At 41.8% G+C, this 134,096-nt stretch overlaps 5 protein-coding genes and 2 long non-coding RNA genes across 9 annotated transcripts; 3 read left to right on the forward strand and 4 right to left on the reverse strand.

The window, feature by feature from the left end:
* Positions 1–30,342: 30,342 nt before the first annotated feature.
* Positions 30,343–79,802, reverse strand: LOC138413589 (uncharacterized). The gene is made up of 3 exons (XR_011245964.1): positions 79,645–79,802; positions 50,330–50,392; positions 30,343–30,606 (listed from the first exon to the last, which is right to left on the reverse strand). It is a non-coding gene; the product is annotated as an uncharacterized lncRNA (long non-coding RNA).
* Positions 55,245–68,473, forward strand: LOC109633088 (soluble guanylate cyclase 88E-like). Its single transcript, XM_069537825.1, has 18 exons — positions 55,245–55,773; positions 56,013–56,059; positions 56,225–56,403; positions 57,282–57,414; positions 57,899–58,073; positions 58,496–58,587; positions 59,215–59,472; positions 59,576–59,720; positions 60,307–60,432; positions 60,921–61,041; positions 61,697–61,826; positions 62,184–62,330; positions 63,215–63,361; positions 63,576–63,732; positions 63,930–64,039; positions 64,420–64,509; positions 65,168–65,286; positions 65,973–68,473. Exons 3-18 carry the CDS (start codon positions 56,276–56,278, stop codon positions 66,340–66,342), a joined length of 2,448 nt encoding a protein of 815 aa, XP_069393926.1. The 5' UTR covers positions 55,245–55,773; positions 56,013–56,059; positions 56,225–56,275; the 3' UTR covers positions 66,343–68,473.
* On the forward strand, positions 68,736–76,462 carry tnfaip8l2b (tumor necrosis factor, alpha-induced protein 8-like 2b). Its single transcript, XM_020092528.2, has 3 exons — positions 68,736–70,342; positions 74,388–74,711; positions 75,609–76,462. Exons 2-3 carry the CDS (start codon positions 74,394–74,396, stop codon positions 75,849–75,851), a joined length of 561 nt encoding a protein of 186 aa, XP_019948087.1. The 5' UTR covers positions 68,736–70,342; positions 74,388–74,393; the 3' UTR covers positions 75,852–76,462.
* On the reverse strand, positions 76,463–79,727 carry lysmd1 (LysM, putative peptidoglycan-binding, domain containing 1). Its single transcript, XM_069537827.1, has 3 exons — positions 79,203–79,727; positions 78,285–78,586; positions 76,463–77,431 (listed from the first exon to the last, which is right to left on the reverse strand). The coding sequence occupies exons 1-3, from the start codon at positions 79,380–79,382 to the stop codon at positions 77,245–77,247; spliced, it is 669 nt and encodes a 222-aa protein (XP_069393928.1). The 5' UTR covers positions 79,383–79,727; the 3' UTR covers positions 76,463–77,244.
* On the forward strand, positions 79,284–83,271 carry scnm1 (sodium channel modifier 1). 2 transcript variants are annotated; one of them, XM_069537826.1, is made up of 8 exons: positions 79,284–79,426; positions 80,429–80,499; positions 80,605–80,693; positions 81,387–81,481; positions 82,001–82,101; positions 82,222–82,361; positions 82,546–82,642; positions 82,733–83,271. In XM_069537826.1, exons 2-8 carry the CDS (start codon positions 80,486–80,488, stop codon positions 82,836–82,838), a joined length of 642 nt encoding a protein of 213 aa, XP_069393927.1. In that variant the 5' UTR covers positions 79,284–79,426; positions 80,429–80,485; the 3' UTR covers positions 82,839–83,271. The 2 variants fall into 2 exon arrangements, with proteins under 2 accessions (XP_069393927.1, XP_019948328.2); XM_020092769.2 differs by lacking the exon at positions 79,284–79,426 and adding an exon at positions 79,940–80,274.
* A 2,079-nt stretch (positions 83,272–85,350) lies between these two features.
* Positions 85,351–97,909, reverse strand: tmod4 (tropomodulin 4 (muscle)). Its single transcript, XM_020092578.2, has 10 exons — positions 97,688–97,909; positions 91,579–91,740; positions 91,136–91,292; positions 90,081–90,200; positions 87,635–87,727; positions 87,232–87,362; positions 86,961–87,068; positions 86,568–86,711; positions 86,250–86,394; positions 85,351–85,784 (listed from the first exon to the last, which is right to left on the reverse strand). The coding sequence occupies exons 2-10, from the start codon at positions 91,678–91,680 to the stop codon at positions 85,762–85,764; spliced, it is 1,023 nt and encodes a 340-aa protein (XP_019948137.1). The 5' UTR covers positions 91,681–91,740; positions 97,688–97,909; the 3' UTR covers positions 85,351–85,761.
* Positions 97,910–116,658: 18,749 nt separating this feature from the next.
* LOC138413590 (uncharacterized) lies at positions 116,659–127,276 on the reverse strand. 2 transcript variants are annotated; one of them, XR_011245966.1, is made up of 3 exons: positions 127,097–127,276; positions 124,669–124,884; positions 116,659–120,952 (listed from the first exon to the last, which is right to left on the reverse strand). It is a non-coding gene; the product is annotated as an uncharacterized lncRNA (long non-coding RNA). The 2 variants fall into 2 exon arrangements; XR_011245965.1 differs by lacking the exon at positions 127,097–127,276 and having other exon boundaries at positions 124,669–126,148.
* Positions 127,277–134,096: the final 6,820 nt, after the last annotated feature.

Genomic DNA, 134,096 nt, shown 5'->3' on the forward strand with positions numbered 1-134,096 from the left:
CATTCAGATATTCAAGAAATATCCTCAAGCGATCGGCGACGTGTGCGTGATCTGTGAGTATAACTGAAATAAATACTTCTGCTCTGTGTATTTTGTGGAAACATGATTTGCTTTTCCTCCACCATCACAACACAAACTTAGTATACAAACACAAAACTGCCTGCACACAATCACACGCACCTTATTTCTAACATGCACAAGTTAGACAGAAAAACACACACATGTTCGCCAGCCCCCCCACCCTGAAGTCCATTAAAAAACAATTAAGCCTCTCTGATTTGTCTGTTTATTCGCTGCCCTGCTTCGGCAGCAACCCGCAGAGTCCAGCTGCTTCTCGCAGGCCTCCGCAGAGCGGGAGGAAGATGACATGCTCCTTCAAAGACAGAAAATAAAGAAGAAGACAGAGAGGTGACTTCACCGCAGCAGCTAAAGCGGTGGATGGAATGAATCGAGGTGGCATCTTGAGTGTGTAATGGCAGTGGTGCAGGCATTCATGTGTGCTAAGTCCCGTCGGGCGGATACTGTTGTTGTAAGCTCCCTAATTATGTTGCCAGGGAGGCTGACGGACAGGAAGCGAGGACGCAAAGCCTCTGGAGGAGCAGGATAAAAAAAAAACACACACAGAAGAAAGTGGTTTCTGCTTTACAATCATTGAATCATGGCAAGGTAACAAGTTTTCTTTTTGTTTGCAGAAATGATAAGAGCAGGTCGCCGAGATCTGTTTCACTGCAGTTTGAAAGGAAATGCAGGTGAAATGCACGTTTATTTTATTATTTCATCGCCCATTTGTGTTTTTTTGCAAATCACCAGTTTCTGTTAAGGTTCTACTTTGTAATTTTCCCCGTCAATCAAACAGAGTGAGGCGGATGTAATGTCAACGCTTCACTTGATACAGACGCTTCAAGACGGGAATTACAAAAGCAGGCTTAGGTTTCCCTGTGTGCACTGATTTAGACAGATTCTTTTAAAACTGAATAATGTATGTTTAGTTGGTTAACTGTGATTCAAGATTCAATACATAACATTCATCTGACTGTAGTTTACAGGATTTTCTGAGCTCTTGCACATTTAAACAAGAATGAGTCATCAGGACAACACACAACCACACAAACATCAAAAAAAGGTAACACAAAATGATCACAGTCAATTATAGCACTAATTATAGCTCAAACTGCCGCCAAGGCCCAACAGACCCATTAAATTCCAACAAGCCACAACAAATTCTACACACTAATTAATATCGGTCTGTTTTTTGTTTGTCTGGATTCTTGATTTATTCCCTGGGAAATTGGTGCAAACATATTTTTTTAAAAGCCTATCGCAATGTTTAAGAAAGTAAACAATTCTTGAATCTGCACCAAAATGTATTGGGCTCTTCCCTGACCCACGATGCATCCTTCCACCAGGTTTTTGTGGAAATTTGTCTGAAAGTTTTGTGCTATTCTGCTAAAAGATAAATAAACACCAATACACACTTCCGCATGGAGTCTGGGAGGAGCCTTGAGATAACGTACGTTATAATTTTATGCCTACAAATATAATTGAATAAAAATGAGGGGTAGTTTGATGAGTAGAACAAATCGAAGCAGTACAAAAATAGATTGAGACGTGCAAATACTTTAGGTAACGTTAACCCACAGGATGAGTGAGATGGCAGTAGAATGGCAGCAGATGAAATGACAACATAAAGTAACCGGTGCATGTTTGGATGAGGAGCTCAGGTGGATCTCAGTAACAGTTCTTGTTGATTGGAGGTAGGGGGCTGGGTTGGTTGTTGGAATGATAAAGTATTAAATACTGTTCACATTAGGAAGAGCTACATGAACTGAATAAAACACATGGAGGATGGATATTGATCCATCTAAACTAATCCATGCACAGGAAATTCTCACCCAACTGTTCCAACCCCAGTGAGGCAGCAGTAAACACAGTCCTCTCCTCAGTCCTCAACTACAGTCATGATTCAGACACTGATTCACCACTTTCTTGTTTTTCTCAGTTTTCAGACTCAAACATCTGACTCAGATGTTTACGTTCTCACATTCAGCCTCTCTGGAAAGTTTCAGGAAAATGTCGGGGCCTCAGTCCAGGTCTGAAAGCAGCTGTAGAGTCAGGGCTGATTGCAGCGTCAGCAGACAACATATTACTCCAACATGTCCCCCATAAATACACGTTTGAATGCAAAACTGAGCCACTAAATCTATTTTATGTCCTAAACAAAAAATCTAAGCTCCTGGCTGCTGAAGTCAGAAGAGAAGTTTCATCCATACGACTTCTTTTCAGGTCAATTACAAAAGAGCTTGTGAGGGAGTAGGGACAACAAGGACCCATGAACTGGAATGCAACTATCAATTAATTCCACTTTTCCTTCTGCTGAGTAAAAGGCAGTCTGGACAGTCTCAAAGGTTTAAATAAATCCCTTTTGTTAGTCTGTCAAATTAAGAACAAATTCAAATTAGATTTAATTTGATTTCCGGAAAATCTGCAGTTAAGTAATGAGTGTTTCCAGGCACTGTTTTTATACAAATATGAGATTATTTGAGCTGCAAACTAAATGATACGACTTTTCTCTGATGAAACACATTGACGCTGTTTTGAAATTGAAATTAATAACTGTATGAGAAAATGCATAACCAGTCAGCCATTCAGTATTAAAAAACATATCATGTAGAGTACAGTATTCTTTCAGGGAGAGACGGACAGAAAAACTGTCGTGAACAGTGCAGAAGCTGAGTTATCATTAATATTATATCTGTTGGCATTTGGGAGCGAGGAAAGTGTTTTTAATGAATATTTTGTGGACTTGTATTTGCAAGGTCTTGGGCTGTTTTAATAATATTAGAGTAAAAAGGAAAGTATTACCAGGAGTCAGGCTCATGGTCGCTGTTTGAAAATAGAAAATAAAAGTCACTTTCTATTTTACATGCAGCACTTGCCACCATCACAGGATCCCCCTGCAGGAGACGTGAACGCTCTCTGGATGCAGATAGCTTCCCCCCCTGTCGTCCTCGGCTCCATCAGCAGGTGACTGGGGGGAGGGGGGGGATAATCCGGGCCAATCAATTACCCTTCACAGCCAAAGTCATCGGACGGCCCGGCTCAGCTTATTTCAGCAGTCCACGAATCAAGGGGGAAAATGAAAGGAAGCATTTAAGCGAAGCGCACACATTGCACAAAGCTGTTTGACCTGCTAATGGAGAGGCGTGCGACGGCGAGTCCCATGTGACCTCGGCACTTTCGCCGCGATGGATACAGGTGATTTAAAAGTAGCTCACTGCTTTGGATTTGTGCTGCTTTGTCGCAATTTCTCTCAAACTAGACAATTTGGCGTTAGGAGGCTGGAAGCGGTGGAGTCGATAAATAGTTTGCTCCCACAAAGCCAACGGGACTCATGTGGAGGCAGCGTGGATCATCACTAGTGTTTGCAGTTACTTACCGCTCAGGATTTACACATCAGTGTTTGTCACATTGTTGAGGCCCCTCTTGAATCACACAGAGCTGATTGACTCAGTTCAGCTTGAGGCGGACGCATCATGGATGCAAAGTGAGAGTCCTGTCTGAGCTGTGGTGGCGGTGGCGGTGGTGCTCTCCCTGTGGAACACCACGTCTGTGTTTCATAATCAGGAACCAACACCACGCTGAAGAGACGGGGGAGGTCTGTATTAGAGCCGGGGCCGATCGCATTCATTTCAATCGCAGGCAATTTATTCCTTCAAATAATACAAGCGCTAATCTAATAATGACAAGGAGAGGAAATTGCTTCTCTGCAGCGACTGTCACACGGATGCAAAATTACCACACGTGTACTTATGCGTACATGTGTAAGTAAATGTATGTGTGTGCATGAATGTGTTGCAGTTTTTTTCCACTGTGAGAACATGTGCAAGGATTTTGTTTGTTATATTAGTTACAGTTTGCATTTGGCCAGATAGATTATGTTGTCTGTGTGTGTGTGTGTGTGTGTGTGTGTGTGTGTGTGTATGTGAATGGCTGGCTGAAATTAATTCTTCTCACCATTATCATTATGTGACAGGGTGAGCAGAGCTGAGAGGGGATTACTGTCTTAGTCATTCTCTACATCACTTACTTTAATAAAACTTCAGGCCTGTGATTACATTTCATATGCAGATACACTATGCTATTTGAATAGACAATGAGCAGCAGGACAAGGTCAGCGCCTGTGTCACTCCTCATCCTGTGCAAACAAGAGCAGCGCTGGATGAGGTGCTCAGGACCTTTAATTGTGCTTAAAATAGGAACAGCATGGTGGGGAAATGTCTGATTACAAGAAGAACTGCACTTAAATCCTTCAAAAATATGATTAGTCATGTTTGAGCCACATGAAGGAAACAGTCAGAGGCTGTGAACAGAACAAGTCGACAAGTGACTAAGTAAAGTGAATATTGTTTCTTGTATTTTAGGGGAAATCATCGTACACACGTCATATCAACTAAAAACAACAAATAAACAATATATATATGATTCATAAAGAAACAATACTTATATTTTCCAATGTTTAGACAAAAAAGTATAAACACCACGTACAGATCTCACCACATGAAAAAAAATACGCTGGTGGACGCTCCATATTCACAAGCAGGCGTTAAGACAGACGTAGGATCAATATTTTACTATACTGAATATCAAAACTATTAATTCTGTCACGTGAAATTCTTCTCAAGATGTTTTTGTTGGACAGCTTTCTTTTGTTGAAAGGAAAAACTGTCTGTTCTTTTCTATTTACTCACGTGCAAAGTAGTTTCACTTGCTGCACAATTTTTACATGATATGACAACTGCAGATACGAGTAAATATTTTCCTTGAATAAAGTAGAACCAAAATATGAATGTGTAGAAATTAAAATTTTATTCAAGAACAAACATCTCAAAAATGTTGGGTTACTTTCCTCCTGCGGCAGAAACTCTCCAGCGAGGTACCGGTACCTTGAAGAGGCGCATTACTTGAATAAATGTATTCAGTGACTTCCAAACTCTGCTCACAAACACAATCACAACCTGCCAGGACTTTCTTCCGTCTCATCACTCACCTCCCTCCGTTTATATTGTGCAATTCTCAAAAATAGTACAATCATGTCAAGCCGACCCGCCTGCATCATTCCTTTTGACACAACTCCTCGGCGGCCTGAGCTCACGTGTGATTCCGTGTGTGACTGGGTGTGTATGTGTTTCATGCATGTGTCATTCCCCCTGACACACCTCATGGGAAGAGGCGAAAAACTACAGCAGAGCTGACAGTGCATGACTAAATGCCCCCCCGTGAACCTGCCTGAATGGAGCTGACTGCTCCAATGAGGCAGGGCAGACGAGACAAAGCATATGTGGGTGAGCGACTGAAGAGCAATGGAAGAGGCCGGGCTGGATGTGTCAATCTTCTCTGCTGCAGGAGAAGGAGACTTTGTGTTTGGGCTAAAGGATGGGAAACTCGGCATTGACCGGGCCACAGTGGGACACTGACAAACCGGAACTATTGTTCCTTGGTTTGGTTTTAAGGGTGTTTTGTTTCTTTGGAGAGATGGGAAGTTTGGTGACAATGAGCTTGATGGATGTCTGCACCTCTGGCCTTTAACATCTGTGGAAGAGTATTCTTTGGGTTTTGTGTAGAACTGGTGAAAAGGGGAGGCTTGAGTCTTCGTCTCATTTGCCCATTCTTCAAACAATAATCCAGCGTTTTTCTCACAAGCTGAGATCTTTATCTACGTTGTCGCCTCCTGATATTAGTCTTTTTTCCTAAGCTCCAAAAATCAGCATGACAACCAAGAAGTTAAAATAAGAGTAAGCATTTTCAAATTTCACCTTCACTGCTTCATGCAAAGTCAAGTGGACAAACCCTCATTGAACCAATCAACTGCCTAGTTTCTTGCTAAAATTGGCTAATTATTTTAAAGCCCAGTGGAAAAATCAATCTCACTGATGATTCTGATTGGACCAACCACTCTCCAGTTGATTGCTAAAGGGGGCTTGATAGAGGAAGAGAAGCAGTAGAGCGCCTTCTGCCATCTTGGAAAAATAAAGAACATTGGCCAATTTTTCTTGGTTCAAATTATTAAATGGCACTTTAAGAACAAATGTTTTCCTCTGTGGAAACCTGAAGCTGCGGAAGCACTTAGCTGCTGAAGATTTTAAGTGGCTGAATTGTGGGTAGGCCAGCTGCAAGATACAGAAGAGATGTGTTCTTGATTCAGAATGAGAAACATAAAAACATGAGAGATGAGTCTGTCTCGGGATGAGAAAGGCTAATATTTGACCTACAGTCACACCACCGACAACATTCACAACAGAAATTCTAGCTAATCACAGGCAGAATAGGACGGGTCTTTTGGGAAAGTGCTTCATCACCACCTGGTGGCTGGCTATAGTATAGGTCACAAATCCTGCCTCCTCTATGTTAGTGGATTGGACGTGCTGAGAATTACTTGCCATTGGTGGAGTGCCTGTATCACAAGATGGCAGAGTTCGTTATTTAGTCATGTCTGGATAGTGGGAGGAAGTGGAGACGTGTCAGATATCATTGTATTCAGTCTATGATGCTGCATCGCCCCCAGCTGGCACAATAATACTATAACACAGCAAAGACAAGGAAGGTACAGATGTCGATTATTCTAACTTTAACTATCAATTGTCAGCTGTAAAATTTGTTTATATACACAATTATCTATCACCCTTGAGATCATCACAGGGAAACTGTGGAACACAATGTCGTCAGCGTCAGCTACAAAAAACCAAAAGTGCGATAAAACTTCATATATTATTCAGTTTTATTAGATTTAAGTTTTTTGCAGGGCTTTGTTTAGCATGGAGGTTGAGTTTATTGCAATGCGTGGGTTCATATTTTATCGTATTTCTTCCGCTGGCACCAAATAATACAATTAGATTTTTTCTCCCTAAGTCCTGTCATTTGGATCATGCTTCAAACTGCCACACTGCAATCTCAATCTCATTAGCAGAGAAGCACAGGCAGGAATATTATGGACATCGCTTTGACTTTAAACTTCACTGGGTTTTATGTGCATATTTCGGTTTATTCATCATTTTGAAGCAAACAACCAATTATGCAAATAGTATTTAAAAGCGACCCATTCAGCAGATTTTAAATGGCCTTTTCCTTGTCTTCTTTCAGCTTCTGTTATGCTCTTTGTGTATTTTTGATAAATCAAGTGAAGCCACAGGCCATGCATCACTCTGTGACATCTGTCAGCAGGAAATGAATGGTTACGTGGAGCTTTACTCTGGGCTTTTGTATCCTTTTCCCTCCGAGGGCAGCGACCACGGGAGAGCAGACGAGCAGAGGTGAGCAACAAAGAAATATCTGATTTAGAGTCCCCTCTGAGAAATTCATCTGCGATATTAACATCTGATATCTGAAACATGGCTGCCTCTGTGTACATCAGGACAAAGTACCTTTTAAATTTTCCCAGGACATGCCACTGAGTCTGGATGGGTAGGTAAAGCAGGGGGAGAAAAATCAATAGTAAACACTGGGGTCTGTCGCAAATGAGGGGAAGGAGATTCATGGAGCAGTCCACTAAAAATAGATAAAAGCCAACAGAGGAGATAGAAGCCAGGCAGCTCAGGGCCAGAATCGCCTCAGCATCTTTTACGCCCTCCTTAGGCTTTTAAATCCGTTACCATGCAGAGCGGGCCGACTGCAGCCGCCTGCAGCGCACCGCTCCCGTCCCTCCCCTCCGCCTTATCGTTCATTTCCACTCCCGTCCTTGGAAGGTCATGCAGTCTTTACGTCCAACTGCGCTCCCCTTCCCTCCCTCTGCCCCGTCTCTAATCTAAGTGTCAACACTGGCCTTGGAGCACTTGTCAAACACATAGATGGAGCATGGACATATGGTGAATGACATGGATGGATTCAACACGCACACGCACAGATGGATGCTCTGACAGTCCTTTCAACATAAAGTGACCGAGACATGTGCCTGTCAGCACGTTCTGACGATGAAGCGCCAGATTGTGATGGTAAACAGTTTGGGTCCAAGAAAAACACATTCCTTTTAAATATTTATTTTAATCTGAGAGGCTCAAAGGAATTTACAATATCTGCAATGTATAGGCATAAGTCATCATTCATTAAAAGCTCTGTTTGTATTCTAGAGCTTCAATTTACAGTAAATTTTCTTTTAAATATTCAGTGTAAAATGTAAGGTCGAGAAACACGACAGATAAGTAGTACATTTACTCTGTAGTGGTAATATCTTTACTTTCTTCTCCACTAAATACTTATTGTGTTACCAGTTGACATTGTTTTTAATTTGATGCAAAAACTACAGATTTCCCGATAACATGGTGAAAAACATTCAAGACTCTCTAAGACCTTTTTTCACACTTTCTTTAATATTTCAAGATATAATATCTTTTTGGAAATTTTACAGATTTCCCTGAAAAAAGATGAGCCTTGATAAAAAAAACAAATTAGACATATTTAAAGGACTGATATCGATGAGTCCATGTCATTTTTTGCGACTTGAATGAATTTAAGGTGCTGTTGGACCCTGACATTGGTAACAATTTAGTCTCAGCCCGTCATGTTGTAATTTATCCTGCCGTAGTTTCATAATGAACCCAAAGATTTTTTTACACTTCTCATAATCAGAGATCTCAAACTGTGTTTGCAGCACAATTTGCCCCGTGCTCATTAACGCTATTGTCCATAAAGTTGTTACCATCCATGCAGACAGTCAGTTTCAGCTGTAATTATGAATTCTGTGGTAAACACTGACAGAACAATAATAAGTAGTTAACACCTGTTCATGATTTGCTTCAGTTTCTTTAGTGTTCATTTGGATATGACCAACTGGTTAATAAGATAGCGAGAAAGAATGTATACAATGAGTCTGACAGAGAAATGGCCTTATATAAAACAGTCACTGCAGCCAGATCCTGTCTGTTTGTCACTAGTTATCTCTGCTCCGAGGTCTCAGCAACAGTTTCATGCATAAATAAAACACAAGCGCTAATGATCAGTTTCACCATCGCTGCAACGTGCAATTACCATCATAATGATTTGCCATTTATTTGCTTTAATTAATAATTTGCTCGTGAGGAAGTAATTTGAGGTTGCGGCTGTCGCAGCTGTGCTGGTGTCGTCTGACTTTGCATGGAGGGCACAATTAAGTGATCATTGCCGCCGCTGCCATATTGAAATGTGACCCACTTTGACGACCAACGCGAATGAGCAAGGCGGGAGCTTGGGAGGCAGAAGTGACAGTGACAGACAAATGGAGGGTGTTTGGTGATTACAGTTTTTAAATATACATGCATTTACATGGTCTTTAGCACCATTTGCATTAGAATGAAGCTGTTAGTTTCATGGAGTCTGTGATTTATGGCTGACCCTCTCTCACTGAGCGTTTTTCACAAAAAAATCAACACCAGACGGTTAATGTCTCTGCCGCCACGTTTTATATTTTGTCACTTCATGGTTTGGTGAATCAAACCTCCAGCTTTTTACCCAAAATACCAAAAACAAAAACTTTCATCATTTTTTATGACAGAGAGACGATTAGGAACACGTTTCCAGGAGAAGAAGAGAAATGAATTACCCACTGAAAACAAACAGCGGTTGAAATGGTTTGATTTGCGGTGGATTAGCGTCGTCAGGGGACGTCTTTTATCACCGAAATGTGGCAGATCATTTTCTGTGGAAGTTTTAACAGATTCAGACAGGATTAAAATCACTGTCCACAATTATAAATTAGTGGTTGTCCCCAGGTGATGTTTGTGCTGTGTTGACAGTGCTTTTCATGCACACACACACACAGACGCACACACACACATACACACACACACACACACACACAAATATGTCCACATCAAGGCCAATTTCAGGTTGCTAGTATTTTAATGAAAGATGATTTTGGGCTTGATTAACCTTCTGAACTCTGAATTTTCTGCTCTAATTTATCCGGGAACATAACTTTAAATTGTGGAAATAAAATTGCTCTCATATGCATTAATAAAGTCTTGTATTAAATCCAAAGGTTTTATAATCAAAACAACTTTATATACCTTCACAACCATGTCATTGATGAGTGCAGTATATAAGAATATATATAATGAAGCACTTAAAAAGGCCATTTTACAGAATCACTACTTTTGATACCTTATGTTGTAATTACAACAATATACAATTTGATATAATAGGGTTTAATACCTTGTCTACACAACAGCTGATATGAAGACCTGTACTTAGACCGAGCTGTGAAACTAAACATAGAGAAACCGCATCTGAAGCCGCCATTGTTGTTGTTTCTGGTGCAAGTTCATTTCACAAAGCAACAGTGGGAAAGTGTGAAGTGAACTGTGACGTCATCATTTCCCAAATGCTTCATTTTACATGTTCATATGGTGTTAAAACACCAAGAGGCTCAAACACAGAGGAACAGTTAGTTTTATCTTATTAGTACGGTCGGGGCTTAATATAGTTGATGACTAATGTTTGCAAAGTTTCTTTTTTACACATCTAGGGGCCAAAAAGCAACATTAGCATTCAATTCCAATACTTGTGTTAGAAATTTTAGCCCTCTAACATAATCTTCAGATGCCTGAGAGAAATAACTGATAAGTGCTCCACTATATGTTCACCAGATTATCACGACTGTGTCTGCTGTCGTCGTCGTGTCGCCAGGAAGTGGAGACTGAGTTTATCAGAGCTTCTGGAAACATCTGCTGACTGCAGATGGAAACATCACTGATGAGAGCATTGATGTCAGGGTCTTGAAGTAGCATCGCTCGCCAAACGTGAGCAACTGCCTCTGTGACTCAGACAAGTTTCTAGTTCTGTGGTCGGGACAACAACGCATGTCTTTCCAAAATACTGTATTATAAAGATGGACGGCATTAAAGCGTCTCAATTACCCTCTGGTGGTTGGCTGCAGAATAGGTTTTACACTCTACCTCCTCCATGTTAGCAGACGAGACGTGGTCGCACTGCTGGAGCTGAACATCAATGTTGCACGAGCCGAACACGACTGTGGTGACCTCTCGCTGCGGATCACTGATTGGATACAATAAATGCGACAGAAATGACGCAATCAGGTTGAAAATCAACACAAACCCAATCAAATTTGGATTAAAAGCAAACAAAATCAGCCAGATTGTGTCCACCTGCTGCCGAGTGGCGGTCACTGACCCCTGAGCAGCCAAACACAGAGGTAATAACCAGGCACGTTCCCTGGAGGTCTCCCCTTTGTCCTTTAATCCATGTGAGACGAGCCGCGCTGCTCCAGAGGAGATGAATAACCACAGCTCTCAGTTTCGACTCTCTCACAGGGGTCACATGTCAAGATCACACACCAGCAGCCTGCCCGTTTATTACATGAGCAACCCTGGACAAAATGGAAAGAGAAAAAGTGTTGCAATGCGGGATCAGCAGTTCAGAGGTGGACACGGTCTCCTGGACAAAGTTGGAATTCATCACTGTGGTCAGGACGAGGACAGGAGACTCAGAGCTCCACGTGCAGACTGCTTATTTTCGTTAGTGGTTAGACACCGATAGAAACTTGAAGGGATTATACACCTATTTAAACTCTGTAATCCTTAAAGAGGACAACAAACACCTGAGGCACGACGCCTCCGCAGAGTCCACACAGACGAGTACAGTGTATACAAACTGACAGGATGTTTGGGACTTTCAAAAAGCTGCTTTCTTCATTTACATCTCTTTCAAGTCTTTTTCTACCAAGGTCAGACGTCGTCCTGCAGGTGAACCAGCGGCAGCTCTGCAGATGAAATGGGTCCAAGTTCTCTCCTCAGAACACGCTGTCAGATTTAAGGGCCGGGACATGTCCCCTCTTTAGGACGTACCTTCATAAAGCCATTGTTTGGAGCTCTTTTATGTGCTTGAGTGAAATAACACAAGCAGAACTTTGATGGGGATAATAAGTCCTCTCCTCCATCCTGTGACCACACAGCCTGTGAAGCTGATTATACAATGTGTGATTTGAGCCCATGTTTGACACAATTTCTTTCGGGGCACTGTCACTCGTTCGCAAATTCAAAGCAAATATCGCAGATCAAAGTTCACCACACTGCAATTTGCCACAGTAAGTAAATGTTTTATTCGCCTCCTGGCTCACACAGATTGAGAGTTAACGGGAGGAGAAGGTTCGCCTCTCAAATATTCGGGTATGTGTGACCGGGACCGAACTACCCCGTGCGTCATTTGTTGTGCAGATGCTCCCGACCACTTGTCGGATGTTCACATGAACTTCTTAGTCACAAGTTGATTTTCCAAACTGCTGTTTTTACCCTGTGTCTCCACAAAATGGCAAAACACAACAGTAAGAAATGCAGTTTATCGTTAGAAGTTATTTGAAAAGCAAGAAAGAAAACGAAGCAGATGAAGGGATTCTAAAAGTACAGTCATCAGAGTAGTTTGTGATATATTTACAATAGAGCAGCTTCACACATAATGTGACAACCTTCTGCAGAATAGCCAAACCAAAATGTTCACATGTCCATATGCCGACGTCTCATTTGTTGAACATAGTGACAGAGAATGACACATATGATCAAAACAACATCTTTTTCTCTTTGTTAGCAAACAAACTTAGACTCTGTCTTCTTTCGGTCCAGTGGAGACGACACATCGAGTGAGGCAGAATTTAACTTCAACATTTGCACAATTGCACAATGTATGCGTTGCTTAGGTTTCAGTTTTCCCCATTCAAGATTTAGGACTCGACAGAAACCTTTGAAAGCATTTTTGCAATTCCTCTATGAAAAGTCCCATCTGAGTTTTTTTAAACCAGACGTCTTTGTGATTTTTCTGATGTTTCCTTTCAAGCAGCTTGGTCGATGGATCACAGAGACGTCGCCATCCAAGGGGACTCAGACACAATCAGGGGAGTGCACTCTTCCTTTCTTTTCTGACGATTTGTTGGAGGTTGGAGTAGCTGTCTGTGCACTCCACTCAGCATCAAATTAAGGTAAAAGTAAACGGCCGGGGCACTGATTCAATTTTGACAGAAAACGTGGAGACACATTCATTGAATCTCAAAATGTCTTTGCCCTCTGAATGTCCCTGCACACGTTCAATATAGTCTCACATTAGCGAGCAGGACAGTGGGCGGTGTCACTCAGCTAGAAGTGAAAACCAAATCATTCAGGGCCGTTTGCATTTCTGGAACTAGAAGGACACTCGGAGAACACACAGCCCCGCCGAGGCTGATCGGCAAGTTTATCAACATCTTGTGTTGAGATCGGATAAATCCAAAAGTTCACCTGTTTAAACATTTATCTGGGTTTTTGTCATAAAGACTTCTGCATTTATTTCTTGAAATGTACTAAATGTTGCAAGGCTCCCGCTCACTCAGTGTTCAAGAAGGTAAAATCCTGCTGACAAACAAACAGGATTGAAAAAAAGAAGCATATTCAAGGGCGTCAAGACAAAATCTTTGGAATGAACACTTCTGCAAAAACCCAGAGGGAGTTCAACATTTTCTTTTGTTGCATTTTCCATCAACCAGACCAAACTACCAGTTACGAGCAGTTACTGTGTCGTTAGTTTTAAGCTTCTAAAAGCACACAAGTGTAAAAATTGTTGCTTATAGATGGGAGATAAAAGTTTATCCCCCCAACTACTACCTCCTCGACCTGCAAGGATACATGTAATACTTGAATATTTGTATCGGCATTGGCACATACATCTTGTGTTGCAGTTTTCCCTTTAACAAAACAACAGTAAATATAAGTAAATGTCTGATTTAGGGTTAGTTTTTTTGTGGAATTAGACTCAATGACACTATTTGATTCTGAAAGCGATGCTGGGAAGTGTCATGAATATCAGCCTTTACAGTAGCCAATGAATGAATGAGAGTTGACAGTAGCTAGCAGGTTAACAATGTAAAGCTGCTCTCTGTCATGGAGTTCCTCTCACCTTCATCTACACCTGCAGATTTAAAACAACACTGTGTAACTTTTACTGAGTAACAACGCCCTCTGCAGGCTGATTAATTCTGTTGGGCTCAAGCGATGAAGAGAGACGCACAAAATAGATGACTACAAGAAAAGTCTCTTGAAGGTCACAGCGGCAGAATCATGACATGAGTTAAATTCGAGTGTTTCATATATTTGTCTCATAGCAGAACAAAGAGACACATAATTAAAACTGGGGAAATGTATTTTTCACTTCATCCACAGTTACAATAAACTATCCAGACATTATATTTGTGCAGTTCATATATAATAACATTTGTCTCAGGTTTCCTGTTCCTCAGTGGAGAAGACACATAATTCCTCCATGACACAGAGTGAGATTTCTAATTACACACAGCAGATGGTGTTGTGGCAAATCTGTGCTGAACCACAGCTGATTCGCCATTTTTTTCTCTTTTGGACGAACATGTACAAATATTCATGGTAAGAAGATTGAGAGCACAAACCCAGAGCGTTCCCCAGAGGCCAAAATGCTCTTTACACCCAGAAGTCACAATTAACTTGTTCATTGGAGTTTTACAAAACTTTAATTTACCAGTCAACATTTTTGAGCCTTTTAAAAGTAGAGGAATCAGTTTCAGCCTCTGTGATTGAGCAAGTTAAACATTAGCCTGAAGAAACATCTGGAACGGGGGTTTGCTTTGTGTTTCTTTTTCCTGTGCTAAGTTTTTCAAGCATAAGCAGCTGTGAACAGCTGGAAATCAGATGTCGTAACCTGTCCCTTTTTAACCTAAATACATATTCTGAGAGATTTCTTCCACTTGACAGGAGCTCAGACCCATGGTACATACATTAGAGAGTGTAAACATTTTACAGTCATAACACTGATTGAAATGAACATGAGCAGAATATATCTCAGTGTTTATACGAAGTGAAAACACATTTTACGCGCAATTTCCCAAAATTTAAACTGTCACATTTGGTGTATTTGGGATTTCCATCGAGTTCTGTGGGTTTGAGCGATGCTCGGCTGCACAGCAGGAGTTTATAATGACTGTCAGTGGAGTTTATGAATCTTAAACAACCGTAGAGTCAAATTAACCCGTGTCAGCTCTGGATGTAAACATGCCTGGATTCTGCTGTCGCACTCAGACGAAGCTGCTCTTGGTAACAGTGCCAAGTTAATGCAGCAAATGTAATTGGATGCATAGTAAATCTTGTTTCCTGTGCTGGGGAAATAAGTTTGTAGGAAGTGCACAATCCTTTTGCAACCCCTCTCTCTAATCAGATGTTACTTTAAAGAACCGCGACCGCTCTACCTCCTGCACTCAAACGAAAAGAAGCTAAATGATTTTAAAAAGGCCGGGAGAAGGAACAAGTCAAGCATGTAAAGCAGGAAGAGAAAAGGTAAAATCAAGACCTTCAACTAAACCCCTGAAGAAATGAACTGAGCCACGCGGTGTATCTGTTCCGTTTCCACCAGCCGGTGACGGATGGAAGTCAGCAGATTGTTGCAGCCTCGGCCGATTCATCCAGGAATGTTGTGACATCTATTTCTAATGGCGTCTGTGTTCCTGGAGAATCAAAGCTAACGCCGTCTGACAGAAACATATGTCTTCGTTGTGCCTGTATGACTCCAGCTCTCCAGGCTGAACTCTGCTGTGGGGGAGCTTTGTCTCACAGGTGCTCGCTCAGACGTTCAGTGTTTCGGTGCATCGCTCTGATCTCATGTAAAACAGTTTACTCCCCAACGCAGGCAGAGACGGGTTAAAACAACATGATGCAACGTTATCACCTGAAATTGCAGATTTTAAAATTGCTTTGATGGTTGAGTGAGTTTGAATATGGAGAATTTTTCTCCTTTCATTCTCACTCCTCACCCTGAACGTCTGTTCTATGTAACTTTGGTGAGTAGGTACGAGGAGGTACGTGTGGAACTGACTGGGAGTCACAGCTTCAACTGTGAGAATCAGATCCAGCGAGTTGAAGAGTGAAGTTGAACCGTAGATCAGTTAAAAAGACTTGCAGCAATAAATTCAAACTGCAACTTTCCAAATCACCTCGGTGATGCTTCAAGTGAAATCAAATTATCTGCTGGGAGATGAGTTTATGGGACATGGAAATGAGGGATATGGCTCATTGTTTTTTCTTAATTTTCATAACATTAAATTTAATGGCAGTTACGCGGAATGATCAAAACATATCAATTATTAAGGCGATTTTAGCATCAGATTCAAAACACTTTCAGTAAATGTGAAGAGAAAGAGACAGTGGGGACAAAACAAAAGTCCAGGGACGTTGCAGTTTATGTTAGAAGCTTTGATGCTGTTTATCTATTAATTACTTTGCAGGAGAGAAACATTTTCTCCTCAATCTTATTTTAACTTTCTTTTATCAACTTCATAGAGGACGATGTTTACTGTACACAGAGCAGCGGAAATAATAGCATTTTAATTTGTACCAGCTGTAAAATCAAGATAAACATCAACAAGAATATAATTAATTTAAGGGAAAAGTGTCGTAGATTAATTTAAACCATGTTTTATGTGGCAGTAAATGCTCTATACTAATGTATACATATATCTGAAGTACATACGGTGCATTAATAAAGTAGAAATTAAGTCTGTGCAGGGAACGTGGTTGTTCCATGCTGCTGTTCTTCTCACTTAGCTGTGAAGCTGCTTCTCTCTCTTTGTATTAGGATTTAAATGAAAAGGTCATTTATCATTCCTGTGTAGCTTTACATTGTAAAATGTCAGATTTTGGATTTAAGGTCCCATTTGTTTTTCCACACCCTTGAATTTCTCTCTGCCGCAGCAGGGTGGGACATTTGAAAAGCAGCGGAGGCGAAGTGATGGGTAAAGAGAGGGAGTGCGGAGGAAGGAGAGCGACACCAGGTGTAAATGATCCGTGCTTCACTCACAGCGGTCGGACGAGTTGTCGGCATCACTCTTTGATATTCCCTACTGATTGTAGGAGGAAGCCAATAAACTCTCTGGGCCAATCACGATACAGCCTCAGGTGTCAATCACAATATCTCACCTTGTTTGAACATTTGAACAAACATCAGCTTGATAAAAACTACCTAAGATGATAGAAAACTTGTATTTTGACTTTTTAATTTGGCCCATCCACTAACACGGAGGAGATGGGGTTTATGACCTATGCTGTAATGACTTGGCTTTGCCATGTCGTCCCTCTCTCTACACAGACTGTGTGAAATATGTTGTGTCGAACATTTAGAGTTAATTTAATTCTTAATAAAAGTGGAGTCCACTGATTTAACATTGAATTCTACGACGCTGCGCCCAGATCAATACTTTTGTTTGTTTTTAAACCCATCGACTTCAAACTTTGAAGGAGGAGACGTGTGGACATTTATCAGAATCTGTGCAGCCCCTTCTGGAGCCACAAAATGGATTAATGCAACATTTTTAAATCACAAAAACAAGTCTGTTGAGTCACAGGACGACTGAAAAAAAATATAATAATAGGCAACTGCAGAGTTGTGCTGGAGTAAATTGATGCAGATTTACAGATGTGGCAGTGTTTGTCCAGTCTGATTGGTTTTGTCTTTGAGCAGAGAGCATGTGAGGCAGCTTGTCACAGAACATTGATTCTCCCTCAGTCCTCTACTCAGATGAGATGGTTTTAAAAAAGAGAAACTATCCAAATACACCAGACTGTAACAGCTGATATGTGTGAGCCTCTTCCACGTCCATTTTGTGGTTAAATGGATTTTCCATGCTGTCGTAGATAACTGGTCAAACACAGGCACAGCGTGATGTGTTTTTCAACACATCTGCACGAGGTTTGACAGCTGGAAGATTTTCTTCAGATTTTTATCTTTTATGAATTTGAAAAGCAGCAGTAAATGTCAGAGCTCAATAATCTTCAGCTGTTTGAAGTCACGTGGGCAGAAATGTTTTAAAGTGAATCATTTTCCACCAATAAGTTGAACATCACCTAGTAGAGCTAAAGGCCCAACGGTTTCACACACTCACAGAAATCAGTCCGATTCTGTTCATCGAGATCCATGAACTATTGTGTGTTTATGTGATTTCAGAATCACCACTGGAAAAAAAAATTAACATAGGAACAACAACAAAACACGGCAAAAATGTGGGTTTGGAGTTGCCGAGTTGTTGCGTAATCTTGCTCACAAACAAAGAAAACCGAAGTGAGAACATATTTCCTGGATGTTTGATTCCAGAATTTATTTTGTTGGAGCAAAATAAAAAAACAACAAATCTCCTGAAACTTTTTTTTTTTTTTCACAGAATCTTTAAAACACGTACAGAGGTCGACTGTCAAACGACTTCCAGCCAGAGATTTCTTACCCTTCATTTAATCACAGAAAAGAACAAAATTGAAATAATCTCCACAAACAGCCTGATGGCGGCGAGCGTGACGTGACTCCTGTGACAGCTGCGTCTGTATTCACTGAGATTAAGCACTTGCAGAAAACACTGTCAGTGCTGTCAGTGTAATTTACTGAAATTCAACCAAAAACACAGAGCGATTCCTCTCACTCAAAGCCACTTCTAATTATGGAGCGTCATAATAAAGTTAAATCTCACCGTAATCAACTTTACAGTCCCCTGCATTAACAAGAGGTCACTCTCGGTCACAGAAAATGAAGATCTATCTGTGTTCTTGGTTCGGAGGCATTGTTCTCATTCAGGAATTAATTTGTTTTATCTGGTCTTCTCTCTGACTTCTTTTTTCAAGGCTCCAATTTGATTTAAGTGCAGACTGTGAAAACTATTTTATCGATGTTGGCCCCCCCCCACCCCCCCACCCCGCTTCAAATCCCTCTGAAGGAAAAAAAGTATTTTTCAGGTCATATATTTTTTTTCACTAAAAGATTAAACGAAAGCCAAGCTGCTGTTCAAAACATTTTTAATCTAATTTCCCCCCCTCTTCCCTTTACAATTCTCATTATTGTTGTATAATGCATTTGAGATCTGGCTCCGCACCTTTTGCTCTGAAAAGCTCTTTATTCATTCACAGAAGTGCCCCCCCCCCCCCCCCCCCCCCCCCCCCCCCCGTCTGACTCAGCACAGTGGCGTAATAACACTGCTTCAATTTAGACGGTTCCTCCAACAGCCAGATAGAGTTCAGAGGCTCTTAATGTCACCTGTCACTCAAACGCTCGGGAAGGAGTGCCGACATGAATGAAGAACAAAACGGCAGCGGTAAGCCCGCGAGGGACAGCGGCACGTCAAGGTGAGATGGGGAGTGTTTGATTCCGTGTCTCGTCAGACGTACACCGTGGATCTGTCTCGGTTTTTTATAGACCACGTTAACTCGCTTTAAATCTAAAGATCCCTGTTTCGCTAAAACAAAAAATGCAAACCAGTGTGACTGTGATTTGAACATGTTGACGTGCTAATGTTAAAATGCTAGCATCAGCATGCTAACAGTCTCACAGTGCACATGTGGACGTGCTAATTTTAAAATGCTGGCATCAGCATGCTAACAGTCTCACAGTGCACATGTTGATGTGTTAATATTAAAATGCTAATTATTCAAATTCTAATAATTCCACAAATCTCTGTTCGTCTGTATGTGTCTCTCATAACATAACAATCTTTTCTTTATCCAAACACTTGGAGTTTCCGTAACATGACGATACAAACATTCATCTTGTTGTAGTTGATGTGATGAGTGAATATTTCAGGGAAATACACAAGATATGTTTTGCAGATACACCAAGCAAGAAATGAACTGTTGAGCGTGGGCGTTTTGGATTGAGTCAGACATGGAAAATAATCTGAACCTATATTTTAAATCCCACTCAGGCTCCTTTGAGACTGACACCAAGACGGCAGCATAAAACTTCTTCAGGATACAAAACAAAATCACTCAAAGAGGCAAAACAACACTAAGACGTCACACGATACTAAGAAATGATGAACGCTGTTTCAATATGTTTTCCCTTTCCGGCCTCGGGAACATGTGGCCGAGCTGCGGCGGCTCCAAACTGTCTAAACACAAATAAATGAAAGCAGCGACGCCGAGTGAAAAGAACAAAAATGGTATTTCACTGCAATATTTATGACGAGGCAACTCATATAGTATGTGATCACTGAACCAATGAACTAAAAAGCCAGAGATTGAAGTTGGGTGTTTTGTGCGCAGCCGACATTTTTCTCTAAGAGACATCCTATTATGTGAAGTATAGGATCTGCATTACAGAGCCCAGCCTTTGTCTGTGTGCCTCAGCTCCTTAAGATCCATCATTCCTCTCCGTCGCAGCCTGATAAATCAGGGCATCTAATCAGCGTATAAATATTCATGAGTCCGGCTCGGAGTGCTTTTGAAGGTGTAACTCTTCACAATAGCTTGGCGCACAGCCTCCGGTGTCCCACAAATCCTGCCGCCGAGTGGCAAAGTTGAGAGGTGAGGCGGAGGAGCGAGCCGCTGAATTCAGCCTCTTATCATTTAGAGTAAGTTTCCCACATGGAAGCACCCTAAAGTCTGTTTTTTAAGAATCCCCCAAGCGTGCGACTCCTCCATTCACTCTCTCAGATTGAAATATGAGGTGTCAAAACACCAACAATTACGGAAAATCATAAATTTGTGACCAATTTGGAGAGGGGAATGAGGTTGTCAGCTATCTGAGATGTATGCGTTTTCAATTTGGCGTCTCTTAATGCCTGCCAGCTTCTCTCGCCGTACCGTTAAACTGCCATTTCTCCTTGTACTAATTGAACACTCCCCCCATTCTCTGCCCACACCATCATGCATTGCTCATCTATCATTGTTTGTTGGGAGCCAGTGTGGTTGTCCTTTCCACTGACTTTGAGAGAGCACTTCATCTTATTTGTTTGTTCCCTGACATGGGCATGATGCACTCGACCAGGCCGGCCATTTAGAAGCTGGGTACCGTTCAAGAACAGCCTCCTTTATCATTTCGTGTTAGCCGGTGTAGTGGCTCTGCAAAGAACCTGCACGCCACGGCCATTAGTCATTTGTTAACTAAAACTATTCACCACTGACATCTAATTTACTTAATAGATAAGCTACAGACACAGAGCTCAGAGTAGCACAGACCTGTAATTTGTAAAAGGGCTGGAAATGGCTGCTCCGCTCTGCAGCTGCTCGTGTTTTAGGGATTTTAAGGAACCAATTCATCTGCAGCCTGATGTCAGTGAAGACGTTGTTAGTCAGAAGTGAGTCAGAGCACTGATGGAAGGTGACAGTTAATGGGCGGTTCATCACGACAGGAGGAACAGTTATGTTTCTTATGTTCCTTGTAGATACAATCATAATGTAACAGTCCAACCTCTAATGCTTGTGGTAAAAATAATAAAAGTTATCTAAAATCTTTACATGACAGGTGATGAACAGATTTAAAGTGTGGAAACCAAAAGTGGATGTTACGATCAATATTCTAAAAGATAATTTATACATTTACAAATTAAAGAATTATATATTGAGCCAATACAGAGGGGGCTTTCACACTGACCTTATTTAGTCTGAACTGAAACATCAGGTGTGAAAGGTTCCTCAGTAGTACTGTAGTACTGTGGAGTAATACCTTCAAGATGTTACCGTGAAAACCAAATTAAGCACTTCATTCATTTCCTCCATTTCAACAGAAAGACTACTAACCAAGTACTACTAACCTACTCACTAAGTTTCGAAGGAGCCATGTTTATTTCTAAATAGTAAAAATGATAAAAAATGTTGTTGTGACACTTTTGTTTCTTTCTTCTCTGCACGTTCATCTGATTATTTGTGGATGGAAAACCATCTATTGTCGTAATGGAGACGTCGGCTTCTCCTGGATTTTCTCCCCTTTGTTTGTGAAGCTGTTCCAGATTGTTGAGGATGATAAAGTTATCTGTTCATTTTCAGCAGCAGAAATCAGGCACAGTTATCTGCTCTGTATCAACCACCGTAAATAAACAGCAGTTAAATATTGAAGTTACCTGGTGTAACTGAAAACACTTCAGGTGGCAGGAAACACTCTTCACTCTTCTTCTTCTCACTCTTCTAACTTGGTCGGCATGAAATAATAATAGCTGTGTTTTCATTCATTCTCTCTAAGTGTGTGTTACTTGGACTGAACTCTCCGTAATGGGCAGATCAGATCATAATTCAACCTAATTCAAGCGCTCATCGACAAACTTTTGACTGAATCTAAAAAGACATAACAGGTGTAATGTTTTTGTTTGACAATAAGAAAAAAAAAGCAGATTAGAAAACCTGTCTGTTGTTTAATGGAGCGTTTAATTCTCAGCTATTTCCATCCAGGTATAAACAGTATAAACACTTATTGTGGGGAATAAACTGTAATTAAAGCACAATCATAAACAATGCATCAGTTTAGAGTGACAGAGAAACACAACACTGAAGTGAACATCACATCAGATATCTGTGAATCGGCCTCTTGTACCAAGTATGAACCCTGTGTTACGCCCCGAGCCAGTTTGTTGCCTCCTCATGCATTTCTACCTTGAACATATGGAGGTTGTGGGTTCAAACCCCACATCCACTGACTGCTACAGTTAAAAAAAAAAGAAGCTGCTGCTGCTGTGCATCGACGCTGAGAGAAAGTGATTTGCAGAAAACTGTTCACTGTCTATTCTCCACATATTCACACAGTTTTACCCTGAAAATACAGTAAAGCCCCTCGTGATGAAAGTGCATAATTCTCTACAAATAGGTGATTCAGCTGATTTGCAGGGTCGTGAGTGTATGACAGGCATCTCACCGCAGCATTTAGAGGTTCTCCTGCAGCTTTAAATCTGCCCGTGGGCGTTTCAGCATTATGAAGTGTCAGAACATTAAGGTCAACATTTCGATCAGGGTTTCTGCTTCAGGGTTAGAGCGGAGAGAAAATTCATTCTTTCTGTTCTCACTCTCTAAGTCTGTCCATGATTCTCTGATGATATTCATTGTATTGCCCATGTTGGATGATGGTGCTTTCACGCCGACGGTTTGTTCTCTACCCTCCAGGAGACGCTGTGGAGGCGGAGCCGGCACTAATCAAAACTACAGGGCAGCGCTCTGCAGGAGCCGACGGTTTTCTCTGAGGAACAGAAGCCTGGCATGGAGGCGCGGTGAACTCGGATGAAACTAGATCAACCCTGACCACGTCGACTCGCTCCGGGCAACGAAGCTTCAGCCAGGCAGTGACGGTATGAAGGGAAAAGACAGAAACTTCAAGGACAAGATGTTTAAAGTACATGAAAGTCAAGAGGAAGTGTTGCTGTGGGATTTCGGCTTCATGTGGGAAGTCAAACTGATCTGTTGTTAGTTTCAATAACATTCTTGTAGTTGTGGTAGAACAGACTAAAGAGATATCGACTCAATCGTTTAGTACAATGAGACATTTTCAGGCTCTGAAAAAAAGATATTCAGGAGACACTTCAGGTTTTTATGGAATTGAGGTAATAAAGATGAAAGTGACATTAAATAGAGTAATGCTGAAATAGAAGTAGTCTTTATAAGGAATGCTTGTAGGTTTAATTTACTTAAAAAGGTTAAAAATACTGCGTAACCAAGAAAGAATAAGGATAAATAGAAACTAGAATAAAATGTAAAATAGTTTTTCTCTATGACTGGATCAGGCTTAAAAATCTGGAGGGTTGGTGCTGCTTGACCTTGAAAACAGCAACAGCTGATTTAAATGAAAGCAAACACAAATTTCATCCAGTTGATCTTGTGCTTGAGCATCTTTAGCATTATTCCACTATCACCAAGAAGACCTTTCAGAAACGCTTAACTGAATTCTGAATTCTGTCAACCACATTCCGCTTACGCTCCAACACCAAAACCGTACGAGACAACACCGTCTGTTTAACAATATTAATGATTACAGTGCTGTGTTCGTGTTTCTATGCTCTGCACTGAGATTCAGAGTCTGTGTTGCTGCATCTCTAAACTCAGCAGATGTCAAAGCCTCTGTGTGTGTTTCACACCTGTGGTTTCTGTCTGCGAGACAGGAAACAGACGAATCCACCAGCTTCACTCTGCCTCCTGCTCTGAGCATTAAGTGGTTCCTCATTCACAGGATAGAAACGACGCTCTGTAAGTGAGGACCTTTTTCTTTTTAAAAAGCTCAGGGTGTTAAAGGCCTGATATTTTTTTATTCTAACCACACATCACCCTCTAGTAAAACTATAATACTCCAGGAAACAGCTGTAAATCTCTCACCTCACTCTGCCTGGTTTTATGTAATAATCTGTTTTTATTCATTGACTCATCCTGTAAAGTGTTGCAAGACTGAAGCCCCCTGGTGGTCGACAGCCGCCTGCTCCGAGTCTGGATGCGACACAACAAGTGTAAGTTTGTGTTTGACGTTGATAAAAAGCAGATTGGGAAACTGTCCGTTGTTTAATGAAGCGTTCAGGCGACGCTCGTAAACTCACAGGACATCATGTGATCACATTGTGTTTCACAGGCAGGTTTTCATCACTGGAGCAGCTCTTCAACATTTCAGTGAATTCATTTTATCATTCTTTTCATCATAATTTTTTTATATTGCTTTTTATATTTTTGTATTAATTCTCTGCTTTGATATATTCTTTTATTTTCATATTTGAAGTCCATTCAGCACTTTGGTGACCTGTGGTTTTATATGTGCTGTAAAAACTTGAAATATCCTCAAAATATCTAACTGTAAACCCTGGTAAGAAGAAATAGTTATTTCTTTTAATATTATTAGGTCCTCTTTTTTTAAACAAATGAAAAGTTGGTGTTTAATTATCGTGTTAGAACATTGGACCGTATAATTAATACATCATCAATACTGTATCTACTCAGAGGGTCATGGGGGCTGGAGCCAATCCCAGCTGATGAGGCATTTTCACCACTTTGTCCATTTGATGGTTTAGTTTTTACGTTAGTTTTAGATTATAAACAACAGATTTCCATGAAACTTAGCAGGAAGATGGGACATAGTTGAAGACAGAACCCATTAGGGCTTTTTCTTCTCAATATCTCGGGAGTTTCTTTTCACTGGCTTTAAAGAAAACAAGACTTTTAAACAACATTAGTTAACATTTTCTCACTGATATTTACATTTTATTGGTCGTCTGAGAGCAACTTCCTGGTGCTAAACTTGGAAATGGATTTTACGACTTGACAATGACCATCTGAACGCACCATTAAGTTTTAGTTGCGTCTCCGTTCCGTGCTACGTGTGAATTCTAAGCAGGTTTTTGAGTTTGAAGGAGAAGGCTCAGACAATAATAATGTATCCTCTTAGGAAACATCAGTGAGCAGACGATGTGCAGAATGGGAAGTGGAAATTCTCCGTCATTTGCAGCCTGAGAAGTCATGATCATGCTGTGGAGTGGGATAAGAACTTCTAATATGTACCATGACATAGATATGTTTTGTTTTATAATAAGAATTTGGGATGAATACAAACACAGTATAGGCAAGAAGTTATTATAGATCAATGAGTGATTCAAATATGAACTTCTATAGAAACTACTGTGAACGACAATTTCACTCTGGTTTTCTTCCGTACAGCAGATTCACGATGTGAGACACAAACCGATCGTACAGTGCGTCTGCAGAGGAAACACTCAGGAAACAGAGGAGAAGAAAAGTCTTTTGTCCAGGTCTCATTAAAGGTGCACAATTATCTATCACCACAGTCTGAGCTCACACTGTCGAAGGGGCTTTGTCTTAGCGTCATTCAGATAATGATTTAAACGTACGTGGCTGACACCAACCTCAGCACAGTCTGTGGCTCCCTGCAGCGCCTCACACAGCCCGGCTGTGAGCTACACTATAACATCAGTGTGATACGCTTCACAGCCCAGCGGTTGGGAATGACATTTGTGAAAGCTGAGTTGTGTGATGCTGTTGTCATGCCGTAATATGATATGAAACGCTGCTTAATGTCTAATGTCAACATGCCGGTCCCTCTGGCTCCAGGACGCCGCTCTCCAGGACTCCATGGAATCTGGTGACATTTCAATGGGTTGTCTATCCCAGGAATGCTTTTCTGACTGCAAGAAAAATTTAAAAAATAAAGAAGATAGGTCACCAGAATGTGCTGGTGGGAGGAACGATAACGCTGAGTTTTCACGGTCAGTTGGGCTGCTGTGGAAGCAGGAGACAAAAGCAGAACGGAGCATGAAGGAGGATCTCTAGCGCTCTCCCTACGAGCTGCAGGGGGTCGTCTATGGAGCATATTAACATATGAATCAGCACGATATGTCTGAGATTCACATGTGATGAACCATGTGAGGTCTGCTAACGAGGCAGAAACACACAAGTCTGGAAAAGTCTGGAAACTTTGCCGTCATTTCTTGAAGAGATGCTGAAGAGAAGCAGGAAGTCGATGTAATAAAATAAAAAAAATACTAAAAGCAACAGGGACATTATAAATAACAACAATGCAAATAGACCGTTGTTTGTGCTGCACCGAACTTTAATCATAAAAACTCAAAAACAAGTTTTTTTACTTTGTCACAAACATGTAAATATATTCTCTGCCACTTCTCCCGAATCCTCGTTAGCATCATTATTAATATCGGTGTCAGATAATGCTTGGTGGCAGCTTGGATGCAGAATCACTCAGGGTAAGTGTCAAGACTCAGCTTATTAATGTGATTACCAGCAGGTGTGCGGATCCCAATTAGTGCAAACTATTTCCGAATGATTTTTCTGACTTACAGAAAAAAAAAAAAAAAAAAGACCCGAAAGATATTTCCAGGGTTCGTCACCACAAAGCGTGAAGAGGAAAACACTGGCTGACGCATTTTAGCACTTCAGAACAACATGACACCACGATGAGGAGTGTAAATGTTCTTCACTGGCTCTTTTAAATCTTAATAAGTGTGTCGCCCCCTCGTTTCTTTTCGCTCCAGACGTTTTCACCCATACGATCAGACTGAGAACGGCAACACGAGGTGGAAATCAGACTCACGAGCGACGACTGAACCACTTCATTAACCCGAGGAGACGTTTACATGGAAATACAGTGTGTGAGGTGTGTATGTGAAGCTCTCACACGCAGAAGCATTATTTCTTATAACTCCTGGATGACAGAGTAAATTATATAAAATGTGACATAAGACGAAATGGAGGGGCATTTCATGAAGACCAATCACATCTGATTCGAGTAGAGATCAGACTGAACTGCTTGATGATTGAATCCTCTAATTACACGTACACGGGGCAGCTGCGGCTCAGGAGGTAGAAGGGGTCGTCCACTAATCTGAAGGTCTGTGGTCCGCAGGTCGAAATGTCCTCGGTCAAGTTACACAGGAACCATCAACGTGTGTGTCTCACACAATGTGTTTCGGTTGATGGTGGAAGAGCAACTGCAGTCATCATGACAACAACCACAGTGTCATGCTCTGTACACACATACTAGCTAATAGTTTAAATTAAATTCTATTTCTACAGCCCATATTCACAAAATCACTATTTCTACATATTCACAAAATCACTATTTGTCTCATCATCAAGATTCGACATCCTCTGTTCTTCGCGCTCTCTCCCAGGACGGACACAGGTGCAATAGATGCTGCGTGTCGCTGAACAAAAAACCAACATTCACAACAACTCAATGCTAAAGAGAAGTACACAAGAAATAAAACACACAACCAGATGAACACACACACACACACAGGTTCATCAGCTGACTCCTCCTTCACATTAACACGTTTCAATTTGTGCGTTGTGCTTGAAAACGATTCGATCAGCTGGTTCCTCCGTTGCAACGTGAAAAGTCGAGCTCTGTTCCACTTCTTGCCGTGAACAGCGTGAGGAACGTGACGCACCAAAACCACAACGCAGAGTCCAGCGTGAGTGAAGCGCTGCATGTAGCACGGTGCTGTATGCAAGAGTGAATGCATGAATATGATCTGTACTACTACTACTACTATTGCTACTCGTACACATCATGGCTGCCTCGTGTATTAACACGATAGATACTTGCTGTTGTTGTGATTCCGTGGATTTAAGGGGGCGTCACACACAATCTACGATGATGCCGTGATCTCAGAGGTAAGAAAAGGCTTAACTCCTACATGTATATACATATATAAACATTTGCATCTACATATTTACAACAAATGCAAATGATTCCCAAACACGTCACATGAAAGATCGGTTGCGGCACAATGAGTTGTTTTGTTTTGAATGTAAACTCATGAATAAACATTAAATATATATGAATATTTGAATTTAACAGCAGTGATAAAGGACTATTCTGAGAATCCAATTTTAAAGAGATTAACAGAGGATGACGAAATAATTTATTTCTACTGTGACATAAAATAATGAGTGTGAAATTGGGCCAGAATGTAATTATAATTTTGAGCCACATCTTTTAGTTGATTTTCACATTCATATAAGTGACATCAGAAATGAACTGAGTCATATCCTGGATTCCTCTGAGGAGACGGAGGTGTTGTTTTCTATATGATACATGCAGATCTTTATCATAAGCTGTTATATTAATAAGTCACAAATAAAACAGGTTCCCTGTGTGTGTGTGTGTGTGTGTGTGTGTGGTAATTCATCATCACAGAGCCACACTGTCTTACACTATGCGTCGCCCTGAGTATATGGGAGACGCACATCACCTCAGGTGTTACTTTCCCTCTGCCGGATACAACCAAGGGTGCAAGACACTTTGGTTTGAAGTTGGGTGGTAAACGTGTGACAGCAAAGCAGAACCTCCAGAGACGCTGCAGCTTCTACACAGAACAACACAACACAGAGCGCCTCTGTTTCCCGACACACATCCTGATTAAAGGTAGCAACACCACAGACATCCTGAGTTCTGTGTACTGAACAAGCACAAAAAAAAATTACCTCTAGATTCTGTAAATTCTCAAAATCTAGCATCGCTGCGCCACATTACCAATATTGAGCCTGACAGGATATCGTTGGTATTAAGGTTTTTTTTTATGTTGTTGTAAAGGTTAACTCATTATCAGGGTGAGTGTAAAGATATTGAAAAAATCCATGAATCACACTCTGTCATATTACTTTGGTGGCATGGCACATTCATCAGTTGTTTTTTCTTGCTAACGGCCATGTGGCGCTAAATCAATCCCCTGCCGTCACCTTGGTGGGTGCAAGAAATCTCAGTAAGGAAACAAGCAGTGGCAGGTGAAAGCCTCCCATTCGCAGCCAGACATTCTCTCTCTCAATGAATGCACCGCTGCCGACGCACCGCCAACAGGCAGCGGGCGACCTTGACGAAAACAGGCAAGGTGTCGAGTTAAGGGAAGAGGGGACGGGTCGAGGCGCTGACGCTGGCCCGCCACAGCGGTCTGTCAGACTGTCCAATCAATGCCGTGAAGGGCGTAAAGCAAAGACAGCGATAGAATAACCAGGGAGAGGAAGACAGACAGGACAGAGCAAGGGGGGAGCTGAGGATGGATGGCGGCAGGAAAGGTGTCTCCAGGAGATGGCGACCATGCAGGGTCAAAAGGATGCCGCTCGTCCCCCTCGCCGCCAGCCTGTCAGCCCCGCAGTAATGAAGTTAAATGAGGGCACAGACTCTGCGGAGTGTTCTGAAAATGGGTGATCACCGGTGGCCCGGAGAAAAGGGAGCAACAAAGAAAAAGGTCTGCAGGTGATTGACAGAGTGCAGCAGACGCAGTGCTGGTTCAGTCAATCAATAACTGCTTCCCTCTCAGGCCCGAACCCCCTCACCGGCCTCATCAGCGTCCCCATCTCTGACCTGACAGGGGTCTCTTTCCATGTGTCATCACACTGAAAGGAAAAGTGACCTTCTCTCTTTTAATGGGATTCTTTAATAATGGGGAGATCTGGGAGCAACAAAGGAGAGCAGACTTTTCATTCTTTAATGGAGCCACTCCTGGTCGCTGCCGAGGAGCCGGCAAGACACGGACATCCCCGCTTTCATTATTCATACTGTACGGCTGCGGCGTGGGGACAAGGTGACAGAGTCAATGATAGTGAAATGTACCTTTTGTCAGGGCAAATATTTAAACAGAGCATTAGATTAATGAGAGGAGCGACTTTGGTAAAGCGAGGTATGAGTTTGGATTTTCAGGGGGATGTTATCAACGGTTGCAGAACAGACGTGCGACAGTGCAGAGCGACGGAGGAATAAACAGACAACAATTGTTTCTCCTTCTTTTAGAGAAGTTTCTTTAATAAAATCTCAATTCCGCAGAATTCTCCACATCAGCTGCAGCCATCTTTGTTGTTGACAAAAGTGCTTCTCTGTCCGCCATCGTACTGAGCGCCTCCCAATTTAGATCAACGAAAGATTGCATGAATGGAGATTTTTTTTTTCTCAGGGGAATATCTGCAGTAGAGTAGACGAGGCCTCACGTTGTTTTCAGGCTTGAACATCTGAAGAACGCAGCAGGAGATTCTTCGCTCAGGTGCGGCTTGGTGCAGCGAGTAACGTATTAATACTAATGCAGAAATCACTTATTTTTGTTTACAGCACATCGACACCAGCGTCAGCTCTTATCAACAAAGACTCTCGACGTCTTCATCTACGCGTGTGATCGCTATTTCATCGAGAAGATATATGGATTGTTTATTTATTTTATTTTTTAACATTAAAAGAGGCAGTCCGGAGGTTCCCTGGAGTTCAGTACTCGACTGAAAGCTGCTTTAATGAAAACCTTTGTAAACGGCTGAATGAAGCCATCTTCATATGCTGCTCGATGGATTGAGATGGATCCTTCATCATTCCAAACCATAGAAATATCTCCTTTTAGATGATGATCTAAATGATTGTAAAAAAAAATAGAATTAAAAAAAGATGCGCATAACAAAATAACCAATCAAACCACAGATGAGATTTTCCAGGTGGATGCCAGACCCTGCGTGGTTCAGCGAAATATTTTTAATTACCTCCGAGCGTCTTGAGTTGAGTCGAGACTGTCATAACATCCAGCTCTCTCTTTTAGCGCTCTAATTACATTTTAATCGAGAACAAGGTCCAATTTGCAACAACAACAAGGGAGAAAGGTTTTCCTCAGGCCCTCCACTGAGAGGTGGACAATATACCTGTTATTATGCATCAGGACGATATGATGCATGTGTAGATCATTGTGCACGTCTCACACAAATCTTTAAACAACAGTTTACAGGAGCCATTTTCTGACTCTTCTGCTTTCTTTGTGTTTCCTGTATTATCCTTAATTTCCCATCCATCCAGAGGTGACGCGGTGACTCACTTCACTTGTTCCATTAACTTTAGTGCTAATAATACATTTCATCATGGCCTGTTATTGGAAAGTATATTGCAATCTGCTCTTGATAGCTCACGTCCAAAATTGTTAATTAAGTAAATGAATGGTGAAGCCCAAATAAATAAATAAAGAACACAAATTAGCATAGCGTAATTGAATGTCACTCTTGGTTATTCTGCTCTTTGAACTGATGGATGGGCACCATCCACTCCCTGAGCTGTAATGGAAAAGAGAGTGACCTCGTAACACACGCGCACAGAAACACTGAGACTCAGGAGTCACACACCGGTTATCTCTGTGCATTCATCTGCAGTATTGACAGCAAACGGCTCGTATCTGATGTGTTGCTCGCACTAAATCGCATGTCAACAGGATGCTCGGCTATCAATCAATGGAACGTCTGAAAGATTTATTTCACAAGGCCAATGGTCACATAAAGACAGAATAAACACAAATAAAGGAAACTTCAACGCAATGTGTCGCCGCTCAGTGACAGTGACACCCTGATCTTTCAGTTCTGTGTTCCTGCCTGTTTAGAATGGGCTGTTTGCTGTTTGCAGCTTTTCTCTATGAAACTGTAAAAGTGAACAAATACAGACCTGCTGCTGCACAAAGAGCTGTTCACCTGTTTATTCAAAGTTCAGTGGAGCACGACAAAGAACCTGAACAAGTGAATTCTGGAATTACAAACATAGCTTTATTATGGTGAATTTGAACATGAATATTAAAACTGTATGAACAAAGCTGATGTGTTTTTACACTTGTGAGGTTCTGATATTTATATAATCTGAATGATTACTTAATTAAGATAATGGCACAAGAAAATAAAAGACAAGATCATTTCTTATCTTAGCACCTCATTGAAACAAAGACATTTCCCGGCACTTATGTCTTAAGTGGTCTGAAAGGTTTGAAATCATTTGTTTACTCAAAGCTGCATTAATTGATTTGTGGCCACAAGGGGGCTTAAAAAAACCATCAGACAGAAGCTGACAGACGGACATCGGTCCCACCAGGGAGCGTGACTCCATTAAAGGTGCTGCACAGGGTGAGTAAAATGTCAGAAAGAAAACTAATATGTACTTTTCACAGTGTCAGCCCATTTTTTATTACACTGCACAGAGCTGCCTTTGCTCTTTAAATCGTCTCCACTTTTCCACACCTGCACCTTAAATTTGAGAAGAAAAACAAACTTAAACAATTCTTTTTTTGTGCTGAAGCTGATAGAATAACTCCATCTACTTCTGCTGAGTTTAATCTTTCAAGCTGCTTTAAGACTGAATTGGAGATCCACAGTTTCTCACAAGAAGGACTGTTTCTAAAATGTCAGAGAGAGAGCCTCCCAACCTTCGCCGCCTGGAAAAGTCCACAGTCTCTGATTTCGGAACAAAGCAGGAGAGAAATACCAATGTCTTGAAATGATTTGTTTCTCTTCTTGCAGAATTATTTGAATGTTAGGCACCGAAATTAGGTGAAACGATGCCGTCACCACTTGATTAGTGGCCATTCCTGCTGAAATTAAGAAGGCAGTGACTGTGAAACCAAACTACAGGACATGTGAGCTCTGACATTGGTGAGGTAATTTTTCAGAACATCACCATCAACGGAAAAGATTTCTGCCTGTATAGCACCAGCTCCATCATGAATCCTGCTGCCTGGCCTGGAGACCGATTCAGGAGACAAAAACCGGACACAAATAGCTCTTTGTTAGGCCCTAATGAGAAGAAGAAAAAATATGGAGTCTTTTCTTTGCCCTCTTAACTCTTCGAGATGTCTGGACAGAGGTGATAAAGACAGCGAGAAAAAATGGAATCCATTCTACGGAGCTGGCTGCCAAAAATAGACAAAGTTTAAAAGGTGCTATCGCCTCCACTGATGGACCCACCGTGTCAGAACAGTGTTCAGCTGCTGGTCTGGAGGTGTTGATGAACGAAAACACAACGTCCATCTAACTTTAGTGAGCTCACCGCTTCTTTTTCTGCTATTTTGACTTTTACACCTCAGCTAGTTTTCTGTAAATCTTCCAAACTACAAACTGAAATCACTTTAAACTAGAATGACGCTCATTAGAGATCATTTCTCAACCAAGGCCAACAGTCTCATTAAATTCTATCAAGCTGCACCAAATTTCAATTAAGTTCAATCCAATTAAATTGTATTAGTATGGCACCAAATCATAACATATATTTCAAACTCTCACAGAAATCAAGCTCTTAAATGTGTCTGATGATTTTCATCGAGATTTTTTCTCTGACAATGGTGAAAATACAGAAAAACACAATATCATGTTAAAGGAAGTGTTAAAAAATCCTGTGGATCTGCAACAAAATGGGTTGATCTCACTCTTATGGATTGTTTCGACAGAGTATGTATATTTTTCCTTTTACTGCAGTTCCAGAGTCAGTTTCGCTGATCAATGAACTGTCTAGTTAGCATCCTTCTCAGGGCTCAACACTCTCCAAGGTCATGATCCTGCAGTAGTCAGCAGCTCCAGAGAACAGTCCTGGGTGTTCTCTCCTGTCTACAATGGGGTGACACCACCAGGCAGTGATTCATCATCCCTCCACCATCACAACTGCTTCCTCTCTGTAGCTGAGACTGAATTAATCTCTTTAATCGTTGATGGGTCACATTTGCTGCCGATCTCTCCCTAACTTAGGAAGATCTGTAGCTACTGGACAGAGTCCGACCGAGCTACCCCTGGATGACAAGTGAGTAACATGAAGTCCATGCAAAGATGGATGACATCTGGGTGCAGGATAGGTCATAAACCCTGCCTCCCCCATGTTAGTGGATGGGATATTGTCCAAACAACATGTTTAGCTGACTCGTGATTGGTCGAGTGCGTGTATCCGTAGGACCTCGATGTCCCATCTGGTTATCAATGCTGTGTATGTGTGGATGACAGGAATTAAGAATGAAAGCAAAGGAAAGAGATGCTGAAGAAGTCTAATCAAAGCCCCAACAGATCATTTCAGTCCTCCTCCCCTTACAGTCACCTCTAACATTTTCCTGGTAAACACTGTGGTGACTGAGCTACAGGTGCCGTCCTGTCACTTCCAATTTGACACCGACTATCCAAATGCGGAGCTACGCTAAGCAGGTGTCAGGACATCATTAGCAGCAGGTCAAACTGTATTATGCTCAGACACCCCAATCATTATGGCCAAATAGGCTGGCTTGTCCACAGCACACAGAAAAAATGGCTTCAGTGGAAGGTAAACAAGACTTCACTCAAATATGCATAGCTACCATGCAGGGGAGATTTCCTGCTCGAGGAATCGTACAGTAAAAGCTTTATTTTCTCCTCAGACAACAGCTTGAATGTCCAGCTTCATCAACAAACGTGTTGCCTGGTGAAACTGAGGAGCATGTTTGATGTCCTTCCAGGCCTCGAGGACAGGAGTCTCTAAATGTTTACAGGTAAACCTGCTGACTGACGCTGGCTCACTTTAACCCAAGAACGCTGTTGAAAGAACAACGAGAGTATGATAATTACTGCACAGCTGTCGGAGCTGCAACATGCAAACCACAGAGAAGAATGAGTCACAAACAGTCTTTAAAACAACATACACTGACTTTGAAGGAGACAGGTCTGCAGTGTTTTATACTGAAAGGACAACATGAATGGATTCACACAATAATACATGTATTTCAATGAAAAGCAGAGGACATCATGTTTTTTCTTGCAGTAGTACGACACGCTGAATGATTTCTGTGTTTTATTACCAGCAACATAAAAGGTATGAATATAAACATAAGTTAAATATCAATGGAAACAAAGAGTATCAGGATAGCAGCTCTACGCAGGTGTAGAAACATGTTAGCATGCTGTGAAATGCTAACTTGGCATGCCTAGCTAAATGCAAATGTAAGCATGCTGTTTTAACATGCTAACATTACATGCCTTTCTAAATACAACAAAACAAACCTGACATGGGTTCATACTTTTCCGCATTCAACATTTGTGTTTGGTGTATTAGCATGGTCACATTAGCTTATTTGAAATAAACACAGGCAGGCTGAGAGCTAATGCTGATGGGAATGTATAATTGAATGTATGATAATATTTTGGGGGAGACATGAGTGGTTTTACCCAATTTCATGGCAATAAATCTCAAATATTTTATTCAGTGAGCTGCACTGATTTGAATATTTGGACTAAAACACAGATTCTATCATTTTCAAAGTGTCCATCTGTTGAAGCTTTTGATCAAATCCATCAGACCTCGTCCGGACGGCCATTCCATTGACTTTCCATTGACTTTATGTTTAATTGGAAATAGTTCCATGAGATTCTGTGCACTGGAATGTGGCACATACCTATAATGACATAGAATAATCTCAAAGCAGCGATCAGTCACTGAATTCATTAGTAAGCTTCCCTTGATGTTAAGTGATCTGGTGTTTTGCCTTCAGGCAATTTCCATTAACCTTCAGCTCTTTTTAAAACACACTCATTAATGATAAAAAATTTGCCTCAATGAAACTTCCTATAACAAATCTATTAGTGGCCAATCCTGTATATTTCTTCAGGCACGCTTCGAGCTAAACGGTTTTCAGAGCGACTGCTTCTCATTACAGTCGTAAACATTTGAGACAGGATGACCTGTTAACTCAGAAAGCCTGTAAATCGCTGTAGGCCTAAATAATTCTCTCTATTAAATCTGCGACCAGTACAAAGCTGCAGCCAGATAAAAACCTTGTAGCCTGTGACAAATCTAATTTTCTGGATTGTAGAGAAACAATCCCGCTGCTTCTCTCTGACTGATAATCCATGTCTCAAAGTTCGTCAGGAGTTTTAATTGTGTTTCATGAAACCGCCGTCACGTCGCATTCATAGGAAAATAAAAAAGAAGTTATGAGGCATACAGTTTGGAACTGCCCCCCCTCGGTGTGGCTGTCCAGGAGAAATGGAGCAGAGTGAGGGGAAAAGCAGCGGGATGTTTTGAAATGGATTAATGCTCCAACCATTTGAGGTTAACAGCCTGTCGCTAGGCTTCCTTATCTGATGGCCAAGATCAATGGCACAAACACATCTGCTCCCCAAACAATCTGCCACAGAATTGCTGGAGACGGCACCGAGAATGAAATAAAATCATTATCCAGCAGCTCTCTGAGCTCTTTTATACCCGTTCTTCCTCTGAACCGTAAAGAGCATCATCCAGCGACCTGTGCGAAGACTGATATTCTTGTTTCAAAACCTCTGACACGAAAGCGGAACTGAATCTTTTTCAAAACAGAGACTGAAACGTCTTTGGTGATGAATGTGTTGGACTGTGATGGAAGTACCGTAATGTAGTTTGTATCAGTGCTTGAACTGTATTTACTAGTAACAAAGAATTGAACTAATTCTACTAAATTGATGAAATGTAGCTGCTGCTTCTACAAAATAGAGGAGAGAGAGAAAGAGAAAGGCTATGGTCACACTGCCTTAAAATATAAGGTTATTTTTGTAAATGTTCCCTGCTGCACTTTTAAGTGAGATTCACAACATAATTCCACTGTTTGCATTCGTAGATCAACTTTCATAAAGAAGAAGAGAAATTCCAGCGTGCACACGTGTAGAAAGCATTTGGTTTAACAACTGAAAAAGTTTTTCTACACAATCCTACAGTTGGAGCAGAAACCTCTGCACCATTGTCGACAACACATGTGCAAGATGACTCGTAAGCACATGAGCCGTCAGAGCATCGTCTCAATTCACACTGCAACATGTAATCGATTCTTTCATCACAAGAGAAGAAGGCTGAGACGCTCGAGTGCCGTCTGAAAGTCACTTCAGCAGAAATCAACAGGTAATCTGTGAGGTGATGAGAAGAACCAGTTCATCCTGTGGTGTCCAGCTGCTGACATCCCAGTGCTGCTCTTTTCTCTCATTTCATTCATTAGTCGTCTTGATTGAGCTTGAAATTATACGTTTCATTAAATCTCATCCTGCTAAATGTTGATGTAGCACTGAAGTACACCGTCGTACTGAGGATCAACATTACAGAAAGAGTGTGTGTCTTTAAAGTGTCGCGTGTAACATCTCGGCTGAGCACCGTGATCACGTCTTTGTTTTCTTGATATTAATCTCGCTGTAATTGTGTTCACATCAGTTGGTAAGTCGCTCAGCGTCTCCGGGGAAATCAAACGGGGACTGTGCTGATGCAGAAAGCGCGGTGTTGTTGAAGTGAGACTTTTACATGAGAAAAATACGCTTAACAAAAAAAAAAAGATCTCTAATATTGAAGATTTCAAAATACACTTTTTATAAAGGATGGAGTTATAGTAAAAAAAAACATTTTGCTTTCACTGCAAACAAGTGGAATAAAAATAAGCAACCAAGTCAAACTTCTAAGGTTCAAACAGGTTAATACTATAAGATGCATTATGTGAAAAGATAGAGGTTTTTACATTAATATATTAAAGCCACATAAAGGTCAGAGAAAGTAACACTAAGCCGCAGTCTTTCCTTGACAATGCATTCAAGAACATTCCTGCATGCAAGGAAAAGTGTTCCGCAGCTGATTCTCAAATCTGATGTAGTTAGAAATCACGAGCAGAAGAGCTCAACTTCTGCAGAGGCCGTTTGATCAGCCGTGAAACACGAGTGCAACAACCACTACACGATGAAAGAGCAAGAAAAAGCATGAAGATAGAACATTTTTCACATTGTGATGAAATAAGTCAAAACCAGTGGAAGATCTGTGATCAACCCAGAATCCTTTGGTGTTATTTGGGAAACAAATGGTAATGATATTCCATATATGTCATTTAATCCTCATTGTAATTTCATGAACTTCTGTAGCTTCATTATATCACCTCAAACATAACTTTGAAGTTTGATTTAATTATGCATAAACTCAGATACATATTTTGCAGCTCTGTTATAAAAGTTGTTTGTTTTCTACTTGTCACAACAAGTAAAACACATGAGCTGAGGAAGATAAAAGCACATCCTGCCTCCTCGCTCTGGATCATTCCTGCAAAATATTCAGGTGGAAACAAAGAAAATATGGGATTCTTATCATGCATACCTTGTCCAGGCTGCACCAGGACAAGTGGGTTGCTCAAGGAGGGAGTCCAGCTAAAAAAGAAAAGGTCACCTGGGAGTGTGCAGCAGTGGGACGTCTTAAAGGTTACCTCCATCCAGCACCATCAAATATTAATGACAGCGGAGCCCCTGACAGGACCCCCTGCACACAAACACGTCCATTTAGCAAAGGGGGTGTTTTTAAGAAGCCACGCGCGCTGTGATGCAACACGTCCGGCTTCCACGTGCTCCTGTTTGATTCTCACTTCTTCTCGTGTGTGCGGCATTTCAGCAAAGCCTCGTCCGTCCTGTCGAGCATTGTGAAGCAGCACAGGCAGTGCTCCTGGATTTCTTTTAAAAGGTCACCAGCAGCTGGAGTGTGACTTCTTGCCCTTATATTTCCAGTATTTTGTATTAACTTATCGATTCGGTTATGTCAACAAGGGAGGCGTAAAGGTTACAGACGAGTCTTTGCACCTCCACCTTTTTAACTATGCAGCTGATATGGAGACATTAAGCCCGGCAGTAAAAAGAGCCAAAACTAATATGTAACTGGAAAAATATGCCCATAAAGGAGCCGCGTGCCGTCTGTCCTATAAAGGAATATTGGCAGCGTTCCTACGAGAAATAATCTGAAATGAAATAACCAAACATGGATCTTTTACCTCACAGTAAACTAGAGCGGTGCACGCAGCCATAAAAGATCAAAATGTGGATTCATGTTTCCTGGCGAGTCACCACGCAGGGCACGGCAGTGAACCGAGCTCCAAATCTGCTTTTGACCCCTCGTAACCCGAGATGAAGACGTTTTTTACAGTACAGTAGAGCAGCGAGGCAGTTGCAGGTGTTGGCCAGATGTTTGTGCAGAATGCTGGAAGCTGCATGCACTGTTTCGTCTATCTGTTACTGATGTCATTGTTTTTGGCTCCAGCAATCGTTGTTTTTTTTTTTTTTTTGTTTATTCTACTTTTCCCCAGGCACGCAATGAACATAAAAATCAATCACAGCAGACATGAAGTGAATTTGCACACAGCGAAAGCCACCGAAATTGGAATTTATGACGGCAGCTCTATCTCCAGTGATCAGTAAAACAGCTCCGTCTTCTCATGCAGAGCTCATACAATCAACCCAACAACAGACCCCGCACGCTTCCACATATTCCATCTTGCATCCGAACGTTTCATCCCTGTTTCTCCATCATTTCACTCAAACTACAGGAAGATCTTGTCGTTACTTTGCCACAAATGTAGATCATACTGAAGAAGCTGGCGTTCAGGCTGAATGTAAATCTGGAGCAGCTCAGTCTGTTGCTGGAGGCTCTCTGTCGACACTTTTATTTAATTTATTTACTTTATTTATTTCTGCTGCACTCTCTGCCAGCGCTCACGCACACACAGATGAACTGCCGAGCGTCTTGTTAGTTTTTTTAATTCATAAAACATCTCATTATTGTACAGGTTGCTTACTCTTATATTCTTGTTTGAAGGAAGCACAGGGAAAACTTTGTATTTCAACAGATCCTCTTTTGTGTAACAGCTGGGATGTTTTGCTTCACTTTGGTTTAAGTTCAAAGACAAAAGAATAAAAACCACAACCACTTGCGTTGAGCTGGTGGAGCCTCTGAGGTTCATGAAGGACGTGCTCTTGTTCTTTGAGCCAGAAGATCAGAAAAGTTGTTATTTTCTTGCAACAAACAAAAACTCCACACCACAGATATTAAGAAAAAAAAGTCCCTCCATGCTGCTTTTATATCCTCAACACTTGCAAAGCCACAGAGAAGAAACATGTTGACCTAACAGTCGTGCACATGTCCACATCTCCCCTCAGCTTTATTCTGGTGCTTAATAATAGATTGTGGTCAGACACTTTGGTGGGGAGCTTCCGAGGCCTCCGGGTACAAAGCTACTGCACCGCAACTTTCTTTTACATGGACGAGGAAAACAGTCTCTTCCTGCCCCGCGGCTCCTCGCATGGTTTTCCTGTTTGTAACCATTTCTGCTGTGGCGTGGCGTGGCGGGCGAGTCGGAGGTTCACGCAGTCACACCAGGGGGACGCCAAGAGGCTTGGGGAGGGAAAATTCTGCAACTCATTTCCATGTGTAGAGAATGAACTGAGAAAAATAACCACAAGGAATTGCTTTATGTAATCTTTTATGTCTGAGTCTGCATCCTCAATTTATGAGGCTGTAAACAGTATGCGCATATTTCATCACTGCAGGGCGAGAGAGAGAGAGTGTGTGTGTGTGTGTGTGTGTGTGTGTGTGTGTGTGTGTGTGTGTGTGTGTGTGTGTGTGTGGAGGGGGGGGTATGTTGATGTATGGATGTATGGGTGTGTGTGGCTGTTTGTAATAGCACTACAATATTAGAATGTGAATAATGCATATAATGAATATAATCCACATTTTCAGTGTGAAAAAAGCACCAAACTGAAAAAACTCCAGTGGCCTCTGAGTCGTTGGGCTGCGGTCGTACAGTGAAGGTCTCACAGTTCACAGCCTGAGTGCACGTCACAGTTCTGTGAAACTTTGTGTGAAAACAAAGTCTTGAGTAGAAAACATGGGGCCGAACGCGACGCAGCAGAGGTTTGATGAAGTTTCTTGAGTCTGTCGTTGTTTCTCTTTTTCTACAAACTAAACGTAAACAGATCAAACAGCTGAGAAGTGAAACTCGGATCAATTATACCTAAGTTTGTTAACATGTACTGTACATTTGTGTGTGTGTGTGTAAGTGTGTGTACCTGGGTGTGTGTGTGTTTACTTTAATAGGCGTTGATTTTCTCCATGCTGGATATCAATTTGTGAGTGTGGACTGGAGGATTCTGGGAGGAGAGCATCGGCATATTGACGTACGAGTTAAGTTGAAGCTGCATCGTGGGAAAATTCTGTTTACATGTGGATCAATAACGTTACAAGTCTAAATGGTGGGAGACGTCCAGGTCGGGCTGGAGGAGGTAAAGATGGGAAGAACGCGTGTGAGCTCACAGTGTTATATATTCATAGACAGAACGAAAGAGAACACATGCTCTTTGCCATCCTGAACACTCTGTGATGTGAAAGAACTTTCTAGATATAAAACGACGCTGTGCCTGCCCGCTGAGCGATGAGTCACCAGCGAATCAGAGAATTATTACAGTATGTTCAGGCCTGGAAGGATCCTTTCTGTGAATAAGAGTCATTAACGCTTTATCGCCAACATCGCCTTCTCTAATTAAGAGACAAAAAACTCAACAACAACCTGAGAGCGGCTTTTGGCTTTTTCAGGGTGGAAGAATAAAAAGTTCTCAGGTTTATATCCCGTCAAACATCGAGGAGACGGTAGAACTAAAGACTTCTGCTCTAGGTGAGCGTTTCTTTTTCTTTGATTAATAATCCGTTTTTTTCATCTGATATGCAAACTCTGGGTAAAATATGTTAAGGCAAGTAACAGCTGCTTTCTGACCTGCACTGACTTCAAGATATTCAAGACATTTTCAAGAACTTCCTCAGATGGGCTGCACGTGAGAACTGCAAATGTCTGAGATGTTTCCTGCCGGGAAAAATGTCAGAGTGAGCCCACGTGAGAATAAAGCAGGAGAATGTCCAGAAAATTCACAGCAAGTGTGTGGTGACATTTCTAACGTGTGACAGATCCAAAACTGAAAAACAATAAAGAGAAAATATCACAGGATGAAAAAGCGGCACACAGGATGAGGCAGATGTTGGAAAGACGACAAGTTTGAAGAACTTTTTTGTGATAAGGGTCGACGCAGGTGCTGATGTGCTGAGAGATTTCCCTCTGCTCAAATTTCTTTTGTGTAAACTTTGGTTTCGTCCACCAACATTTTACACGACAACAAGCAAGAAACTGAAAAACCATATTCCTCTTTGGACAGTTCACACATGAAATGCAGGTTTATTCTTCATCAGAAGTCAATAACAAACCTGCAGCCTCACAGGAAGCTGCTGCCTTTCTTCCATCCCATCCGTGACGGGTGGCAACAACACCTTTAAGTGGAAGCCACCAGGTAAAGTACAAAAGCTTTCAGCAAGAAGAACAGTTTCTTCCTTCCACAACTTTACAGCACTTAGTGACTCAACTTTTCTTCCACCGCAGATTTTCTTCAAACTAACACTCTTCTTTGTGTGCTCATGTAAGGATGAGAGCCGCTGGAATAATAGGGACAAATCACATCTGGTTAGAGACGCCACAGGAGAGGGATGACCCAGGTTGACCCTCCTACTTTAGTTCGAATTCAGAATCCTGTTGTTGGGGGTATGATGAGGAGCGGTGAGGAAAGATGCATCGCAAAGGAAACATGACTCAAGGTAATTATGGTGAAATAAACGATACAGCAAAACTAACCGATATTCAGCTGAATGTTAAATCCTATAGTTTCCTGGTGGTGAGTGAACACGAACATCTGGCTCATGCAGCTGTGCACCTGTCGCAACCATCAGACGTCGCGTGAACGAACAAGAAGTCATTTCTTGCGAGTGTGCACGGCGGTGGACATGATGCATTGCACATTTTGTATCACTTCCTGTGTCCAGCATGTGGAACTAGGTAATACGCACCTTGCCGCTGTGCATCACATGTGGAGCAGATAAGGGAAAATCAAGATTGAGGAACCACATGAGGTTTACTTCCTGTTGCCCGTAGGGGGCGCCAAAACTGTGATTGCATAATGGAACGATGAAGTCTTCAAGACAGGGCTCTAATCCACGAATAGAAGGCAAAGTCAAACATGGCGGACTTCCCAGCATGACATCCCATTTTGGTTTCGGCTGTTTTGAAGACTCACTTTGTCATTTTGTCCGGCGCCATCTTTGTATTTTGAAAACCAGAAGTAACCACATTTGGAGGAGCAGTGGGTGGAGCCTGACTGAGAGCTCAAAGACACTGCACGCCCACCCGCACCAGCGACCTGCACCCATTGGACACTATCAGCTATCAATCGTTGTTGACGCCCAAATGCATGCGATGCTTTGTGGTCTATCTGATCAGCTGTGTTGAAGAAACTAGAGATTGAGACATACAATCCTGAGGAGAATGTTTACTGACGTTATAAATCATGTGATAGGTAGAGTTGTAGAAACAACCAGTGAAACCAGATTTCAGGTATTTCCCCTTCGGCTTCGGAATCTACATCGACCTGAATTCCTTTTTTATAATAAATTCTAATAAAAATAAAAATAATAATTCAAAAACACAATTCACATGGATTATAATCAAATAGTGAAACATATAAACCCTAACCCTGTAAAACTGTGGCTCCCCTCAGGCTGACACCATTGTTCTAACTGCGTATGATTGTGATTACTACACCAGCTCAGATAAACGCTCCTCATCACTTGTGTGTTCTCAGAAAGAAGAAGGCGGGACCGTACCACAGCATCAATTAGTTATGTAAATGTCATCATCATTTTTTTTAAGAGCGGGTTTTGATACCTCTATTCCGGAGCGTTTAAATGGAAGCTCAAAATGAAATGAGGGGCACGGGGAAATCTCTTATGATGATATCCACACAGCTGTGGATAAAATATTAAACAGGGACCTCCGGGGCACGGCGTCTATCTGACTGGCAATAAAAATCACTTGAACAATTTGAAACGGCGTTAATTGGGATGTGGAAGACAATGAGGCACGGCAGGAGAGGAGGCACATTGAGAAAGTTAAGAGATGGCGCGTGATCAAGGATCAGCGCGGATTATATTTCCTTTATTACTTCTAAATTTCATCTTACACAAAAACAATATGCCGCGTCCTCCCACCTGCTTCGCACGCCTCGCCATCTGTTGTTTTTCTCTGTGAATTGTTCTCTTATGTTGCACTTCGTTCCTACAGTGGCCAAGATTGTCTGACTGTACCTCAATTTCTACCGGGATGAAAGAAACAATGAAATGAACAAAAGGCCCATTCCTACACAGATACGTTTTCTCTCCAGCCAGAATGGAATGAGTCAATCTGTGGTTCTCACAGAAAATGTAATCACACTTCAAGAAGAAGGGAAAAAAAGAAACAGAAAGTGGCCAACTTTGGCTCCGGGTCATGTCGACCTCAGGATGAAGGGAGATAGAGCCGCATACCTCAGAAAAATCCAATTGGTCCAACATTAAGAAAATATCTCACAACATACTTCTCACAGTTCCTCCTCTCAGGGCCTTTTGATTTGCTTTAATAAATGTTAATACAATACAGAGTTCTGGAGGTAGAGTTTGGGAATTACAAATTGCTGAGCTCATTTGCACGTATCCTCAAGGGACTTCTTGGACTCCAACACCTTTACATGTTCCCCTGAGGACTGCAGAAGGAGAAGGAATGGGGAACGTGCAAGAATGTAAATTGACTGGAAGGAGCGCCTGCCAAGAGAGCACGCAGATGGTTGTGTCAAGCTGGCAAAGGATGGTGGGGGGTGGTGGTGGTGGCACGTGGCTGTCTCTGGCACACCGTGAGCACTTGGCACCGATGGCAGGAAGAACGCGCATCCCCACAACACCAATGCTGCCCTCATCACCGACGACAACCACCCACCACCTCTATACTGGGTTTATCTCACCACCCAGCATCCAGGAAAACAATAGTGCAGGATGCAAAATGCAGCCTGTGTGCGCGCTCACTGCAGGGGCCTCTTTCTTTGTGCGATGGATGTGAACGGCGGAAGGTTTATGGTAATCGCATCTCAGGGCCGACTGTGCTGCGCAGGATTGGGTGGTCATGAGTATGTGAGGTATAAGAGGAGAGTTGTGGCTGTGGTGAATGAGAGGTTTTGTTGACACGTTGGAAACGTTCCTCCTGCACCGCAGCCCTCTCCTGAATGAACTGATAAAGTTTCACACGTCGAGCTCCTCAGCAGCTTTATGGCTCATTTTGGTCTTGCAGGCATTTCTGGGTGTAATGACTGTAATTATAGAGCAGTTCTCCTGGTCTTCAATTGCAGACCGTAAAGATATCCGCGATGTTAATAGCAAGTTTCTGAAGCACTAAAGGCAGTAAACAGATGAGCAGTTTCTGCCCCCTGAATGAGCTCTGAAGAGAAGATTTTATTTCTTTGAATGGATCGACAACGCGTCTGAAAGCCGCCGTAACCACAGGAGAATATGTGAGTAAACAATGGTCAAACGCAAAAGAGTGCTAATTATGTCTTTTACTGTAGTACTTAGAAATTATGCTGCTTTGTGCTTGTGGTATCGCTTTCACCGTGCAACATTTAAAGTGCAGACTTTTCAGACTTTTCAGTTCAGTCTGAACCTAAATATCAGGTGTGAAAGGTTCCTCAGAGCAGCAGAGGTGTTCTAGTTTTATATAAACTAGAACACCTGATTATATTACCCTGTGCTGTCATAGTAACACCATTGCCTGTTTGTTTATCTATAGGTACAGAGTGTTTGAAGGTCTGAAACTATTGAAATGAACAAGGAAAGAAGAGCCTGCATGACTACAGAGACAAAGAAAACAGACACACAGATACAATAACACTTACAGCCACATACTTAAAGATATGGAGAAGCAGCCAGTGGGAAGCATGACTCATACTCCCTCTCATGTTTTACACACAGAGACACTGCAGCGCTCTCATCCCTCCTGTGTCTCCAATATTTGTTTCCCATTGCAACAAATCTCATTACAGCAGAAGCTCGCAGCGAGGAAATATCTACCGAGGTGAAGCGTTTCACACCTGCAAAGTGCCTAACGTAGCATGTTATTAAAGTAAAACTCCAACATTTGGGAACATACACTCGCTCTCTGGCTTAGCAGCAGTTACACAATGAATTCAATTTCAGCGAGGCGTGCTCGGTTTGAGGTCCAGTTTAACAACAGGTCTGGAAGCAAAGAGAAACCGCTTTGCTCTGAGAAGATGACCTCCAGCACTGCATGTGAAAACTCAAAACTCTTCTTATTAAACTGATCTTATTATATTATGATTATTAAATAAATACACTAATATTTCTGTTGACATGCAGCTGTGTGTACTCTGATTAAGGGGAAAAAACCTTCATGAAAACCTTCCTGCACATATGCCCAGATTAATGATTTATCCTACGGAGGAGTTTCACACTGGAGTGCAGCTCGGGCAGCAATTTTCTGTGTGACTTCGACCAAGCCCGATATTTTTCCTGATTACCAGCACAGGCAGCGTAAAAGTTAAGTAGATAACCCATCTACAGGGACTGAAACTGACCTCAACCCAAATATTACCAGAATTTTCCCACGTTTTAATCAGAAAATTCTTAATTTAGATTAAGACCAATGTTCAGATCATCCAAATGGAATATGCCGTTGATATAATATATAATCAGATGTGGTGAATCTTATCCTAATTCAAGGGCCACATCCTTTGAGAACACATCTGGGTCAAGAAGTAGATGTGAGCTACATGAAAGGCAGAACCCAGATGAGATGGTCTGATCTATAAGGGATTTCTTATTTGCCTCACCAGCTTGTTTGACGCATCTGACCTCCAAATGCATCCTCTGAAGGATGTGGCCCCTGGATTGAGCTTCTGTGTGAGGTGAGCAGCTTGCTCATTAAAATTAATATTTACATTTACCCTAAGTAAGACAGGTTTCTGTTAAATGTAGAGAGGAAGTATTTTTCTCATGCACAACAGAAAATATTTGCTTATAAAATGTGATTTCTCGTGTACTATGATTCATTCCAAATAAAGGCTGCATGTTATCTGCAGTACATGTGCAAAATATTAGTATAAATACATGTTCAGTGTAGCAGCCCCTGGGTTTAAAATCAATGAGGAATAATGGTTTGTAAAAAAAAAAAAAGGAAAATATAATATCTTGACTGCTCAACATCTTCATTTATCATTTACCTCCACATTGTACATATGGAGCGTGTACACAGAGAAGCATGTCTGCTCTTTGGCAGGCACCTCATTAATGAGTTTAACATATGAAACCAACAATCTGGAATCCATTTACCTCCCGTGTAGAGATTCCCACTAAGACCCAAACACTTGGCAGAGAGCTGACTCGTCAGCATCCAAAGCAACTGATGCACTGAAACACACTTGAAAGAACTCACAGCAGCGTCTTATCTTCGCTGGCACACCAACAAACCCATACATTAGAAAGGGTCAATATCTGCACATAAACCCAGAGCATCACGAGATTTTAATTCAAATTTTACAACAATAAAAAGGCTTTTCTCCTTGTAACAAATGTACGTCTCAAGAAAGAACATGGAGATAAAAAAAATATGCAATTAAAACAAGACAGAGATCATCAGTTCATAAAACAAAGGGGAATATATTGAAGTTATACATGAAAATATACAGCTTCATGTAAACACCAGTTCCTGTCAGTCACCAGCCATGATCTGGTAATAACCTGCAGATCCACAGATCTAAAGTCCAGACACATAGAGGGTTAATAATAATAATATAAACATATTATACAAATCAATCGCTGCAAAACCGAAAACACGACCTTGGTCCATCATGCGAGTGATCCACACTCCAGTTCAGAAGGTGGCAGTAATGCACCTGAAGGTCTTTTGACACCCGCCATAAAATTAAAAAAAACTGAAGAAGAAAAAATATTGCGAGTTTCTGTGAGATTTCAAGTCTCTGGAATCATCACTGTGAAATGGTTTCCCACAAACAACAAGTGTGTGATTAAATGGTCCAGTGTGTGTGTGAAGATTATAAGATTAAAGATCTGTGAAATGTGTCATTATGTCTGTGGTCTCCCACGTCTTCAAAATGGGTCATGAGTCTAAAATCCTGTCGTGTGCAGCATCCGAACATAAACTTAAGTAAAAGTGACATTTCAGCGAACGTGTGTGTTGCCAGGTGTCAGTCTCCTGCAGATGCTGATGCACACTGTCATAAACGATAAGGAGACCTCACACTGCAGAGGGACAGCGTGCAGACGATCATCTGCTCTCCAGACTCGTCCTCTGAGAGACAGAGGATTATGGATCCAGTCCCAGATCACACTGCTGGGCTTCACCACCCACCGCCGTGCTGGGGGGAGGGGGGGGTCTGCAGAGCCCCGTTTCAAGTACGCTCAGACAGAAACACTGAGTTGGTTCAGCCTCCATGATATTTAATGTATTCTTCTTTTTCTGTGATCATATGCTGTGATTTACTTTCTCTCAACTCGCATTTGTCTCATTGACGTCCCAGAGTTGCTGCCTGCGTTGATGATCTCCATGCAGACGGAGTGCCTGGACTGTTTTGCAGTATCTGTGGGTTGAGGAGGATTTAATGGTTCCAATAACAGTGGTGAGAGTCCCATTTACGGGGGAAAATGAAGGATGTCTACTGCTTGAATCACAAATTGCTTTATGGCTGCAGTGTACTAAGACTACTGTGAGTGGCGTAATTGCTCCACTTGCCTTTTCTCCAATATATAGCTGTTTTCAGACATGTCTAGACATTTTCAAGAGTTTCGTCTTTCACCTATGAAGAATGCAGCAGTTCACAACAACAGGACAATGTGGGGAACATTAAGCAGAGGGCTGCAGGACATGACGTAAACGTTCTGCTGCGGAAAGATCAGCGTCTTTGTTTGTAGACCCTTGTCAACAAAAGTGTAGATCTAAAATGAGATTATTTCGCTCTGTATAATTTTGGAATATTTAAGTGTTGGGAGAAGCTCTTACGCTTTCTCTGCGAGGGACTAACATCAGAATCCAAAACACGAATATGTCACATCATCATGTTTCGCCTCGTTGGTCATCGGCGAGACTCAAAACTTCAGGTTTCGGAAAGAAAAAGTTTTGTTTGATTCAGAAAAGTTCCAGTTTCTTATCAACTAAACAAACTAAAGTAGAAATGCTAAAGTTAGATAATCCAATATCTTGCTGATGGTATCTGAAATAATAAAGCGTCTGAGCACCGAGTGGAGCCCATTATTACCCATAAAGCATTTCATTACCACCATCATCGACCCACGAGTATGAATTCCTGAGTTTCAGGCTGTGCCAGATGACAGTTTGTGACAAATGTGGTTAAAACTGAGAGTGAAGTTCATCCATTATTTCAGCGCAAACAATTCTTCAGCCATGATCACCAAGGCTCGTCCGTGTTGTTGTGTGAATGATTTACGGCGCACAAAGCCGACTCCACGGCCTCGTCATTGGAGGCTTGTGTTTTTGAAAGGATATACCACACACACACACACACACACAAAGACACACACATGTGAGCAGGACCACCTCAGCCTAGCTGCGACCCTGTTTTAAATTACCACTTTCTGATGCAATTACCTCCCTTGCTGCGCAGGGTGATGTTGGCTTTTTTGTTTCGCCACCATTTGTTTTCTTGGTGCGTTCTCTCCGGAGCATCTTGACAAAGACTCTGTGACCTTGCCTCCCATTTAGACATCGCTACCCAACTACACAAAAACCACAGGCGTTACTTTTAAAGCAGAGAGAAAGAAAAAAAAAACACAATTGAACAATTCCCAGTGGAAACTTGGAGAATACGAATGGGAAATTGGATGTTCACTGATGTGTGCTGAAGGGTACATGCATGTAGGCTGACTGTGTGTGTGTGTGTGTGTGTGTGCCTCTGTAAGTTTATGCATGTGTTGCAGTGACAAACTACAAACGGAGACAGAGTTTAAAATCTTTTTGTTGCGGTCTTTTCGGCTTCCTGTGTTGCGTGGTCACTGTAAAACCACTCGTTGGAAGAGGAAACTGCTGCAGAACTGCTTCCATCAGCACTTGTTCAAGTTACTAAAATAAAAAACTTTTCTCTTTGACCACCACTTCACAGAAGCAGAAATACATCCACGACTGCTGAGGATTCACAAAGGGAGGTTGAGAACAGATGCTTACGAATCGTCTCACAAAAGAGACTGAAAGGTTGTCATCTGTGAAATTCCACGTGATTTAAACTCAAAATCAAAACAGAATTGTTGCAGCAGTTCTAACAATGGACTCAATTATCTGCCCTGTGGTTTTACTCACGTAATAAAAATCAGCGCTGGCAGATGACAGACGAATAAATTACATATAAAAGCCAGTTAATGCCAAAACCCATAGAGAGAAAAGTGATGAAATAAGCAGAAGAATAAAGTGCTGATAGTAAATTACTATTCTTTTATCACGTCCGCCCTCAGTGTCCTGATTTCACCGCAGTGACGTCATGTCTCGCGCCTGGTGGAGGTGTGACACAGCAGCATCTGTCTGCAGCCTCACGTCACATCCACTTCACTGTAACGCCTTGTTCGCAGAGACAACGCTTTCATGGCATCTTTAATTATGCTGAAACAGATCCTGACAAAAAGCACTCACCAGGTCGCCATGGTGATTCTGAGGATGCAGTTTCAGGACCACATGTTTAGGATCCTGGGTTTTCTGTAAACAGAGATGAAAGGAGCAGAGTTCAGTAAAAACATGACAGTGATGAGAGAGTGAAAACTCGAGGTCATCGAAGTTTAAAAGGTTAAAAGCAATTCTGGACGGCACGGCTGAAGTTGGACGCGTGTTACTTTAAAGGTACTGAAACCATCTGTTTTAGTGGCCACATGTGTTTTTGCTGATCGATCATTGGACTCGTTCTGACAAGGAACGCCAAACTTCTTCCACTTATGTCGTTAAAGCTGTTTCTCCTGAAACTTTCCAGAGAGGCAGAACGACAGAACTTTTTCCAACTTGGTCCCGGGGAACAAAGTTTTGTGTCTCTTTCTGGGCTGATGTTGTCGTAAAAAGGGAAATGGTAGAGAGTCTGTATATATTTACTTTTCCGTCTTGATGGCCACTCTAAGCTGGGGTTTTTTTTCCTTTCACCCATTTACTCGTATCTATTCTCCACGAGTAATGGGAAAGGACTGGGATCGAACCGCTGACCCTCCCGCTCTACCTGAGTTTGAGACAAAGCCGCCCCGAGAAAGACCAAAGCGACGTAACCTGGATGTTGTGACAGTTTCATCATATTTCCTGTTCAGAGAGAAACCTCTCAGCGTCTCTCAAAAGTTTGTGTCTCAGATCACATCTTCAGGTCGTCCTCGCTTGGACAACTTACTCAATGGTTGTTTTAGGTGTCACAGTATTTAATAATATTATTTTATACTGTGTCTCAACGTGTCAAAATGAAGACTTTGAAAAGCCGTCACTGGATAGTACCTTTCATAAACTCCATTTCTGTTCAGTGTGATTGTTTTCTCTGTATTTTTGTTTTTTTTTCATTCTCAGCCACAACAATGACATTTCTAAAACATCAATAGTAAAAATCAGGCTTTGGTGTCAGTCACTCATAATCAAACAGCCGAGAGATTTTTTTTTCTAATCTCGCGACTCTGCACCTACGTTCGATAATCAAACGGAGAGGAATCCATCATGGAGGCTCACAGAGACTAATTTCTCCACCAGCCGTCCCAAGAGACTGATGCAACGCAGCCATGTTTTGTGTCGAGAGTAAATGGAAAGACTTTGTTTTCTAACCTATAAAACCAGTTTTTAACCAACGTGAACGGAAACAGATGAATTAAAAAAACATGTAGATTTACTCCAGATGCAACAATATCGTTTTTCACTAACCTGTATTTAATCAGAGTGGGTTTCACTACACACATTGTTAATCCTGCCTCTATACAGGAATCGAACAACGACCTTCTAGTCCTGTAGGTCACCACAATTCCTTTTTGTGGAATTGTTGGTAATGATGCAGAATGACTGACAGCGCAGAGCCGGATGTAGAAACTGATATCACGGTGTGAAAAAGATGGAAAAAACATTGCAGTGATTCCTAAAATGTTCAAACCCTTAAAGACAATAATGTTAAAAAAAAGTTTTTATCAATTACATAACGAAAAAAGAAAACACAAATACAATCAAATATATCGACCTTGAATCAAGAATATTTCCCAAAATGTAGTTTTAGGTTAAATACCCCGATAAATATTTTTTTTCCAATTTATCCAAAGCAACATGAAGCCATTCAGATGTTTTTGGTTTTATTTTGTAAGATTTTCTCGCAGGACATTTTGAGCTTCGATAATTGAGCGGAACATGTGTGGCTTACACCGGCTGGTTTTGAAGAGATATGCTGCTGCAGTGTCTTTCAGTTTACGCTTTTAACTCTAAAAAAGAAATTCCAGGTCACCCCCGATCGAGTACAGTCAGGGTTTGATGTCCGTGCACATCTGGATAACCTAGGATGTGTACGCTTGGATACTGTACGTGACCTTTCGGGGTGCACACGAGTCACTTTGCGTGTTTGTGTTTGCACGAGGGGGCGGACTCACGGAACTTAACCACGTTAGAGCCGTCACAAGCTGAGCTGAAATTAGATTAGTGTCACCTGTGATAAGGCGAAGGGGCGAAAGAGGGAAGAGGAGAAAATTGGAATAAAGGAAACGGCTATTTCACCACCTCCACCACCACCTCCACCTCCTCCTCCCTTCTCCCAGCTCCACAATAATTTCATTTCAGATTCCAGGCACTGAATGCATAACCGCCCTGCCGTGCTGTTATGGAGCCAGCTGAAGTTAATGGAATATTTATATGCAGACTGTGGAACCCTGAATTTCCTTTCTTTTTCTGAGCTGTGTGCAAACCCCCCCCCCTTTCTTCTCAATCTACCCTGTTCCTATCCGTCGCTCTAGAATTGCCTTTGTTAGGATTTGACACCATTTCTACACCCGCGTTAGCACTGTACCTCCACTGGCTGCAGTTGAAAAGGCCCTGCAGAGAGACGGAGTGAGCGAGAGCAGAGTTTTCGGTCAGCGGATATTAGCTCCATCGCTTCACTCTGAAGAAATCAATGCAGAGGCGGAGTCTCCACCGATGACCCCCCACATCACACACTTTACTTTGAGGTGATGGAGGATTCAATTAAGCTAATGCAGCGAGGGAGAGGTGAGACATGGCCGCACGGGCGTGAGACAACCTACAACAACAACTACGATGTGGACGGATGCCGCCAAAGTGCTGCATTAAATAATGAGGGACAGGCTGCAGGAGGGAGCGGGCGTCACAGGAGATTGAGAGTGGAAAGTGGAAAAAAGAATAGTGGAAGTAAAGGATGCTGGGGAAAGATAGAGATGCTGACAGGTGAAACTGAAAGGAAACGGAGAGGGGGGAAGCAGCGAGGGAGGGAGACGCAGAGGGGAGCTATAAATACAACGAGAAAGAGAGAGAGAGAGAAAGAGAGAGAGAGAGAGAGAGAGGCCCTCGATTGCTGCATAAACCCACAATAAGTTGCTTCGACATTGTTTGCATTCAGCCACTGTCGCGCTATAGGCTGCCTCCTGCTGTGTCTACAGGAAATCCAATAACAGCAAGGTATCATGGGATTGTGCTGGAGAAATATGGCGTATTCTGTTGCGGTAGAGGCGGACGGGATGGAGAGATGAGGTGGAGGGGAAACACATAGTCTTCCGTTAAGTATTCAACCGCAGGGTCACAGCACGGCTCCTCCACACATTCATCCATTCACTGTCCCGCTGCACCGGAGGGATTTACAGTTTTATCTGCAGGCGGCGGCTGCTCGCAAACAATAAGGAGTAGTTTATGTTTGTGTGTTCGTCATCCAATAACTGACTCCAGTCCAAAACGCTCCAATAACCAGTTTGTGCTTCGAGCTGAAGCTATAATCGCTGTCCCGGAGTTTGAATGGTGAGCTCTCTTTCTCGCCTCGACGATATGAAAATAATATCTGTCTCTTCCTGAACAGAGCAGGCCCGACCGTGCGCGGTTTCCACCATTGGACCCCGATACCCCCCAGAAATTGGATCATGGCCGTGTTCGCCTGGCTGAGCCTGATAACTCCTTTAACAGATAACGAGCAGCGACGGGCGGAGAGGAAACACATACAGGTGGAGTGGAAAGATGGCCCCTGTGTGCGTGGTGGAGGGACAGGACAACAGGGCTCATTTGTCCAAACGTGTGCGTGTTTGTGTTGTTAGTGTCAAACAATGGGAGGGGATGTGTTCCTGGGCTTCCTGTTAGCGTCTGAGAAATGACATGAATGGACGCCGCAGCACCTCTCTCTTTGTGGGAAGCAGGAAAGGCCGGGGTGCAATATTGGCAGCGGCCGCAGGGAGATGAGTCACGGCGTCTTTAATGAAAGCGCCCGCGGCATCTGTGTGGAGTAGCGACTGGCACCATCAGCACATTGTTATCTGGGCTGAGAGGCAGCGGCGGACCTCCCAGGCCACGTGTGCCACCAGAGCCCATTACAGACAGACGACGGCACCTGGCGAAGCACGGAGACAAAGGAAATGGAGGGAGGAGGGGGGAGGAGGAGGAGGAAGGAGGAGGAAGTGGAGCTCATTAGCACTCAGAGCAGGTATTAGAGGCCAGCTCTCGTGGTTTGGTTCCCGGGTGGATTGTAGGTGTGAGGAGGAAAGTGGAGTCTGGATAAAATAATTCTGTCTCAAAGTGTTTTTTTTAATTAAACCTTTACATGATACGTGTGAGGCTCCTCACCTTCCAGGGCAGGATTCAAATATGAAAATAAAAAGAAGTTAAAGTATTTTTTTCCTCAAAGCTGAGAAAAGGAATCAGATCCGTATATATTCTTTGAGGAAGGACAAGTATAAGATATAAAAAGGCCACAGATGTGGTAAAAAGACAGAATGCCTGTTCTCTCCTGTCTGGCCTCAGCACAAGGCCACAGTCACTATTCACATTAATTTTTCATCTCATTTCCTTTAGTGGATAAATGAGCAATAAATCAAGGATGTTGTAACAGTGCCCCCTGGTGGATATGGTGAGTATCAAGACAGGTGCTGGGGTCTGAATTTCTTTTTATTTTTTATCTTACAGTTTATTTTAATGATTGTATTTTTTTTAACGTGTAACATTTTAAATTTTGTATTTGTGCTCTAATGTTATTTCTTCCTATCGCCCGCCTTCATTGTTTCATCAGCTTTTGTATTTTAACTATTGTTTGTTTCATTGCTTTTATATTATGTTGTTTAAATTTGTCTTTTTATTTCTGTGAAAAAAGAAAAGGGGAGGGGTTCAGGAATAAAAGAAAGTATAAAGAGTAAACAGTATATATCCTCTCTTAGTGCATTTCTATTATATATCTCTATATACATATGTACACACACACACACACACACACACACATATATATATATATAAGAAAGATAAGAAATGTTTCTTATCAGAAATGTGCCAGGTTATGTAATAAAAATGTTTTTCCTGCAGGAACGAGACGTCACCATCGTCAAAGCACACAAAGTTTCCTCCTGTGCTGATGGAACTGGATAATGGCGGCCGGGCTCTTCTGGAAAACTTCTATTGAGCTGCACTCCACAAAACAACAAACAAACCGTTCAAACTCCACATGCGTGTTAGTATAATGAGCACATGACGCGAAGTAATTAGCCAAGAAACCTGCTGATGACCCCGATGAGTTGTAGTTTGACTGTTTCCCCGATAATGATCCTCACACTGTTTTTCAGTTTTACACAACACACCAATTACACTTTTAAGGAATTCCCTCAAACAGTAACAACCACCCACGGACTCCGTCTCCGCAAACACTTTATAAACTGTGCACCGAGTTGAGAGCTGTGTTTTCTTGTGGGGCTTTTCTTTGCTACCTGCCACAAACACGCCTCGCTGCTGCTATTTTGGCCTCGGTCACCTGTTGACCTGACAGACAAGTGTCAGGGGAGAGCTGCACATGTCAGCTGCAGGTGGAAGCTCTCAGCAGGGAGCGATGCTGTGGCGCTGGCTCGCACAGTTGGAGCCCAGGATAACACAGCGCTGAGGGACTGCAGGTAAGGGGGCTTCTCTTTGCACCCTGCTCTTCATTTTGTCTTTATTTCACATGTTTTTACTGCACTTTAGTGATTTAGATATGAGGATCATGAGCTGCTTGATGTTGTCCAGTAGCTTGTATTTGACACAGTGAGGGGATTTTACAGTAAGTGTAGAAGGAAGCTGCTGCAGATCTGCTCTGTCACTGGTGTACTTGCTGCTGTTTCCTGAAAACAGTCCCTTCCTGCTCTTTCCTCAGATGTAGCTGGTGTCTGAGGAGGTTTCATGAGGTTGTGTGTGACACAGGTAAAACACATCTGCTGAATGGTTTTGCCTTTACATGTGGAAAACTTTAAAACAAGCAGCATGATGGCTTTTAATCTCTGTGGAAGACTCGTAGATTTTTAGAGCTTTTCTCTCGTCGACCGCTCTGCCTGAGTTTCACACATTTCTCCCCTGGTCCTGCTTCAGTGAAGCAGATAAAGTTGGGCATCAGTCTGGAGGTTTCCCGAGCCTCTGAAGATGTACGGCCTGTATTTGGAAGCAGTGAACGATTACATTAACGAATCCTATGGAGAGGATGTGTGGAGGCTGATCGAGAACCGAGCGGAGATCCCGCACCTCAAGTTCGTCAGACATCAGATGTACAAGTAGGTGCTTTTTTGTTTCTACTGAAGATCTGTGACATGAGCTGGTTTTCAGTGTGAACAGCAGCAGGTTTGTATTTTCTGACAAAGTAGAACTGTGACACCAAAGAGATGCAATAACACAGACATTCACTCGACGACAAATTCAAATGCAACATTGGAAGCTGAAAATGTTGCATGAAATGTGCCGTGAAGAAATGTTTCAGCCTTTTTTTAGACAAATATGTAAAAAGGAATCTGACATTTTAACCTGGTATTAAATTATAAATCATAAGTGGAATAGAATTTCACATTGACGCCAATATTCTGATATGAACTAGATTAAGAGAATAGTCTGAATAAGACACTGTCCTTTTGAATAAACAACAAGTCCATTCACAAGTGATATGACAATAATTCAAAAAGGGAATTTACATGAGTTTCTAACATAATTTACTATTTATGTTCATGTTCACATTAACATTAGCTTCCACCAGAATTTTAAAACCTTCTGTACTGTTTTGAGTTTGTTTTCGTTCTATAACTCTGCGATATTTTTCCATCTTGTTTTCACTGGAACACAGATCACGTGTCGTCATCAGTTGGTAACTGTTGTATGTCGATGTCACAAACTCCATTAAGACTTTATAATGGGCTTAAGACGTAAACATTAATGTGACTGAGGACTCCACTCCACATTATTAGTGCCATATTAACACGTTCGTAAAATATAGGTTTTCATTTTTTGTGGGCAACTTGTTTGATCCCTTAAGGCTGGTAAAATATTTTCCATTTTGATAAATGTCTTAATTATTTTCTCAAAGTTCTAAATCAAAAGTGATAAATATAGTTTCATTTAAATCTCTCTGGGTCAAACAGTTAATAGAAAACTCTTTTTTCAGTGACAACCTGATCCTCCGACTGGCAAAGGCCGCCGGCGAGGTTCTGGGGAAGACCCACGATGAGCTGATGTACGCCTTCGGGGTCTACATGGTGAAGAGGATCGGAAACTATGGATACGAGCGGATCCTCAAGGTGACCCCTCCCCCCACCCTGTGATTTAGATATGAGCAGTAACTTCACACTGATTTAATATGACTGGTTACACGTTAATGATGCAGATTCAGTGCAGACCCAGCTCACCTGTGCTGAAGAAAGGAAAAAATCCCTCTGGCACATGGGAAGTTTCATATTTCGGAATAAATTGAATAAGAAACGGTTCAGCGGTTCTAAATATATCTGACTGGGAACTGTAAAAAAGCGTTACCTTTGAAAACTGGTGCAAATGAAATCCCCTACGGGTAAATAAAGGTTTCGTGTATTCACTCAACATGAAACATGAACAGATGATGTTTCCCCCGCACATGAAGTAACCGTCTTCATGTTAATTTGAGACGTGCATAGAAACACAGGAAGAGCCAGATGTATGAGAATAGATTTCATACTATAACACCAAACATCAAATGCAATTCTATTTCTTTTAAAAAAGTGTGTTTGCCTCGTCTGCCATCTTTTCCAGGTGTTGGGCCGAAATGTGCGCGACTTCATCAACGAGCTGGACAACCTGCACGAGTACTTTCGCTTCTCCTTCCCCAAAGTGCAGCCGCCGAGCTTCTGCGTGGAGGAGGAGTGCGAGACGAGCCTCACGCTTCATTACCGCAGCACCCGCAAAGGTTTCACCCAGTTCGTCAAAGGTAAGAGGAGGAAACTGGGTTCTGTCCTCCCGCTCCCTGTACATGTGTGGGTCTCTACCCATTGCATGCTGGGATATGCTCCTTCCTCATGTGACCCTGACTGTGATTAAGTTTGTACAAACATTACGGAGGAATTACTCTGTGTTTTTGCTCGTTTTGCTTCATTTACTAGAAATCAGAAGAACTTAACTTTATATCAAGAAACAGTTTCCAACACACGCTGCAGCTTTCACGTGTTTTACAAAGTGTTTCTTTGCTTCCAGGCAACTGGAGGTGAAAGTTTCCACAAAGTCACAAAGCAGTGATTCTACTTCCCGCTGCAGTTTCCTCTGAAATTAAACTTAAACAATCCTCTGAATTCCTCATAAGTGCAGTTGACCTCCACACATCCCTGACCAGTGTGTCGTTCTCGTCTCCTGCAGGGCAGCTGTCTCAGGTGGGACGACAGTTCTACAACACAGACATCGAGGTGGAGATCCTGTCTAAAGAGGAGACGGAGAAAATGACATATGTGGTACGTACTCAGGTCACGGGTCAGTGGAGCTGGTGTCTGTGTCGCTTCCATCAAACTGGAAATTATTCCATGGCCTTCAACGAGACTCCCGGCACAGTTCTCGTTTGCACTCGAACAACAAGTGTTTATTGGAGGCAGATGAGTGTTTATTGGTCTGAGACTCTGGGTAAACTCAGGATTTACAGAAGGATCAAATATGAAATGTGGATTCTTTCATAACTGTTAGCCCACGATCCAACGTGAGAGTCACAGAAGGTTCAGAGTTTGTCCCGTGAGGAGAAAATACAGCTGCTAAAACATCTGGATCTCACCTTATCAGGAACACGGCACGACTGGGATTTTTCACCTCACAGCTTTTCTAAAAATGTTTGCAAACAAGCCTCAGAGGTCGAACTTAAAATCCCTTAATACATAATATCACAAGCTCATGGACGTGATGAATGAAAGTCGTGTCTCGGCCTTGTGGGCACGCTGCCGCTGCCATTAAGGCTGGTGAATTAATTTCTTTATTGATTAATGTGTTGATTATTTTTCAAAAGTTATAAAACAAAACTTCTTTCTACAGTTTAACGTCTTATACTCACTAACTACATTTCAGATTCTGTTGTTGTTTCCCTCTTCGTGCAGGTTTACAAGATGAACTTTGACAACGCGGCCTTCAAGCACCGCATGCCGCAGCAGAAGACGGCACCGAGCTACGAGAAGCTGCCGATGAAGCGCGGCATCTTCTTCGACATGTTCCCCTTCAGCGTCATCTTCCGCCGCGACATGACCATGTACCGCATCGGCGACGGCCTCAAGGAAGTGTTCTCTGACCTCCAGGGCAAGAAGGTCGACGAGGAGTTCGCGCTGGTCAGACCCATGCTGGAGTTCAGCTGGGACAACGTGAGTGCAGAGAGGATCGCAACTTTGCCAACTTCTCACTCAGCGTAAATCCTTCACTAACTTCTAAATCCACAATGATCCTCCTTCTTCTTCCCGTGTTCAGATCTACACTCATCTGAACAACGTGTTTGAGCTGATGTCTAAAGCCGTGGTGGAGAGCAAACAGAAGGTCAACATCCCCAAACTGAACAAAGAGGAGCCGGAGGAGAAGGAGGAGAGCGAGAAAGCAAAGAGGGAAGAAGAGAGAGGTGCCACTCAAATGTTTTAACTTTTCATCTTGATTCGAGAACAAAGTTTCCAGAGTCGTGTCAGTGAGATTAGTCAGAAACCCTCAAAAGCACAAATCTTTACTGCGGGGACGAGGAGGAGCTGCAGGAGGCGCTATAGAGTCTGAAAAAGTATTTTTAGCTCCACACAGTCTATTCTGTCCTGTTTCACTTTATATTAAATACAAGTTTATTTCAAACAAATGGAATCAAATATATCCCATCAGAAACTCATTTTTGTCCAAAGTTACTGTCTGAACAGAGGAAAATAAAATAAATTAAAATATCAAACTGTCTTTTATATGTTTTCAGATTGTAGATGGGAAATATCTAATAATGTCTTCAGCAACAAATTAAAAATATTCCTAAAGAGCATTTGACAAATATTCTTAATTCAATGTTGCATGTAAGAATTTTTTTGATTCGCATTTTGAATTTGATGCAAGAGAGAAAAATTAAAAACGCAGCAGTAACCTCTGCTGTTGGTCAGACTGTGAAGTTGTAATTCACACATTTTAAACTCACATCCTGGCTCATGTGGATTTTTCTCCTCTTCTTCCTCCATCAGAGCCAAACTCAGTGGAGGAGATGAAGGGCACGGACCAGGAGTACAGCAGCAATCTCACCCAGTACAACAGCTCTGCCAACTCTGGAGGGGAGGATATTGAACTGCTGGCTTTCCAGACCGTCACCGGTCAGAGCACATTACACTTCCACCTTGTTCTAGTTAGTTCCTGTGTCGCCTACACTCATGTTGTGACTGTACATTCGCGTGCACCTCGAGCGGCGAAGTCGTTTAGAGAGTTTACACAACACATTGTGAAAGCAGGTGAAAAGGATCGGGTGTGAGCGACATATGAATCATTGAAATATCTGTATGGGCTAAAAAGCTGCGTGCGGTGTTTGTGAGAGACGGACGAGCAGTTTGCAAGTGAAACATTTGACGATTTCACAGAAGACGTCGTTATATTTAGAGCTGAGTGTTAAATTATGTCAATTGCTTTATAAGCGATGATGTCAGGAACACCCGTACCAACACGTTCTGAGGTGTACTCGAGGTGGCGTGTTCCGACACCACGTCAATGTACGATAAGACGACACATTTTTAGATCTACTTCCCTCATCACGTGGTTTTCACTCTCACAATCTTCAGTGTAACGTTTCCTTCATGATTACTCTCAGGAAAGTGCAGTGAGACCATCTTCGAGGACATGAGGGAGCCTCCGAAGAAACCTCTGCATCTGAAGGGCCAGATGAAATACGTCCCCCAGTGGGATTCCCTCATCTTCCTGGGGACGCCGATGTAAGAGAACTGGTTTCACTGTGTTTTAACCATTGACTGTAAATACAAATAACGACATGACAGCTGCAAATGATGAAGGAGAAAAAGTATTGCTGCCATTATTAGCTGCAGTAACTTGTTGAAACTGTAGGTGATGCTGCTGCCATTGTCTCCATCTCCTTTGACTATAAGGGTCGGGTTTTTCCTTTCTTAAGCATTTCGTGTTATCATAAACTTTCACTTTCAGATGACTCCAATATTTTTGTCTAGTTTAAAAATGTTGATCCTCTTGTTTTTACATTTCATAATTTTGTAATTTTAACCAGGCACAAATATTTGTTGAAAGTTATTTTAGCTGCAAGTCAGAAAACTATAACAAGGTGTTTTATCAAGACTTTATTTAAAACATGGAGCACATTTGTATCATTAAAAAAACAGGATTATAGCACAGCTGTTGTAAAAACAATGTCAGTCATGTCGGGGTAAATATACAAGGTTATTTTTATTATTTTATGATTTTGTTAATGTCATGTGAAGATAAGTGAATGAAATGCTTTTGAACTATACAGGTCGTCCTAACTCACAATAGATGTAATGAATAATCTTTGAACGACTGATGAATATTTAAATGTGGATAACAAAGTCAAACCCAAACTTCTCCTGCTTGTTCTTGCAGCATAGAGACGGTGGAGGACATGATTAAAATGGGTGTTTACGTGAACGATCTGAACCTGCACGATTCCAGCAGAGAGCTGATTTTAGCCGGGACGCAGCAGTCGGCTGAGCTGCAGCTGGCTCTCGATCAGGTGATGGAAACAAAAACAAAACCCTGAATCTTTTGTGTCCCGATGAAGAGAATCGCTGCAGCCTCAACACGAGGAACTTTATCTGGACCAGGGCGGCAGTTCTAATAAATAGTGTGATTCATTATTATCAAATGTTGCACATGACTGTAAGAGGAGCCAGTTCTCTCCATGCAGCAGTGGAGCAGGTGAGCCCAGGTGAACACTCTGCCCCAGTATTGATTTCACCCATTCAAAGCCACTTCAGTCATGCAGCAGGGATGTGGATTAAAAGGATTAAAAGGAGGCAGAGAGGGATTTCTTTTTCAGAGAGGTGAGACTGTAACTGTAGACCCCTCTGTCCCATTTCTAATCCTCCAGGAGCAACAAAAATATGCTCAGCTGCAGGAAATCATCAAGAAGCTGGACGAGGAGAAGAAGAGAGGCGACTCTCTGCTGTACGCCATGATCCCCAAAGCTGTGGCCGACCGCCTGCGGAAGGGGATCACTGCTCTGGAGACGTGCCAGGTACGAGACCCGGATAGTGACAGTGACCACCAAACTTTAAGATCTCACACAAATGACCAACTGATTTTTTTATGCTGCGTTCCAAGTTCATATGATGCAGTGACCTCAACGGCCACTTTGCTCACAGGATGTGTTGCATCGTAAATTCAATCACGCTGCACCAGATTTCACACACTCGTAGATTTCAGTCCTCTAAATGTAACAGATTTTTCATTTAGATTCATGACTTGTTATCTGAGCAGTTGTTGAAAAGCTCAATAAATTATTAACGTTTCACAATGTTAAAGAAAACTTCTAACATAACCCCCTTGGCCGAGGTAACTCAGCCGAGCTCATACCTCATTCTACATGGACCAGATTGCACTCACACATTGATCAGTGCACTGAATGGGAGAAATTCACAAAAATGGCAAAAACACGTTATCTGTGAAAGACGGTGAAAGAAAAATCCTGGTTCCACCTTTTTAATCAAATCTGCTCCAGAATGTATCGGGTTCTTCCTTGGCCTGAATATCACATCCACCAAGTTTCAATAAAATCTGTTCAGTAGTGTTTGCACTTGATCCAGACTTGTATTTGGATCTGCACCAAATTGCACAAACTCATTTTTTGCATCGAGATCCAAGAATTTTTCTCTTTGAGATGTGAAATAAGCCTCAAAAAAAGCAGACAGGTGAAAACATAACCTCTATGGTGGAGATAATTAACTACATGAGTAGAAACTGTTAATATCACAGAGAAACACTAAAACATAACAAACATCTAATTGATGACGAGTCACAGTGAATATACCTGTGTTTGCTTCCTGTGTATTACTGTGTGTGTGTGTGTGTGTGTGTGTGTGTGTGTGTGTGTGTGTGTGTGTGTGTGTGTGTTTGTTCCAGGTGTTCCCAGATGTGACCATCCTGTTCAGCGACGTGGTGAAGTTTAACGAGATCTGCATCCACATCACGCCCATGCAGGTGGTGGACATGCTCAACGAGATCTACATCGTCTTCGACACGCTGAGCGAGAAGCACAACGTCTATAAGGTACACGCACGCACACACACACACAGACACACACGCACACACACGCACACGCCTCTATCTGCACACGACTTTGTTTCAAGTTTCAAAAAACGACGACTTCTTACAACAAGAATACTTTTAGAAAAACACCTTCTGATGTGTGAATCATTTGTGGTGAGTCCAAACACTCGACTGACACTCATCGTACCTACGAACCGTCACCGTCTGTTTCCAGGTGGAGACGATCCGTGACGCCTACATGGTGGTGGCCGGCGTGCCCAACAAGACCACCTTCCACGCACACCACACCTGTGACATGGCTCTGGACATGTTGAGCTCCATCGACCACCTGAAAGACCCGTCCACCGGGGACAACATCCAGATCAGAGTCGGTGAGCAGCCCCTCTAAATACAGGACAAGATATCATTTCTCTCTATTGTCACTTTTGTTATCTTGGAATTTTAGATGCTGGTGGAAATGTAAAGTGATGAGCTAAATACCTAAATGCAACCAATCTCCATCAGTCAGCACAGGAGCAGTAAAAAGTGTTTTCTGAATAAATCCTCTTGTTTGTTTCCCCTCGCTCAGGTATTCACTCAGGGATGGTGGTGGCCGGTGTCGTGGGTCTGAAGATGCCTCGCTACTGTTTGTTCGGCGACACAGTGAACACGGCCTCGCGGATGGAGAGCAATGGAGTGGTGACTACACTCAGATATTTAACGAGCCGGTGCACATTCGAATGCGCTAAACAACCCACGGCAACAGAATAAATAACTGCAATAACATTCACGATTTCCCTCCGTCACAGTCATTACTACAGAAAACCATTTCCTGTCTAATGACGCCCCCGTGCATGTTGCTTTTAAGTTAATGCAACTGGCTAATCGCTTAATTTGCTTTCCATTACTTACAGTAATAGGAGGTAATGTCATGTGTGAGGAACCTGTGCTATGGACAGAGGATAAATTAGGAAGGAGGTGGTTAGTGCAGGTTTGATACCACTGAGCTTAATGTTGTAACTTATATACATACAAATGAGTGGTTGTCTGTGTGTGTGTGTGTGTGTGTGTGTGAGCAGGGCATGCAGATTCACATCAGTCAAACCACCAAAGATCACCTGGAACATGAACCCTACATCATCGAGGAGAGGGGAAAAATCTTTGTAAAGGTGAGGAGGTTCATTGACAAACAACATTTATCAATTTCTCTCATTTCTTTTTAGCAAAATCACTGATTGAAATATTCCGTACATGTCAGGTTTATTAGCACTTTATTCTAAGAGGAAGCATGTCATCTTTTTAAAATGTGACACCCGGAATGAGAGACTCATTATAGACTGTAAATAAAGATGGACGACAAGCCTCCACTTCCTCGCACTATCTAGGAATGAAGCAAAAATAAATTAGGAATGCCGCCATCTTGTGCTTTTGAAGTCATTTGGAGCCGGACTCTGTGCAGAGATTGTGGAGTGGCGTCACGGTATCGAGGTCCCGCTGATACACAAGCTCAAACAAACGCAAGTCGGTCTCTTGGCCGGGCTGCACTTGTTGCTGGTGTGTTGTTCACACCGGGGTGTGTCAACTATATTATATCAGTGTGATGAGAACGACCTCAAATGACAGAAACCATCTTTGGAAAAATGAATTTGACGTTTGCTTTGGACTGGTATCATGTCCCATCTGCTAACATGGAGATGGTGGGGTTTGTGACCTATGCTGCAGCCAGCCACCAGGGGGAGACCGAGCCGTCATTTCATCTATGTTCAACTTCAGCGCAATCAAAAATGATTGTTATTATTGTTTGAGTAACTAATCTTCCTGGTGCAGGGTAAAGGCTACATGAAGACGTACTGGCTGAAAGGAAAGAAGGATCTATCGTTCAAGACCCCGGCAGAGCTGCGCTACAGCGGCGAACAGAAAGACTCAGAGGAGAAGAGCTCTAATGGGTGAGTAGACCGAAGAACAGTCTGAAGATCACATCTGTTCTGTGTGGACGAACGATGCCCCCTGTTGATTCAGTCAGAGCTGTGCAGCCGCAGGCGGCAAGAAAGATGCTTTTGTTTGTTCGTCATGCAGAATCCAAACACTGTTATTATCATTAGATAAAACTGGCACAGCACAGAACCTCTCTGATTCCATCTAACATCAAGTGTTTGAGACTTATCGTTGAGAATACAAATTAAATAAACAACACAATAAGACGAGAATAGGACTAAGAGTGTATAACCTAATATCAGTTCCCTAAATGGCTGATTCCTGTCATCAAGATCCATTCTTATTCTATAAATCGACTTAAAAAGAAAATAAAAACAGCACATTTTAGCCATAATTGTTACAAAAGTGGAAAAATATGACATTTACACATTAAATTTAAGTAAAACGCATGAAAATGTTGGTAATGCCAGATTTGTTATAGCATCAGTTGCAGCATGTTAATTTCCATAAGAAACATGATCTGATGTCTTACATCGTCTAAAAAGTTTGCTCACTCCTGGTTTAAGATGTTTACACCTATAATCCATGGGGCCATATTTAAAAATGTAAGATTTCAGGCAGCGTGACAACACGCGAACTGTGTCTGAATGTTGCCTTTATGTCTAATGTGAATTCAAATAATGTGTAATTGCACTAGCTCCGCAAGCCCCAATACCAAACGCATGGCGTCCAACCTCAACATCGCCAGCAGTGACGAGCAAGCAGAGAGGAAGCCGAGCCCAACCGAACTCCCCCAGGAAACCCTGCCCCCACAAGAGGCCCCCAACGAGCCCCGCAGTCCCTCGGTCGAGCCCCAGGACAAGGAGAAAGCCAAAAAGACTAGGAACAGCAAGGTGTCCAGGTTGGAAGTGCCCCAGGCAACCGCAATGGTGGAGGATTTGCCACCCACCGACGGGCTGGAGAACCCGGGTCCTTTACTCAACATCAAGAGAAACAGCTTCAGGCAGCAGTACGCCAAGCTGCCCACCAACCTGCCCATGCGCAGCGCCTCCTGCTCCATTCTGTGAGAGGGAGGCCGCAGTGAGAGGATGAGACAACGCCACCATGCGCCGAGGGTTTAAAGTTTTATCAGGGGCCAGACAAATGGTTACAGACGATCTGTATTTTTCCATCATGTCCGAGGGGTGGGACAGATTTTGGCTTTTATTACACCGAGAGTCAAACAAGAGTTTCTTGGCAACTTAAACTTAACACCAATGTTAACTTTTAAAGATTTCCCACTAAAGTTCACCTGCACACTTCAGGTGTTAGCTGAAGAAAAATCCCTCTACACTGTTTTCAAATGGATAAAAAGATGTTCTTCAGCATTAAACTACAGGACGACGATGAGATTAATTCAGATTTTCTTTACACGATTTGCTGTATTTTTGATAAGAAATCCATCTCACTGATTTTACTTCAACAGGAAAAATGCTCAAATATATAATGACAACAAATGACAGGATGTTTTGGGAAATGAAAATAAACCATCTGATTACAGGGTTTACATTATCTGACCAAGACCGGAGAGCGTCCACATTACGGATGCTTCATTTCATTCACTGAGAATAGACGTGATAGGTTGTATTTTATTAAAAGTAGACGAATGGCCATTCAGCGTAGAGTTTCACAACATTGTCTCCGTGAGTTCGAGCCTCTGTATGTAACTGACTGCATTTGTTTCACTGTATGACAGTGTCTATTTATATAAAACTGTATGTACAGCCACTACAAATGTTTTTGTATTTTTATAATTAGGTCAAAACACTTGACCCAGCAGGTGAAACCAGAAATATCACTATAATAATAGTTGAGCAAACACCCCCACCAGGGCGGAGCAATCCTGCACAAGATTGTCCTGAAGAAGAAAAAAAAATCTGCACACACGCACACATTTAATTACTTAATATAGCGTTTAATTCCACCAACGTCAAATGATCCTTGTGGGATTACAGAGGCAAACAAACCAACAAGAAGGTAGACTTCAACCAAGGCTAACGCTCTATCTTTCTATGTTTAAGAAAGTGAAAAACTGAAAGTGAAGAACTGCTCCAAATTTTAGTGAGCTCTTCCTCGGGTCAGGCCCGACCCCTTGGCAAAATGTAACGGAAATCACTTCTGCAGTTTTTGCATTATCATGTTCACAAACACACAAATAAAGGCAGATGAATGTAGAAGGGTTCATGGCCACTGTCACCATGTTGCATAGACATGTACTGAGATCAGATAACTCCAGATCATTATACGGATCTGCAGCAAATTTCTCATGTTCATAGATATTAGCACATTACACCAAAAACGCCCATTTCCTGGATCCAACCCCTTAAATAGAATACGCTCCAAAAGTTACTGGATGCTTCCTTGGCCCATCGATCTCACCGGGCTGCGAGAGGAACGACACCACGAGCACAGAGAGCACCTGAGCTCGCCAGATCCTACGTCCAAATCTGACGCCAAATCTTCAGGCACAATTCCCTGACCTTAGCGGTTATGAGGTCGGTTATTCCAGTCTTAGTCATCTGGTGATAACACACTGCCATTATGTGTGTGTGTGTGTGTGTGTGTGTGTGTGTGTGAGGTCAGAGGCTGGCAGATCTGTGTGATCTCTTAATGAAAGATAAGTGACATAATTGAAGTTCCTCTTATTATTTCATGACCTAAAGAGGCAAATGTGTAGCTGTGTACAGTGTGAAGGTGAGACAGGTGAGAGCTAACACACACACACACACACACACACACACACACACACACACACACACCATCGACCCCTCAAACACACAAACACACATTCAGCCGAGTGCTCCCTCGCTGATGTTTCCTCGTGCGATGTCATTACACGATAAAGAGGAAGCCATCAGGAAACCGCTTAAGCACTACTTCCTGTCTGTTGCCACGGTAACAGTCCTCTCTCTGCAGTTGCAAAGTTTACTGTGACTTTAATTTCTTGCAGAAGGAGGAGTTGAGAAAACAAAGAGGCAGGTGTGTTTCCATCTCGTGGGTCCGAGGTCCTGTGCAGACACAACTCTGAGTCCAGCTGGGTCTCAGCGTGACCTCTGACCCGACATCTGACAACGATCAAGGTCTTCCAGCGTTCATTGGTCAGGATTGTTGTTTTTTTTGACTGGCCGCCCTTCAGCAGCACAGCTGGTTGCCATTCAGATAAACCTACACATAAACACATGGCGCAGGAATCAGTCACTTCCTGATTCTGAATGAATCATTGAATTCATGACATGTTTGCTGACTGATTGTTTTGTTGTCGTGATGTTGGTTTTACCCTCAGTTGTGTTTATTTTTCACTCAGACGTTCACAGGATGGGAGTTTTATGGCGTACAGCTCAAACAAAGCTTAATTCATAAGACATATATAAACTTTTAGTTTTACTGTGACTTCAATCAAACTCACCAGTTCTAAAAAGGGAAATTACTTTATGATGTGAACTTCTCACCATGATAAATTAGTTATCAGGGAATTATATCTCTGTAATGTCGATATGCATCATTTCGCAGGTTGGATCAAGCTAAAACACAAATCACAGTCCCTTAAATTCTGCACCAAACACATCATGTGCATTGGGACATAGATCTAAAACGATTGTAGATGCTTATAAACTATTAATTCCCTCCTGTATCCATGTTTTCTAGCTACATATTGATGGTAGTTGCAAGATTCCTGCTCTGTTTGTAACTGCACAACAGCTGCATAAAGCCTATTTCCTTATGAAACCACATTTATAGATCCAGATTTTTATTTAACTCTACACCAAGTTGCACAAACACATAGATATCAGATCAGCGGCAGGATGGGACATGGGCCACCATGGTTTCAAATACATCTGTTGATGATAGATTTCTAAACATGATTTAAAAAAAAACTAAACTGACAAGAGGTCAGGCAAAACCTGAAAACACCAGGATGGTAAACAGTTTATAAATCCATATCCTGTAAAAGAACGCTGCCCTCCTGCACCAATGACGTAAATTGGAGCCAGAGTCTGCCGGAAGTGATCGGTAGTCGGGACGTCAATTAAAACCAAACTTATGAGAAACATTAACACTTGAACAAATCTGCGTGATAAGAACAACCAAAAGAAACATTTATTTAATGTGTAATTAGATTTTTCTGTTTAGAATCCTTCTGTGGAACGATTAAAACCAGGTTAAATGTTTGAAGTTGCACACGCAACATTACTGCAACTTAGGACTGAACATTAAACACAACTATGGCTTTACAAGCAGATAAAACACACACACAGAGCTAGATATCGTCACATACGTCAGCTCCACCTTTAGTCCATAAAGTACCTTTTACCACTGTGGGTCAGTAAAAGTTTCATTTCAGCCTGTGAGCTATGACCGTGCGTCAGAATGACACACACACACACACACACACACAGACACACACAGACACACACAGACACACACAGAGGTGACACGGTGCACAACGCCACTGACAGGAGCCACATTCCATCCAAGGTGAACAACAAAAAGGGGGTTAAGCCGCTCCCCTTTCAAGCGGCTGCATCACTGGATTATTGCTAAATTCTTTCTGGGGTTTTCACTTGTCAGGACAAGCAGAGGCAGAGCGTCAGCAATACAGACAGAGAGGGAGTAGAGAGAGAGAGAGAGAGAGATTCAAAAAGAGTGTGAGAAACAGATGAGTGAGGGCAAGAGAGGAACACAGTGGTTTCAAGAGTTAGAGTTTCAGAGGGAAACGAGAGAGAGAGAGAGAGAGAGAGAGAGAGAGAGACATACAGGCTGAGGGGTGTGTCATAGCAATTTAGTTCCTCAAGGAAGTACAACTCAACATTATCTTAAGACAGTGTGGCAGGAACAGAGAAGCTGCAGGAGGGCTGCTGCTGTTTCTCTGGGTTTTGGTTCTGCTCCTGCTGAAGATGGAGGGATCTTTGTAAATCCAGCGGCCTGAGCCGTCAACCCAGAGCAGAGGGAGAGAGAGAGAGAGAGACACAGCCGAGGAGGGAGGGGGACCCAGCACACACTCACACACACACAGAGACACACAAAAAGGTAAGACACTCCTGTCTCGCTCGTGTGCCACTTAAAAGAATCCTCTGGGCCCAGATTAGTGCTGGAAAAATGAAGTGTTGGTTGTCTGGCTCTCCGGCACAGACACACTCAGAGTGATGATTGGAACAAATTGTGTGTTGACTCTCCACTTCCCCATCTTGGGCGCGAGCTGGGAGATGTGCTCGTACGCTCACGGTCATGCTGGAACAAGTACAGTGACATGCACAGATGTGGAGCTCACGCTTTCTGTTTGCACAGGCTGCGAGTTGCTCGACTCAAATCTCGAGGCAGAGGACTTTCCCTTCCTCCCTCGCTGGGCTGGTCTACTTTGAACTGAGGCACGTTAGGCCGAAGCCAAAGACTGTGAAGAGGTTGAGAAGTCACCCCCGCTATGGTGCAGATACGAGAGATGAATTATAAACTGTGGGCCTTTGCGGATGACACACCGCTCTCAGCCAACTGCCGTCTGTTTCGCTTCCCTTTTCAGGTTTGAGCAATGACAATTCGGAAGAGTTGCGAAATGTTGACAAAAAAACTGCTATATGTGCATTCTGAGGGTTTCAGAGCCCTCTCTCGTTTATCGCAGATGGTTTAGCGACGCGGTTCGGTCGACTCACTGAAGTAAGTTTAAATCCAAGAGTTACACAACAAGTTGAAGTGCTAAACAATATCAGCAAATCTCAACCTACAGCCTCGTCCTGCCAAGTTCAAAAGAGACAGCGGAAGTGACATTTCACCATCACATGCTGAAGGCTGCTGTAGTTTCACTGGTAACATTTTCTCCCGCCTAATTACCAGGAGAAAATAAAAGTCTCATTAAATCTGATTGACTGGTTTGGCTTTTCTGGAACGTTGTCATTGTTCAACCTGATGAAAAGGCTGCAGGTCTTTGAAAAGAGACCAAACCGCCTGAGGTCGTCCAGTGTATCTGTCGAGCTCATAATAATGAGGCCCTGCTCATGTCTTCTAACTGTACAAGACACATTTTCATTGGCCAAGTCAAAAGGGGGCTTCATGAATCCCCCCTCTGCAACACACAGAACATTCTCTAATTCCCAAACATACATGAATGCACCAGAAACCACTTTTACTGAGAAATGCACACAGGTTCATACATGCACACAAACACTGAGGCTCAAACGCTGGTGTCATCTGAGGAATGCTAAATATTTACCTCTCCTGCCTGCCTGGATGGATCCACCAATCATTGACCTCTCTCTGACTGTCCGTTAACATTTGAGGATTCTTCCCCACATGCTGTTCCAACAACTCTGAATCTTAACACGAGCATCTCCGCTGTGATAGAAAGACCTCTGCTCTTGTCGTTTTTTAAATTTAGTTCCCCAGACGGTGGCAGATCTCACAGAGTGCACCCTCACCAGCAGGTGTTAAGAAGGAGAACAGATAATTGAACATTTAACGCAGATGACAAACTGGTGTTTAAAGGCGCTCGTCGTTCATCTGCACCTGAAAAATTAATGCTCAACATTGAAAGTGTCCTTGATGTGACTGACGTCCACGACAAGAAAGTGGAGCTGCGGTTTCAGTGCTCTGCAAACAGCCCTGATAGATCCACATGAAGTCAACAATGGAGATGGATGAAAAGCCGAGCGACGAGCCGTCTCCAGCTGCCGAGTTACATTTCGTTATGAGGAGCTCTGGCTGGCGAATCCCTGCTGTTCACGTCCCTCAAATCCCTGTAGTCTTTTTAGCAAATGAATGAGATTGAAGCATGAATCTGAAATAGCTATCACGCTGCTCCACTTCCATTATCACCGTTAAGGGAAATTAATCTAATGAATGTTCTCTAATTCCCCACAGGGAATCCGAAGCTTTCGTAACACAGCAAGCCATTAGAAATGTCACACTTGTTCAGAATGAGTGGCTGAGCATGTAAAACAGAACTGAGTGAGATATCCTGTGAAAATGGCCGCGTGGTAATTACGGATGCTGCAGCAGGGATTCGGATGCAGGCCGGCGTCGGGTAGAGTCATCTCAAAGTGCTGCATATTAGCATTATATGATCATTAATGCGACCGAAGCTCTTTCAGGTTTTTTAGTGAACCGTGGAGTCGTTTGCTCGCAGCGCTGACTGTGCATCGCTAACGCTGGACAATGAGAAAAGCATCATTGTCTAATAAGCACAAACAGCCATGAAGGAAACACATTAGAGCCTCCATCAGGGAGACAGTCACTGACAGCTTACGGAGAATATGTTGGTGCTAATGCACAGGATGTTTCAGTAACTTCACCGTTGTTTTACACAAGCACAGACCCCAGGATAGTAATTAAAGTAGCCACCAGGCTCGTGTTGCTCACTCTCTGTCTTTGCCCCAACATTGATGCAATCTGGAAACTGCAGGCACGGACCTGCTTCAGCTATGCAGCCTCCCTGCTTCTCTCAAATACTTGTTCACACAAGCCACACAAGAGGGATTCAGTGCAGAAAGTTAGACTGAAAAACCCTCAGTGAACGTCGCCTGTTTGCAGTCTTAGCCTGTAAACGTGTTAAAATAAAAAGACATAGGAAGTGGGAGCTGTGTCAGTGGAACTGATGCATGGTAAAGATTTGTTTGACGTTCTTCTCAACATTTCGACTTCATTTGCAAAAAAATGAAGAAAATCCTGATTTTAGTGATTTGATTCTCAACATTTTTTCTTTATTGACAAAACACGTAAAAACTTCCTCCTGTAATTTTGTTTCATCGTGGCTGGCCCTAACACTTTTCTGTAATTTCATCCGTCCATTATAATCCATTTCAAAAACATGGGCTAAGTAAACATGAATTCTTCAGTTTATAATCCACTCTTGCTTTGGTGTCAGAGATTAGGGAGAAATAAATCTGAATTAAAATGGAATTAATTCCATCTGTGTTGACTATCAAAGACAAACAGTGGATTCTGTGTCGTGTGGAGCCGTTTGCATGTTGATGACCTCCCGGCGGGGCTTCTCTGTGATGGATGCTACATGTGGTTAAAATCTCAGTGGAGAAATTAAAAGCCTCTGTGGAGTCTCCTCCATGGAGCTTTTCCCTCTCGGCTTCATACATGTCAGATCCAAACACAAACACTGCAGCTAACGTTACACAAAAGCTTCCGATGAAACACAACACTGTATTTTCACCGTTGATTTAGCGGCGCGGAAAAAACGATTTACTTTTAAAAACTGTCAAATACTGAATGTGTATTAATAATAGGGACAGTGAATTGTACTTCAGTGATGAGGTGTTGGGATGGATGACAATCTGAAGGTTAGAGAGTCGCAGTAATGACTGGAGAGTCGCCAGTTCAATTCCCCAGATGATGGAGGAAATTTGGATGAGAGAGGTGAGCATGTGTTGCCTCCTCCCCAGACTCCACAACAACAAACGCTTTGCCCTTGAACACAGCACTTAACCTCCACCTCCTCCGCTGGTGTCTGGCAGCAGAAGAATGAAGCTGTGCCTGACCGCAAAGTGTGAAAACGCTCTTCTTATAAGGCTCAACTATTCTCTTAAAGTTGGATTATTTTACATTTAGTACTTTTTATTTTGGAGAATATTATTTTTCCCCAGGAGGAGAAAAATTCAAATTTATGTTCAATAAAAACTAAATCAGTTAATAATTTTTTCTTCTGTGAGTCTTAAGTTCAGTGAGCAGATTTCATGTTGAAGGATTAATGGGCGTGACGTCCTAAAGAGTTTGTGTTTATTACAGTTTAAAAAAATAGCTAATTTGCGACATTTAGGGACCTTCTGACTTTTCAGTTTAATCTGAACCTAAATATCACGGTCTGAACCAATTGACCGAATTTTGTGTGACTAACAGCTGGGTTCTGGGTCTGGATCAAACTGAACCATGGTTCTGTTTGTTTGCAGAGTGAAACACTTTTCTGATTGGTTTGGACATTTGGACCAATCACAGGAGGTAGAGAGAGTATTAAACTGCATTAAACGTCCTTAAACTGTCGCCACGTGATTTAATTATTTCCACCGGCTGTTGGATTATTATTTCTCTTATTCTTGTTTATCTTTAATTTGTGGTTTTCTTTCCCCTGACATTTCAGGCAGACATGGACGCCTTCAGCACCAAGGACATGGCCTTGAAGGTGCAGAAGAAGATCTTCAGCTCCATGGCCAGCAAGAGCTCAGTGCAAATGTTCATCGATGACACCACCAGCGAGATCCTGGACGAACTGTATCGCATCTCCAAAGAGTACTCGGGAAATAAGACAGAGGCCCAGAAAGTGATCAAAGACCTGTGCAAGATCGCGGTGAAGATCGGCATCCTGTTCAGAAACAACAGGTTCAGCACAGAGGAGCTGGGTTTGGCCCAGGACTTTAAGAAAAAGCTGCATCAGGGGGCGATGACTGCGATCAGCTTCTACGAGGTAGGTTTTCTCATATTGAGCTTTAATAAAGGCAGATGTTGTATGCAGTGATTTGAAGCAAATATAATTAAATCTGTCAATAATATTTCTAATTTACCACAGATAAATAAATATCTGGAGAAAAAGTGCACTTGTAATTGTTCAGGGACAGAAGTCAATTTAATAAAAAACTTGATGAACAGAAACCACTTCAAGCCGTCTATATGCTACTAAAGTTATATAGTCAAGAGTGGACGTGTGTTTTATCTGCAGCTCAACCTTTCTATGAAGTGTTGGATTAATTTTAGTTCAACTACACACTCAGTGACTTTAACAGCCTGTTTCCACAGAACTTAAATAGGTTTATTTCACACTTTGATTTTAGATTTGAGTCAAAATGATTCATGACAAGATTATAACAGTTCCAACCTCTAGGAACTAAAAGTCAAGTCAAAATGATCCTGTATATAAACACTGCGCTATAAGTTATAATTTCTATTGTTGTGTGTTGTATTAACAAATTAAGACGTTTGCATTAAATTGGCGAGGTATACAGAATCTTAAGCATCCACAATTATATTTTAAGATGGAAAATCAACTACAAAATGATACAATCACCAAAGTTACTTTCACATGTATCAAGCATTTGTTCACCTGGGCATATTTATTGGCTTGAGTAAATATTTGACGTGGTTGCACCACCTTAAGTTTATAGACATTAGTGTATGTGATGAGTGTGTTTATGTTTTAGTTTGGCCCATATCCCATCTGCTAACATGAAGGAGACAGGTTTATGACATGTACTGCAGACAGCCACCAGGGGGCAATCAAGACATTTTGGCTTCACTTTAGGGGATCTGTCGTGTCGTCCATCTTTATTTACAGTCCAGTTTTATTTATGTTTCCTGACCGATGCAGGTGGATTTCACCTTCGACAAAGCGGTGATGGCCGACCTCCTGACGAACTGCAGGGATCTGCTGCTGAAGCTGGTCAACACACACCTCACCCCCAAATCCCACGGTCGCATCAACCACGTCTTCAACCATTACTCCGACCCGGAGCTGCTGACCAAACTGTACGACCCCAACGGCCCCTTTCGACCGAACCTCACCAAGATCTGCAAAGGACTCGACAAACTGGTGGAGGACGGCACAATATGACGGAGGAGCAGCGTCAGTCAGACACTGGGAGATCTAAAGGCAGACACTGACGACTATGAACTGCTGGACAAGGACAAAAAAATTTAAAAATATATACTGCTGCTGAGGACCGGCAACGAAAGACGAGCTCCCCCATTGTTCTGGAAGAATACATGGGATAAAAATAAAGGTGGTTGAGTCATCCCTTTAATTTTGTTTTTAGGTTTAGAGGAGATATATTGTCCATGGACACCAAACTTGAATTTAAACAGATTTATATTCCGCTGTTTTATTAGATAGTAAATTGTCATCAGATGTTTATAATTTGAAAAGTTACTACTGAAGTTCTGCATTATGGAGAAAACACACAGAACAAGTCAGTGCCACTGTAATCCAGCACTGCCATCTGGTGGTCAAAGTGATGTAGCAGCAACTCAACGTGCAGAAACAGTCCGGCCGATAACAGAGAACCTCACAGTGGACAATTACTCCCACCATCACTTTGCAGTTACAAACATGTTTGAAAGCATCACACTGTTGACGGCACAAGCTTCAATCTTAATCCTATAATTTGTGTTTTCCTGAAAAACGGCTGACAATCACTGGTTGAGATAAAGACTTGTGTGTTATTCTTTTGGTTTCCATGATAATGATGTTTAATTTCAACAGACAAAGGGAAAGTGAAGTCCTGACCGGACGTTCCAGCTCATGTAACAGTCTTTTCCTTTCGCGTAACAATAACATGGACAGACGTCAGTTACAGAAACAGATCGATGACGGAGAAAATATATTCAGACCTAAGCATGGGATCAAATACCGTTTTTTGCTTTAAAATAAACTATAAAAAAAAGTTATTGGAATTGAAAACATTTCCATAAAAAATAAAGAATATTGCTGTGGAAATATATTCTAAAAAAAAGTCTCTTTTTTAAACTTTGGCTTCATTGTAGTTTTACTTATTCAGGAAAAAAACATTTATGGTCAATTCTTTGTTTTACAGCGAACCTGACGGACTGTATGCACTTTACATATCACGGATCATGGCATCAAGTATTTTTTGCTGGAAGACTTAGACATTTTTTGCACTTTCAAGCCATGAGGTAGCATTACACACAACCACGTGTTGACTTGTGAACGGTCATATGACTGAACCAACATGTGACTGTAAATTCTCATGTTTAACATTTCACGCACTTGTGAGAACAAGCTCTGTAAAAAAAAAAAAAAAAAACCACAGCCATATGAAGATACTCAAACCTTGCATATCAACAAATAAATAAAAATACAAGAGTGCAATATTAATTTAGAAAGACTTTCCATTTAAAAGGTCAATATAAAACTTCACTTTGAAATCACAAGTAACCTTTATCTGTAATGTATCATCCCACATAGGCCAAACCCAGCGCCATGTCTTTCACAGCTCAAAGATCTCATCCTCTCTGTCTCTCAGTTTCTTCGTGAGCTTGGTGACAGTGAGGGGCACCGCCCTGTACGCCACCTCTGGCTGCTGCGCTATGTAGGAAGTACTGACACTCTGTGAGCGCGATAGACGCCCACAGTTGGACGTGCCGCTGGTGCAAGCTGCTTCTAGGGCGGCAACCCTGTGAAGAGTAAACAGGAGGAGAAGATAGAGTGAGGCCTGATGTGACTCATTAAATCAGTCAAGAGTTCATCTTTGGCAACTTTGAGAAGCTTTTAGAGAATGAGATCAAAAGTTCGAAACAGACTTTTAGGAAATACACTCACATAAAACTGACGAGCAAAACAAAGGATGTGGTTCAAAAGGTGACGAAACAAGCTGGTGACAAAATGTGATTCTGCAATGCAACCTGAATGTGAACATGATCTCAGAGATACAACTGAAAACATGTTTTCAATCAAGCTTGTTGGCCACAATAAATAAATAACTCAAAAAAAAAAAAAAAAATATATATATATATATATATATAAAAACTTTCACTACATCAAAACTGGTTTGTTTGGGACGATATAAAACAAACAAATTGTGAAATTATATAAATAGAGCCTTGATACTTTTTGGGGTCGAAGTGGAATGAAAACTAATTCTGATACTGATGTGTTACCGGTGCATCTACATATCTATATAATGAATACATTGTCAATGATTCCTGAAGGCTCAATTATGCTGCATTCAGAAGACGTGCACAAATACGGACAACATGGGACAGAGGGCTGCGTCTGTCTTTGTATTTAACGTTGAGATTAATCAAGCTCAAATGTCTGTGAAAGGTTTATATCGCACGATTTATCTTCCAACCCATAAATCTGTCGATTTTAACGACACAAAAATAAACAAGCGGTGAGGTGATATGCAAATTAAATATATTGACAGTTAAAATACAGCAAAGAGACAAAGAAACCAAACAGCTTCAGGACTCAAACAACATAAAGTCTGAACAGCCAGTGTAAACAAGCCGTCAGAGGCTGTTCTACCTTTTCTCTGCGTCCTGGACTCCTTTGACAGCAGCTTCCTTTGACTGGTTTATCAACTCATCCAACCTTTTCAAAAAACCCACTGGAGTCAGGTCTGCCGCCCTTTCATTGCCGTCACAGGGCTTATTCTCAGAGGCGCTCCCCGAATGCCCATTCTGAGCACAGCCAGCATCGTCTTCAGCCGCCAAGTCAAGCCCGTTACTGCAGACGTCCAAGTCCGACAGCACAGGGATGGACAGGGACTTCTTCAGGAATATTGAGTCATTGGTGTAGAGTCTATTCGCTCGTTTGATTTGCTCCATCTGCAAGAGAACAAACTCATCAAGACTTGTTTTAAACTTTTCTCAGTCTCAATTATTTAATAAAATCACAAGCAGGACAGAACTCAAATTCAATTTCTTTTTTTCCTTCCACTGATTTCAATCAGGCTTTTTTCTTTCCCCCCCTAATGGCAACGGTGAATAAACAATTAAACTGAGATGTGTCCTGCTTGAGATTTATGGTCTTTACTCGACTCTCTTTACTCAACAGTCCATGGTTGATGCATTATCAACAGAGGTATTATGTTGTTATGTTCAGAATTATGGCGTAAAGGGTTGTGGCTGGAGACGAGATATAAATAACACTGATGCACAAACACATTATTATTCGTATTTTATTGGCAGTTAAATTGTTTTTTTAGTTAAATGTGAATACGAAGTGAACAGATTAGAAAGAAACACTGACATAGTTTAATTTAACTCACTGCAGCTCCTGTACATTTAATCTGTAGATCTCAATAATTCAAGATGACAGAAATGTAGTTTTTACAGTAATAAGAAACAAAGTAAAAACAATAAGAGTTTAAAGTTTATAAACTTGTGTTAATCGTTTAATCTTGATATAATTGTGTTCAAGATAAAACTGGCTGGTACTCACGGACACTCCGTATCTCAGGGCCAGGCCCGGCAGCGTCTCTCCGGGCTGAAGTTCGTGCTCGATGCGTCTCTGAGGAACCGGAGACAGCGGAGCCCGGACCAGGCTCCCGTACGACCTGGTGCGGCTGCCCCGGAGCAGGCCGCTGCCGTCGGCCGGAGGAGGCGTTCGCCCCCCGGACATTGAGGCGGCGAAAGTCCGCAAACCGGCGGTGAAACGCGGTTCAAGTAAAACTCACATCATGAGAACAAACATGTTAACAGCTAGCAGCTTAGTTAGCCTGCTAGCTTAACCGTCAACTTAACTACCGTTGACGGACGTCGTGTGTTCCGGGAATCGAACCGTGACCGTGTCTTGCTGACGTCACCTGTCGAGTCCAGGTCACAGGTGACCACAGTAACCCGCCTCAAACACGTTAACCCACCTAGTGACCGGGTTAACTCACCTAGTTAGCAGGTTCACGAGTTGTCAGCTGTTCTTCTGACATGTGTTGCCATGGCTGCCGGGGGTCCGGCTGCTGCGTTCAGGGTCGTTAGAAAAAGAAAAAACCGTCACTCACTACAGCCTTTTATAGCCTTCAGTCAATTTGATATTCATAAACATGTATCTTTTCTCATGATCCACATTATACACACTTTAATATAATATAATTATTAGATACTAAGTCTTAATTACGAGAAGGGTTTCTCGTTATAATGACTTACAGGATCTTTATTTTCTTTATTACAAGTGGCGATAATGGGCTTTCATACTAGACACCACTGTACACGGCTTCACAACAAACCACGTTGTCGCACACGTAAACAATGTGAGTCAGTCCAAAGTTAAATCCAGGTTGAGTTCAACACAAAGTAAAAACTAAACTAAAACCCAGCTCAACTTTTATGTACAACGAGGAAGCCCGTATTTCCAATCTTCCGGTTTGACGGTGAAGGCATCGCTGCTAACAGGAGTTAGCTTGTCGTGTTGTAGCTAGCTCACCTCTCTTCTGGGATCTATATTAAGATTATCAAACTTTATAATCATGTCCTTTAAAAGAGAAGGTGACGATAAGAGCCAGTTAAACATCCTGAAGGTATAACTTTTTGTATTTTTAACCTTTCTACATGAAACTTTGGCTCAGAATAGACATGTTGTTGTTTTTGTTGTTAGCATCATGCTAGCTAACAGGAATCTGCAGCCAGGGTCTTAAAAGTTGTTTCTGTTTTTTTTATCATCTCGTGTTTCAGAAGCGACGTGTGGAAAATCTCCTGTCTCACTTTATTCCGGAGGATGAAGCAGCTCTGATGAAAAATGGAAGGTGAGGTTCACTTAGCATTCGGACATGTTCGGTGGAAAATCTCCTCAAACGGTTTTAAACCTAAAGTGTTGAGAGGTTGTGAACGTGTGATTTGTTGTTGTGCAGATATTCCTGCCTCGTGTGCTCGTATCGTCCTGTGTTTGACACCGTTGACATGTTGACGGTTCACAGAAACGGGAAAAAGCATCTGGAAGGTGAGAGTCACTTTCATGAAAGGTTTGAATGGACATGTTCCTCCTCAAGCTTATTGAGAATAAAACTTATATAACTCTGTCAGGAAAACATGGCCTCCATTCATATGTTCATATCAGCCGATATCGATAATTATAACGATAAATATCAAATTATCATTATTAAGTTAAGGTTCACAACAAGTTTTTGGGTGAAAATGACATTATAATAATTATAGATATTGTTTTATTGCCTCAGTAACTCTCGGTCTAGCTTGTATCTACACTGTGTTCTGCGTGAATTAAACAGTAAAATAATAGTTTTACTACTAATCTGCTTGTTTTTTCAGTTTACTTGCATCACTGAAGATGAAGTAAACCAGAAATCATTCATATCAAAGAGGTGGAAACCTGTGAATTTTGAAGTTGTACTTTATTTAAATGAAAACCTTAATAATTAACCCATTATCAAAATACTTGATCAATTAAGTGAAGTCTTATTCAATGCAGTAAAGCTGTCGAGCTCATTGGTTTACAGTATCACCCAAGATGTAGAGATAATGAAGGGATCTCTATAAACTATAACTCTACTCTATAACTATAAAATAATGGTATGGTAATGGTTTATGTAATTCATATTTCCACACAGTGTATTATTGTCATAGTATCTTTGAAAACAATTCCTGTTCTGTTTTATGTTCCATTTCCGGATTTCAGGATTAAAATCATTCTATGGCAGAAAGACACAGCTGAAGAATGAAATAACAAAGAGGCGACATGAAAACTACGTCCAGGTCGAAGACGGGGGACAGGTTTGTTATTTCATATTTCCATTTACTGTAACTGTCATGAGCACCGTGGTTTTTTTTTTAGCGTGTTTGCTTTGGCAAATTGCAGTTTACTCGCTTGAGCAAACAATTCAGAAAAAACTGTCGATCCCGGGAGCAACAGATATGAGTCAGTCTGATTATTCAGCTGGGAAACGATCACTTTGAGCAAACAACAATGTGAAGTTAAAAAACGTCATTTTTCTCTGACTGAGACAGTCACGCCATGTTGTCGTCTTGTGTCAAATACTGTTGTTATTGTGTCAGAGGCTGTTGTTTTGTCGGGAGTTATTGTGTGTGGCAGCCCTGTGACTATCATATGACCAAATAACATCCTGCCAACACATTCAACACTGTTGTCTGGTGTGGAAAACATAAACAACACTCGACAGAGGGATTTGATAGGGCTGACGACTGAGCGAGTGTCCAGCTACTTTTGAGAAATTTCTATTATTCACATATAACATGTTGTTGTTGTTGTTGTTGTTGTTGTTGTGATTTTAGGAACCGTCCAGCTCAGCCCCTTTACTGGAACAAACCCGAAAGCTCACACATCACGCTCTGTTGAAAACGGTACCGTACAACAGCTGCCATCGAAAAACCAGGTGACGCTTATTTCAAAATATATATACAGAATCACACACTCTACTTTAAATATCATAGAACAGGAAAAAAAGGAAAAGCAAAAGTTAATAAACCTGTTTTTTTTTTTTTCTTTTTTCAAGCACAAAGTCTGAAAAAGAACCAACGAGCATCAGCTCAGTCGTCAGTGACAGCGCTCACTGCAAAACTGCATCTGAGCAAGAAAACACAAGTGAAGCTTCAAACTCTGCTCCATCGGGAAGCTCCAGTGGCTCCACAGCAGGTAAAGTCTGTTCTTACTTTTTTAGATGTGGTGTTGAAGGGAGCTTTACATTGTTAATAAAGATGTGCAGCAAGAGGAAGTGGAGACATGTTGTCTCTGAATTTAGCTTAAATATCCTGTACGTTGGTGCCGCCATCATGAACTTTGACTGTTTTAGTTTGAATAGATGTTTTTTCTCCTGCAGACAATAAAGACTTAAATCCATCGCATGATGCAAAGGCGTCTCAGCCAATCACAGCCGAGAGGAGGAGAGAGCTGGAGCACTACCTCAAACTGAAAAGGTACTTTTGTTTGAATTCAAACTGAGGCCTCAGAACCTGAGAACTCACCTCACAGTTCACAGTGCATTTCAGCTTTTGCCTTTTTCACAGCGACGGGTGGCTACAGGACCGAGGCGGCCAGTGGATCAAAGACGAGAATGTGGAGTTTGATTCAGACGAGGAGGAGCCTTCGTCGCTCGTCCACTCAGTGGACTAAGAACTGTGGGAAAACACGGATGAACTTTTAACGTGGTGGTACGTCCTGAAGCCACGCTGCTGAATGAAATAACTGAGATTCCACCTGCAGACTTCAACCGTTCATTGAATCACATGATTTCCTTGTGCTGGTTTCAGAGACTGTTACATCTGTGCACTCACTCACCAGCAGTGAAAGAAAACCTCTAGTTTTCATCCACCGCAACTCGTGATTCTTTTATTGTGCTGAAAACAGATCGGACTATTTAATGAAAAGCATCATTTCCTCGCAGTCAGCTGATTCTGTACGTCACAGCATTTCATTTACAGAATCAGTTTTAGAAATAGATTGGGAGAAAGATTGAATCCACTGTGCTGAAAATGTTCTGTTTTTGGTGCTGCATAGAACGAGCACACTTAAAGACATGACGATTCTAATAAAAAATAGAATCAAGTGTTCTCGTCTCCTCCCACACATTGTCTGGAAAACAGATCATACTGGATATTTATATATCCTTTTAACCATAAAATATTTTAGTTGTGACTAATATTACTCACTAAAGTAGTTCCTGAGAAAAAGAAACAAAGAGGAATTTGTACAAAATATCTTAAAGGGAAATGAAAGAGCAGTCAGACAACAAGCTGAAATATGATATTTATACGATGTGCGAACACAAAGACCTGAGACATGTTCAGATAAAGTTATGTTATTATTATCACCCTATTCTGTTTATTTAACCCATTTCAACACAGTCCAATAGCTTTTATCTGGAAGGACTAATTCTCCGTCAGCCGCAGAGCTGCAGTGTTGGTGCTAATCTGGGTGGAGAAGCCACTGGTTAGCATTCTTCACAGCACAGTTGGTATAAATTGGATAATACCGGGGTCAGTGGGAGGAGAGCAGATGGTCTTTAACCTGAGTTAGTTTCTGATGACACCACTAATGAGTGTCGAAAGCTCACTTCATTATTCTGGCGCTCAGGGAGTCTCCACCACACGGGGACGCACTTAATTTACTGTACGTGTAAGATCAATGTCGCTCGTCATGGAGACTTGGCGGTATTGATTTTTTTAAGTTCTCATGACCTTTAATATCACGTCTGCCCTTTTAATGTTACGACTCACACGGTCCCCTGACGCAAATATGACCAAGAGGAACAAATGGAACGCAGTATGGTGAATACGTGTGCGGCGGCATGCTCCCCATCCGGTGCAAAGATCCAAAAATACACGTGTTTTACTGCAAAACAATCAAACGGAGGAGGAAGGAGACGGCGACGCTGAGTTTAAATCATGTCAAGTGGGCAAATGCCAGTGAAGTCTGCATGGCTTAAAAAATGTGACCTTTTGAGAAAGTCTGCAAATCAGTTTTCTGCTCTTTACCTGGCGGTCGTGTCAAACTTTATATAATGTCAGAAAGAAACGAGGAAATGGGCCGATGGAGGCCAGGTTCCAGAGCAATGCTGTGAAAATCCTCAGAGGTTAACAGCTGTTTCTGTTCGTAAACCTCCGCAGACGCACATGGGTGCAACCCTCTTAAAGTTAGCTCTTATATTTGGAACGAGGTAACTCAAGCCCAGCGGACTCGGTTACGTTTACCATCAGGGTTTGGGGGGAGGAGGGTAAAAATAGCTCAGGTGCTTGAGGGAAGTCGGGATCAGAGAGAGACTTTCAGGGATTAAAGCTGTTTGATACTTTACGAGAAGGTTTCATCGATAAAATACTGCAGAATAAAGTTTTTAATAAAGTTATAATTATATAATTGACAGAAAGTTTAGACTTAAAGCAACATTATATAACTTTCTTAACCTAAAGCAGCAGCTTGATTAAAATTAGTTGATGGTTGAGTGACTAAGGAGAATGTTTCCTTTTTCATTCTCAGTCCTCACCCTGAACATCTCATCTTCTCTAAGTAACTTTGGTGAGTGGGTACGATCTCCTGTGAGATGTGTGGAACCGACTGAAGCCACTTTCAGACACTTTACTTGGGAGCTGGCGGGTTCAGTGCAGGTCTGACAGCTGCTTTACAGTCGCAGCTTCAACTGTGAGAATCAGGTCCAGCAGGTTGAAGAGTGAAGCTGAACTGTAGATCTGTTCAAAAGACTTAGAAGTTTTTAAAAACCAGAGTTTATCTCCAATATTCAGCAGGAAACTTTTAAAATGTGAAGAATTCTGAACAGAGTTGATGGATTTGTTACAGCCGCAGATCTTCTGGTTCAGGAAGCCAGGAATCATGGGTAATATCCAGCTATCAGTTGTTTTTCATCCCGAAACATTGATAGACTTTGTTTTTTCTCTACGATTCCAACCAAGTTAATTACCACATGTGGCTGCAGAGGGCGCTGTTGATCGGTAATAGTTAGATGCTGCTGCTTTAAAAAGATCCAAACATTTTGCCCTGGTGAAATGGTGAAACTATGTTTTTTTTTTAAGACCCTCCGTGTTTATTATGTCTCGATAATAATATTCATACGTCCAGAATATAATGCTCAGATGTAGAAACAATACAATTAATTGCCAAACATTTGCAAAAATACTTGAATATATATATTTTTATTTAAAGTATTTACAGATAGTTTTCTTTCGATGGATAGCACCACATTGAAAATGTTTCCATGAATGAAAAGAGTTAACCTTTTGTTTGGGATGATGCACAAACTAAAAGCAGAAAAAAAAAGAAGACACTTCACATTTTGCTTGTGACCTATACATGCCTTTATGATGAATTCAGCAGTCTACAAGAAGCCGGCTGCAGTAAATGAAATGAAATGGTTGGACATGGATGTTGCGTTAGTGAATGCACGCTGACCACGCTGACCATTTGGGAGGGTTTGTTCAGCTCTGGTGCACCACGTGGAGAAAGCTGGCGCGAGGCTGTCGCTGGCCGCGCTCGCAGGTTCTGAGCGGTCGAAGTTGTGGTTCCTCCTCTTGGCTCCTCGTCGTTTTCATCTTAATCTCTGCTGGCGAACTGCAGAGAGGAGAAAAGATGAGAAATGTTGAGCACAAACCTCAAAACAACTTCTACATCAATGTGTTTAGTTTGCAGCCAAGGTTTCCTGCAGTACAGCTGAAGATTTCAACCATAGACTGTGAATAAAAATGTCTCCACACTCCACATGAAGCTAAACTATCCCAGATACTGTTGCCGTGGTATCAAGTTCCCTCCTATACACGCACCCGACCATTTGCGAGTCAATCTCAGCTGTCAATCATGACGTTTAAACCCATTTTTATTGCATCAAATAAATAATTAAAACCAAACTTACCTAAAATAACTGAAACATCTTTGAGAGAAAAATGATTTGATGTGTACTTTAACTTTTTAAAGGAGGCGATCTCGACTGCACCTTCAATATCAATTCCCATTCTTCCAAGAACTCTACATGCACATTTAAACACATGTTCTGAGCGTGCAGCTGGTAGCGTGTCGTACTCATGTCGTTGTTCCGTGTGATGGCGATGGCGGCTCTGGCGCGGGGACCCTGCTGAGTGAAGTGGTAGCCGAACTTGAGGATGCTGGAGTTGTTCTCCAACATGGAGGCGATCTCCATCTCCACTGAATCTCCCAACTTCTGCCTCTGCACCACAGATAGAAAAACATCACTCACTGCAAACTTCTAAGATTCTTCTTTTCATCTTGAACATCTGAATCATTTACAGTGGGTCTTGCACCGAGTACAGAAATATCAAACTCATCACGTCTCCTGTGAGATTCACGTTGCATCCACAGTTCTAAGTTTGAGTTCCACACCTGGTTGTCGATCTTGAGCTCCACCAGCGTGGCGTTGTTGGCCATTGCCTTGATGATCGCCATCATGCCATCTGCAGTAATGAAGTTGGATTCCACATTAAGACTCTGCAGGCTGGTGTTCTCCTGCAGCATCTCAGCACAGGCCTGAAACACACAGACACAAAGTATTATTCATCAAAATATAAGTATACGAAAAATTGGTTGTAGTGAATTGCTGGTACAGTGACACATAATTCTTAATAATAAAATACATCTCAACATACTAACCTGCTGCAGAAAACACAGTACATCTGTTTGCAGTAATAAAATGTGGTAGATTCATGAATGTCCGATGCAGAAAGAATCTAGATAACAAGTTGTATTTGCTGGATGTCGGCCGGGCGGCGTACTCACGTAGGCCACAGGGTCGTTGCTGCGGGTGGCGGCGATGCTCAGAGACTCCACTTGATAGTTTCCCTTCATCGCCTCAAAGATCTCTTTCAGCGTTGGGATGGGAATGTCCTGCAGCACAGAGGGAAACCGACGTCATGTTCATGAGCTTTCCCTCCCGAGCAAGAGCTTGTTTATATTCTCACTGATTTGATTTGACTCCTTCTGAATATTTGTTGTTGAGAGGAAGCATCGTAGAAGTAGGATTTATCGGTGAATGATAAAAACGACAGACCTTGATGTTGTTGAGGTTGACATCTGTCAGGTTGCTGTCGTTGCTGTGGATTCTCTCCAGAGTCTCCTCCACGTTGGTGGGGTTGGGCGGCTCATCGGGGAAGATCTTGAATGGATCTGGCTTCACTACACCTGAAACACACAACAACAGAGCTCTGCAAATGTGCCACGAGTAAATGAATTATTTATTTTCTTAAACTGATAAAATTGTCATTGGAATAAAGAAATATCTTATGACTAGAACCTGAAAGAGGTGGATTTTTGCAGACAAAGCCAAATCTGATATTAAAACATCGAAAAAGCTCATATCGTCCAAACTAAAAACATGGATCAAGCAGTAATTGTGACTTTCACTATAAAAAATTCAGTTTATTTGTTTGATTGTGAGATGATGTGACACGTACTGTTGATGCCCTCTGTGTTGGCGATCGTGCCGGTGGTGCCCAGAGCGTCGTAGTACTGCTTGTTGCTCATCAGTGTGTACATTCCCAGGATGGCTGCAGGTACAAGAAAACAATCAGTATGAAAACATGTCAGGAGGCAGATTCAGATGAAAATATCTGAATCTGAATCGGTTGTGTTTTTATACTCTGAGTCACCTGCACTGATATCCCAAAGACAGATGCATGTAGAATATATGTAAAGTTGTGTATGTATATTTCATTGCTGCAAAATCAAACATGTTTCTGATTTACTTCTGAACCCATAATATAAAGAGGTTCCCCGTTAGGTTCCCCCGTCTCGCCCGTGTCTGTCTGTTGAGATAAAGACGCTGTTGTTGAGCTCAGCAGGAAACTCAGTCACTGGTTGTAATCTCACTGTCTCCAGGGGCCACAGTAATAATGATACCACACATTCAAATAACGGTGAAGGGGCGTCTAGGTTTCACAGCTTAAGTCACTTTTAAAGGACCACACACAAATTGTGCCACAGTCTTGCAATCATGCAATTTTTTACCTGTAAAATATTTGAATTTGAATTCACTGGAGAAAGAAAACACTCTCCTGCAGCTATGCCCTACTACCAGTAGGAGGCAGAGCTGCTGGCTCTGTAACCTGCCAGCCCCCTGCTCCCCTCCTCCCACACACCACTCCTGACCCGGTGTGAGGAACCATGGGAAGGGCCTTGTGAGGAGAGGGAGGCCAGGGACAGCTGCCTGATCTGGGGGTCGGGGTCGGGGGGGGGGGGGGCGTCATCTGGTTTTGGCCCTGAGAATAACCCACAGTAGCTTGACGGCACACACACACACACTGGACTGAGGAGCGCTTGAAGGCTCCATGTAGCCACGTGTTAATATGGGAAATAAAATGTGAAAATGAAGTGGCCCCTGTGACTTGTTGGCCCCACACTCGCTCGGCCAGGCCATTCATCCCCATTTAGTGTGTTTGCCAAAAAGCCCAAACAAAAGAGCGACAGAGGGGAACTGAGGTTTAATCCCCTGTTGGACTCTGTCCAGGGTTAAAACCTCTCTCTCTCTCTGTCTCTCTCTCTCTTTCTGTCTCTCTCTCTCTCTCTGTCTCTCTCTCTCTCTGGATGCCGGCCTGTTTGTGCGGTCATGGTGGAGTGTGGTCGGGGGATCACTGTGTTCTGTGGATCACACTCGATCAATGTTCTGTCGTTCATTTCAGCTTATAGAGGCTTTCGTGACACTTAATAATAATATAAAGTGATCCGGGTCACAGACCGTAAATACAGATGGACGACACTTCTCCTCTTCCTCACACTGTCCAGAAATAAATCCAAAATATCCTTCATATTCAAATTCTGCCAGTTTGCACATTCTGCTCGGTAGCGATCAGGGGATCAATAACGTCATTTCACCCTGTTTTAAATATCATCAAATAACTAATTAAAATCAAACTTAGGTCACATTTACAACAGTGAGTTTACAGAAGTCTGAATAGAGATTTTCATTATTAGCATCGTCTCTGGATGGTGGAGCTGGTCGTTACCATGGAAATGGAACACAACTGCCCAAATCACGTCAGCTACAATCGTCTGTTATTGGATCATTCAGTGACACTACACTAGGATATTATACTACACATTATACTACACACTACATAAAACATTCAAGACATAAACTACAATCTATTGCGTATTAACAACAAAGTTCAATAAACTTTTCCAATACTTTTTTATTCTGACTCGTCGACCTGGTTCTAAACTTTAGTTTTAGTATTTCCTGAACTGGAGTCACTTTAAAGTGGCGCTCAGTGTTGTTCTCATTATCATTATGTAAACACGCCATGTGAGAATGGACAGACTGTCAGAAACAGGTCTTAGCATACTTTTCTATATTTACACGTACATATACAATGCTTGTAAAACACTTCTCAAAGAGCTGATTTTAAACTTCAGGGAATAGAAGCTTCCCACTTGTCTGTGTGAAAGAGATACGGTATCTTAGCCCCCAACGATCCCCACCCTTCCTTCCTTTACCGGCCTGTACGGGGGCCAAGCTAATTTATTTCTGTGTTGCTGAGTGCGGGGGAATTGGAGCCCGTCACACGTCTGTCCATGTCTGTGAGCTGAAGCTGTCTCAGTATTGAGGGGAAACAATATGAAGCAGCAGCAGGGTCTGTATAATAGAACTATGTGGGTCAGAGCCACTGTGATGAAAACACTGAGGTCAGGCTGCCGGTGGAATAACAGGTTAATAAGCACCTGCTGCTGGGAGCGAGCACCAGGACGCATTTCGTCACAGCAGTAAAAACATCAAGAGTCCTGACTGCTCATGTTCAGTCTGAGCGTTTAAATACTTTTTTAATTCATAGTATTTATAAATATGATATGTACCCTTTGACCCTGAAAATAGTGGCAGCAATAGTTATAGTGTTTTATTCTAACCTGCAATATCACACATCTCAGCGTCAGTGGCGTTCTTCAGTGCCTCCTCCAGCTCCGGCTCCAGTATCACCTGCTCGTGCTCGGGAATCTCATCTGGTTTCTTGGGCACGAAGGTTTTTCCTGCAAAGACACAGACAGAAAAGAAAGGATGGGTTTGAGAGGTGAAAACAGGGGGAAATAAAAAGAATGAGAGAGAGCATTAGAAAATAGACAGCAGGAGGAAGGAAGGTGAAGAAGCAATGAGAGCGTAAGAGGTTTTATCTTTTACTTTATTGTATAATTAATGCATTATGGTGATTCTGAATGTTGAAAACTTTAAAAAATTTCTCTCTTTGTTCTTAAAAGCTCTGTTTGGATCATGTTTCCCAAAACTCCAGTAAACCAGGCCTATCACAGATTTATAGAGCAGCTCTCAAACTCAGTTTTCCACTGGAGTCTCACTTTTGAACATAAAACAACTTCTGGTTTAGTGTCTTATATTAATTAGATGTGTTACACAGGGACTACGGCACAAAAACTCTCTGCCAAGTCATTTCCCGGTGAAGGTCTGGACATGTCGGCCGGCGGGACTCTGATGAAAATGGCCCTGAAACTCAGTGAGCTGCAAAAACCCCACACAAGAGCTGAAAGTAAGAGGCTGAGCTGCTGTGCAATGGTGCATCACAGAGGATAATACAGAGCAGCTGTCTGAGGGAGAAAGAGCAAAGTCTCTGAAGACTGAAAACATGAAGGAACGATGGGTCAGAACACCTGCTCAACAATTTCTAAGTACAGAAGTTCTATAACTTACGATGCCGGTGTGTTGAAATGCAAATACCATGTGGTGTGTGCACAAGTAGAACATTTTATTTCACTATTTGCACCAATGCACTCGGGAATGAATTAGTTTTACTTCAAAAACAAATAAAAATGTGTGCAGCTGGTTGCACTCTGCTGATGTGTGATGACATTAATGTTTGTTGAGATCTTTACACCATCGTATTATAGGATGTCACTCAGTAGAATGCATTTATGTCTGCCAAGGCCTGAAGTCGCCTTAAATCCCACCCCCTCACCTTTCTTTTCCCCGGTGAAGGGCACCAGGTCGTCCCTGTCCTCGTGCTCCAGCGCCTGCTTCTCCAGGTGCTGCATCAGGGCGTCACGGTCAAACGTCCCCGTCGGGTTCTTCTTCGTCTGGTCACGCTGCCGGAAGCCAGCTGGCAGCATGGCATTCTGGGAGAACGGGAGGTCAGATGTTATGTTGATGTAGCATTAAGGCTAAAGAACAGGGGCTGGATGGATATAATGAGAGACTGAGCCCTGTAAGTTTCAGAGATAACATGTTATGTGCCACTCAAAGTTTGACATCATTTTGGAAATAACTGGCGATGGTTCATTTTTTCTAAAAGCATCATATCAACAGAGTCCATGTATTGAACAAAACTAAATTGTAAAACTTGATACAGTTCGGAAAGTGAACATCTGATCAGTTTAAGACAAAGCGCGGCTCCGTCTCTACCTCGGGGTCCATCTCCTGCAGATCATACTCCAGCTGATCCAGCTCCTCGGCACTGAGGCCCTTGAGGATGGCGTCCTCATCAATGTCCCTTGGGTCCGACATGGCTCCTGCGGCTCCGGCTCACACACACACACACTAACTCATACACACCTCTGCACACCCCTGACGAGAAAGAGAGAGAGAGAGAGGAGGCAAAATTAGTTTCTGACCATTTATTGTGATTTACATCTGCACCCAAACCTTAGTTCATTCCCCTTCAGCAAAAAGTTTGCTACAGAAATGTAATGAAGGATCTTGAACATTCCCAAATAAACATTATTGTATCTTTTCACATTAAACTGTAAATTGCATCGTGCTGTAATGTTCAACAAAACGAGTAAATGATGAACGCTGCCACACTTTCTGGAAACCACCGTCCTTGCCAGACAATTTCATGATCTTCATTGAGCTTATCGACTGCCCTCTGCAGAGCTTCCATAATGTGCCCATGATAATAATAGACACATTTCCAATAATACATTTGCAGTACTGCGGAGCGTGGAGTCTGTCTAACTGTGCTGCAGCAGCATCCAGGTCACATCAAAACCTCATGAGAGGTGAACGTCCACCTCAGATGACGCCCTGCAGTTTGGAAAGACGAAGAGGTAGAGCGAGGTAGAGAAGTGGAGAAAATGAAAAGCAGAGAGAGAGAGCAAGGTCTTTGTAACTCTAAACCCTGAGATCAGCACACTAAGAATAGCAGGATGGAGAGAGAGAGAGAGAGAAAGAGAGCAGAGGGGTGGAAAGTGCAATCTCTTGTTTATCGTTGACGGACATTCGTTCATACAGTAGTGGACCCACCCGAAACATATCTGCACCCGATGAAGAGCTAAAACACAGAGCGGCCTCGTTCACAGCCCTCAAACTGGGAAATACCACAACGATAACACACACCTCTGGGTCACAGAGTGAGTCATGCAGCTATCAGGTTTGTGAGGTCCAGTGTTTTCATTTTCAGTCCAAATCTCATCCCAACTTGGCCACAGAAGAAAAACCCCATCACGGTCCAGGTCACAGAATGTGCGTTAACTTAGCCAGTGAGTCTGAATGTCAGTACTAACGTCTGTGATGGCAACTAAAGTTCACGTATTTTACATCGGACACATCGACTGTGTCTCTGACTTCATGTCTCAAAGATTAAATATAAATCGATATCATTAAACTGAAGATACGAAGAGGCTTTAACAGGGTTTTTATACATTTAATCTGGAACTTAATCCCAGTTCAAAAACATGTTGACGGGCTTTTAACCGTCCTGAGTGAATGTGATGTTAAATTAGGGCTGAGCAATAAGACAACATCAATAATCATCACAATATAATTTCAACCAATATATATCGATATAATTCTTATGAATTGTGCAGTGAGGAGGAATCACACGAAATTGTCTTTGTCGTTAGAAATCTGTCATTTAAAAAAGAATGTGACATTTATCAAGATAATTATCGACATTTTATCTTGATGTAACCTTTGACCTCATGTACACAGTGTTTTTCTGCAGTGATCCAAGACAAATTTAACACGTGTCCAACAATAACACATTTATAAGTGTTGACGTCAGCGTCTCAGCAACTCGTGCACCAAAATATTTGCTGACTCTCTGAGTTGTTGCTCCGACTTGAGGTTGCGTTCATGCGAATTTTCATCGTGTTCAAGTGAACTCCCCGGATTATTTCCGAAACATGAATGCACAATAAGAGATGTCGGACAATTCAGTACTATCAATCAATCAATCAACCAACCAACCAATCGCTGAATGTTTATCTCCAACTATTTTTAATAAATGCTCATAATTAACTGAAGGTTATGGCACCATTATTCTATTCTCATTTAATCCGTTCTACTCTACTCTAGTCTGTGTAAGTTAATTGCTTCGCTCCGGTGACACACAAACTGACCATGACCTTGTTTTACTTCAAGGTGACACCTGTTGTGAGTCACTTTAACTCTCTGTGCTGCACATAAACAACTACTGAATTATAAATAAACAGCTTTTCTACGTGTTTGTGCTCAGAAACATTTTCACCTTTCGCAGGCGCAAAGTTTTATCCTGGAACAAGTTGAAATTCTTACTCACTTCTCTGTGGTGCATTTATTTTGTGCACAAATGTAGAGACCATTATTGGTATTTAAACGATGATAAAGTAACATTCACCCTGTTAGAATTCAACAAATACACAAAAACACACATGTATTTCATAAAATTTACAGAAAAGGAAAATGTTGCTCAAATTTGATAAGATAAAATGTAACCAATGTATAAATCGTATATAAGCTGAAATCCTTTATCTACTACAAAAGCCACACACGCGTAAATCTCTGCAGGGAATTAAAAGAGAGTTTAAAAACTGCAGACGTCTTCAGTCAAACCATAAGAAGCACCTGTCCTGTGTCTGTCTGCTCCTCACTGAAGCTCTAATGTGTAAATCCACTGACACAAACACTGGATCACGCAGCCAAGTCGAAGACGATAGAGAGATTTAAAAGATGAGTGGAAGGAGGTGTGAGTCAGAGGCTCAGGTGGAGGAGGAATCTATACAAACTCACTTATTTTTATCAGGGATGAAAGGTTTTACTCTAATTTCTCAGCCTCAGGCTAAAAACAACCTGACACCAAAGTGTTTACCATGAAAATACTACATGACATGACAGGATGGTGTATCACTATAAAAATTATAAATTAGGATAAAATCCTTTGAACATTCAATTGTAGTTATTTGTCATCTAATGATTTACACATGTTAGTCACAGTTTACTGAAACGTTGGTGCCCATAATGGCTGCAGGCGATGATCATCAGTCCCGATCATTGACATGAAATATTCATTTTCAGGATTTTAACCCTTGAATTAAATCTCTCTCCCATTAGACAACTGTTATGCTGTTAGAATAAACAAAGCCAATATGATAAAAATATTGATAATATGAAATGACAACTCCAGAAGACTGAGGGTAATAGAATTACACATTTCAGTCTGTTCATTTATATCCAAATCAAATGACGGATTAAAACACGAACACTTGAAAAAAGCCCCCAGGGTGGGATCACTATGATTTGGCTTCACTTGTGGGCTCCGTCATGTCGTCCATCTTTATTTACAGTTATTGGCTCGAGAATAAAAAAGTTTCTTACTCAATTAACATGAATGAACCAATTAAAAACTCATGTTCTGCTTTGAACTATTTGAAAAATCTGATGTGAGATTTTACCATCTGGAGTTATTCAATAGATGAATTGTGCAAATTCTAAAATTCTTCATTGTCATTTCCTTTTGCAGCCATTTTATACGATGAATCTCACATATATTGGCTTTAAAATGTTCAACAGCAGAGACATAAATAACATTATATGAGCCAGAATGGTTTAAATCTAATTAGTTGTAGATTCTCCCTGTGTGAAAGTGACCCGCAGCTCCAGTACAGGCTCGTGTCATCTGGCTGCAGTGAAGCCTTTGAGCCGCGCTTATTGTTCAGTTAAATACGAGGCTGTTTTCTGACATTTGAGCTACGAGAGGCGGCTCAGACGACCACATACCAGCCGCCTGAAGATCGTAACAGTTTTACGTCAACACACCACACTGACTTTTTCAATTGGTGGCGTCTCATAAAGTCACATGTTCCCTTCTCTCACATGGAATATTTGTCATCAGCAGCAAAATAAAAAAACAAAAAGCTAAAGTCAAACACGTCACTTCATTAGTTTCCATTCGTTTTGACGTTTCATTTGGAACGTTCCATGTTCCGGAAAGCCTCAGGAACACAGGGTGCGTTTGCAAATGTGCGTCTGTCCCCAGCAGGATTTCCATAGGAACCAAAACAGAGCGGGGGTGCAGCAGGGCGGTGGTCATCACCAGCTGCTGACAGCCGGCTCCGTCCACACTCCTCTCTGTCCAGTTTGAATCTCAACCGTCTCCTGCACCTGCAGCTGCCGTCCGTCCGTACAGAAGTCAGAGCTGAGCCGGGTCTTAAACCTATAGGTCTGATTGGGATTTGATTAATGACGGCTGCTGTGTAACGTCTCTGTAAGACTTTGACTACGTTCAAACTTTAACTTTGAGTTTTCTCCTCGTATGTGACCCTGCAGGTCTAATGTGTCAACACCAGAACAAGCTCAGGGACATGATCTATGGAGCAAGTTGCACCAAAACCAGATTCAGAGACATGTTACCTACGTGTGAAATCTTCTCAACAAGTCACAACAGAATTTCTCATCAGAGCCCGACAGAGAGTAAATGCTTTTAATTTCTCCTGAGACAAATGTTATAATTACAACTAATGCAGAACACACAGGTAGATTGAATTAGAAATGTGCATGAATATAAAACCTGAAGGCTCAATCTGTGACTGGATCTGAGGTCACTGAGGGAGAGCAAACCAAAACGATGCCTTCCCGTGTTGAGTTGGACATATAAAGTTTATACTGATCAACCTGTTATTTAAACATCTCACATTCGGATGTTTGTTGCAAACGTTTCCCTGGATGAACAGATTAACACCTGACGTCTGGAGTCACTTCACCTGCTGAGTGTGTGTTCTCCAGGGAGTGAACTCTGGACAGGTCTCATCCATCAGAACAACAGAAAACACTGGGTGTTATGTCTGCAGGACGGATGGAGTTGAGGGTTCAATCACGATAAACATTGTTTTAAAACTGATAAAAACTCAAATGTACAGCAAAGAATTCAAACCACGACTGTGCCGACGGCCCCTGTGTCCCATGTGAGCACATCCCTGTGAACTCTGACCTGCGATTGTGGAGATCACATCAAAACAGGAAACATGTCTCAATGTGTCCGTCATGCAGGCGTCAATACATCAACCAATCCAATGGGAGGTTTGTGCGATCAACGAAAGAATCAATAAAGTCAAAAGATCTTAATTATTTAAGTATTTGCAGTCTCCATGGAAACGCTGAGGTGAGATTCATCAACATCCAGAGTCAACATTCAACAATAAAGATCATCTATAAACCATCTGCTGAGTTCATGAAGTTACTTCAAGAAAACACAAACTGCAGCATCTTGATGGGAATGAGTTTGTTAAAGAAAACGTGGACAGATGCAATAAAAACCACGATTCACGTGTTCCTAACTGGAAGGTGCAGCAGGACGTCCATTTAAAAGACCATTAGAAGGTTTTGGATTTCACTGTGACGGACGTATAACGCTCGTAAACTCTCTCATGTCTCTGTTTTACTGCTTTTGTTCTGTAAAATCTTTAAAATGTCTCTTTCTAACAGTAGCAGGGTCAGGGAGGATTTTTTAAACCGACAGCGCAGAAGATTTGTCACCATCCGCGGGTCATCGTCTCCACGTCTTACCGCCCAAGTGTTACATTCCAAATCAGCCCTCAGCTTAATTTTAGCTTCACAAGTCAACCACCGCCGATCCCACCCGGCTCTGGTTGCTCCTTCGAGAAGCATTTTCAAAAAACCCTGGCTGCAGAATCAAACTTAACCTGAAGCGCTTGTATCTTTGGAGGTAGAGCAACAAGTGGAAATGTTTCTGTCCAAGACCTCAGCGACTTTTCCTGATGCTGCAACTGAGCTAAATTTACATTGAGGTCACATCAAAGCAGCCACCTCCTCTGCTCTTCATCTTTCACCACAATTAATCTGAGAGACCCTGGAAGACAATTTGATCCAGTGACAGATACAAGCAGGCGCTGATGGATCCTCGCTGCAGGGGCCAAATCAACCCTGGGGTCCCTGTCTCCAAACTGCACAGGCCCCTGAGACCACATCCCCACAGCGATGGACAGCTATTGGACGGCTTAACCCCTCCACACGGCACAATGACAGCTTCAGCTTCTGCCTCCATTTTCAGCTGCTGACAGTTTCAGCCTGAGATAAAACCAAATGAAAGCCACCGCACACAAACATCTGATCTCTGGACGACAATTCACCTTTGTCCTGCTCCACAAACCAAACCAGGAGTTGGCGTTAGGTAACAGAGACCCCCGAACCCCCCCATCCTAATCCTCCTCCTCCTCCCTCGCAGCCAAACTTTAAACTTGGGATCACCCCCCAAAAAGAGAAGGAGAGAGACGGAGGGACGCAGCCTTACACCTACCTTCACAGAAGTGCAGTGCTGAAGCCCCTCGGCAAGGCAGAGGCTGCAGTTAGAAACCAGAGTAAGATGTTTTCTCTTTTTTCTGCACCCCCCACCAACTCCTTCTCTCTCTCTCTCTCTCTCTCTCTCTCTCTTTCTCCCTCTCTCTCTCTCTACGACCCCCCACCCTCACTCCTCTCTCTCTCCTGTGTCAGGGCTGCTCTGCTGAGACAGGCATACTGACAGCACTTTGAGAAGTCAGCATTTTATTATTTTGGCTGCAGAGAGGGGGGAGAGGGAGGTGTAGAGAGAGAGAGAGAGAGAGAGAGAGAGAGAGAGAGAGAGAGAGAGAGAGAGGGAGGGGGGGCTTGAATTCATCTGTTCATCAGTCATTCAATTAAAAGGGAATAAAAACCGAAGAAAAGAGAAATGCTGACATCTAGTGGTTTGACATGAAAATGATCCAGAAATCTTTTTTTTTACTGTGTGTGTGTGTGTGTGTGTGTGTGTGTGTGTGTGTGTGTGTGTGTGTGTGTGTGTGTGTGTGTGTGTGTGTGTGTGTGTATCCAATGAGTTGTTTGGTCAGAGGTCGAGCTTAAGGCCCAACAGTCTTAAAATGAATCAAGCTGCAGCAAATCAATCACACACTCATTGATATTTGCTCCTTAAACATGTCTGATATACTTTTCATTAAGATCCATGAAATATTCAACACCTCACAATGTTCAAGAAAGTGATTTTTAAAATCACGGATCTGTCCCTTTGTCCCTTTGTCCCTTTGTCCCTTTGTCCCTTTGTCCCTTTGTCCACGTCCCATCCTTCCACAAAGTTTAGTAAAAACCTCTAGTTTTTGGACAGGGGTGAAACAACACATTCATTGGTGGAGAAGAAAAAAGACATTGTCTGAAGTGTCATAGGAAATAAAAGAGAGACGATCCAAAGATGATATTGATCAGAAAAATATTCCCCAACATCTGACGTCAGAAAAGTTGAGGTATCATCATATGAGACTGTATGAAGTGAAGAATATACGCTCTTATAGTGGGAATGACATCATCATGGCGTCACTTTGAAGTCAGAAAATGACATCATATGTTGTGATGTAGTACGAAACGAAACTGATTCAACTTCTATTGTAATTTCCCTGAAATGTTCCTTAATTTATTATTATTATTATTATTACACCCCTGCTCCACAAACCCCACAGATTCTGATTTGTGAAAAGAGAGGAAATCAAAAAGGGATGTAACCCTGTGTGTTATTTTTAATAAAATGGGCAGGTATAGTAGATTTGTTTCGTTTTTGGATTTAGATAAGATAAAATAAGTTAAGATAAGATGCACCTTGTTCCTCCAAATGGCACAGCAGCACAAGGGGAAATCTAGATAACATTTAAATCTAGCTTACATTGAAATGAGATAACAAGGTAAAAAAAATGGTTCTTTCAGATGGAAAACAAAAAAAGTTAGAAATACTTTCTGAACTTTGCATTTGGATTTTGAAAACCAGTCCTTCCCTGCTTCCACTAGATGGAGGCAAATAGACACTAATAGTTTAAACATTTTCTCTGAAGCTCTTGTGAAATCGTTGCCCTGAAAGAAACAACTCTGATTAGAGACAGAGCGGAGTCCCCGAGTGATCATCAGGGTCACATGAAGAAAAACAAGCTGTGCAGAGAGCAAGAGTGAGCCGGAGGAGTACATCTGCCATTTGCTAAAAACTTGATTTCACTGATGATTGAATAATCTCACGTGATGCTGGATTCTCTTCAACCAAATCACATCAGCTTGTTTTTGCATCACAGGAGCAGACGTCTATTGATTATTAGGCTTTCATTGCATATGTGTTTCATGCCCTGACAAAGCCCTGCACTTCATTACAAAACACAAGACGCCATACACCTTTGCAACATGGCCGAACCTCTCTCACACATCCAGGCAGGGCTGCGGCATCATCGCAATGCCGCCCGACCACATTCTTGCCCCTTGCTGTTCGTAGAGATGACAACAAAAAAACAAAGGTGCGTCAGGCATTCATTCAATTTCATTTTGCTTAACCCACATAATCCAAGTGTGAACAGAAAAACACCTGAGTTCTCACGATGCTCTCACAGATTTCATAATATTTAATAAACACCAGCCTCTTGCGCTCGATGTCTGTTTTTGCAAATCTGCACTTTTTGCTCCTTGTCAGTGTCCTGATATGATCTACAGCACCTGCAGCTTCTGTGTGGGAACCCTGTGGTATTTTGCCACAGGGGTAACTCAACCAAAACATGAAGAGACAAAGAGACAAGGCGGATACAATAAATAAAGAATACAGTTGGCTCCGCAGCACCAAAGGTCTAATAGTGATGTTAATCCAACAGTATGTGACGTGTGTAGTTTTAGTTTTTAGAAACGCTCTTAATGTGAACTGTTGATAATCAGGTCTGGGCCTAGTGTGGTTCAGTGTGTGTGGTGACCTGACCTTTCAAACGATTTATTTCTGCTTGAATTTCCTTTGAAATTTAGTGAAAGTGTCACCTGCATAGAATATTCACACGACATGTGACACATTTACAAACCAAATCACAACTAGGGCTCAATTTTAGATTCATTTCTGTGGAAATCTGCACAAACTTTCAAAACAAAAACTTTAATTTGAATTAACTGTCAATACACTTCCTTCAGAAATCTGGTGAAAGCAAGATCCGCACAGAGAATTCATGAGGAAGACGTCCCATCTTCTCACCTGTTGTCATCTCATCAAGTCACAACTAGAATGTACAAACATTTTAAAAGATTCGAGCATGTGTCAGCTGATGAGCAGATACCATATCAGAGCGAGGTGTGGTAGGTCAGGGGTCTATTACAGGTAAGTGGGTTACACCTCAAGCAAAATGCCACTGAGACAGGTTTATTTGCGTTATCTTTGAAAATATGTAACTACTCTGCATTCAAATGACAACACATATGTTATATATGTTGTTGAATATACAATAATTTTCTCTTTTCTCAGATGACGACTCAATGATTTGTTGAAAATAAGAACCCAGAGACTCTGGAATCAATTTGCATTTTACCGAATTCTAGTTCTAATATTGTAACGGGTGGACATGCTTCAATATCTATCACATGCTATTTTGTGCTATATAAATAAAGATATTGTAATTATTACAATCATATGTTAATTTCCAATGTAATTCAGTTTATTTGGAATGTGTAGAAACTTTGAAACCTTGTCAACCATTCAAAACAAGTCATGTAGGTTTGATCGATACGTCACACGAGTCTCTGTCTCTGAGTCCAGCTGGCTTCAAAACACAACATTTTTAGAGATCTACGTGTTTTTGAACTTTACTGTCAATAAAGTTATTGGAATCCACACTGTTTTATAGCAGACTGGCAATTAAAGAAGGTTGTTGTTCCTCTCAAGGTCAGTGTTTCCTGCCACTCTCAAAATAAAACAATGACAACATCCTTTCTATCTCTGTGGTTTACAATCAATAAATAAAAAGACCAGTGGAATTTTTTTTTTAAATATATAAGTGTGTGTGTGGGTGGCTGTGTGTGTGTGTGGGTGTTTCCAGTTAACGACACACGCAGAGGGAGGGGGGAAGTGTGGGCCAGCTCAGAAAAAAAGACTGAGTGATATCGAAAATGAGACTAGAGGGCGAGACTGAGAGCGACAGACGGAAAGATGAAACAGACGAGTGGGTTCAGCAGTAACACAATGTGGAACTTCCACAGAAAAAACTATCAGACTGAGCCAAATTTAAACTTCAGATTCAGAAATAACCAACGAGAAGCTGACAAACACAAGGATCTGTTATGATGTGGCAAAGTCTTCTGTCCAAAACAAACAGGATAATGTTTGAACGAGGCGGAGCAACACTTCCTGTCACAGTTTTTAGTTTCTTTCTTCTTTTACCAAAATAAAAGTCAAACAAACCTGCACTGAACTCAGGAGAAGCTCCTGACAATCTCCAGAGGGGCTGCATGTGACAACGAGAATGTTTGAGTGAGAGGCCGCAGACTTTCTCTGGAGTTTCTCCTGTCAGCCCCGAAGTTAAAACTCCGGAGATAGTCCGAATGAGCAGATGTGAGAATACAGCAGGAGATTCTCCAGAGGATTCATGAGGAGCGAGTCGGCGTGCTGATGATGTCTGTAACACAGGGAGGATGCAAAATACGTAAACACCCATCCTGCGCACTTCATGTGCGAAATACAAACTCCAGAGAAAGTTTCGGACTCAATTGTTTGGACATTCTCCTGAGTTCAGGTCTGAAAATGGCTCAAGACTTCGAGAAACTGACCAAAAAACTCAGTACAGTTATAACGTCCTCCGTCTCATCTTTAAGTTTATATTTAGTGTCCTGATACATCTTATTTCTTTACTTTATATTCATTCATTCACTCATTCTTCTCAACTTTTATTTTAACATTAACACGACTGAAAACAGAAAATAATATGAACATCCACAGCAAAACTTCAAATTAAAGATAAAGGGAATTTGAACTTTTGATTGTTCTGTGTGTGAATCCATGTTGCAGGCGCATGATGAGAAAAAAAACCTACAGCAAATATCACAAAATATTTCAGTTTATTTACGCGACCACTGATACTGATCTCAGATCTGACTCCCTGGTACTTTTACGTGGTTATTTCCCCTTCAACCTTATACTTCTACTCGATTCAATTGACTCCACTTCATTTACTAGTAACTTTTTACATAAATACATGTGGAATGAAAGAGAACAAGTTTTTCTCTGGAACAGTTTTCTGTTTTAACCCCTGTACCACTACTTTTAAATCTAAGTTAAAGTCGTTTGTATTGATTGGTTTTGTTTCATGTCTGTGTCTTTATTTCCTCTTCATCTTCAGTTCAAGAAGATTAATTATAGGAGAAAATGAATATATATATTATTTTGTATTCTTTCTATTCTATTAATTCATCTGTACTTTCACTCAAGTAAAATGTTCAAATCAAGACTACTCCTTGAAATCCAATATTTTTAGTCGATGGTGTTTCTATTTTTACTTAATTATAGGGTCTGAGTCTTTCTTCCACCACCGCAGTGAAACACTTTTGTTGTGAATTTCCCGTGTGTTGTGGTCTCGCTGTTAAAGTAGATTTAAATTTGAATTTGGGCAAGGGGTGGCGAGGTGGGGCTCTCCCACAGAAACAGGAAGTCCGTGGGGCTCTCCCCTCTTGTTCAAATCATCTATAACTGAGCTTTTGTTCCTTCTCTCTTCTAATCCAAAAATAATTAAATAACTGATCACAATTATCCACAGTTCTCTCACACGTCGAAGCTTTGTTTCTTTGTCACTGACGTCTTTACACCAGAAAACCGGACGTGAAGTCTGAGGTTCATCTGCTTCCTCCTTTACTGAAATGGGGAAACACATGGTTGGAATTCTTGTAAATTCATCATTGTTTCCCCGCTAGAGGACGATGGAGGAAACGAGAAACCAGCAGACAAAAGGTTTTTGTCTCATGAAGAACACATGAGTTTGTGTGTGTGTGTGTGTGGACCTCGGGCGTACATTAGCCTGTGTTGACAGCAAACACAGGCCCTGTCCTTCGCTGACTTCACTCTGTGTTCGTAATGTTCTGGCACCAAACACTGAGGGAATATCAAACAAACCACAACAGGAACATTCCACCGTTTGACCACAGCGCTCGGCCCCAACCTGCCACAGGGAGCGTTGCATTCCCTGTGGCAGGTCTCATGAGGTATTTGCACTATAAAAAAAAAGAAAGAAATCACAATCAGGCTGCATTGTTGCACATTCATCATGTACAGTGAGGAGTCCATCATCTATTCCTTTACAATCTCAAGTTATAGACTAGTTCACATTTAAATGATTCATGCATGTGTCAGCTGATGAGCAGATACCATATCAGAGCGAGGTGTGGTAGGTCAGGGGTCTGTTACAGGTAAGTGAGTTGCACCTCGAGCTAAATGCCACTGAGACAGGTTTAGCTGCATTACCTTTAAAAATACGAAAAGTAACTACTCTTCAAATGACAACACATATGTTATATATGTTGTTGATCCAAAATGTTTCCAACTATGTTCAAACCCGGAGTAATCTCCATTTTTTTTTTAAATCAAAGGTGAAGTAATGTTTCATTTTGTCGCATTTTACTTGCGTCACATCTGTTTCACTTAATCAACACATTGACCCTCTCTCTGTTTTTAAATCTCGTCTCAAAACTCGTCTTTTTAAACTAACATGTTCAGTTCGACTGTCTTCCATTTTGCCAAACTACATGTTGTATTCACTGTTCATTGATTGTTGTTGTGTTTGCCTTGTAAGGTGACCTTGAGTGCTCCGGGGCCTTTGAATAAAACGTGTTTATTATTATTATTATCATTCATATATCATTCCACTGAATTAGTCTCTGATAAAAGGATGAGAATTATTTAATTGCTCATTAAAACTTGAATGCAGGACCTCAACCTTTTAATCGAGAGACCCCTAGTGGCCAAAGTTACCTATTGTACATTTGAATTAAAGCTACAGGGTTAGGGTAGTATAGATAAGTTATGTACAAACTCTTAAAGAGAAAGTAGCCTCCATGCAGAATGATCACATTCCACATCATCACAGTTTTATACTGATTGATTTTGAATTGTACAAGAACACGTTGTCAAATTTGATTGTTATAGTGGAGCTGATGACTCACTTCCTGTCTTTCTTCATTCATGTGGACATTGGTACAAAGTCTTAGTTTATGTGTTTATTATTTTACACAAAGCTGATAACTTCACTTTATTGTTATATAGTTCCGCCCTGAGGAAAGTAACAACTCCCTCTGACCGGACATTGTCCAGAAAGAGCGTAAAACACTGCAGGGATCCACCTTTAAATTGTTCTTCAAGGTCACTTATACCTTGAATGATATGTTATTGAATTGACACTTTTCATATCTTTATTGTTGACAAAACCATCTCAGCTCCAGATCCATCTACTTTTGTGTTATATGTTCTATTTCCTGCCTGATTGTAGTGAAAATAATCTGGTGAGTTAATTAAAAAAAAAACTTTATAAGGAGTTAACTTGTCAAATTTTGAACAGCGAAGAAACAATCAGAATCCGTCAATTAGAGCGTTTCCTCTTACTATTAATGCTGCTATACTGAAATTGTCTGTAATTCACCTAGAGGGCAGTAGCGAGGTAGTTCTCAATGAATTCTAGCTAACGTCTGATTGGTCAGATATATTTGATTGCGATATGACACCTTCCTCAAAAAGTGAAGCTCTGCACGTTCTGCTTTTGTCAAAATATGTGTGAATTCATATTTGCTCAATGCCTCTTTGTTGCTGGTGTGGTGAGCTGTTAGCGACTTACTGATCGCGCAGATTTACATGGGATAAGTTATGAAGTTGTGTTGCTGGAGGAGAGCAACTTGGCATCATTTAATTGATACGAATAAAAGCTGAAAGTCACTTTGATCAAATTAGATTTCAGAGGACAAAACCATGAAAGGTCATAAAACCACAAAAGGTCATGAGAGATGAGGGTTAAAATAAAAACAAGTTAAACATTGATTGTATAAAAACAAAACTCAGCATTTTGTCTCTAGGCTGTTTCGAAGTCGAAAACAATGACTGGAAACCAACATGAGCCTTCGCACATTTGTTGATGAGTAAAAAATTCCAGTGAGTTAGATTCACACATTGGTGAATCTGGTAAAAGGTCGTCATTTTCAGTTGTTAAGAAGCTGACGGGACGAGACGCTCAGACAAGTTCAGACAAAACTTCATCATCTCATCTCGAAGATGAGATGATGTCACTTTTGTTGTCTAACGCAGCTGAGGAGCTTGTTGTTTAAAGCTGAGTCAATGATAAATGATGTCACACAGTGAAATAACAAGTTAGAGCTTTTATTTTGTTAACCAGCTGTTGAGGAAAGGTTCAGCTATTAACAGAGCAGCTGGTTGATTAGATCACATATTCACTTTATAAACTACAAACACATCGATTAATCGTTTCTCAAACACATCACGTCATAGTTTTCACAGAACTTTGGACAAAACTTCCTCTAAATGGCCCATTTGCAAAAACAAGCAAAGGATGGACATGGAAGAAGTTAATACTGAATATATAATATTAAATGAAGAAGATAAAGGGACATTGCTGTAATGAATATCCTCTGTGGTCCAGGGGCAAAGGTTTGTTCTCGACCCCTATTACCCCCCACTATACATAGAAGTTGTATTATTTCCCAACACATCCCTCTAGAGCTGAAAAGATTAATTGATTCATTTATTTGTCAAAAGATATAAAAAAAGATTTCAAGCAAAAATGCCCAAAAAACACAAACAGCCAGAGTCTCAGAAACCAGACATGACGTCTCAATCATAACTGTGTGAAAGTGATATTTTGAGTCCATTTTAACTATATTCATTATTATTAACCAATAACAAGTGATCGACTGATTGACAACACACAGAAGAGTAATCACACAGACATGATCTATAATAACCAACCAGGGAGGTAGAGGGGTTTCATGTGAGCGACTGGACGAAGTTCTGGATGAAACCATGGACGTGACTAAGTGCAGAAGCCACAAACAAACACAACTAACCGGTTACACAACAGACTCAACAAGCAAAACCACAATATAGAAAAACTTAACATAGAACAAACTCTATAACAAACTCACAAACCACAAAACACCACGAAGTTTGCGCCATATGTCTGTCGTCGTGACGATGGGGGCCTGATAAAGTTGAATGGGTGAAAAGCTGAATGGAGCCAGACAGGGGAGGCATGCGTTGCGTTCATGGTCACATGGCAGATCGCGTTTCACTTGAACCCCACGGCCTGCCTTTGTCTGAACGAGGGGAGCCCATTTCCCCTCATCTTTGATGTCTCCTCCTCCCACGCTTCCACGCCTCCTCTCTGTAGGGCTGTCATCCCCCCACGCCAGCCCACTCGGCCTCCCACGCAGACGCAGACACACACACACACACACACACTGGGTCTTGCCTTCTGCTTACGGGAAACCTGACCTGGGGGTGAACACATAGCCATGAGCCAGAACACCTCATCAAATGACTTCATGTGGAAAACATTCAGGATAAAGCCAAACTGACGATGCCTTTAGCTTACTGTCCAAACTGAACAGGAGAACAGGAAAAGGATATTTTAAGTTTACTTTTGCAGAACGTTACTCGTGTTGAAAATGATGCAGGAGAAAGTTAAGTATCTGTTGAGTGTGATTAGGAACGAGGCCACGGTGCATCTGACCCTGGTTTATCTGAGTCCTGAGGAATGACTAAACAATCATGAATCAGCCAACTCCTCAACTGTCCACATTTGGAAATGCTGAGGTGAAGCCAGTTTTGCCCAAAAAAGCAAACACAAATTACCTTATAAGGAAACAGTTCAAGGCAAAATATAAAAGCAAAAAAAAGTCCATGAATTTACTCAAAGTACACAAACATATGATTAATGGCTTTTAACTTGTTTTCTAGTCACACGCGTGTGGTGTTGATTTCAGTAGCTCCCTGACCTGCTCTCAGGTAACCACACTCATGATTAAAACATCAGGGCCATCGTGTGAGTCCATGTAAAGTACAGTGAGCAAATTAAATTCCTGTTGGAAGTCAGAATATCCGACATCTGAGCTGTCTGGAACGCAGCCTCAGCATTGTCGTGTTCGTGCAAAACACTTGCAAAACATCAACATGTTGGCATTGTCATCACGAGCGATGTTAGCATTAAGCTCGAAGCCCAAGTGCGGCTTTACAGAGAAGCTAGCATGGTTGCCGCCTATTAGCACTGTGTTGGAAATAGTATCATTCAGTATTATTGTATTTATTCAAATGACTCTGTAAATAAATTACAGATTGAGATAAAGATCACTGATGTTTACAGACTGAATCATGTTTTGGAGATAAAGACACAAACAGGAACATTTTACTGAAACAAATTCACATAAATCTTGACATGAACACACACATTCACACATTCTGCCAAACACATACAACAGAGTCTATTCAGGTTGCCTCAGACTCTAAACAAGCCGTCAGTAGTCATTTGCCTTCACGCTGCATTTTTGCAAACCATAATATTTACATTCAGAATGTGACCTAAATTTCCATATCGCTCATCTACGGGGGGGTAATCCATCTTAACGATTGCTGGGCATCTCCATCTAATTTATACGGCAAAACAACATGTGGTATGTAAAGCATCCCTTTGATTGCATTGTTGTGGGGGCTTCTGCTGTCAGAGGTGGCGTGGGGCCCCCGCCCGGCTCTGGGTCCGCCAGCCAGACTGCCAGGGTCAGGGGGGGGGGCCTCTTCCCGCACACAGCCGTTTCGCTATTGAGGCAGGCGTCCTTCCTGCAGCCGAGCTGATGTCAGGGCTGGGGAATGTGGAAAACAGAGCACACTGGGGGGCCTTGTTCTCCCACACTGAATAGTCCTTGGGCAGGAATCCAAACCACATGCCACACACAGGGCCTGGGACGGAGCTCAGGGGGAAGGGAGGACAGAGCGGACATGGAGAGAAGTCTGAGGAAACACGGATGTGGTTGTAAAGATCTGTAATATGCAAGAGATGAGCGTATAACATCAGGAGAGATGTTTGGATATGCAGAAGTTGTAAAAGTACAATATTGGCTTTGCTCAGAGGGAAAAGGAAAAACAACTCCCACCTCCCCCATTAGTACCTCAAACTTTTTTAACTTGCATGCAGAAATGACAGTGAGACATAAACAGTGACAGGAGCTGACCACAGCTGACTTCTACGAGCCACATAGAGCAGATCTCAGCTGCAGCAATGCATATGATTAGTTATTATTTTAATTCACTCAGCATCGTTTCACTTTTCCTTCTCTTTGACACTGACCCTCTGAGCAAGTTTATCATTTGCTGCACTCACCAGGGCTTTTATAGGTTTTAGTTGTGTCCAGCTGGTTCTACCTGTTTGACTAAGGTTGGACTGTGGAATCACTGAGCCTGTTTGTGCTATGAGGAAATGATTGTGCTTGTCATTCTGGTGCCTCCAATGAAAACATTAAAAAAATTCACTTCCTTGCTTCTATCACCTTATAACTTTTAACAGATTTCTATGGATATCATCTATCTATCTATCTATATACCTATATCTATATATACACATATATATATACTTTTATGACATAAGGAAAACAACATTGACATTATGTCTGCAGCAACATTTCTGGGAATTTCAACTTTGTCTTAAGTGATTTCTGTTTCAAAATAACATTTCCTGCAAACAGGGACTGAATGAAGACACTGAAAGTCCCTTGGTGGAGATCACATTATCTGTCTGTAAAATAAATGACTGAATGTAGTAAATGAAAGGTAGGTACTTTTTTGTAGTGAATTCCAAGTGAGATAAAACATGCAGATCAAGAGTGTGGATGAAAGCGAAAGGAGGGAACTGAAAATAAAAAAAATAAAAGAGGCCAGATAATAATTAAGCCTCTGGCAAAACCCAGTGACAACAGGCTCTGCGAGAAAATGTTCTTGAATGAAGTCCAAGTTGTGTAAAAATTACAAAATGGACAAAGGAAACCCCAGATGGCGAAAGTCGTATATGTTTTGTGATGAAAGAAGAGAAAGAAGCAGAGTTCAACAAATCGAACATTACGCTGAGTCAACGTGAGAGAACAGACACATGGTGACATGAGAATGTGAAAACAGAAAAACCAAACCAACCATAGAGCAACACAGTCAGCGGAGAGTTATCTTTAGTGACACCCAACAACCATGAGAATCAAAATAAAAGCACAACGTCTTTCACCATAACCAGAACTTTAATCTGTAGGTAGGTGTGTCATGGTTTCATCAGCTGATCAAACAATGTCTCATCTGGGACGCAATGTTCGAATGCATGAAACAGCAATGAGACACCAGGTCCTCGCCCAGTTTGACGAATCCAGTGAGACGAGCCCAGTGTCCTGAAGAATGAGTCGACACACGTGTGTCGGTTTCTCAACAGAGGCCGTAGAGGATTTTCTAAGAACGACACAAGGATGTGTGGTGTATTTTAAACGAAGCATAAAAATCCTTCTGGTGTATCTGTCACTTTCACATTGTTTCACAGGGAACCTTTGGAAAATCCCACATTTATAAATCCATATTTATTTAATGGATTTATTGGTGATATATCAACACCAAGTTAAAAGTTATTCTTATGTGCATCTGAAAATATGCTGCATGTATCAGTGGTTATATTGCAGATGTTTTATTTTACAGAATAAACAAATTAGATAGTGTACGTTTGCATTATATATATTTGGTTGTATTTGTGTTTTCTTATTTCTTATAGTTATTCATCATAAGGTTTGTCTGTCACATATCAAGACCCAGTAATATTTCTTTGTCATGATGGTTCCATAACAACATGTTGTTGAGATATAAACACTTTTCTCAACAACTCCAGCATAACATCACTTGACTTTCTGATACAAACCTATTATGTTTTTTTAAATTAACATCATTCTCCTGAGGGGCGTCACTGTTAAAAGAGTTAATGTACAAAACAAGAACAATTGCAAAACGAAAAAGCCCTGATTCTATCTGCAGTTAGAATAAATACTGGCCCTGTACACGTCACTTGTCCTCCATGTTCAGGACAGCACTGTGTGTCTGTTCTATATGAAGATACTCCTGCACGTAGCTGTGTTGTGTCATCAGTCGAGCTCGGAGCTGAACGTCTGACTTTCTTCAACCTCCTGAGCCGTTATTGTTATTGTGAAGCCCAGTCACGTCTGATTGGATGACGTCCAGCTCTTATGTAAGGATCAGCATGTCCAGACATGCACTTTTTTAACCTTATTTCAGTCCAATGCAGGAATCTGCCTCAGTGCAACATTTCAGAACAAGATGTTCCAGTCTCCTGATGCAGCACTTATGAGGAATGTCAGGCAGCGTCCAAACAGGCTTGTTCAGCACGTCGTCTCCCAGCAGATGAACAAAGAGGATTACGTGTGAACAAGACCAGGCAGTAAAACAGCTGCTTTTAAGCTGTGGATGCAGAATTTTTACCCTCAAAATGTTCTGCAGAGGTTTTTTCCTGCACATTGTTTCAGCACAAACTGATGATATATGTTTTCATAAATCTCTCTCCCCTTTTCTCTCCCCTCAACCAAACTGGTCGAGGCAGGCGTCCGCCCACTCTTCCTGTAAACAAAGTTTTTCTCTCCACAGTTTTTGCTCTTTGTGGGAACACAGTTGGATTTCTCTCAGTAATTAACATGTTGACGTTGCTCTGTAAAGTGTCAGCTGATGAACTGTGATATGATTTGGTGCTATGCATATGAATAAGATCAATTATTCTAAAATGTATTCAAACTTCATATTTATCTAAGTTAGAAACCTGCCTCTATGGGGATGACAGTGTTCATCCATCAAAACTAATAGCTTCATTAGTGAGACATGAAGGGTCCCCAGAGGATGAACCCTACTTATGTTTGGGATCTCCTGTCTTTAGCTGGGTGAAATTTTTATATTTTTAATTCAAATATACTTGTTTTTGATGGTTGCTGCTTTTAACAGACCCTTTTTTATTTCAACACTGCACTGCCATGAATTTTGGAGAAAATATTCATGGTCCCATCAGGTTGATCCCTCCATAACTTTGTTTAATGAATATATACCTGATAGAAACCTGATCACATGCCGCTTAGCTGCACTAGTTTATTGCATAGACTGAATAGAAAGATGGACGACATGATAGCTGCACAAAAGCGAAGCCAAAGCCTCTTGATCGCCCCCTGGTGGTTGCCCATAGTACAGGTCATAAACCCTGCTTCCTCCACGTTTGCTCCTAATCAAGTGCAAGATGGCCGCCCCCATATCCAGGACATTCTTGGCTTCTTCATATATAGTCTATGATTGATTACTCATTAGCAAATGTTAGCATGTTAAACTAAGATATGGTATATGGTATACATTGAATTAGCTTAATATGAGCATGTTAGCATTTAGCTCAAAGTACCATCGTACCTTTAGTCGTCTACATTTATCAGTCTTTTTTTATCACTGCGTCCTTTAACCAGCTGCAGTAACCAACTCAAAGTTCATCCATTGGTCTGGATGCACCATCTGCCTCCCATGGACGACATCACCACTGACAACAGTTCTGTACATTGTGTAACACGCTTTCATTGAGATAACAAAGTAGGCCAGTGCTGTTTTAAAAGGCTTATTCCCTCGCTGACATTCCATGACGCAACCCTCTATAACACGCAGCTTATAGCCTGAGATGTCTACTGTTAAAAATGCATGTAAACAGCACTTAAGGCTACGTCAGGTCTGCGGGCTATGATTGGTTGATGCAATAGGAGAGTTAAGGAAAAAAAACGTTTGTCTCTGTTTCACTGAAATCCAACAGAAATCCCCTCAATAATCCGGCCGACTCCCCTGAGACATTCAACAACTGCTGAGAGAGAAAGAAAACACACCCGCCCACAGGCTCCACGTTCTATTGAAAGAATTCCAGGCAACAAAATAAAAGCTTTTGGGAGACACGTCTGATTCCAGAATCATAGCCTAAGGATGTAGGGAGGGATTTAAAGGACGTTAATGTTTGTAAGAAGTGCACAACACGGCGTTAAAACCTGATTTACATTTGTGAAGAAACATCCATGAGAACAAAGAGCTTCATTCCTACATGAGACGTCCACCTACACACGTGTGAGAAATTAAAGGCACTGTTTGTGAAACCAGATGTTCAGATGAGAAACTGCCTCGAAATGTTTACCAGCTCGATTCAAAACTACCAAATCAAGCTTTTGAATGTTTCGTTTAGTCAGGAGATATAAGATAAAATATATCAAGAGGATTTAAAATAATGAAAAATAAAATACAGCAAAATATCAAATATGTGCAAAATGAAATTGAAGGATTAGATGTTTTCACCTTCTTCTCTACATGAATATAACACAGTTAAATGCAGAATAAAAGATAGAACATTGACATTCACGGAAGAAGTGATGGAACTTGAGGAAGATCAGACATTATATTATTGTGTGTGCAGTTTGGTGCAGATCCAAACAAAAATTTGAATCTAGTGGATTAAAGTGGTTTCAGGCGATGTAGACGGGTTAGAAGGTTTCAGATGGAGGATTTATTTATCACATTGTGAGACAGGACCCTTATCAGAGGTGTTTAAAAAAACAAAACAGCATTCGAGGTTTGTTTTTTAATTCAGATAACATAATAATGAATCAAACTCCAGATTGATAAGAGGTTAGGTGTGTTTTAATTTGAAGTACTGGCACCTTCAATGTTTGTTTGGTACAATCACACTGATACTCTGCATCATGTTGATCCGGCCTGAAAACATCCGGGTTCAATGCACTGACCTTTACCGTTAACGTCTCTCACGCTGCAGAACTAACTTCTGCTCTGTCAGCTGCTCGGTGCGGTCTGGGTGTGCACACAATCGTAAATCAGCACGGAGATCATCACCTCACTGTTTAATCTGCACTTGTATTTACAGCCTTTTGCACTTAGATTGTTCCTTTGCCAAATTGCACTTGGTGTGGCCATGTTTGAGATGGTCTCCCAGCACCTGCACTGACAGGTGTGACCAAGCACAGCGGCACAACAGCTCAGGTGGAGTTTCCAGCAGATTCTAGATCAATCAGTGCAGCTGGCACACAGGTGAATACGTTTCAATCCTCGGGCAGATAAAACCAAAACTGCTTCTGTTAGATGCCACTGAAGGTCTTGGTAAATCAAGTCTGTGTTTGTATCATCCAATAAATATCGTCACACACAGAAACCTTGCACACTGAGTCTGATGTGTTTTCTTCATCTGTTGCAGTAGGAGATGAAATAAGCGATTATTAAACAGGCTACAGTGAAAAAGACATCATGCTGACGTGATGCTGTCTCTCTGATCTCCTGAATCACAAGCCATGATAGGTCCACGGCGTCCGACATCACCTAATCTGACACGGTGACCATCTTCAGACTCAAAATTACTGTGTGGCCTGATCCTGGCATCAGGTGTTTGACACCGTCAGCGAAAAGCCTTCTCTAAATATAGGTTTGAGGGACAGATGACGGCCGATACTTCACACAAGTGGTCTTTAGTTTGTTGTGCAATCTCAGTAACTGATGATGTGAGCCTTTTATTTGGAGCACATGTTGTCACCCAGGTTTTCAGAGCCCTCATCCTCCCGCAGCTGTCGGGCTGCAGTGACGCACTGTTTAAAATGAGAGCTTCTTCAAAACCCTGATTAATCACAGTGAGGAAGAACCGGTGGAATCATGACTTGTGTCTCCAGGTGATTTTAAAGGAATTAAAATGATTACCTGCACAGTTTCAGATGTTTCAGGAAGACACTGAAGAGCTTTAGAGTGGGGTTCATTATAAGTGATTGCAGAACAAAAACATATTTCTTAAAACAGATAGTCACTGAGAACGTTTTCACACCTGAGGGTCTGAATCAAGCTTCATGTGTTTGTTCCACAGTTTCACTTGTTCTGGTTAGTACTAGAATTTAGTTTGACATGCGTACGACCTGGGATAGAGGTAGGAGTCTTTCCAGCCTGAGCGAATCAGGGCAACGGAACCACAATGCACTTCAGCAACACATTTGAAGAGTTGAAGTTTCCATCAAAGCCTCCAAAGAGTAGGCGTGAGACGCTGCCTGATTAGCTCTAAATGTTGGTTCTGTTGTATTGACATGAGTCAAATTAGCCGTTAGATGTTCAAACCAAATGTCGCTCTGTGATGTTTAACAAAAAGAAAAAGTCAGGGACACGAACAAGGCCTCTTCTCTTTGCTGCAGATTTGAGCTTTTATCACTTTGAATGTACAAAAAAGCTTTGACACATTAAAGGAAAGGGGGAAACCCAGAAAAGCTTCAAATGAACGGCTCTTATGTCTCATCTTTAACCCTTCAGGCTCATTTTTGGACAGAAACTGATTTTACTCTGAAAATGTTTCCAGGATCCTGAACTTTTCCAGTGATGAGTTTGTGTACATGTTATCAGCTGATGGTGGCTCGAGGTCAGGGGAATTGTCTGATGCGCAGGAAGTAAAGTCTTGTGGTGAGTTCAACATTTTCCAACGGCAAGACCCAGATTTCATCACAAGACGATTCAAGGTATCGGACGTGACACTGCGAACACACCGTTTGATTGACGTGCACAGTGGAGCTGCCATGGCAACGAGCATTTAGCAACACTAAGCTAAATACAGAGAGGCTTTTTGTAACTTTTTATCATTATAAAGACGACGCTTGTTTATCGCTCCTTTCTGTCTCGTTTTATTCTGTTCGCTCACATTAAGAGACACACCTGCGATTAATACCAACAAACCTGAACACATCGGAATCTTTCAGGCCGCAGCTGCAGCGTCCTCGGTTTCATCAGTCAGTCAAATTCATCTGCAAACCAAGGTCAGAGCAGATCAACAAGGTTTTTTTTTTGTTGAAATGACAGGAACATTTAGGTACTTTCCTCCTGGTTGAAAAAACATCAGCTGATACGGCTCGCTAATCAACCCGACGCTCCACCCCGACACTTTCTGAGGCGCTGAAGTCGAAACTTATTCAGCAGGCTCAAACACATTGTCGTGCTTTATTCACTTCTCAACAACAAGGTTTTTTATTAAAATTTTGCATTTTTATAAATATAGAAGAGGGCTTAGACTTTACTCTGGATTTTCTGAATTAAACTGCACTTGTTTAGAATGATTGTTCTTTATGGTTGTTGTTCAGTATAGCTGTGAGCAGTTGTTGACTCCTGTGAGGACACTGGAAGGTTATGGATGTTTCCTGGGGGGGTTCATGAATCTTTGTCAGTAGCTGCTGATGCCCCCGGCCATTTCATACCGTGTGGATCCGTGTTCACCTGTTCGTTTATAACCTCGTGTTCATCCGTCCGTAATTAAAAAACACGTGTGCAGCTGCTTCGCATCCTCAACTATTAAAGACTAACCTGTTGTAATTATACAGTGGATCAAATGCCCGACACTAAGAGGGGGCCATTTTGAGTTATTTTTTATGTTTATTGAGCTGAACACAGCAGAACATTTAGCATAAGAGCCCGATGTGTTTCTCAGGAGAAGGTGGAGACCAAAATCAAAGTTAAAAGAAGGTGGATATCGGCTGTAGACACAAACAAACTCCAAATTAACAATGCGTCTCTACATATGTGTAAATAAGCAGCGTGTTTGTGTTTACAGTAATGTCTGGTAGTTTAGTCCAGTGGTTCCCAGGCTCACAAGATACATGGGAGGGATTGTGATGTGTTTAATGGAAGAGGGAACTGCTGCAGACGTTTGGATTCACTTTCACATTCGTTTATTCGGGGGGGAAACGTTATAGTGGGTAAACACAGGCGTCACTTCAGTTAAAGCTCTGAACATCAATAGAACAGAACATTATTTGGTGTCATCAGTTACACCTTTGTTTACCGTATGTTTTTAAAATGGCCGCTGTGAGAAACGTCTATTTGGGCATCAGGTCAGGCTCAGTGCCAGGATCTTAATCTTGGATGAACCTTTTAATCACAGAACACTTAGTTGACTGTTTACATCTGCTCGTCTCGCTTTAGAAGAGATGAATTATCTTTTTAGAAAAGGAAATGTTCTTTTAGCCTTTATTGTGCATTTAAATGTCAATTCTACTGATTAGAAATAAAAGAAGACAGCTACGAATAAAAGTTACGACAACACATCTGCATCACACAGTTATTTCTGATGAAGGTTATGTTTTTATCTGTGTTTGTTTGCAGGATTACGCAAAAACTCTGAGAACTTTGTGGAGGGGCAGGGCATGACCCAGAGAAGAACCCGTATAATTTGGAGGCAGATCGAGTATTTCTTTTCACTTTCTTTAACCTGGGAGATCGAGCGTTAGCCTTAGTGGTGGCATGTGCTCTCTATGCCACCTAGCGTGTTTTCACCCCTGTCCAAAGGTTTGTCGGCAGGATTACACGAAAACTACTGAGTGGATTTCTGTGAACCTCAGTGGAAAAGATGCGACATCGGCTGAAACAGAACCTGTTTTTATTTACATTTTCTCTAAAGTCTTGGATCTCACAGGCCACAGTACTCCCCACTGATTGTAGTAGAATAAAATAAAACACAGCACAAGCCACCGCTGCATATTTGCATGTTGTACGTGAGCATACATGTGCAGGTGAAGATAATCCTGGATGTAAACACGCTCTGAACTGGTGGCTGATGTGTGTTATGTGCAGAGAACGGCGTGCTCTCTTTGAGCTGCTGTTTGCCTTCTCAGTCAGCTGATGCTGTTTATCTCAGCGCTGCTCACTTTGAAGCTGGTTTTCCACAGAAATGCGTGGGAATCGTGTTGACTGGAGCTCTGCAGTAGCTGTTGCCTCAGAGTTGCACATGACTGACACACACACACACACACACACACACAGACACACACACACACACGACTGTGTACCCAAAACAATCGGAAAACTGAAAAAAAACAAACTCTGGGTAATGTGGAGAGCAGGTTGGATCTTGACTCGACAGACGCTAACGGCAGTTGCGTTGCCAGCTGCTGGTCGGTTGCTTTCTATTGTCTGTTTCAGGGAAGAGAATCAACATATACCTGCTATTCAAAGCAGGGACAAAGGCCAGGGCTGAACGGCTCTAATGAATCGCAGCTGAAGTGAAAGCTCTCGCTTTTCCTGTTTGACCAACCTGGCTTCAAATAGCCTCTAAACAAACACACAATCCCCCCTTTTTATTACAAGCTGGAAATCCAGTCCCAGTGGTACACACCCTGATGCAACTATAGGAGTATATTAGTACTCAATGTTCCTAAGAACTTGTGTTCTTTCCCCCTGGCTCCCTAAACCGACGCCCGCCTGTGTCCCACTCTTCATTCTTCTCATTCCTCAGCCACTAAAACTGCTCCTCCTCCTCCTCCTCCTCCTCCTCCTCCTCTCTGTGTTGTGAGAAGCTTTTGCAGAGTGTACTCTGAAATACTGCAAAAATAAAAGAAACAGCAAAGAAGTACATGAATGGTGGTGTATTTTAAGAGTGCTGAGATGAAACGGAAAGAATGAAAGGGCAGGCTGTCGGCTGACATGCGTTTACAGGTATATGACTTTGCCAAAGACAAGCCTGCTCTTGTGAGCTGCCTTTCAACTGCATCACAGAATAAATTTACTTAAGCAGGAAGCAAACACAGTCAGCTGATAGACCATCCGGGAAAGAGAGACTTAGAGGACGTCCGGACGAGCTGTAAGAAAACATTGAGGTTCTTCCACAAATAAAGTCGGAATAGGAAGGAAAAAAAAAACATGTCGTCAGCGTGACAGTGGTCAGAGGTTTGTGCTGTTGCTGGAAAAGCAGATGATCATGACAAGGAGGAGGAAAGGTCAGACAACAGGAAGCAGTAATGGGAAGTTAAATCCCTGATATGGATGAAAGACAGCAACAGGGAAGAGAAATGAAACTCAGTCAGAATTGAACCTGATTAGGATTTGTTTGGTTGAGCGGAGCATGGGCTCCAAAAACTGCACATCTGAGAAAGCCTGAAACGGATATAAATCACATATGAGGTAATTTCCTCTGCAGTTACCAAATTAGTTATTCTGACACGTTCTCCACGTCTGACGGATGTGATTCACCAGATAACTTGACGCAGGACAAGTTTGAGGAATTTCAGTGGGTGTAATTAGGACACAGTTCACAGGGACACATGCAGCGGACTGTTACTAAAACTGTTGAGTCACAAGTTAAACTTTACCCAGAACTCTCTTCTTCTCCATGTCCCTCAACAAGTCCTGTGGCCTGTAGTTTAAATAGTCAAAATCAGTTTTTGTTGATAAAGAAATGATAATTGTAGTTTTCCTGAGCGATTTCATGAATTCCCTTAAACTTGAACCCTGAACGAGAGTTTTATTTTAGTTTAGTTGAGTTTAAACAGAAGTTTGGTGACACGCGGGTCATTGACCAGGCTTGACAGGGTCAAGCATTGGGATCGAGCTAAATTCAACTGTAAATAAAAATGGAACACTGTCATTTCACACCGGTGATGTCATTTAAGGTCTGAGCAGCAGCGATTCTGGTGCGAAGCCACAGCATCTCTCCGATACACAGGCTAGACCAATTGCGAGTCAGCTGTCAATCATGCAGAAGAAGGATGAGAGTATGATACTTCAGAAATGTTTGTCCTGTAATTCACAGTTTACACTCTCGCTCTGATACCGGGCTCCAGACTGAACAGCTCAAACTCGGCCCAGATCGCAACTTGGGTATTTAAATCAGTATTTTAGTTTTTCATTCAGTTGCCATGCTTTTATTTAGAAAAATATTTGTTCTTGCGCCTTCTGTTCGACATGAAGAAACGAAATCAAAACTTGTCTCACGTAAAAGAGAAACTTTTTGAGTTCCTCTAATCAGCAATTGTTGCTCTGTGCACAAAACTGGTGCACTGTATCTGTAAGAGTGTGGGCGAGTGAGAGAATGTGGAAGAGAAACAGCAACACATCAGAACCGTGTATTTCCCCCATCCACAGACTCCAGTCCTTTAATTGAGTCAGACGTGTGTGTGTGTGCACGAGTGTGTGCGTGTGAGTTTGTGTGTGGGAGGAAGAAGTCGGCCAAAATGTCAATCCAAACACAGAAGGTGTGAGATTTGTGCAGGTGAAGCAGGGAATTTTTCTTGTGGGGGCTGATGAAGCGGTGTCACAGGAAAGCCGCAGTAAAAAACACACTCTGCATATGACTTGAGGCCATGATGAGGAAATGACTTAAGAAAGAGACGAAATACATTCAGACTGGTAAACAAATCATCTCAAATGAGTTCTATTTAAATGTTAGCAGCCAGAGGCAAATACCTTCTGCTCGAGACATGGTTTGGAGGGTGTTATCCACCCAGCCGCAAGAAGGGTCTTTTTAAAAAAATCAGCTGACACCAGAGGGGAGAGAGAATTTCTTCAGACAACAAAGACGCCTCGTTTGGATTCCTATGTCGAGTCTTGTGCAAGAAAACTGCTCACTATTCTTCGTAATGTTGGTACCAGATACCCTGACGTCTTGGCAGATTCAGGCCACATTTTTTATGGTTTTCAAGGTTTGGATCTGGTCCATGAGATTTCTCTTCCTCTTTCCTGACTTAAAAATATCAGGTCTCTGTAAAAGAGCTGCAGAAACAAACCACAACACGTCAGGCAGAGGAGTAGAGCGTTCAGGAGAAAACACAAGCGTCTCTCTTTGTGTTAGCTGTTGACCTCCTTCGGGGTCCAGTGAAGGGCTCGCTGCATTCCTTCACGCTAAGCTCTTGTTTTTCAGAACTCGCAGCGGCATGGTCGGACACAAGTGAAGCCTGAAAAGGCCTCGGATCACTGAGCTAATGCAGTGTGTACTTCAGCCGCCCCGCATGTGACCACCTGAGCTCGTCAGGTGAAATCCAGGGCACAGAGAGCAGAGGTTTTTTTTTTTTTTTTTTTACAAATGTGCAGGGCCGACAGACTGCTCTGTCATTCTTATGGATCAGATTCTAGAGGAGGAAAATATTTGTAGGGACTGGACAACAAGGAACAAGCTTTGAGTTCTACATCAGGTTCACCAAAGGCTCAACAAGTTTGCCAGCACTTCACCACATCGAGCTATAAGGAAGAGGAAAGAGACGCTCCACTGACAATCTGCATGAAATCATCTTTTTCAGCTATGCGAGTTATGCTAACATTGCTAAAAACAAAAGCCACAAATAGCAGTTGACCTTGTCGTCGTAAATGTTAAGCGATCACAGTTCCTTACAGTTTTTCTCCCAGTCACAAACGCAGGTGCAATGAGTTTCTCCGCCTAAAGCTTTAAAGTGCAAGCAGACATGTTTGCAGTATGTTTAAATGCAAAAGGCTAAAAAAATATTTGAATCTCTGCTGTTCAACAAATACATCATCTGCCTAAACAATCTGCTCCAGTCATATAAGTCCCATGTGTAGACGTAATATGTGTCTGAAGGAAATGGAAAACGAGAAAAACGAGATGAGTTCTGTATTTAAATTGCATATTGAGCTCTGAGCAGTGCTTCTCCTTGACCTTGCGGGGGCGTCCTTGGTCACGTGCTGTCGCCAGTCTGAGAACGAGCACTTATCTCTATTATTAATCAGTGCATGTTACACCATGTCGTCACGTGGGACAGTTTTCTCAGGAGCACTTCTTCCCCTCAGTCTCACGCCTATCAGGTTTCATCAACGGAATCCAATCCAGTTTCAGTCAACACCTATTTCCTCAAGTCATTCTGGTCAACCTGGATATTTTGCTCTGGAGGCTCGGGGGGGGGGGGTTGTTGACCTGCTCCTCTTCATTCTCTGTTTCAGAAAAGGAAAAAGAACTTGAGACGAAAATCATGCGAGGAGATAAAGTATCCAGTTTCTGTTTCCTGTGAGAAGTTGGTGAACTTGAGACAAGCGAACGCTGCATTACACCAGCTCATGTTGCTCAGACCAGAGTTTAATCATGTCAACAAGACTGATGAATATTTTCAGCATGAATATGTGACATAGGTCAAAGTGGAGCTGGTCTTCGGAAACTCAATGAAAAACCTCATAACTGGCAAAGAAACAAGCCCCGTGTGACTGTGCGTCTGTATTTGCAGTATGAGCACATCAGCACAATCACAGTCCAGAGATATGAGATCAGGTGAAAGGTTCTCAGCAAACAAGTGAGAAGGAACATGATGCAAATTACAACTTTATTTCAGCTGTGATGGAGAATTCTGTCCATATCTTTGTTAATTGGCAGAATTACAGGAAAACTACTGGACGGATTTCCACAAACCTCTGGTGGAAGGATGTGGTACGGGTCAGGAAGAATCCGTTTAGGCAACGTGGACAATAACATTTTCAAATTGAAATCTGCTTCGGATAGTGGATAGTGTCCACACGACTAATGAAGACGTTTGGAAACTCCAGGGCTGCGTTTTTGTAGTATTATGGACGTGGCCTAAATATTGTTGAAGATTGGGACCAGGGAGGAGATCCAGGATTTTTTTCTGGCCAAAATTTATAGAAAACAGGAATGAATGTTTTTTCCTCCCTTGAGCTTGAGGCAGATGCATTTCAGTCGTAATCTCCTCTGATTGCCGCACATTCAACATCAAACAGCCCGAGCAGCAGTTTGTTCTCACACAGTCCAGATAACTTATCTCTGATTTATCAGAGGATTCAGACTGAGCGGCAGCAGCCGAGGACACAGGTCACACTGTACAGGAAGACCAACAGGATTAAACACAACACGAAAATATAAATGAATGTGTTTTGAACCTTAAAACTAAATATGACTTGGGAAAAACAGTCCACGTGCAGGAGACACAAAGGAAACAAACATACGTGCATATTTTAACCGGTTCCATTGTTTGGTATGAAGATGATAAACATATTCAGCTGTATGATCTGAACATGTCTTAAATATTTTAAATAGCTGAGCGGAGGTTTGAACCGCGGCTTGAATCGCTCTCATAACTTCAGCATCTGATGTCAGATGGCAGTGATGATGATGATGCTTCTCAACACTCCCTTGAATTAAACTTGAAGGTGTGTCAATCCACCGGGATGGCGTTCTGAAGCCTCCAGTTTTTTCCAGCATCTTGGTTTTTTGAAACCAGAAGTTAAAGATCAGGAGGAACCCCCGCTGGATGCTATGGTGTCAATCACTGTATACACGCCCCACTGCATACAGTGTTTTACATCGTGCTTTATTTAAGAAGACTTGAAACTAGAGATCGAGACATAAACCCCCGAGGAAAATGTCCTTATAATTTTCTAATAGAAACAACCAGTGAACCAGAGAGTACAGGTTTCAGTGATTATCACATCGGCTTCACTCTCTGGACCCAAAGTCTACGTCCAATTTTATAAACTACGATTGGACAGAAACTCAATTGAAAAGCATTTGACCAGTTTCGATGACTGTTTTCTTGCGTAATTCAGTTTCTTTTGCTTGAAACACTATTTGTTTGCCACTTGCTATTTGAAAGTGCAACATTCCTCATCTACTTTTCTTTACAGTTTGAAGAAGTGATGACAAGAATAAACTACGTATTTCCTTCACCCTGAACGCGGCATGACAGGCATATAAGGATCTATTTTATTAACACATCTCAGACAAATGAATTACTGTTATGAGATTATTTTTGGACTTGTTTTATGAATCGTCTTGCGAGTCGGATCAAATTGTCTCGCAGGCCGTTCATGGCTCGGAGGCTCCCCTCCCTTCATGCTGTTATGGTCTGCGGCTGAATTATAATGATTTATGATGTGGGTTTTTTTCGTTTCCTCTCAGCAACTCGTGACTGGCATCAGAAGAAATGGTCATCTGTCTAATGGTCACATGAAAACACATTTACTCAGTTTTCTCTTTTTAACGTGCTTACCAAAAATCTGGTACCACAGATAAGCGGGTTTTACTGTATTTCATTGACTTTGGACACGTGAGCTCTGCGACCATAAGGTAAGTGCATTAGCCATCATGCTAAAACAATTCAGTGTGCAAAACAGAAGGAACTCCTCTGGTCAACAGATTAAGTGTCTCTGAAGATGTGGACATGGAAAACTTTGGAACATAACAAATACATTAATATAGACATGCACATGAGTGGAGCAAATAAAGAAATGCAAACAGCAGCTCGTGCACAAACACACCCGGATCAGATGACATACTGTTCAGGTGCACAACAACATGCACTGCATGCATATGCACACATTTCATGCTACATGACACGTGTCAACACCTGCAGCTCGAGCGTTCGTGCAGGGACGTTGTCATTGTTCATTAAATTAAAATGAACTGGTCAGGTGCTCACGGAGTTCCCATTAATGCAAACCCTGACTCCCAGGTGCTATTGTCTTATGTTGCATTAAAATACAATGAACAACACTGCAATAATATATTTTCCTACTTGGCAGCAATTCAACAGGATGTCATGCAAATGCTCTGCAGAGCAGCAGCTCCACAAAAACATAAATGAAATATTTTCCAAGATTAGTTTTTCTGTGAAAGGGTAAATTTCCAGAGCTAATGAAACCAGCATTTAGTAACCAAGGCATGCACTAACCTAAGAAGGGAATTAATGATCTAAATATTTAACTGCTACTGAGCTAAGATAATTGCTTTACATGAAAATCCAAACACCCACGCTGTCATTTCTCATGGAGTTTGATCCCACAATTGATCTGATTTATAGCTCAGATAATCTTCATTTAGAAAAAAAATCCCATATGAGATACGAACCAACAAATTTACTGTTTACTGCTGCATATGTGGCCTCAGCTCAAAAGAAAAAAACGGAAATGTGAGCGCATCCAGTTTGTATGTGTTCATGGTTAATTCAGTTCAAAGAGGATAAATGATCATTTACCATCTAATACATGGACTTCCTGTAATTTTCTTTAAATACTCCAATAAGTTTCTTTAAATACTCCCACCGACAGTTACACCATTTATAAGTATGAGGAAATTAACAGCAACCCTGAATCATTAACCCTCTGTTCAGTTAAACTGTCAGTAAACCAATAAAAACAATAAATTACTTATTTATTAAACAACAAATCATTGATAGCTGTTTACACCTCCGACCACACTGGTAAGTTCTGCATATGTGCATTTTTTTCGATTTTACATGTAAGTGAATATGTCGGGTTTTCCCACATTTATCTTCCTGTCATTTTTTTGCTGTCAGTGTGTGAGTGGATGTCACTCGGTGTGAGTGCTCCTCTGTGAGTTTAACAGTGTTTACATTGACATGAGCAGACATAAGACAAATGAAGAATATAATAAAGAGTATCGTCAGGCCTTCTGTTAAGGTTTCACTTAAAGGAACTTCAAACAGGACACGAGGAACCTTCTGACCTTTCAGACAGATAAACCTCTTTTCTGGTTTTAAGGAACTTTGATTGAATTCTGTTGCGTTGGGATTTAGACTCTAAAACTCTGGATTAAGTTGTTTGCACAGAGCACAAAATATATCACAAATATTTATGATGACGCTGAGAGGATTATCTTTTCCAACAGGAACACATTCAGCTACCTTTTCTTTGTCTCTGTGAGATGATGGCGGAGCAACACTTCACCACACGGCTCCGTCCCTCTTTCTCTGGTGATGTACAGGCGAAGTACTGGAGCTGGCAGCGCTCTTTGTGTCTTATCAGCTGAGCGCTTATTTTGTCTGTGCTGTAATCCTCCCAGTCATCACCCATGGGGAAGGATGAAAGACTTCAGCCCTGACCCAAATTCACAGAAAGACCTTGAGAGACAAAACAAAAGCAGAGCTTATAGAAAAGCCCTTAATTAGTGTTTTTTATAGGATTGTGGATTCGCTCGGTGGCAGGCGCACAACAGAGGAACCACTGAAACCCGTAATTTCATTTGTTTGGTAAAACGTTTATCAGAGCCGGGAACAATACCTACAGCTCTGAGACCAGGTCATTTTCATTGTCTGCAGATTAAAGTGACACTGTGGGAACAGTTTATGCTGAGGATCAGGTTCATGAGGTCAGAACCACAGACTGCAAGTAAAGATAAACACCAGGGATGCTATACACACACACATATATATATATATATACACACAAAATACATATTCCTATATATTTGAATGATTTCACACCAGTTTTAGGGCCTCAGAGATTATTTTTTCACACATTTAACACGTCACAATTGTGCATCAAATAGGCTCCACAGAAAATACGCTGAATAACTGTAATAACACAAAAAATTTAAATCTCAATTAAGAGCTATCTGTCCGTTCGGGCCGAGTCAGTAGTGATCGTGGAGCCGCAGCTTTGAGGTCCCATCAGCCTCGGCTGTCCTGGGAATTAATGGTGTGAGAGGCATTAGTTTCGTTTTATTGCGGATTGTTTTTTGAAGGTTGGTGGGATTTATAAACAGACCAAACAGAACCAGAGTCCTCACTTCAGTTTTAAGATACCAGCATGAATAGACTTGGGGAAACGTGTTTGACCTGAGCATATGTAAATGCCTGCATACAAAGAAATTAACTCAAAATCACCCAGATACTGACGCTGGTGACGATGATTCATCTCATTTTCATATCATCTATTAACTAATTAAAACCAAACTTATCGGAGACATGAACAAACATCAGTATGATAAAAAGTACCAACCTACTTTTTTTGACGTGTGCTTAATGAGTGTGAACTTAAAATGTAAACCAACAGAACAAAATCACCGTTCCAACTCTGACTCAGATTGGGACAAAACAAAGCGTAGGTGTGATCACACCTCATGAAAAAGAAGTTTTCTGAGTTGAGAATTGTCTGAGGCGTCCTTGTTTATAATGTGGGTTAACAGCCACTTCATTGGATTTACAGCAGAAGAAAGACTTATCTTTGCTGAAGAGCTTTCACACGGTGTCTGTTAAAAAAAACAAGAATCCTGTCAACATCATCATGTGACCGCGGTGAGGTCAGGTTAACAAGGTCAGGTCCACAGTTCGACACTACAGCTCCTACTGGACGACCCACGCTGATCAGAGCCAAACTGAGAATGAGATTAAGACGAAACCGAAATCCGTGTCATACGATACTGGCAAAAAGAAAATCACTGCAGTTGAAAATGTGAGAAAAATAGCTACGGAAGTGTTTTAGCCTGCGGCTTCAATCTCTGGTAAGAGATGGTTCAGTTTGAGAAACGTATTCTACAGGTGACTGTGCAGAATCTGTTGGTGAGATACATTTGATCCCTGACGTCGTGCTGTGTCGCAGAAGTTGAGACAGGTTCAACAGTTTATTTTAATCAGAACTTCTTCATCATCCTTCAAATCAATGAGGAGGCAATGTTTTGTTTTGTCTGAGTGCAGCCTTCAGCTCGGTAACTTCCCAGAAGAAACTCAGTCCCACGGAGTCTGATCATGTTCATGTTGTCCAAATTATTAAGAAGTGAGTCATCGTGTTTGTTCTCCCTGAAGCAGTGATTTCTGCCTGACCACCTAAAAATGTGTGGTTTTGCTGGAGTGGTAAATTGTGATCACAGGCACTGCGACTTGCACGGCCACGTTTCTTTGCCCTGTGTGGATTTTTCTTTTTTGCTGACCAAGTGCTGATCCCAGCTTCAGATGGGGGGGGCTCTCAATGATGTCATCTCTTTTCAACTTGTCTTCCAGCTAAAACGAGGGATTTCAACAACCTCATCCATTCAGCGGAGAGCATGTGATCCACAGATGCATGACTGCTGGTGTGCCGTGACGAAGCAATAATTGGTCATATGAATTACGCACAGCCACACGCTGAGCGTCCCCGAATTACTACATAAATGGATGACTATCAGCAGAACAGTGTTTTTTATGGAGAAGCACAGAGCCTCTCATTCAGCCGAGTTCAACGGCCTTTGAACGTCGGAGGTCACAGACGTCAACAAAACCACCGTCGATGCTCCGCAAACATGTCGACTCCAAACAAAAGCTGTAACTGACACTGACCACCCGACCCTCCGCTCACCTGACGTCTCATCCAGACATAACAACATCCCACCTTGAGAGCACTCGGGTCAAACAAGCCCGGGCCTGCCGCAGTTTGACCCTTAAACACCAGGAGTCAATGGAACGACGCTTCGCCTCTAAGTGACGGAGCTTCTGCAAACAGCAGGCAGGAGGCTCCGCCGCAACAGCTTCTTCTGTCACAGTTCAAACAAGTTCAGTGGTTATAGAGGAAATGGGTGACCTACATCTTGAATGTTTGTCACCTAGTTTTGTGGCGTCACTGTTGTTAGGGAACCATGTCTTCAACAAAAAGCACACAACCGAAAATGTATTTTTCCTACTTTGGCTTCATGTTTGTGTTTCCAGGATCATTTTAGAGCTTGGACGAGCGGGTTAGTACGAGAAACAAAGTTTAAAGCAGGAAATCTATAAACCTGTGGCTCAAGCCTGTGGATACAGAGAGCTGGTCAGGGTTCAGGTTTTATCCAAGTATTGTAAATGTCAGGAAAGATATTATCCACTTTGATGGATTTGAATCTTATATATTTAAATCTTCTTGTTTGGAGGCTGTGAGGCCACAGTGGGATAAGGAGAATTTAATTTCTTTATTGAACAATGTGTCCTCCAACAAGGAAGTCATTTTTGTTTGTAAGTTAACAGGATTACTCAAAACCCCAATGCACGGAAGAAAACCCCATTCAATTTTGGTGCAGATTCGATTGAGGGTCAGGTTTGACCATTTCGATAAGATGTGGTGATGTTCGTGAATATATCAAGAAACCACAATGGCATTCAGTAGAGTGCATTTCAAAACCAGAGAGGAATATTTGTGTCATATATATTTTTACTGAATTTTCAACTGAAATATCCATAAATAGAAAGAAAGAAGACAAAAACGTGTTTTTTCTACTTTATTGTGAATTTCTCAAGAAATAGTGCAGAGATCTAAATAATTCAGGCAAGTGAAAGTTGATGTGCATTCTGTTAATGATCAAAATTTTTAGGGGGATGGTCTTTGATATAGTTGAAAGGAAAATGTGGCAATAGAGTACAGGTATTTCACCTGCATTAAATGTGAACAGTTTGCAGAAAACTTCTGATGCTATGCATGTGAGTGCAATATGGTGATAAAGTGGCAAAACAGCCTCAGCTGATCGTTATGTGCCCTCAGCGTCTCCTAGTTGAGACTTGTTTTAGTTTCAATTTGACTCTTTTGGACGTTGGTTAGGGTTAAAGACTGGTTTGGACTGGTTATTTTGGACGGGTGCACAGCTGCTGGTGATGATGTTTCCTTAAATACAACCATACTGCTGTTACAGTTATATATATATATATATATATATATATATTGTATGTCCATCTTTGATCGAGTACACACCTCCAGTATCTGAGGAGGAAAACTTATTCTTAAGCTCTTAAACAAGGAAGAAATCAGGTTTCTTTCTGCAGAAATGTAACTGTGATACAGTAACTAGGATTCTGTTATTCACTTACAAGGACTTTACTGGCAAAGACAAGAGGTGGGTCCACTGCCTGTCAGCTGGTTTTATGTTATATGCACTTTGAAACTGCACCATCAGCAGAGGCAGGAGGTAATCTTGTGTGTCTTACAGGGCTCTGTGTAAAAAAAATACTTATATTGTTATATAATAGTTATTTGAATTGAGCTCACGTGATACATTCTCTGTGTTTCTGTAAACAGGAAGTGAAAAGACAACAAGGATGAGAAAAGGAAGAATAAAGAAGATAAACAGCAACATGTTAAGTCTTGATTGGACAAATAACTGAGCATGTGCCAGACAGTGTAGGAGTGCCATGTATACACTGCCTGGGCTGGGTATTTATTCTTAGGCCAAATGTCCTGCGACTTCCTTCCCCTCTGTAATGAGCTTGGAATTTTGCTGGGAACATCATGCCCCTTTCTAAACACAGCACTGGCCTTGTTACTAAACTGCTCATTCCACTGCGCTCAAAACAAAACATGGACGGCCTCCAGTGACCTGCCGTCGAGCACACAGTGTGCCGAGCCAGACGCTCACAGCAACGACACGTAGCCGCAGTCTCACAGCAACACCAGGGTGATTTCACCAGAGAGAGAAGTGCAAAATATTCATAAAGACACTGTTACATAACACGAGAGAGGAAGAAAACCCAAAACACTGAAATACAAGTTTGGTAGGGTTGAAGTAAGTAAGGGAGTATTTCTTTTCTGTTTCAAAGCCTTGACTTTCATTTTGAATATCATTGGTATGTGGATGGATGGTTCTATGTCAGGATGATGCCATGTTTCACAGTTTACCAAAAACACAAATCTGTAGATTAATCCATAAAGATCCATAAAGAAATAACTGAAGTTGAAAAATGCCCTAACTCGCAATGTTAAAGAAAATTAGAACAAATTCCTGCATCCGAACTCTCAATTGCATATTCTCCAAAATGGGTTCTTCCTCGGCTCATGATGCATCTTTCCACCAAGTTTCAATAAAATCTGTGAAGTAGTTTTTGCGTAATCCTGTTGATGATCGAACAAACAATGAAAACGTAACCTCAAACAACAACATCAGTATCTGCAGCTCACGGTGAAATGATGGTCGTCAGCCTGAGTGACACAAACACGGACTTGTCTATTAATACAGTTCTCTGGTCATCAGTCAAAGAATAAAGTTTCAAAGAGCAGGATGGCTGGAACATGACACATCACCCAGTGGATCCAGTTTAATCTGTGATAGCAGTGTCCTCTGACCACAAAGAGCTTCGGCTCTGATGAATGAGACACTTCTGACCTATGATCTAGGACTATTTTTAAAGCTTCTATTTGGAGCCATTTCTTCTGCTCTGCATCTCCCAACCAAACAATATCGTTCAGCAGTAACACACCAAAGCTTTGTGAAATCGATGCTGTGCAGTGGAGGACATTTGTACAAACGGTACCAGGATACTAAGAACAAACACGTTCTACGACGGGCGGAAAGAATTTACCCTTAACAAGTCAAAACAATTTGTAACTGCGAGAATTTCTCTTTTGATTTACATCTGAAACTGAAAGTTATTTCATTATCACTTGATCTATGATGTGTCCTATAATTGATTGGTTTGTTTTTCATTTAAAATTTGGAAAAAGCTCAGAGAACCAAAACAAGAATATAATTTCCTCTAAGTTATCACTAACAAATGTTCTTATTTCCTATAAGTTCTTAAATAAGAAATATGTCACAGTATTCCATCGTACCAGTAATACATCTGTAAAAGTGCATTTGTGGCCTTGATCAGAGACGACACAAGAGACAAACCACACAAAGAATCCTGGATAGAAAAGTTCTCCTAAGTGTCTGCTTCATAACAGCTGAACAGGAAACCCATTAAACCAATCGATGCAAGCGAAACCCTGCAGATGCAAAGACGAATGAGACGAATGAGACGAACGAAAAGTGTGACAAGAACAGGGTAAAACCTCATGATTGAAAGCTAAGACTGACGTGTGATTGGTCGAGTGCAGGACCTCCATTCGGCAACTCCACGATCACTAGTGATCAAACTTGATGGCAGCTTTCGTATCAGAGAAATTCTGGCTTCGTTATTGTTCAAGAGGGAGCAAATGGAGAAGCTACGGCCATCTGTATTTACAGTATATGGACTTTGAAAGACAGTTTCAGGTTTACAAACATGAACTTCCTTGTTATGTTGATATTTATGAAAACTATATTGCAATAAATAGATATTGCTTTATCTCCCAGCCCTAGAATAACATCAGCTTCCAACATGATTTTATTACAGTGTAAGCAAATAGGTTTGCATATCGTCTTCCTAAGTACACAGCAGCCTAATGCACACATATCATCGTCATGTGCAGACAGTTGACTGGCTGATACAGCTCAGCATGGACTGAGCTTATCAAGTCAAAAGCTGCTTTGGTGCCTTTAAAAGGAAATTAGCAGGGCCAGAGAGATAATGAGTCTACTTCACAGTTAAACGAGATTACACTGCAGAAAGTAAATTATATTTAAATGTAGGACTGAGAGGCAGACTGGTGCAAAATCCACCACAAGGACTGCACATGCATGTTTCTGCATTTTGCATTAAGTGGCTTCTTGCACACAGGAGTTGTTCATTTGAAGTTTGCAGGTTCAATTACAATTGGAATGAAAATAAGAATTGTGTCTTTGCAGCTCCAGATTAAAGAGCAGATACGAAATAAAGAGAATACTAAAAATAACGTGATGGACCACACTGAGCAACAAGTGAAGTCACGACCACAGTGAGCTCTCAGCACCAAACATGGAAACAGCATATCGCAGTAAAAGCTGCTTTGAGAGATGCATTTAGATGTGTTTTGCTCAAAGGCACTTCTGCCGATAGAGGAAGGAGCTGAGCTGAGCCGACACCCTGAGGGAAGTCTGCACCGATACATAAACAAGTTGGGTACATTCAGAAAGCAGAGCTCAGTCTGCAGGCTCAGGTTTAATTAAAGGACTCTCTCTGAAGCTCAGTCTCTAATTCGATGCAGCATCTCTTGAAACCCTTGTGACGTTAAAGTCTTTTTGTTTTTAACCACTGAGGAGAAGAGCAACAACCCACTAAGCACTTTTAATTCAACGCTGTGTCATTTCAAACTGACGACTCAGCTTATCTTTGCATCTCAGGGTCAGAATTCTGAGTATTGAAACTTACAGCGAGTAACTTCGGCAGAGTACTCCTGTTAAAGATAAACTTGTGCGTCAGCTGACTTCCGAGAAACTGTTGCTTTTTTTAAAATAAGGGGAGGGCTGTTGCTATGGAGAAGTGCAACCAATGCTGAGGCTGTTTTCAAAGGCCGTTCCTCAGAGCTCAAGTTACAGTGCAAAAAAAAAACTCTTGAGCATGTCTCTTTCACTAAAAGTCCCAGATCCTCAAAAAGGTCTAAAGAAAACCACCAATTTCCTTTTCAGTCCACAATGCTTTAAAGTTTATGGACAGAAACTTAAAATGAAAGTCCAGTCCTGAACAATACTCCTTTTGGATTTGGCCACTTGAATATAACCAATACTCTTGAGAGCTGAGTGGGTGTTCAGACAAACACTTTTTTAAACCACACCTTAAAACTATCCCATGACAGGAATGCATTCACCTGCTGAGGAGTTTCCACAAGCTGTGGAGTTCAGAGTTGCGCTGTTTCACTCCAACTCGGCCCAGAATCTACCTTTACAGAGGAGTTCAGAACCACAAGAGATGATTTACACTCTTAAGACAAAACAACTGCAGGTAGAATGTGTGGCAGATGTGTAGTTTTCAAATAGAAGAACAACCTTTGTGACATGATCGCGTTCAATTGAACAATTGTGACACAGAAGCGTCTGACAAACAGCGTGTTGAAATGTTTCGGGTTTTTCACTGATTTCAGTAAAGGTAACAGACAAATGGTATGTGGCTGTTGTCTTGGTAACAACCTCTCTGACTTAGTACTCAAAGACATCTGAATGAAGGGTCCATCAACTTTGTTCTGACGTCCATCCCATCCTTCCATTACCCATATACCACTTATCCTTAGAGAATCTTGGGGGGAGCTGGAGCCGGTCCCAGCTGTGAAAGGTTCACACTACTTCTCTGAGTCAGCCAAGTTTATAAAACTTAAAGTTCATCCAAAACGAAGCAGCCAGACTCAACAGAGAGCAAAAACACATTAGCAAGGGATTAGTCACGTCTCTGTTTAACTTCTGTTATTACCAACACCAAGAGGGTTGTTGTCATTGCTGTTTGTTGTTGTTTGTTAGCAGGATTACACAAAAACTACTGGACCGATTACAACGAAACTTGGTGGATGGATGTGGTTCGGGTCTGAGAGGAACTTTTTTTTTTTTTTACATATTTGGTATTGAACAGGATCATGAGGCAGATCCAGGGAATATTTTTTATATGATTTTCCACATTTTCGTTGATCTCTCAGTGAATAATGAATGGATCTTGATGAAGACAAGACATCAGACATATTTAGAGAACCGATATTTACTGTGCTGAGGGATTTGGTTCAGCTTGGTATAGGCTCTACTGAGTGATAGGTGCTGTAGTTTTTTTTTGTTATTTTGTTATATTTTATTTGACTTACTGCTCATCTTGTGAAGCTCTTAATAACTTGGTTTTGTGCTAAGTTTATCATTTAAGAATAGAGACCAATTTAAACTGTGTTCAAACGTAATCAAACAGCATGTCAGGTAAAAGCCTGATGGTGATTTCCCTCACAATAACGTTCAGCTCTGTTATCAAGTTCCCTTTTTTGGTTTATTGAATTTCGTTATTTGATCTTTGACGCAGCTGCAGCTTCTGTGTGTGAAGTTAAATGGTAGTTATCACATCCTCCAGCTTCCATTTGCATAAGCTCACAGACGGGTCACTGATAAACTAAAGTGAACACACTGCTGCATACAGATGGAATTTAAGTGAAAGCATTAATACTCCAGGTAGAAGGGAACACACACAGACTAAGATGCACCAGTAAACTCATAATTAACATCAACGGTTTTCAAAGACTTTGCATATTCAGCCCCAAGTCAGTGCAGCTCTGTTTTCTGCAACCCCCCCTCCCCCATTCCACTCGAGTATGTTGAAAATTGTTCTTTGTAATTGCCTCATCCTCAAGTCTCCATTGTGTAGCAGCCTGTTATTCACATTGAACTGTGTAGGGGTAACCAGGGTGGTGCTAACATCATTAGCCACAGGAGAGGACTAGAGAGAGGTCTGCTGTGGCTCATCACCATGGAGACTCTACTCCATTTCCTCCTAAGACCTTGATGAGGGCTGGTGTTTGGCCTGTAACCCGAGACAACGGGAGGATCTGAACAAACAAGGGCGAAGCCATAAGTCATCACCAAGGATTCCCCCGGCCTCAGCTCAATGTGGTCCACATCACTGGATTTCATAGTGGGAGGTGAGCATCCCCAGAGGGGGCTGCAAACATGGAAATTAGTTATAAAAGTGCAATCATGTAGAAACGTTTGGGCTGGAACCATTATGTACTCGAGAAACATCCTCACTGAAACCATACCAGA

The sequence above is a fragment of the Paralichthys olivaceus genome, chromosome 13 (assembly GCF_024713975.1).
Source record: "Paralichthys olivaceus isolate ysfri-2021 chromosome 13, ASM2471397v2, whole genome shotgun sequence".
Taxonomy (NCBI): Eukaryota; Metazoa; Chordata; class Actinopteri; order Pleuronectiformes; family Paralichthyidae; genus Paralichthys; species Paralichthys olivaceus.

What these genes read in the sequence shown, in the direction of transcription:
- LOC109633088 (XM_069537825.1), top strand. Translation starts at nt 56,276, where the DNA reads ATGTACGGCCTGTATTTGGAAGCAGTGAACGATTACATTAACGAATCC. An exon ending in CGGAGAAAATGACATATGTG is followed by an intron (nt 58,588 to 59,214) that starts GTACGTACTCAG and finishes CTCTTCGTGCAG; the next exon opens with GTTTACAAGATGAACTTTGA. An exon ending in GGGGAAAAATCTTTGTAAAG is followed by an intron (nt 64,510 to 65,167) that starts GTGAGGAGGTTC and finishes TTCCTGGTGCAG; the next exon opens with GGTAAAGGCTACATGAAGAC.
- tnfaip8l2b (XM_020092528.2), top strand. Translation starts at nt 74,394, where the DNA reads ATGGACGCCTTCAGCACCAAGGACATGGCCTTGAAGGTGCAGAAGAAG. An exon ending in CTGCGATCAGCTTCTACGAG is followed by an intron (nt 74,712 to 75,608) that starts GTAGGTTTTCTC and finishes TGACCGATGCAG; the next exon opens with GTGGATTTCACCTTCGACAA.
- lysmd1 (XM_069537827.1), bottom strand. Translation starts at nt 79,382, where the DNA reads ATGTCCGGGGGGCGAACGCCTCCTCCGGCCGACGGCAGCGGCCTGCTC. An exon ending in CCCTGAGATACGGAGTGTCC is followed by an intron (nt 78,587 to 79,202) that starts GTGAGTACCAGC and finishes GTTCTCTTGCAG; the next exon opens with ATGGAGCAAATCAAACGAGC. An exon ending in GTCCAGGACGCAGAGAAAAG is followed by an intron (nt 77,432 to 78,284) that starts GTAGAACAGCCT and finishes TACTCTTCACAG; the next exon opens with GGTTGCCGCCCTAGAAGCAG.
- scnm1 (XM_020092769.2), top strand. Translation starts at nt 80,224, where the DNA reads ATGTCCTTTAAAAGAGAAGGTGACGATAAGAGCCAGTTAAACATCCTG. An exon ending in GCTCTGATGAAAAATGGAAG is followed by an intron (nt 80,500 to 80,604) that starts GTGAGGTTCACT and finishes GTTGTTGTGCAG; the next exon opens with ATATTCCTGCCTCGTGTGCT. An exon ending in CACTACCTCAAACTGAAAAG is followed by an intron (nt 82,643 to 82,732) that starts GTACTTTTGTTT and finishes CCTTTTTCACAG; the next exon opens with CGACGGGTGGCTACAGGACC.
- tmod4 (XM_020092578.2), bottom strand. Translation starts at nt 91,680, where the DNA reads ATGTCGGACCCAAGGGACATTGATGAGGACGCCATCCTCAAGGGCCTC. An exon ending in TCAACCTCAACAACATCAAG is followed by an intron (nt 87,069 to 87,231) that starts GTCTGTCGTTTT and finishes TCTGTGCTGCAG; the next exon opens with GACATTCCCATCCCAACGCT. An exon ending in GCAACGACCCTGTGGCCTAC is followed by an intron (nt 86,712 to 86,960) that starts GTGAGTACGCCG and finishes TGTGTGTTTCAG; the next exon opens with GCCTGTGCTGAGATGCTGCA.